Genomic DNA, 144,179 nt, shown 5'->3' with positions numbered 1-144,179 from the left:
ATTGGATTGCAGAAAGTGATGTCATAATCATTATTTAAGGCTAGTTTTAAACTAGCTCATGTTCATGCTTCTGGCTTATTTTAGTAAACCAAGAATGAAAGTTCTATCATCATTTATTCACCTTCATCATGTTCCAGCATCCTCGTGTCTTTCTCCAAAGTAGACAGAACAACAGTTTATGAGGACGGAAGCAACATAATTGTGTTTCGAATGACTCCCACACTATATTTTATATAATGTAGTTTATCTAGCAGTTTTCTCTCTAAAGAACATAGGGTACCTTTTATGCTTTATAAACTGTAAAGGGACATCAGTTTGTACCCTGTTTATGGAAAGTGGCACAGATATTATTTAATCTTTTATAAATTATTTCTCATTAAAGTGGTCATGAACTGAGAAAACAAAATTCCCCTAAGCTTTTAACATAAGAGGTCATTGTGCTATTAAAAACATTCTGTTAGTTTCAGAACTCATCACTTACATCACTCTACACCGCTGCCTTTTTAGCTCCGCCTTCCGATTCTACACCGCTGCCTATTTAGCTCCGCCCAACGATTCTACATCGCTGCCTGTTTAGCTCCGCCCACCGATTCTACATCGCTGCCTGTTTAGCTCCGCCCACCTATACTACGGATTAATTTACAAGTCGAGTCACCTTTATTTATATAGCAGTTTTAACAGTACAGATTGTAACAAAGCAACTGAACAGCCTTAAACAGGAAAATAGTGTGTCAATAATGCAGAAAGGCAGTTCATGATTGAGTTCAATGATGTCATCATCCAGCTCAGATCAGTTTAAATAGTATCTGTGCAATCAAGTCCACAAACATTTACAAAGAAGGCACAATTCCATGCAGTTTTCCAAAAAGATTGAAAGGTTGAGTCCACTGTGTTCCCATCTGTCGTCCTCACAGGGCGTCTTGATAAAGTGGACGAAGGGCTTCAAGGCCTCGGGCTGCGAGGGAGAAGATGTGGCCACGCTGCTGAAAGACGCCATCCATCGCAGTGAGGTCAGCACCGCAGCACACTCGAGCGCTGACGGAGCAGTTCATGCACTTGTTACTGCAGATGCAAACACTCGTCTTTAACGGCTCGATGCAGCTCGTGGATGTCCCGTCAGATCTGCGCCTCTCTGATAATGCATCTCGGTCTCTGTTTCCTCGCAGGAGTTTGATCTGGATGTGGTCGCTGTGGTGAATGACACCGTGGGCACCATGATGACGTGTGGGTACGAGGATCCTCAGTGTGAAGTGGGGCTCATTGTCGGTGGGTGAGATTGCTCGATCTGGTTTAGTGATCGTTTAGCTCCTCAATATGCAGTTGAACGCCCAAGTCTGTATTTAAATGTGCTTTCCCAAAAGGGAAGTTTGGAAGTTGATGAAAAGCAAATAATTAAGTTGAATGTAAAATTGTGGCTGCACCTTTAATTGAAATACAAGTGAATTAGCATTATAGCTTAGTGTGGTAATCAAATCAAACATTGCACTTTAATTAAGAAAAGGATATGGTCTATTGCACCGCATGTTTCAGAGGAAAGAGAAGCAGTAAATCCTGCTTTCTGTCAACTCCATCTGCGCATGTGCAGTCCGTTAACATGCAGTTTAACATTTCCATCTTCCTGTGGATAAAAGTTGAGTGTTTCACCAGTATTCCTACTGTGAAAAGTGACTTGACTTGGAATACAAATTATGCATTTATATATATAATAGAGCAGCTTTAGGCAACTGGTATCTTGATTTAGTGATTTGCTGAGGATGCATGAAGTCGATTCATCCCAAATGCACACTGGTTTGGCTGCCATTATATTCATTTATTCATTTTATAATGTAAAACATAAAATGTTTTTTTTTGTGATGTATTTGCCATCACCCATCAAATGAAATGCCTCTTGTTTTGATATTTTATATCATTGTGTTTTATATTTTTAAGCTTAGTGTTGATATATTCAATCATTTTTGGAGGCACTGTACTGTTTGTGCACAGCATCATTAACTGTCTGAGTGAGAGTGTATTTGTCGTCTTCTTCCCGCAGGCACAGGGACTAACGCGTGCTACATGGAGGAGATGTCAAACGTTGAGCTGGTGGATGGGGATGAAGGGCGTATGTGTGTGAACATGGAGTGGGGGGCGTTTGGGGACCATGGGGAGCTGGATGATGTTTGCACAGATTTTGATCGAGCTGTGGATGACCAGTCCACTTACCCTGGGAAACAGCGGTGAGAGTCTTTATACCCTGTCAGCTTCGCTTTAGAGAAACGCTGCCGTGTCTGATAGAGGAAGCTCAAACACCAATGCTTCCAGTCATACATCAAATAGATTTTCTTTAAGTGCCATTACTTACTTATAGGTGACTCAGTAGAAGTACATTATGGATATGCTTGCAGAATTTAAACTAATGCACCTCTTAGACCATTGGCTTCAGATCAGCTTCGTGCAAAGATTTTCAGCTAATTCCTGGAGGATCTTTTTCATTAAAAAATTATTATTTTTTTAATTGGTAGTAATTAAATGAACTCTGTATTAAAAATATTACATTTAATGAAAAAATGTAAATACCATTAAAATATTTCTTAATTAAAAATACCATTATCTATTTAATTTACTTTTTATAATAATAATAATTTTAAAAACTTTTTTTATATTGTGTTATTTTTTAATTAAGAACTATTAAATGAACTTTTTATTAAAAGTAATACATTTACATTTATTTAAAATTAATTGAATTTAAAAAAATTACTATAAGGTGCACCACAGTGACCAAAGAGTCCAAAAAAGTCAAGAAAATGCCAAAAACCATTATGCTGAAATAAAAAAAATTCAAATAAAAAACCCTCTTCTCCCTAATCTTTTCTGTGCAATGTTATGGTCCAGAATTCTCCAGCGTCTGTGTAAACCTGCTTTATTTTGGGCTGGTGACTGATGTGGTTCTCAGGTATGAGAAGATGATCAGCGGGATGTACCTCGGAGAGATCGTCAGACACGTGCTCCTGGACTTCACTGATAAAGGACTGCTCTTCAGAGGAAAGATTTCAGAGAGACTGAAAACACGAGGGATCTTCGAAACCAAGTTCCTGTCGCAGATCGAGAGGTGAGTGTGAGTGTGTGTGTGTGTGCATGTATGTGTGTTGGTGTGTGTGTGTATATGCATGTGTGCGTGAGTGTGTGTGTGTGTTTGCGCGTGTGTGTGTGTGTGTTTGCGTGTGTGCGTGAGTATGTGTGTGTGCGTGTGTGTGTATATGCGTGTGGTTATGTATAACTGTGTGTGTGTGTATGCATGCGTGTGTGTGTATATGCATATATGTGTGTGTGTGTGTCTGTCTCTGTGTGTGTGTGTGTGTGTCTGTCTGTCTGTCTTTCTCTCTCTCTCTCTCTCTCTCTCTCTCTCTCTCTCTCTCTCTGTATATATGTGTGTGTATGTATATGGATGTGTGCGCGTGTGTGTGTGTATGCATGTGTGCGTGAGTGTGTGTGTGTGTGTTTGCGTGCGTGAGTGTGTGTGTGTATGTGTATATGCGTGTGAGTGTGTGTGTGTGTGTGTGTGTGTATATGTGTGTGGTTATGTATAACGGTGTGTGTGTGTATATATGCATGCGTGTGTGTGTGTATATGCATATATGTGTGTGTGTGTCTGTCTCTGTGTGTGTATGTCTGTCTGTCTTTCTCTCTCTCTCTCTCTCTGTATATGTGTGTGTGTGTGTGTGTGTGTGTGTGTGTGTGTGTGTGTGTGTGTGTGTCTCTCTCTCTGTATATGTGTGTGTGTGTGTGTGTGTGTGTGTGTGTGTGTGGAAGAGTCCGACACCAGACACTGCTGTCCGAGCCTCTGGGGTCTTCTGTTTTCCTTCAGATGATCTAGAAATGCTAAGCACACTGATGATGTCCAATATTATTTGCTCTGCCGAAGGCATCTCGGCTGGTTTAATTAGATTATAGTGTTTTCTATTGTTCAGTCACAACGGGAACATTTCCAGCCGAGGACCACCTGCAAATATTGGCATGTTTTTGACATGTTTGTATCCCGTCTGTGGGGAAACGAACCCTTGTTTGTGGTGCATTAGTTGTGTGATCACTGAGGAGTGTGTGCTGTGTGTGGCAGTGATCGTCTGGCTCTGAGGCAGGTGCGCTCCATCCTGCAGCACCTGGGCTTGATCAGCAGCACGTGTGATGACAGTATTCTGGTGAAGGAGGTGTGCAGCATGGTGTCCAAGCGTGCGGCGCAGCTGTGTGGAGCCGGTCTGGCGGCCGTGGTGGACAAGATCCGACTGAACCGAGGCCTTCAGAAGCTCAGCATCACTGTCGGAGTGGACGGCACGCTCTACAAGCTCCACCCGCAGTGAGTGGCCTGGATTAGACTGGGAATCATGACAAATGTCTCCGAAAACAGAAAAGCATGTTGAGTTGCACTGAAATTGATAAATAATGCATTGCATTAACAGTGAGTGAAATGTTTTGAATCGCAATTTAGTGCAATTTAACATGCCTTTTCATTTTTTAAAGACGTTTGCTGTTATCTTTCTTGCACAGAATCTCTTCTGTAGATAATATCTGCTGGTTTGTTACATGTTTTCCTCTTTCTAGTCCGTGATGGACTGTCGTAGGCAACATAAGGCCAGTATTCCTCACATCTGTCATCGGTGCTTCATCTGTTCTCAGATCAAATACTAGTGCACGATTACAGCTTCAATTTAGAGGTTTTCTACAAACTAAAATATTCTTTTTAATGGAAAAAAGTCAAGCCACTGTTCACAGGTTAGGAGTCAGTACATCTTTAATTTTTTTTGTTTCTTAAGAACATGAATACTTTTATTTAGCAAGGACACTTTAAATTGAATAAAAGTGACCTTAAAGACATTTTATAAGGTTACAGAAGTTTTTCTTTTTTTCCTTATTTTATAAATTATGTTCTTTTGAACTTTTTGAAATCCTAAAAGATATTTCTATTTCCATTTATTTAATTGATATTTTTTTCAGAAGATAAATCAGTATATTATTCTGATTTCTGAAGATCATGTGAGACTGGAGACTGGAGGAAATACAGCGGAGCATCACAGAAATACATTACAGCTTTGAATATATTAAAATAGAAATCTGCAATTTTAAATTGTAATATTTTTTCACAGTATTACTGTTTTTACTGTGTTTTTATCTAATAAATTCAGCCTTAGTGAGCATAAGAGAAATCTTTCAGAAGTGTTTAAAAACTCTTGCCAACCCAAACATTTTGAAAAGTTGAATGTGTTACTTAAGAAAAAAAACTGTCAGGTGAAGCAAAATTACTTAAATTTATTTTATTATTTATTTTTTTGAGGATGACTTTTGACATGCAAAGGCTGATAGCGGGACTTTTTTCCTTCAGCGCCCTAAGACAAGTGTACGTCCTGATTTGGTCGTTTCAGCTTCATTCACACGAATAAATAACAAATAATTATTGATTATTGGCTGTTAAAAAATGGACCAGATATTTGGTATATTCTGTCTTTTACAATAAGAGACGAGTCAACATATAGAGCTGGGAAAATAAATTGATGTATCGAGAAATGATTCCGCATCGATTCTGAGATTTTCCAAAGGCATCGCAATTCTTTCTTGAATTGATTCTGAGCTTAGTTTTGAACAGCAGATGGCGCTGCATGCTTCAGGAACACCTGTTCTCTCCTCGTTTCCAAATCATTACACACACTTGAACCTAAAGTAATCATTCATAACATTGGAAAAGGTTGAAGCGAATCACAAAGGTGTTCACAGTGGGATGTTTACATTAATCTTGCCTCATAAAAGCATTCGAAGATGAAGTGAAAATAAACACACTAGCCCTCTTTAGCACTCTTCTTCATGAGCATTTGAGTGTGCAGATAAAAACTAGATTAGAACGCCATCTGCTGTTAAAATCTAAGCTCCAAATCGATTCCAGAGGAATCACGATGCATTCTGAAAATCTAAGAATCGATCCGCGAATCAATTCTGCATCGATTTATCGTCGCATACGAAGATGGTGAAAGAAAAAAGAAGGCTATTTGAATGAGTTTGTCTTTTTATTATTACCGAAAACTAAAGCTGAAATTATTTTACTTTGAAATAAAGCTGAATATTAAATAAAAAAAATAAAAAACACATTCAGGTCAAAAGCTGAAACTAAATTGAAAACAGAAAATATAATTACAGCAAATGCAAAATATTATTAAATGCTGTAGTAGTGCATAATTCTAATCCTAAAGTTACACTGATCGAGAGTTTTGAAAAGTGTTGAATTATTAACGTGCATTGTTTGGTAAAAAAAAAAAGCCCCACATTCAGAAAGGCGCTGACGTTGCTCTCTTCCTCTTTGTCTCGTCAGCTTCTCCTCCATCATGAGGGAGACCCTGAGAGACCTGGCCCCCCACTGTGAGGTCACTCTCCTCCAATCAGAAGACGGCAGTGGGAAAGGTGCCGCCCTCATCACGGCCGTGGCCTGTCGATTGAGAGATGCTCAGAAGTAGAGACTCCACAAGATCACGTCACACTCCTGTCTGTAGAAGAATGGGTCTTATTTATTTCTATTTTTATTGTTTTCTGCTTTAGATCATGCACTGCAAGGACTCGGCGTTTGCTGATGGGAGATTGTTTGTAGAACTGTTCTGTGTATTGTTACTGATTTGAATGACTGTACCATCTGAGAAAAAGAGATTTTATCGACCTGTCGAGCTGTGAATGATGTAATTTATTTCCGTTCATGCATATATAATCCAGACTGCAGATTCTTCTCTTAAAAATGCCATAGAAGATCCATTCAGTCAAAGAACCGTCTCTTTCTTTCCTTTTTATAATCTGAACAGGTTCTTTCATGGCATTGAAGCACCTTTATTTAGTGTTTAGTGCTGAACTCTTCCTTCTGAAGGACTAAACTGTTCCTCTAAATTCCTAATTGTGCTGCTGTTCTCGTTACTGAAGTCCACTGAGATGAAGCTGATTAAATTAGTCTTCTGAACCGGTCTGGAGAAATCTGTCAAGATGAAAGCTTTTTAAAGACTAACTTGATGATTTGAGGAAGATTGGCTTTGAGTGCTGGACTGGAGGTTGTGTATAATATCTCCTAATGCAATCTGAATACACACAAGCCTGCTGTATACAGATGAAGGACATGTTCTACTAATTGCTTTGGCACTTTTTCGGTGAAATCATCAGCGTTCGATGGCAAGAGCCTCACGCTGTGAAATTGAACGCATCTTTTCTCTCAGCGCTTCTGGGATATTTATTATTGATGAATGTTTCCGTGGCTGATCAGAGTCGTGCGTCGCAGTTTATCGTCTGGATAACGCCAGGGTTTCTCCAAAAAGCTGCAAGGTGCAATTTTCTTTGAGCAAATATCGAGTGAGTGTCATTTTGTCGGAGTTTTCAATAAGAAACCTTCTGCAAACAGCACAGAAATATTCCTCCGGCTGAGATTTCTCTTTTTATTTTCTATACATGAACACTGCAGGCTCTGGGATTAAGAAATGACATGTGCACAATATCTAATCATTCATGTTGCTTGGTCGTCCTAGACGGTTATATACTTTTACACGGATAGAGTCAAAAAAAAAAAACACTGATCCAAAGGTTTAAGCAATGTTTAAGAATGTGGTTGACCGCTAGAATGAACATTTGAACTGTTGTAGTTACGATAGTAATTCAGACAGATGTTAATACTAAGAAAGATTTTACTTGAAAATGAAAACTGGGAAAGTGTTTAGAAAGTGTGCGCTTATGTGATTCATGCACTATATCCCACATTAAACGATAGCTCTGTGTGAAGAACAGACTCTTGAACACTTCGGATTAGTTCAATGCAAGCTCTATTATTTTCATTATTTACGGTGTAATCCTCACAAACATCTGCATCTTAAATGCTTTGGTTGTAGCATCTTGAAACGCTCCTGAATCTAGTTTCCAGGAATTGATCTGGAGAGTTTGTGAATATCTAACAGCGTTCCTGTTCAGTATTCCTGAGCTCTTCTTATTCGAGGACGACTCCGTGGACAATAACTCATGCATATTTAAGGTCAGATCAGGTCTGCTCCGCTGAGGCTTTCAGAAGTTCTCTAGACGAGCGAAGCTGATGCTTTTGGCAGAAGTACAGTAGAAATTACCTTTAACTCGCTTGTTTTTAGCAAGATCTCTGGAAACACACTCCAGATGTGTGCAGGACGCTCAAAGACTGTTCATAGAGTGTTGTGTTGAAATAAACATTTTTGACAATGATAAATTATCATTAGGACTTGATTTTTACAGCTTGTGTAATTTACTGTCACTACATTTCAGTTCAACTAATAGAAGCAAATCAGTCCTGAAAAGAATTGCAGTTGTAATCATCTAAACTAAGAACGTAATAATTGTAAAACCATAACTCGATATATCCGTGGTTTCCAAGGAAACGGAGCGTGCAATAAAATAATGCATGTGTTAAAAAACTAGAAAAATAAAGCTGAAGGTCTCCAGGAACAGAATGGTTTATTTTTATTTTTTATTTTGCATCAGTTAATCTAATTATACAAGAAGTTTGAAAATATTATAGAGTCAGATGTTGAAATGTCTTCCTCTGCTGAATGATTTGAGATGTGATGAAAAAGATATCGTGGGGAAATGATTGTTTTATACTTGAATATGTTGCATGTGTGCAAGGTTTTTTAGAAATTAATGTTTGCATTCAGCAGGTGCACGGTTAATGGATCAAATGTGGTTTTATATGAGAATTATTGGCTTTCAAAAGGAACATCAAGAGCATGATTTTAAAATACACAACTAAATAAAGAAAAACGCACATTTTCTGCCCAGTTTGGTTCGCTTCACTGAACGGAGCACCAGACGATCACTGTTAGGCACTAAACTGAGAATACCTCTCAAAATGAACCTGTGCCTCTATTATTCTCTTTCAGATTTAACTACTTCTGTGTCCTGGAGAATTAAAACTAAGTTAACATTTAATTGTTTTCTAAAATGTCAAATCCATAATTAAACCAGTTTTAAGAGCTGGTTTCAAATGAGGACACTATTAAACCTGCACTTCTGTATGCTTTATCAGTTAAAGGGCAACTTGATCATTTTCTTGTCCAACTTTGACCCTGAAACACGAAACCAGACCCAAAGGTGATTTATTTTTTTTTATTTTTATTTTTTTTTTTTTACAATTGAGAGTTATGCATCATCTGAAAGCTGTATAAATCATCTCTCCAGTGATGTCTGGTTTGTTAGGAGGACAATATTTGTAAAATCTGGAATCTGAGGGAGCAAAAAAATCTAAACATTGAGAAAATCATCTTTAAAGTTGTTCAAATGAAGTTCTTAGCAATGCATATTACTAATCAAACAAGTTCTAGGTAGAAAATTCCCAAAATATCTTCATGGACACAGATGATAAATAACACATTTCTGGAAACACCTGAGACTTGACATATTGTAAAAAGGTGCATAATAGGTCTCCTTTAATAATCTTTCATAACTCGCAGAGAGAGAGAGTACTATAGTACTATTACATTTACAATAATGTAGTACTAGGAAACAGATAATGGTCTGTAACACACTCCCATTAGATGCCATTATATATGATTGAAGAGTGAATGTGTGTAATCTTGTTTTGCACTAGCGGAGAGAAATCCTGCAGGTTTGGGTGAGGAAACGATGTAAAACCATGGTCAGATTATTTCCATGTGAACTACTCCTTTATATTGTCTTGCTTTAGGATAGATTTGCACAATGGAAACAGATGCAGTATGATATAGTTCAGAAGGTTTTGGGTCAATATGACAATAATTCAAATTGCAAATGTACAAAATGTAGTATTTTTTTGAATTAATTGGTGTTCCTGGAAAACTCTTCAGTTAGTGTGTTTTAAAGGTCTGTAGCCGGTTCAGGTCTATGTTCATGATCTCAGTGTGCACTTCAGCTCGTGTGTCAGGTATTTGATGAAGGATCTCATAAAAGGTGACCCTAAACTCAGAAAGGGCCAGAATGAGACGGTTCTGTTCAAAGCGTCATGCTATTATCAGATGAACCTTGGCTTTCGTTGACTGCTCATAAGGCACTGCATCCATTAAAATCTGATTATGTTTGTTTGTGCTCCAGCTTCTTGCTTGTGCAATGTGATATGCACTTGATCAAGAATAAATAATCCTGAGAACATATCACAGCAGAATGTGTTGTTGCTACAGATATAGCATTAATGTTGATATACCTTTAAAGCATTGTCAGATGTGTGTGCATTAATTAGTGCTATTTGCTACAGTAATTAATATTGCTCATACTTAATGTTATGGATTTAAACAAACTATAACTAGGACTTTTCATGTGACCAGATCAATGCTTGTTTATATGGAGAGGACTTGACTCTTTTGGCTGGATTTTTAAAAACATCTAATTATAATTTAATTAGTTTTTAACAAAAACGTTTATGTAAGGAAAATTAAATATATGCTTTTATTAGAAAATGTAATGCAGTCACATTGGATGTGCATTATTTTTCTAAGAATTGTTCTGTTTAATATCTCTTTAATATACGCATCACAGGTTTTGTGTCAGTTAAATCTTCTTTCATTAAGTTTATTAAATCTGCTGTAGAGATACTTATGATTTCTATTCCAAATCCAAGCTGTTCCTATAAACTCTTTATTGATCAAAGAATCCTAAAAAATGTATCATGGTTTAAAACAAAAATATAAAGCAGAGTTATTTTCAAGATTGATAATAATAAGAAACGTGCATTTTAATCTGCACATTAAAATGATTTCTGAAGAATTTGTGACACTGCTGCTGTTAAAATAATGTAAGATATATTCAAATAGAAAATAATTACAAAATTAAAGCACGATATTACTGTTTTTTTTTTAACAGAATCATAAAATACAGCCTTGAATTTCTTAAAAAAAAAAAAAAATGAATAAAAATAAAACATAAAATAAATCTTACAAAATGGCAAGTGTAAGTGAAAAGTTGAAATGAAAAGTTAATTTCAGAATGCTTAAAAAAAAGTTTCCCACCCAAAAAATGCACCTATTTTTAATTTTAAATGACACTGAATGCAGATTTACTCTGTATGAAGATTAATATTTGTTTTATGGACCATAAGATGCCGAAGGAAATGTCACTGTAATGTTTTCCAGTCTGTGCGTTATTAGTGATTTATATTTGTTTTCCTTGACACATTAATTCAAGCAAGCACAATTTAGAAACAACATGTTTGTCCACGCTGAAGAATCATATCCGTTGCAATCTTGCGGTGATTATTTCATCAGCGTGAGTGACAGTCTCAGCTATCAGCAGGTGTCTGTCGTACAATCATCACACTGGTGCTCCCTCTCGAGAATAGAGGTGCACAAACCTGTTTTTAGATATCTTTAAATGCGTTTATGAAGGCAATGAAATCAGTGCCTGGTGTTGGCTCTTGTTGATGCCAGGTGTGCAGTTTCTCTCTGTCACACACACACACACACACACACACTTGAGGAAAGACACCTGAGCAGATCCGTCCAGCGCTGCGATCCTCTGGGAGATTAAAAACAGAGACTGGGAAGTAAGGTAGAATAATGATAACACCTACAGCTGAGGCATAATGATGGGACACAGGGGAAAACGAGCCAGTTTCCAGCCTTTTCAATCCGTTGGCAGGAGTCAGTGGAGCTCTGACATGTGATGATTATTTCACTCAGTACAGAACTAGGGCTGAACGCTGGAAAGTTGGAGCCTGGAGCCCAGGATTAAGAGAAGAAGAAGAAGTTCATCCCCATGCAACAAACCCTTTGGCATGGAATTACTGAATTTAACTGAACCGTATAATTCTAGACGGTTGAGGAGAAGAAGCTTTAGAGAAGGGAAAAGCAGAAGCAAGCCTCGTGATGAAAACAGAGCAGTGTCTGTGTTTAACAGGCCTCTCTCTCACCTCCAGAACAGGCCAATCAGTCAGACTGAACCGGTTTATTTCTCCAGCATGTGCCATCATTCACATCAGCTGAGGATCTCTTAAACAGACGGACAGCAATCCTCCAGCTTTCCCTGCATTAGCTGTCACACGATAAGACGGCAGATGGCAGCTCACGAAAAGAGGGTCTGCGTATACTGTTTAGCGAACAGGAGCAGAAATATCTCCCAGTATTTTAGTTCACTGCAGTCTTGTCTCTATGAATAAAACCATCACGTACTGTCACTTACAGCTTCGCTCGTTCTTGATGCACGGCTCAAAATGATAGATTTATGTCAACAGAATAAACAGAAGTGGATTTGTATTTTGTGACTTGTTTGCAGGAGAAGTAGGGTCTTGCTTTTGCAAACCGTCTCAGGCATTGCTTTAGTGTTTCTGAGATGTTTAGGACTCTAATAATAAATATGCCAACTGTAAATCATACATCTGATCGCTTTGAGAAATCGTAACACATCTTTCCTCAACAAGCTGTCTGTGGTTCTACATAAAGAACCTTTAACACTCAGGAGACCTTTCAAATGCACAAAAGGTTCTTTAGATTATTAATGCTCTTCACACAAAGAAAACCTTTTTTTTAAAAGAAGCCCTGTCTTCAAATAAACTGGAAAAGGAGAATTTTTTATTTGCTGACAAACAGAAAGATGACTGTGAAACACAGTTTGTCATTTCAAGGCTTCTGAATGGACCCATGTGTCTTCTTTTGGATGACAGATAGTTTATCAAGTAAACAGAAGGTGCATGTGGAATAATGCATGGAGGGCCACTCACTGCTATCATTAAATCCTTTCTGATGTTTATTTTAATGCTGTGCCAATGCATGAAAACACATTCATTTGAATACTGTATATTTTCTTTCTGCAATGATAGTGAAACGTGAAAGTCATACTGTTGTTGTACAGACATGTGTGTGCAGTATTTGATAGTTTAAGAGCAATAAGACAGGAAAGAGAACTTAGTCACGTGTTTAGCTCATTTGCATTTAAAGGGACATGCACGGAAACGGCATGTTTCTGCTTCCGCTCAAATTAGGCATTTACAAAATGATATAATAAATGATCTGTTGGATATTTTAAGCTGAAACTCCACAGAGACATTCTAGGGATGCCTGAGACTTATATTACATCTATATTGCATCTAACATTTAGAGCAACTCTTTGTGAAGCACGTTCAATCTCATCTGAGCAGAAATAAAACAGCATATGAGAGATTTTGTACATTTTTCAAAGCTGATGAGAGATTAGGTTATGCTCTAATTTATAAAGTTTTATCTAGGTGACTTTGTCTGAAAAGGAAGAAGAAGAAGAAAGATAAATACTGACCCCAGACTTTTAAAAGGTATAGTAGAAGTACAGATCATGGCCTGAAATCACCTTGTGAACAGAGATGGTTAAAAGTAACTGCAAAAAAGAAAAAGCTCAGAAATGAGTTCTAAACACAGCTTCACTTGGGATGATATGCTATTTGTTATTCTTCTCCTGCAAGCCACTGTTGATCAGAACATCGACATTATCTCTGTCATTGTATCCTAATGACTTTTTCTAAATTAAACAAAAGGAAAACAAAGCAATTTCATAATCAAAACAAGGATTAGGATTGATCGGGCTGCGATGGAAAGCTTTAAGGCATTGCAGTGCATTTCTGATCATGAAAAGCCTGACTGAAAAGAGACTGATTATTAACCAGTCCTCTGCCTTCTTCTATACGCTCTCTGTACAGCAACAATAACTGCAATAACTGATAGTTTAAGACATGCTTTCTGATTCCCTGATGTGGGTTTAGTCCGAGAACAAATCTTGAAATTTGTCAGAAATCAGTCGGAATGATTGGTTGATGTTTCTCTCTCTTAGTAGATCTGATCTGTTGACTCTTTATGCTTCGTGATGCATTATTGCTCACAATGTGATTTTGTTAAGCGCGATAGGTTGCCATGAGCAGAATTTAATTAATGTATACCTGCTGACGCAATCTGTTAAAGTGCAAGCGAGAGGTTCATTCCTCCTTCATGGGCTGATTGGATCATCTCCTGGAGTGAGAAATGCAGCCATGCAGATGAATCATTAGAAGAGGTTAATGACTGGGAAAGATGTGCTTTGGTAACCTTCTAGTTCAACATTACTGGGTTTGGTATGTGGACAATCTTAGCTCTCCTCTCACTTACTGCCAGTTGTCCTCTTGATAATTACTCGCTCACTTCCCGCAATGTGCTTATTAACATTTTGCGAATCTGAATCAGAGGAAAGCTCATGTGTGTCTGTGCATGTGTAAGAACACAATGTCTTGGTGTTTCTTTAGTTGACAGATGTGCAGCTTGCATGTGAAAGTGGAGGTTATTTGAAAATAAAGCTATTATATAAGGGACAGTTCCCTTTTTGCACTGTATGCTGTGGGGAACGAAACGTCCCAGCTGTGAGGATTGACTATATGAAAGTGTAAAAACGCTTTTTCATTGACACTGTCACCTTCGGCTTTCAGACTGGACGCTCAATCCCTCTGCAGTAAAAATCTCTTCTTTAAGCTAAAACTGTGCTTCTAGTGCTAACATCTACATGAGAAGTTTGAGATGAAATGATTAATTAATGCAATTCTTTAAAAATAAGACCTTGAAGTATTTCTTATAAATAAAAAGATGGTAAATTAATTAAAAGTAGGTTAACCTTCAGAAAAGATTAATCAGCCACCTCACAAGATCAAACTGAATATATATATATATATATATATATATATATATATATATATATATATATATATATATATATATATATATATTTATAAAAAACATGGAACATGCTTTCTAATTTACCCCCCCCCCCCCCCATTTTTAATTGTCTAGAAAATCATTAAAAAAATGTAAAGCAATTATAAAACAAACACATAATTAAATTGGCAAAATGCATTATCTAAAAAAAAAAAAAAGCATAAATGGCTTTGAAAATTTAATTAAAATAAATGTTTAATTTCTGAAAAAAAAAATTATATGTACTTTTTTGTTCTCTCAAACATTCGTCTAATTTGAAATCTTTGGTTTAAAACATTATTTTTACTGGTATAAAAAAACAAAAACAACCCCTAAACATTTTACTAAATTATTATTTCATAGTTTATTATAGATGCTCTATTGTAACACGGAGGTCACGTGAAATGTTTTTACTATACTTTCATTTATTACTTTTCAAATGTTTTTATGCATGTGTATAATATGAATTTACCTTCATTCCAGACCTAGACTTTAAATCATTTACATTTAGTCACTTTGCATATGCTTTTATCCAAAGCGACTTACAGTTTGGGGAATACATGAAGCAATTCTTCTTAAAGAGGCAAACACAGGAAGTGCTTATAATACCAGGTTTTATGCATTGCTCAAATAAGTACAAGCTAGATATTTTTCTTTCACGGTTACATTTGACAAAGCTTTTATCCGAAGCGATTTACACTGCACTCAGGGTGCACTGTTCATGCATTCCCTTTTGTGTCGCTGACTCAATGCTCAATTTTTCAATTTCCCCTCTAATACTTTTTTCCAGGATGTCTCTACAATGCAATGAAAAATTCCCAGATTGGCAAAAATGACTGAATCCTGTTATGTATATCTATCTATTGTTAGACATTGTTAGTAAGCAAGCAAACCCCAAATCTGAAAAGCAACCGTACACATGCCTTATACAACAATATTACTATAGCTCGCTGGCACAGACAGCTGAAAGATGGGATGTGTCGAGGTCTTTAGTCGATCTCTTTAAGATGAGAGAGCTATGGAAGAGTGTAAGAGATAAACAGCACACTCTGTATCTGTGATTACCAGTTTAAGAAGGCTATAGTAAGAGTTTGGCTTAACCTGACTTTAGTCGATCCCTTCATTTCTGACTTGAGTGCCTTTGTCTGACAGACACCAGTGGATTCTGAGGAACGAGGAGTTGAAAGGCTTTCATCGATGTTTTATGCACGTTTCATGCACTGAGATAACATTGTTGGTGACATAATACATGATTACCTCTATCTTGTCCATTAAAAATCATAATATTATCCTTTCTGTAGGGTCTTTATTGACAGACTCTGAGAAAACTTAAATTAATATTTTTTAATGGATTATTCTTCCAAAAATGAATGTTTTGTTATGATCTGCTCACCCTCTAGTTGCTACAAAAAAAAAAAAAAAAAAAATATATATATATATATATATATATAAATAAATAAATATATATAAATAAATAATAATAATAATAAACAACATTTTTTCGTTATTTTTTTTTTACTATTATATATATATATATATATATATATATATATATATATATATATATATATATATATATAAATAATAATAATAATAATAATAAAAAGTATAAATAAAAAATAAAAACTATATATATATATATATATATATATATATATATATATATATATATATATATATATATATATATATATATATATATATATATATATATATATATATATAATAGTAAAAAAAAAATAACGAAAAAATGTTGTTTATTGTGGATCAGTTGGTTAATATATGAATATTTATATTTGGTTAATATATGGTTAATATATAAATCTGATATGAAGGTGAAATCCTATCAAATAACTATTAGACTGTGTATTTGTCAGGCTTTGGATATGAAAATACCTATTAAAATAGTTAACACTAAAGTTTAACAAATTTGCGTGTTGTTTTACCTGAAGTATAAAAAACTGATGATTGACATTTGTTACAGCTTTTCTCTGGGATATTATTATAAAAAAAAAATAATACTAATATTCATTGTTTATCTTTCCCCGAGGCCACAGCCAAGCACATCAGTTTCAGACGTTTTATATTAATGTACCAAAAACACTCTGTTCAGTTGATGTAGGTTTATGCTTTTGGTGACATTATACTAAATTAGTGCCTTCACAACAAACAACACAGCTTTCAAAAGCTTTTAAAAAGTCTTTATGACATTTGAATTCCTGTCATGAAGCACAGAAATGAATGCCGTTTGTAATGCCTTCGTGTGATAAAAGTTATCTCTTCACTGTCCAGTCACCAGGACATTTTAAAAGACACATCTCCAGAAACTTTTCTTTTTTTTCCTGCAGCAGTGTGGAATGAGAAACTGATAAAACTGGCGAAAGGTGAAAATTAGAAGCCAGATGGACGGAGAAACACAGATGGAGACCGGAATGATGTGAGAAGGTTAAGATGGGAAGAAACAGGAGCACAGAAGAAGAGACAGAGCTCACTAATTGCCTGAGACAGACTTTAATTGATTCATTAATAGTGTGTGTGTGTGTGTGTGTGTGTGTGTGTGTGTGTGTGTGTGTGTGTGTGTGAAGGAAACACTTATGAGTAAAAGCACATGTTGATCTTCACTCAGTATCCTCTGCAAACAATGCCAGTCATGTCAAAGTGACTGTAAATACAGGTTTGAGGTCGAGGTTCTCATTTTTGGGTGAAGTATAAGCGATCGGCCAGAACATAATAAATGTCAAACTGACCGCTGCTATATTTTCCCTTTAACCAAAATGTCATTCAAGGAGAAATATATTCTACGACAGAGAGCTGCGGCGGAAGACAAACAAGCACAAATAACTCGAGAGGCTTTGTGCGCATGTGATTCAATGGAAGAGCTTCCTTTCGTCATTAGCCAATCAGTCTGTGTTTGATTTGAGCAATCATCTTAATAGGGATATTTGTGTTGTTTCTGCAGGAGACTCTTTAGCTATCAAGTCTATTGTGATTGAAGCTGCTGTCCTCTGTAATCTGGAGGCTGTACAGGTCCATCAGAGATGATGAGGTGAGCTCTAACAGATGAGTCTCTGACGGAGGGAGTCTCTCAGCTATTGTCCTGCGGCACACACACGTCTTCACTTCTGTCCTTTCACTTATTCTTTTATTTAACCTCTCGCTCCCTCATTTGTCCCTCTCACTCCCTCGCTCTCTGCTTCCTGCTTTTGGCTGCGATTGTTGCCACGTCTTCGAAAATCTATTGTTTGCACCATTATTGCACCATGTCCAATATATGACATATCTTTGCAGTATGCTAATTATTTTGCTTATTTTCAGAATTACAGTCGGTTTCCAAACTTCCGAGACCACTAGTAAAAATTCTATTCTATTCTATTCTATTCTATTCTATTCTATTCTATTCTATTCTATTCTGTTCTATTCGGTTCTATTCTATTCTATTCTATTCGGTTCTATTCTATTCTATTCAGTTCTGTTCTGTTCTATTCTATTCGGTTCTGTTCTATTCTATTCTATTCTGTTCTATTCTGTTCACATCTATTCTATTCTATTCTGTTCTGTTCTGTTCTGTTCTGTTCTGTTCTGTTCTATTCTATTCTATTCTATTCAGTTCTGTTCTGTTCTGTTCTATTCTATTCTATTCTATTTGGTTCTGTTCTGTTCTATTCTATTCTATTCAGTTCTGTTCTGTTCTGTTCTGTTCTATTCGGTTCTATTCTATTCTGTTCTATTTGGTTCTGTTCAGTTCTATTCTATTCTATTCTATTTGGTTCTGTTCTACTCTATTCTATTCTATTCTATTCGGTTCTGTTCTATTCTATTCAGTTCTATTCTATTCTATTCGGTTCTGTTCTGTTCTGTTCTATTCTAGTCTATTCTATTCTATTCTATTGTATTGTATTCTATTCTATTCTATTTGGTTCTGTTCTGTTCTGTTCTATTCCATTATATTCTAAAGTTCTAAAAAGAGAAATTACAAGTTCATTTGCTAAAACAGATAACCGTTTTACAAAAATAAAAAATAAAAAACATGATTTTTTTAAAATGTGTGGAGTTATCTGTTTTTGCAACTAAACTCTTCAAATATGTATACAGTTATTTTAATTACAGATTATGTTATCAGCCCAAAATGATTTAAAGGTGTATTAGTGATTCAGAAATAGTGCTGCTGAATCTTAAATACTGTATGTGCTAATTTTCTTTAAGGTTAAGAATTTAGGAGTTTTTTTTAGGAGAGTTTATGTGTTTCCCCCTGCTCTTAAACAATATTTTACCAGATGTTAAGAGATGCCAGGCTTGGAGCTCTTGGTTTAGTCGAGGATGGATGATTAAGTGTCTCTGGTTACTGTCATCTCTCCAGGGAGAACAAGCAGAAAGAGATGATACTTCTAAAGCAAAGCTTCTAGACTGCTCTTCTGAATGGTAGAAGAGCATCTGGCAAGGTCACTGAAATCCATCCAGAATCCTTGAAGCCAGTTTGTTTGTTTCCCATGAAGCAGATGGGGTGTGCAAGAAATAGCTGATTGTCAAACTTTTAATGAAATTTCATAACTTTTTTGTGAAGTTGTTGCATTATACTGTAGGGCAGTGACTCCCAAGGTAAGTTAACTAAAATTAAAATCATTAAAAAATGTATTTTTACTTGAAATAAAATAACGTGAACATTGATATAGATTTGACTGATTGTTATTGTTATTATCCACAGAATCTGAACTTTCTGCATAGCAAAGTTTATTTGGGTGTTTGGTACAATCTCTGCTATACAAAGCATATATGTATAGTTTTGTCAAGAAATTTCATCACTTTGTAAAAACGTACCAATTTAGTGGATAGTTTCTGTAAAATCTTCTCTGGCTCATTTTTGGAAACCAAAAAGTAAAAAAAAAAAAAAGATAAGACTGGTTAATTAAAACCTGGGGCCGTATAAAAGACATTTCTTATCTTAAGTCCTAAGTTAAGATTTGCCAAGTTAAAGAGCATTTATAGATTCTAACTACAATTTCCATGGCGACTAAGAGATAAGATGTGTCTGTAATTCTGAAATACGTCTCCAGGTTATTTTCTGAGAAGGAGATTAGATTAGAGCAGGGGTGGCCAACCTTTTCCTTCAGAGCCCCTGATATAAAAATACTGAAGTTTCTCAACAATGTGTAAAAACTGTCATTAATTGGAATTTAGTTTAATCTTACATTTTTATTTTTTTTTTGCACATAGACTACTTTATGTACCTTCATTGCTCCTCAGGAACTCTATGAGTTAAAAGCCCTGCGTTTAGCATCATTGCATTAAATTGTATAGTTATTGTCAAAAAGAGAAGATGGCACTGGATTAAAGGCCAACTGAACATTTTGTCATCATACTATAGAAGTCATTGGCTATAACGGCTTCATTACTAATATTATCAAAACTATCTTCATTTCATTTTGCGTGAACTGTCCCTTGAACCATGCTGCACACTGTGCTTTAATTATATTTGCCTTTGTCCTTTTCAAATGTATCTTGTCTTGTCAGATTACACATTATGACTTACTCCAGTAAGATCTTAGAACGTGTGACATTTCAAAGGCAGTAATTGGCTTTTGGTGAACATGTAACACTAAGTGATATTTTTTTTTTCTTTTTGTAGTTTGAAAAAATATATTGAAAAACACCATTTATTGAAACCAAGCTGCACATTTCAAAACATGCAATTTTATAACAGATGACATTAAGATGTGACAGCCTACATTTAAATCTCCGCACCTCCAGTGTTCACAAGATTGGCCCACTCACAGTCAAAGAAGCAGGCTGAATATTAAACAGAAAAAGCTGAACGTTATTTGTTTATTTTGTTAGGTTGCGCAGAATATCTTTCTTTCTCTTTGACCAGAACCACCTGAACAGATTCTATAATTCTTAATTAAAAAATCAAATCTCCCTCTATTATCATCTCTACTCTAACTTCAACTTTTGGACTTAGGATCAAAGCTATGGTAATTATTGATGTTTTATGAACCTCATCCAAAGTAATAAAATAAGTTGACATTTACTTGCAAAGTTACTTTTAGTCAGTAGAATGTGTGCTGCCAAAATAAAGTGTAAGCAGAAATAGCTGACTATCTAGTAGGTGCAAAGTTACTAGAATGTATAAAGAAATAAAGTTTTAACCAAATATGTTCTAAGAATATTATTTCTGGATATTCTGAATAAAACATCCAGTTGTTTAAATGTTTTTAAAATCTTCTTTGTTATACAAATGTTATGGAAACATTCCATTTGATCATTTTGTAAACGTTATAGGGATGTTACTTTTGAATTGTCTTTGAATGTAGCAATTTTTAACGAACATTCTATTAATGTTACTGTTACTGTCAAACCTTTGAGAGAACCTACTCAGTCAAAGTTCTGTTAGCTGGGATAAGGATTAATTATTTATATATATATAACATTTAGAAATTTTGAAATCTCATGCCAAATATTGGCTCATTTTGGATTTCATGAGAGCTACACATTCCAAAAAAGTTGGGACAGGTAGCAATAAGAGGCCGGAAAAGTTAAATGTACATATAAGGAACAGCTGGAGGACCATTTTGCTACTTATTAGGTCAATTGGGAACATGATTGGGTATAAAAGAGCCTCTCAGAGTGATAGTGTCTATCAGAAGTCAAGATGGGCAGAGGATCACCAATTCCCCCAATGCTGCGGCCAAAAATAGTGGAGCAATATCAGAAAGAGTTTCTCAGAGAAAAATAAACATGGTCTTGTCCCAACTCTTTTGAGATGTGCTGATGCCATGAAATTTAAAATCAACTTATTTTTCCCTTAAAATGATACATTTTCTCAGCTCTATGTTACATTTGGAATAAAATATAGAATTATTAAACTTCCACATCATTGCATTCTGTTTTTATTCACAATTTGTACAGTGTCCCAACTTTTTTGGAATCAGGTTTGTATACATTTATTATTATTATTATTATTTTGATAATTATAATTTTAAATAAATAAAAAAACTCAATCTATAACCTATATATTAGCTGTTTAGAATGTAAGATAAACAACGTGTGTGTCATTACAGAGTTTGAAGAAGAACAGTGGAGATATGAAAGTTGACATGTAGAACACATTATCTAATAGTCTTCACCTCATCTTTGCACGAGTATGACATCTGTGAGAACACCAGGATTTAACAGGACACCTCTGGTGGACACTGTCCACTTTAATGAGACGACTGTCTGTGTGTCTTCTTGTGTAACATTCAGAGCAGGAACATACAGCTACAGGCTTACATCCATTTATTGTTCTGCACTGGGAGAAGTACGCTATATTAGCATAGAAATAGTTTCCTTAGGCTTCCAATTGAAAGAATGCTAAGGAAGTTAATATTGAAGTTATTAATAAAAAAAAGAAAATAAATGATTCTAGATGCCCGAGGCTGTAGTAGATGGAAATATCCCACAGACACAGGGGTGTTGTTATTGAATTTTTATGTATTATTTCTATATCTAATTCAGTACTACATTTTACTGTCAGACCACTAACTTTCTAAACTAAACTCAAAAAAAGAGACTACAAATAGCTAGAGTTTTCAGTTGTCCATGGTGATTAAAATCATTTCAGATCTTTCATCACCTCACAGCTTCAGCTCCTGAAACATTTCAGCTAATAATAGTTAATTCTGTATGATTGGAGTAATGAATAGCCGAGCTGTAGACTGAAGAGAGAGACAGGTAGAAGTGTTTGATTTATCAGCACGCAGCGTTTGAAACCCACTGAGAGAGAACCATGAAAACATGCCTCCATAATTCATAACACGACCCCACTGTATGTACGGTGAATACATTCCACTTTAAGGATTTGTCACCATCCTTTCATGTTTTTCTGAATCACGGCTAAAAAGCAAACCGTGTTTAATTACAGTTTTTCATGATACGCAGTAAATGAATTCCAAATATTTATGGGACAATATTCTCTTTTTATTTCCAAAGTAAGCTAGGAGGCAAAGCAACAAGAAACAACTCAGGCTTTCCGTGACAAATTGTACAGCGTGGCAATTGCTGGATTAAACACAGAAAAGAAATGAACGGAAACATACTTGGCTCTTACACAAACCTTGATGCTGAACTGTGTCATAGTGTCACGTTGCCAGGTGGTGGCTTACTAAGCTTTAATTGAGCATTTTCAGACACTGAATTGAATTCATCATAGACAAATTCTCTAAACAGTCGAAATTAGATGGTTTTGCTTTTACTGAACCACAATGCTTCAGAAGCTTTTTACTGACCTTGCTGAGCTACACATATTCAAACGCTTTTAGTCTACAAGAAAGCACATCTTCCACCCAAAATTAATGACACTAAACAAATCATATCATCTTTAGTGAAATTCAGCTCAGACAAACCTGATCAGAAAACTTACATAGCCACTAGACCTTTTTGTAAACTTTACAGCACGACAAATTAGCCACAAGCTAATAATAATTAACACCAACTACAGTTACATTTGCATTTAATGGTGAGCACTTTTGCTTTGAGCGAATGATTCTTGCTTTGTCATGATACAGTTCCCACTGGTTTACTTCTTTCTGAATACTGAACGGTATACAAAGTATGTCCTCTACTGTTTTTAACAGGAAGTAGGAAGTAGTTTATGCTACATTTGCATCCATTCACTACAGAGGATACGTTACTGAGACAGTGCTACATTTCTACAAATCTGTTCTGATGAAGAAACTAATTAGTCTAAATCTGGGATGGCCTGAGGGCATCAAATTCAGGAAGTGAAATAGATTTGAAATTGGAATTTATTTCTTAATGCCAAACAACCCTGCCATCTATTTATCAGCTTAGAAATAAAGAAGGTGATTTATTTTGTGCTTTGTTTGATCATCGTGCCATGATGAATACAGGAGTTTCACATTAGAGCAGAAATAGTTTAATATGCTATCCAAAAATAGCCCGTGATCCTGAGGTATGATGAGACGGAAAGCTACAAGACATGGCTTTGGTCACTGCACACAGTTCTATTTAGATTTTCTGAAGCAATTTTCTAGCAGAACATTGGATCCATTTGTGCAGACTATGGTTCAAACAACTAAAGACTAAAGTGGGTTTTTTGTCAGATTTATAACAGAACTGTTATTTTCAGTCAAAGGAGAGACACACATGCACAGTCTGATCATATCTCAAAGGACAACACTTGTCAATGTCAAACACTGATTAATCAATCTATTCACACAAAGAGCAGAAGAAGCTGACAAATCTTAACTGAATTATTCGTTTTTTTAGGCCTAATTTGTACCTTATTTCCAGTAAGTGGCATTAAATACTACTAGAGTAGATCATAGTGTTTTGTAACTTGATTTACTTAATAAAACCGAAACGCAGGGCAAAATACAGAAGAGTTTACTTCTTAAAGGACATATAGAAACCTAAGCTTGACCACACTCTCAAAAATGCTGTTTTTGTCCCTTTTTTTCTTGCATTTTCAAGAAATGCATTTTTTAAGGTGAGGAACCATCATCAAATGTGAGACTTTTTAGATGGGTACTTCAGCACCAGGTGCAAGTGAAACGAGCGCGAAAGGAACATGTGGCTAATGAGCTTCAGTAGAACAACAGTGAACTGTGATCTGGTGAGATGTTTAGGCTATTTGTGTCCTGCAGCACAGAAGCAGTCATCAGGAGCACAGACGTATATTTGTGGAAATAGACAACAATACATTGTATGAGTCACAATTATACATTTCTCTTTTATGTCAAAAATCATTAGGATATTAAATAAAGATCATGTTCCATGAAGATATTTAGTAAATCTCCTACCGTAAATATATCAAAACTTCATTTTTGATTAGTAATATGCATTGCTAAGAACTTCATTTGGACAACTTTAAAGCCTATTTTCTCAGTATCTTGATTTTTTTTGCTCCCTCAGATTCCAGATTTTTTAAATATTGTCCTCCTAACAAATCAGACATCAATGGAAATCTTACTTATTCAGCTTTCAGATGATGTATTAATCTTAGTTTCGACCCTATGACTGATTTTTTACCAGAAAGGTGATTAGTGTGTTCATGTGTGTATAGCATCACATTAAAGAACGTCTCTCAGATGCATGCACTAAAATATTGTGAAACTCGAGAACACAGTATAAGGCACAAGCTTATGATGTTTGATGTCTGTTTTTGTTTTTTTGTAATTTAATGCACAGTGCAAAATCCTTTATTTTATTATTATTTTTTTTTCAAACAAAAGTGAAACCATTTAAATGCATAAAAAACTAATTTTACATTCTGGCATTTATGTGCTGCTGACTTCTGGCCTTTTTAATTTATTTTTTAATGTATTATTAACCAGTTCTTATCACTATCTGCATGTCTCTGGCTTTTGGGGGGTTTGAAAACCAGATCCAAACTTATAAATCAATAAAGCTATAGTGAGCTCCTATAATAAACTACCTGGAGGTGCAGAGGAATAATACACAAATGATTATACTGTTATTGTTATATGCATTAATTGATCTAATTCACAAATATCTCAATTGCAATTTAAAAGAATTTAATTTAATTTAGTTGTGTTTTAGGCACTAAATTGGTGCAATGTTTTATAGTCAATCACCTTTTTATATTGAAATAATGATGATTTCTGTGCTCCGCCACTGGAGAGCTCTATGTTTTATAATTATATAAAACTGAAGCAAATTATTACTAAGCTTATCACAGGGACTTTGTTTTTATGAACTGTGACTGTCAGAGAGTGTAAGTCTTAATTCTTCTTTTATTCTGTTTGTCTTGTTATATTACGCTCACTTTGTCATGGGAAATCTGTGTTAATTAGTTCAAACTATAAGGAATTGTTAAGCTTCCTACTCAGAGACAAGCTAATTATTTTGACATTTTGGGGTGTAATTTGTGTTTTTTTTTTTCTATAGATACAGTTCCAAGGCAGCAGAGAGGTAACAAGAGTGATCAAAACTCACCTATTTAATGAAGACACATAGAAACAAATATAGTAAAATATGGATAATGTTTCATTTCACAGCCTCACATGTTTTTTGTCTGTTCTGAAATCATTTGTTTTGTGAGTTTGTGTGTGATAATAAACTAGGAGTGGTGAATGTATCTCTTTGAAATAGTTGCTTTTTAAAATTTAATGAGCTTTTTTTTTTTTAAAAAAAAAAAGAAAAATACTTTTTTTTTGGCCTTGTATATTGGGGACAGTAAGACTTTCATGCATATGAATGCATTTATCTAAGTACACTAAAATTGCAATATTGTGAAATATTATTACAATTTAAAATAACAATTTTCCATCTGAATATATTGTAAAATGTGATTTATTCTTGTGCTGAAACATTTATTGATATTATCAATATTAAAAACAGTTTGTGGAAAAATGATACTTTTTTTCAGGAGTCTTTGATGAACAGAATGTTTCAAAGGACAGCAGAATGCTGTCACTTTCAATCAATGCATTGCATCCTCCTGAATAAAATTATTAATTTATTTCAAACATTTTCTTGATCGTGTTAATTGAACTTTTAGAAACAGGGGAAAAAAATTACTCTACACTCAGGGGATAAACAGGCAAAATTAATTAAAAACCATGCTTTGTTGAGCTTATAAAGTTCCTCTATGATCAGACTGTGCAGAGTTTCTTTAAGTGGCAGTCTTCCTGTTATTCCAGTTCAAAATCCAATGCAGTTTCCTGTGGGGCTTGGCCAGTTCATTTCAAACCCATGAACCGAAGGTATACAGACAAATATAGATAGGTGGATGTAATGTACACTTTTAGAGAGATAATAGAATTAACTGAACACATTAGTTCTTTTTACAGTCCATTTACAGCAAATTCCCCTTGCTATCAAAGCATTAAATAAAGAACAGACATCAATGCACGCTAAAGAAAAGCAAAAGCCATGTCTTACATAAGCCACTAGGCACAGACTAATTAGGACACACAGTGAACACTAAAATATAAACATCTTCTTGCATGTTCTGTTCGCTCTCTACAGTAGCTATAATATAATATAATAGCATCTGTCCCTTTTGGTATTGTGCATGGACGGTTCACATACACTGCACAAATACAACACAAACAAGACAAATGCACATCTCAGGCAAACATTTGAGCAGCTGCACGAGTCCGTCTTGAGAAAACATAAACACGGCCCATTCGGTGAGCGCAGCTGAGATAAACAGTTTGGACTCCAATTCAAATATCAGCAAAGATTAAAACGTTTTAAAGGGAGTCCTTCACCAATTAGCCCACAGATTGTCCTGTTGAATGTTTAGGTTACAGGTGCGTGACAGTTTTGGCATGATATCTCAGAAAAAGAAAAAAAATAAAGATATAAAAGCTGTCACTGGGGCACTTTGCAAAATAGAGTAATTTGTACCAATTTGGTACTTATATGTACACTTAAAGGTACTAAAGTACCTAAACCCTAACCCTAATTAAGTCGAAACGTTGAAGTTTAATGCAGATGATTACAGAGGCACAATTTGGCTATATACAGTAGAATCTCTGAAATCAAATAAAATACCATACAATATTTTTTTTATAAACAACCTTAGCCTCTTTTAACATTGCATATTGAAACAAAATAGAGTTAAAATGTTATTCTTGTAGAAAAAGGAGTTGATTCTATGGTGGCCGAGAGAGGTCAATGCGCTGCACATTAAAAACTCATGCACATTAAGAAATATCTTCATCAATTTGACAACACACATGATGCAAATGCTCACAACACAACACAGACCACCTGTTTACGGGAAACGCAAAGTGACGAACATGGCTGGGACACAGAAGCAGTCATCAGTAGCACAGCTATATCTGTAGCAATAGACAACAATACATTGTACTGTATGGGTCAAAATTATCCAGTTTTTTTTTATTAAGTAAAGATATTTTGTAAATATTCTAAAGTAAATATATCATAACTTAATTTTTGATTAGTGATATGGATTGCTAAGAACATCTGAACAACCTGTTAAGGCGATTTTCTTAATATTTAAATGTTTTTGCACCCCCAGATTCCAGATTTTAAAATAATTTCAAATACTGTTCAATCGTAACACTGCATACATCAATGGAAAGCTCATTCATTCAGTGTATTGAGCTCTCTCGGTCACCGAAATGATTCAGAGTCTAAAAATGAAATTGGTTTTGCAGAAGAGATTTTTTTAGGACTTTACACTCTCTCTCAAAAAAAAAAGAAGGTGCTTAAAAGGTTCTTCCCAGCGATGCCATAGAAGAACTATTTTTGGTTCCACAAAGAACCATACAGTCAAAGAACCGTCTCTTTCTGACCTTTTTATAGTCTGAAGAACCTCCACAAAGCAGCTTTTGTGAAACAGAAAGGTTCTTCAGATTTTAAAGGTTCTTTATGAAACCATTTAGACAACAGGGTTCTTCTTTGGCATCGTGAAGCACCTTTATATGACAAACTTGATCGAATCGTCCAGTTGATTCATTTAAAGATCCGTGGAATCATTTCTTGGCATGAATAATCCATCTACTGGTCCCAAGCTTGGTTTTTACCCACCCTGACAGGACTTATTTTCTCTGCCTCCTCCATCTGAAACCCTTTTTGGTTCGTGACCCCTTTTATCCCGGATCCTGCGCTGGATCCTGTTTCGTTTGAGCAGACCGAGTTATCACAAAGCCGAGCTGTTCTCCTGTGCTCCAACTCCAGACAAGTCCTGGAGTCCTTCCCATCGCCGTCGGTGTAAACCCGGTTCCTTCCACCAAAAGCCAAGGGGTTGGAATTGACCACAGGGTCTCTCACATCTCCTCTTGATTTCCGTCGCGGTCTGCTCCTCGCCTTCATCCCGTCAAAGCAGCACGAATGCGTTCTACACACAGACTGAAATCCCCTCTTAAAGTTCTCATTGTAGTAGCCGTAGATAATAGGGTTGACGCTCGAGTTGGAAAACGCCAGCCAGTGAGCGAATGGGAAGACATAGCTGCTCAGAAGATCCAGCTCGTCTTCTTGTAGACCCCCGTAATCGGTGAGGAGCATCAGCGTCCAGAGAGGCAGCCAGGAAAGCGTGAATAAAAGCGCCACCACACTCAACATCTTAATCACTTTGATCTTCTTTTGGGAAATGAGCGGCCTTCCTTCCTGCGGGGCTCCGTGAGACTGTGCGCTGTCCTGATGATCGTTCCCAGAGATCACAGAGGTGGTGTAGAGTTTGATCCCGATGCGTCCGTACATGAGCGTGATCAGGGTGAGGGGAATGAGATAAATGTGTGCAAACAGGACGGTGGTGTAGACTTTCCTCATCTGTGGGCTGGCCCAGTTCTCGAAGCAGGAGAACAGCGGGTATGTGTGGTTGTAGTCTTCATCGTGGACCATGTAGTGATGCTCCACTCTCTTCACGGTTAACGTCACCGCCGACGGACACATAATCACCACCGCAAGCCCCCAGATCATCACGATGGTCACTTTGGCCACCGGCAGGGTGAGTTTGGGCTGGAAGGGGTACACAATGCAACGGAACCTGGAGGAGATCAGAACAGTGTTATAAACTCCATACAAGTGTGTTTTTCTGCAATCAGTTTCTTCATTAGAAATGTTTTCGTCTCACTCCCCCTCTTATTATTCACTCTATTTCATCATAAAAAAAAATCTATATATCTTTATGTAAACCTATATTCTGAACAGACCAGAGAAGTGGTAAATAAAAAAAAGAAGAAAAAAAATGTTTTGACGTTTTTCAACATAAGCATAATTCACAGCCCACTTACTGGGCTAATCTCACAATGTTGACATCACATTTCAGCCCAAAATCAGATTAAGAAAAAGAAAATAAAGAGTTTATACTCTGAACAAAGAAAAGTAAGGCTTTCTTAGAACCATTAAGATTCTTTGTGCATTATTATTATTATTATGGCAACTAACCACATTTCCCCCCATATTGACTCTCATTAGATTCCTAAATTAGTCATATTTTCCACTGTATTTATATATATATATATTCTTATTTAAATACTGTATATTACTTATTATAAAAGTTTAAGACTATTTAGTACACATAGATAGAACACTAAAAATATAAGAATCATGATTAATAATGAAGTACTAACAATAATTTGCAGCAAAGCATCATATCAGAATGATTTCTGAAGATCATGTGACACTGAAGAGTAGAGTAATGATACTGAAAATACAACTGTGAATCACAGAAATAAATTACACTTTAATATATATATAAAAATAAAACATAGAAAGTGAAATATGCCCAATAGCTATGAAAACAATGTAACGATACAAAACAAAAAAGTAGAAATATTAATTCTTTCCTATTTCTTTTCGTTGAATTTGGCTTTTGAAAAGCTGTTTTTGTGAGATGCAACCTTGTGACGACAGCACTGACCTGTCCACTGCGATGGCCACCAGCGTGAACACCGAGGCAGAGACGGACATGCCCTGCACCAGACCACTCATCTTACACACTGTGTTTGTGAACGGCCAACCTTGGAGGAAGAGAAAAACATATCAAATGACTGACAAGGTAAATTGTGCTACACAAAACCACCTCAAAACACACACACACACACACACACACACACACATTGCTGAATGTAGACAGTCCTCTCGTTTTATCAGCAGGATGTCTCAGCTGAATGCTGCAACTGTAATATCAGAAGAGTTAAAGAAGATTCTCCTCAATCTTATCCATGTTCTGCAACTACTTCTGCTTGGCAGGAAGATGCAGGGTTTGTTTGTTTCTTACTTCACAACACGGTCTCCCTCAAGCCCAAGCTTCAGCTGCCCTCATTTTTCCTGACCTTGCCTCACAATACTGATTTCTCCAGAATGACTCAGTGGGAAATGATTCACATATAGCGGTAATGAGTCATTCAGCATATTCATACAGTGTGGAATTATCTTTAATAATACTTTGGAGAAGCGGTGATAATATTGGAATGCTATTCGCTATGGACATAATCAAGTTACACTGACATTTTTAGTCAGGAAAGCAGTTATTTTAGCAGTTATTAGCAGCAATGCATTTATCAGATGCTTTTATCGAAGTATTCAAGGTACAGTACTCAGATTCTCTTGCATTCCTTGGGAAACTGTACAATCACTGACGCTTGTTACAGTGTAATTGTAGATTTAAGTACTGAGTAATATTACTTGTACTGGTTAGGGTTTGGCTTAGGGTTACATGCATGTAGTTATCCATAATTTATTATTGTTATAATAGAAAAAACATGTAGCATGTAACAATGGCACCTGAAGTTCAAAAGAACAGCATTAATTTACAATTTGAAATAGATGTCTGTTTATTTTTGTAACAATGTAAAAGTCTGTACTGTAACTTTTTGTTCAATTCCTTCTCCTCTTTTAATATTAAAACCACTGTTTTGACAGATTCTGTGTGGTCCTATTCCAGCAACATAATGTACAGACTTTAGACAGCCAGGATGGGAGGTTTGAAGACACCTTGACATTTAGACATCTGGACTGGACAGAGAAAAAATAGAAGACCAGTGACCAGTTAGCTCTTGTGTCTTGTGGTCTCTCTGTGAAGCATCAGTAGCTCACAGCGATTCCATGCTTATGAAGAAATCGATCAATACGTCCAGTTCGGTTCTTACTGGAGGCCATTCACAAGAGAAGGATGCAATCTTAGTCCAGAATAAACAATTGTGTTACTCTTCCACTACATCATAGGTGCACACAATGTTTTCTATCAGAAATTATGATTCATTGATAATAACACTATATTGCCAAAAGTATTGGCGCCCCCTTCCACTGAACAGGTTTGACTGCTTTAGTACTTTCCATGAGTACAAATCTTAATGTTTAAGCATATAATGATATTCTAGGAAATTGTGTGTTTCTAATTTTATAGCAACAGTTTGGAGGTTCAAAAAGAAATTATTGATTGAGTCAGTGTGGAAGAACTTGACTGGTCTTCTGTGACTTTAAATACAGACCTTGATCTAAACACTCACCAACAAACACCAATGACATGAACATACACTATACGGACAAAAGTATTGGGACACCCCCTTCTTTAGAACAAAAAAAAGGCCTTCCAAAACTGTGGCAACAAAGATGGAAAATAATTCATGTATTTAAAATGTGTATTTTCATCTCTCCTGCAACAGTTTTGGAGTTATCTAAAATCAGAAGGTTATACGAAATGACTGTATTCATATGCACAAGTCATCAGTGTTTGGAGATGAGTTTTTGCCTCAAGGTTCTGTATTTGAAGTCACAGCAGACCAGTCAAGTTCTTCCACACTGACTTATTTTTGAACCTTGCCTTATACACAGAGCCATTGTCATGTTAGAATAGAAAAGACTCCTGTCCAAATTGTTGCTATAAAAGTAGAAGCACACAATTCCCTAAAATACCATTATATGCTTAAAAATTAAGATTTGTACTCATGGAAATTACTAAAGCAGTCAAACCTGTTATTTAGAAGGGGGCGCCAATACTTTTGGCAATATAGTGTACCTTGAATGCAATGAAATGCAAGTCACTTTGGATATGCAAAAATGCATGTACATGTGCATGTAGCTAGAAAAAAGTACTTCCAAGTAGTAAAAGAGATCTTGGAGTACGTATAGAACCTGAAGATGTACTAATGCGGTTTACGGTAATTGTGTACTTCAGGGGAAAAAGTGTTTATTTTATATCCATTCTAGGAAGTGACCATCTCTATTCAGTGAGACAGTTCTCTATAATAGTGTGCAAGCGTAGCTTTATCAGAGGGTTGATGAAGGAAACATGAAGGATAATGTGCAGTCATTATCGCAAAAAAAAAAAAAAAAAAAAAAAACGCAGAATGATTGGGATTTTGTATTATCATGAACCATTTTGTGGTAATGACTGTCTGGCTGTGCATTATCTTGCTTATTATATGGCTACTTAACGAATATGTAACTAATTGGACATTAAATATCCTTTTGAGTTTAAATCTGATTTGGACAGACCACATAGAAGCAGGAGATTTAAAAAGAATGCCCATAGACAATGGTCTGCTAAATGGACCAATCAGAAGTATTAAAAAAGGCACATATTATAAACAATGTAGCAGCATGAGGGAGAATGTAATCTTTGTGTCCAGAGCACAGCAGGCAAACAAGCAAACAGCTATTTCAGAGAAAAATAAAAAAACAGGTGCATCAATACTTAATATGTTTGGCAAACTAAACAGTAGTTTCATCAAAAAAAGCATGTGGGTAGTTTATAAAGAACATTTTGTGAAAACTATATGGGTTGTTCAGAAAGTCAGAAAGAGACAGACCAACTTTGCTCCACATTAAGCAAATGTATGTTCTTTCAGTCCTAAGTGCACTGTAGAGGCTTAAAGGCCAGTTTCTTGCTGTAATATTTCCAGTGCATACTAGTGGTTTTTGTTCAAAGTATTGCATTTATATGCTTTTAAAGCCTTTTAAAGACAGTGCAAGTGAAAAGAAACCACTGGTGGAGTGTGAGGGCAATTGGCCTGTTGAAAAGACTAGCACACACTAGCTGGCCGTCAGTGCATTTCGTCTTTTGAACGTTGGTGTGGTGAAGTCTCTACCAGCCTTACTTAACGAGCTTAAATACTTACTCCAGCTAAAGGTCTTTTATGGGGTATTGTGTGCAGGGTGGCTTTCTGGTAATTACATTTTCCCTGTTTCCCTTTATTTACAGTTGGCAAGAGGCATGGAAATCCTTCCAGACTGCTAACAGCAACCATTGCACAAAAAGACTTGATGTTTTTCTGGCTGCTGCATTAGTATTTCGGTTTAGGTTTTAGCCAACAACAACAACGAACGCTACAAAGTCCAGTTTGGAGACTTTCATTGTAAACACTGTTCAAAAATATCTCTCGCAGAAGAACATTTCTGACTGAAATAACAAGGCCAGGCATGCTCTGCCCCAGAAAACAGCCTGCAGAAAAATGTATGTTTTTGTCCTCATTGTGTTACAAAGGTAATCCAGTTGCTCAGAGCAAGCAAGGACACGCGCCAATCAGCCAAATGTGCTCAGAAAGAGCGTTTGCTGTTCTGACCCGAACCCAGTGTTTGAGCAGAGCCTTTAGTTCTGGAGAGCCAATTAGTTCAATAGCAAGAGCAAACGTAAGAACTGACATATGTGCTGCTGCCAGTGAATGTCAGAATAGGTCAGTGCTGCATGAGAATTAGCACTAGATGTAGAACTGTGGGATTGATGCACAAGCCTCCGTAATGCAGAGGATAAGAGCAAACCAGATAGTAATAAAAGAGATCCGCTCTGTGGAGAGATGCTCAAAGGGTATGCTTTTTGTCATGAGTGCCGAAGACAGAATTAAGACAGGTATTTCTCTCTTGTTCCTGTGTGTGTGTTACCTGTAATGAGGTTGTCCACCAGGGTTGTGGGGATACAGAAGACGCCCACCAGAAGGTCGCTCACAGCCAGGTTGAGGATGAAGAGGTTGGTGACTGTTCTCATCCGCCGGTTCTCCAGCACAATCAGACACACCAAGCCGTTTCCCACCATGCACAGCAGGAAGATGAAGAGGTAGGCCACGGTCAGGGCGGCAGCCACAGCTAGAGAGTGCTGGTAGTAGGGGTAGTAGGTGATAGCGGTGTGGTTGGTGACGTTACTGTTGTTTGCGTAATCATTCTGGAGGCTGCTGTTCAAATAGAGCACAGAAAGCTCCATTTCTGATGTGCCGGGTCTCTCTTGCTTTGCACCTGATGGCCAAATCACACACACACACCAAAGCAGAGCCAAGTCTGATCAATACTGTCAAAATGGAGACAAAAATGACTTTTCAGTGCAACATGCATTCGTGCAAAGAATTTGGGCACAGGAGTGTGTCAGGCTAATGGGAATGTGCAGTCACTTTCTACAGATGCGTCTGATGCGTGACTGTTCGTTGCTCATTTTGTATTCATTTTTTTTGTGGTTTTATGCATAGTGAGTTTAAAACTATCCTTTCTATTTGTGAAAATGTACTGCACGGACAATTTTATTTTCTTCTTTTTGAAAAATACAACATTTGTGTTTCCAGGACAAGAGCTTGCAAGGCAGAAAAAAATGGTTTATGCTTAAAAAAGCCAATAGTGAGAAGAAAGACAATTTGCAGTGTAGGCTTAGGTTGGTTTAGGTTTTTTCTTATGTTTTGTTTGATTCTGGAATGAATCAAGAACAAACCCTAGAGTAAAATAAATACACTAAAAATGTATTTGTAATACATTTACTTCATGCTAAGTCTACTACAAATAAATGTACATAATTATGTATTTAAAAATACCTGCACTTAGTATAGTTAACTGCTATACTTTTCCATCCATGATATGCAGATGCTTTTACGGTGAGGAAAGTTTTATTTTTTATATACATTTTTATGCTTATATATATATATATATATATATATATATATATATATATATATATATATATATATATATGTAAGATCAAATATTTAAATTAATATATGTTATTAATCATCTTTAAATATACATTTAATAATATAATTATTTTAATTCATAAATTCACCAAACCACTTGTCCTCTGTAGTTCCATGGGATTAATATAATTGTTTATAAAAATGTATTATTCATAGCTTGGCAAATTGTTTTAATGCTTAAATCTTACATAAATTGGAACAGTTTATGCTTAAAAATGGGGAAATGGGAAAAAAACTGCAGTTACTTACAAGGATGGTTTACATTTGTATTGTGGTTATAATCTTGTTTAGATTCATAAGCAAAAAAAGATGATATATTACAATTGAGTATGCAAATGAAAACGACGTCATTGCTTTCAGTAGTGGAATACTGAACAGTCTATGCAAGTTAATAGATGATTTATATTTGTAATATTTAAGCACACCCATTGGGAGATTGGGATGGAGTCGGTGCATTGACTGGTTTGCGCTGAAATAATTTCATTATAGTTGAACAGCTAAAGTCACAGAATGGTGGTTTAGACGGAATATCAATACAATGCCAACTTAAATACGAACGCCTACAGAATTAGTTGAAGTGTGTTTGAATTATGATGGAGATTTTCCAGGTACTGAACAGATAAATACAGACAGTAATATATGTAACACAATGGACGGCATTGTGAGGGAAGAGATTTTTCTTGGCTTTCCAATGCTTTTAAACTGATGTTTCAATGGAAGAGATAAATCGCTTGGGGCTTGGATCAAAACAATTAAACATTACAATACAACATAATTATGTAACCACAGACTGACAACTGTGAATATAGCGCACACTTCATGAGCACACTGTAAAGAGTTGTACTGTATGTTCTCGTAAACTCTTGAGCTGTGATTAAAACGGAGAAGATAGCACCCACAAGGTCTGGATTTCTCCATCCATTAATGTCCTGAGAACAGCATGTTGGAGCTGGAGCTGCGTCCTACTGTGCAAAGCTGTTGAATTTGCAGCACGTCATAAAACAATCGTGGGCGACATGCTGGGAAGTCAGAAAGTAAATACCTTCAGTGTTCTGTATCCGTCTCTGTCTCAGCTAGGACTGAAGGCTTGGTTGCTGTAAATGACTCATTTCTTTCAGTTTAAGGCGTCAGAATTCTGTCCAACCTTAGAACACATTCATTAAAAGTCTTCACAGCATTCACTGAATATGCTGTATTAATTCAAACGTTTTTTAATAGCTTAATTGAATTGATCTGTCTCATTTAAGAGATGCTGCAATTCAGATTGCATTAAGATCTGACTCTCTCCATCTTGCCTTGTCCGAAGAGCTTTGATTGTTTTTTTCTTCTGTGACCTTTATTAAATGTGAGGAGTGTTATGAGTCACTCAAGTCTAAAAGCCTCACTGACAGCTGGAGGGAAAAAGAATAATAATAAAGTGTGATGCATACTGTAGATATCAGCCAGTGTTGATTTTAAATGCAGGAGCATGACATTATTTCCACGCCTCGTTCTTTCAATGAACAATTAATTCTGTTTCGTTATTTTAATGACACGATTCATTGTAATCTCTCTTCAAGTGTAATCAGAAATGCAAATGCAGAGGAAAGGACAGAATTATTGTTGTCATCCAAATTGAGATTGAGAGGTTGGCAGTCATTCATTTCATTATAGCAGAAAATAACAGATGATGTGAATCTGTTTCCTCAAGTATTGTGTGATTTTTCTTTTTTTTTACGTCTTCCGATTATTTGCATCAACTTATATGTTGCACCAAATGATAAAATAACCAATCAGTAAGTAACAATTGTTTAATGGTCAGTAATGGAATTTCAAAGTGATACAATGTTGCAATACTAGAGGGTTTAAAAGTAACAAATGTGGAAACAAACTCATCAAGACATATTTAACTTGAAACTGTTGCTACTGTTACTTTCCTCATATTGGTATTTACACATCAGTAGTTTAATTAACATAATATAATCAGCATGAAGTGAGATTTTCCAGACAATCAGGCTGTGTTATGATGCATGAGAGGTATACGTCTAACGCTGGCATCACCAAGGAACAGAAAAGACAGAATAAAATGTATTTTCAGAAGCAAATTAAATATCAGCTACAACACACCTATTCATAGTATTACTTCTCCATATCTGGCTGTTTATTTTATGTTATTTAGGGTATTACGTTACTCATCTTCACTTTTCTATTGTACCTAATGGTCCCTATTTTGCACAAATTGAGTGGAACTGCATCACAAGTTCACTTAATTGCACAAAAGTTCACAGGAAAGGCCAGAACTGACTGTACAAATATTATTGTGAAGCACACTCTTTGTTCTTTTCCTTACCAACAAGTCCTGAGCACAGATTGATTGCAATCTTCAGTCCATTTGATCAATCATCTTCCCGAGCAGTGAATTGTCATGCAGTCTCTCTTTCACTTCACTTTGTGATTCATAGGAAATGCTTCGGACTTACTGTTGTTGAAAACCACCCAGAATATAATAAACAGCACGATGCCCAGCATTAGTAATGCTACACTCGAAAAATATCCAGCTTTGTCAAAGAATGCACAGCAAGATGCATCACGTCAGGCTTCGGGGACTCGGTGTTCTGAAAGACTGAACCTCTTATATTAGCAGAGGGCATTAGGACTGCTGTATAAAATGTCACTTCATGATTTCGACTTCTGATAGAGCTGTCTGCGGGGCTCTTTGAGAAGAAAGCCTGCAGGACTGGACTCTATATTTGTTGCTAGAGATTTAACACTATTTTTTTCACGGCTCCCCCAGTGCCTAAGTGAAACCTTTTGCGAAAGCTGTCTTAGAAAAGTTACACATTGCACAACATGAGACACGCCGATGCACAAGAGGATATTTTCATCTTTTATTTGTCAGGGGACCACCTTTATGTCGATGTTATGATGCATTTCCTGTTATGATATTGTGAACTGACACTGAGTCAGACTTAAAGTGGAATTATTGTGTTATTTGAAAGGTTCAAAATTTGGTTATGGGAGTCGCCAACAACAGGTTTACATGCATGCAAAATCAGATGCATATAGCATTTGTTTTTATATATACATTCTGCATGTTCAAGTCAAACCCTGATCCCATTGAATGGGAATAGAATGTAAAGGGAAAATATTTTTAAAAATTGTGAAAATAATTCCCTGATGTACCAAAGATGTAGAAGTTTATATGTTTCTGCAGCAATGTGTTCTTATAGTAGAAAATATCTTGCTTTTCTAACTTCACTAATAGGTTTGTCTTTATGCTTGACGTTCAGCTTCTTCTTTTGATCTTATTTCCAACAAGCCAAATGGAGGCTAAGAGCTTTTCTTTTTTCTTAGCTAGGCCGGAGTTTATTAAATATATGATTTGCACAGAGACATATGAGATCAGAGTTTAATTCTGGACAAACAAGGCTTCAGGTGTCCCTTGTTTATGACTGTATATTGCGTTTAGAGAATTAGGACAAGACACTCATAGCAATCTTCATGTGCACATCCATTGTAACATACTTGAAAGAATAATATTACTTAATCCAACTTTAATTGGATGGAGCCTAAATCAAAGGCTTTTTAAACCAACATTAAAGCTAGTTGTCGTTTCATATTTGAAGTGTGCACATTTCAAACCGTTTTGAAATCTATTTGACCTCTTTCAACTTTTATGACTTTTTGAAATGTTTTTTTTTTCTTGAAAGCTCCAGTCTAACAATTCACTGTGATTCCAGACAAAGTGACCAGAATATTTTTCAAAACATCTGGTTCCACAGAAGGAAGATCCTTCAGAACGGCATGAGAGTGAATGTTCATTTTTGGGGCCTTTGACTTTGAACAAAATTGCTCCACAACCATCACGCGCTGCTCGACCTCTGTTCAAAGGAATACTAATAACACAACAGAATAAAAACTGGATTCATGGGTCGACCAGAGCCACCTCTCATCACCTCTGGACAGAGCCATTTGCACAACACAAATCACTCGCACATTCATAGGAAAAGAAAGTGTTGTTTCTTCTGAAATGTCAATTCATTTTTTGGATTTTTTAAGTATTTTGTTTGATCACCTTGTTGCAATTAAATCACAAAACTGGCAACCAGAAGGTGAGTTCTTTTCTAGGGACAAATGTTTGTATGGTGGTAATTTAATATAATATCTACTGTCATCTACTGCATAAAAGTCTCTACTTTTTTGGATGTTTAAATACAGGGTTTCTGTGTGTCAAGTCACCTTTACCTTTCCTTTTACCCTCCAGACTGTGTAAAAGCAGCTTTTCAGTAATAAACAGGAAAACAGTGTCAATAATGCAAACAAAATCAAAGTCAATTTTTCTGTTAAAGTCAGTTTAGTTAAACTCTCATCCAATAGTCAACTATACTGCCAAAAATTAAGGTCTAAAAAGTCTTAATTCACTCTTCTTCACATGAAGGCCATTCAATGTGCCATGCACTGTAAAAATGTATACATCTTCTTCAGTATTTTCATTTTGTATTTCCATTTAAATATTTGAATATCTTTAAATCAAGATACATTTACTTGAGGTTTTTTAAAAAGTCAATATATTTGTTAATAAAACTGTTATAAAATATTCATGAACACTACATTTTATGTGTTGCATTTCAGCTATTAAACTAATTATACAGTACACGCTTTGTTTAGCTCTCAGTTCTCGTTCGTTGGTTGACATTTCTGTGCATGAATTTTGTGAACATTGGATTATTTTAAAGTATACGCTTTGGAAAACTAAAGAGAATATTTAGTGCAAAAGATCAAATCCTTTTCATCACCTCGGTCCCATCACCTTGACTCTGCAGTGAGCAGATATTCTATGAAATAAATATAGACAGATTTTAAGCCAGAAGCACCGGGAAAACAGTTCAAGATACTTGCGTGTGGAAAGGAGGGTAATCGATTTCAGGTGCCTCCAGAAGTCTTTAAAGCTTTTCTGTGACCGGTTCCATTCTCAGAATAAGCTGAAGTGAGAGCTAAGAGATATTTAATCTTTCTTTTTACAATTTCAGGAGGAGACTTGAAATTCTGGAGGTGAAAATAATGAAAGGCCATATGGCTTGTGTCATCGCCAGAGAAGGGGTGTGTGTGTGTGTGTGTGTGTGTGTGTGTCTGTGAGTGTGTGTGTGGTGTGTCTGTGAGTGTGTGTGTGTGTGCGTGTGTGTGTGTGTGTGTGTGTGTGCGTGTGTGTGTGTGTGTGTGTGTGTGGTGTGTCTGTGAGTGTGTGTGTGTCTGTGTGTGTGTGTGTGTGTGTCTGTGAGTGTGTGTGTGGTGTGTCTGTGAGTGTGTGTGTGTGTGCGTGTGAGTGTGTGGTGTGTCTGTGAGTGTGTGTGTGTGTGTGTGCGTGTGTGTGTGTGTGTGTGTGTGTGTGTCTGTGAGTGTGTGTGTGGTGTGTCTGTGTGTGTGTGTGTGTGTGTGTGTGTGTGTGTGTGTGAGTGTTTGTGTGCGTGTGTGTGTGTGTGTGTGTCTGTGTGTGAGTTTGTTAGTGTATGTGATCTGTTTGTGTGTGTGTGTGTGTGTTAGTTTGTTAGTGTATGTGATCTGTGTGTGTGTGTGTGTGTGTGTGTGAGTTTGTTAGTGTATGTGATCTGTTTGTGTGTGTGTGTGAGTGCGTGTGTGAGTGTGTGTGTGTGTGTGTGTGTCTGTGAGTGTGTGCGTGTGTGTGTGTGTGTGTCTGTGAGTGTGAGTGTGAGTGTGTTTGTGAGTGTGTGCGTGTGTGTGTGTATGTGTGTGTGTGTGTGTGTGTGTGTGTGTGTGTGTGTGTGTGTGTGCGTGTGTGGGTAACAAATTACCATTATTAGGAAAAATTGTCTCATCCCATGTAAAATGCCTAACATATAATTTGTAGTTACTGCCGTGCAGACACCAGTGCAGAATTGTAATGACAGGGCTGAGATGTTTTTTGTTTAGTTGATTATGAAACTGTACGAGTCTTGGTGCTACGATGATACAATGCAGACATTAACACCAATTATCTCTGCTAATTTAGAAGCTCTTCATCGCTTGAATGCACCCAAATCAAACACTGACAGCTTCAACATTTGATGCATGTCATTTGCCTGTGGTCTTTTGTGGAAAGTCAGTATAATTACTCTTGGCCAACATCCACACTCACTTCCTGTGGAGTTTCGAAGTCTTCTGGACAAGTCTTGGTCAGTTATCTCTCTTATCCCTCCTGTAGAAGCTAGAGATGTCTAGCATCAAAATTTGTATATAAAAGATAGTACTAAAGGATTTTTTTTTTTTTTTGCTAAATTGTTTGGATGCACACTGCAATTTTAGAGTCTACATTTAAAGTTTTTGTTTTTTTTGTTTTGTTTTTTTGCTAAACTGTTTGGACGCACACTGCAATTTTAAAGTCTACATTTAAAGTTTTTTTGTTTTTTTTGTAGTTGTATAATATAATATCTTTTGAGAGCTATCACAGAAATAATACTTCGTGATGTCTGGGATTATAACAAAATTGGTATCTGTTGTTCTGCTTTTTCTTGATCTGGCCTTGTGTCTTTAATTTTGAATGCTGTGTGTTTTATTAGTCCTGTTATCAATGATACACTGTATTCAAGTTCTTCAGTTATTAGTCTTGGCTTTGTATGGTTGTAAAGTTCAGTTTTAATTTATTTGAAGGTGTCCTTGTTACAGTGTATTAACTGCATGTATGGTTAGGGTTAGGATGAGGGTTTAGTCTAGAATTAGTTGCATGTAATTATGCATAATTGATTTTTATTATAGTACGTGCATGTGATGTGTAACAAGGACATCGTACATAAAATCTCACTTAACAAGTTTTGACACGAGTCATGTTTTGGATTGAACTTGAAAATGAAGGTGCAGTGAGTCGATAGCTCAAGTGATTCTGATTTAACTATTTGGGAAAACTTAAGAAACCACATTATGAAAAGCAGTCATTTGATATATTTTACATTCCCAGGGCTCCGCTTAAAATGTTATTAAAGTTTTATGACTGTTTTCTTTTTGCAGCGTAGAATCAAACTGGTTATTTGATTCTACAGTGATTTTTGCACTGATTTGTAGGAACAGGGCCAAATGTAAATGAATGAAGTAGAGCTTGGGGAGATGTAGGCATCATTTTTTTGTTGCTGTTGATTATTTAGCTGCTGCTTCTTTTGCCCTCCTCCTCAATGTCATTAGCTGTTGCTCTTCACTGCTCTCTTAGGACACAGAACAAGTGTGTGTGTGTCTAGCAGTGCAACCTAAAAATCCAATTTCATCATTTTTGGCTGTTGTGTGCACTAACAGACTACAGCATGCCTTCAGGGGAAGATTAGGATTTTAATGAAAAAGTTCAGTGTTGTCAGAACAAGGCAAGTTACCATATTTCTTCTATACGTATGTATATTATCAAATATATTATAGAATATTATGAAAGAAGTCATTTATGCTTACAAAGGCTGATTTCATTTAACCGTTTTCTTTATTTCATTTTGAATATATTTTAATATGCATGTGATGGCAAAGCTGAATTTTCTGCTCTTTAGTGTCATGCTCAGTTATTTTGGATTATTGTTTGTGCTCAATCATTTTTACTTATTTTTATCGCTGTGTGCCACAATTTCCTGAAAACAATAGGCATTTGTTTTCAACATTAATAATAAGAGCAAGTCAGCTTATAAGAATGATTTCTGAAAAATCACGTGACACTGGAATCAGCGGCTCCTGAAAATTCAAATACATGGCATTAAAAACATTTGGTATCCATATTTCATTAGTATTTCAGAAGTATTTCTGATCAAACAAACGCAGCCTTGGTGAAGATAAGAGTGTGTAAGTGTGGATTTCTGCTCTAATTATGTGATACTCACTAGATTTGTCCAAGGAGTCAATGCCAGATTCACACTCACAGTGTCTCTTAAAAAGCTGTTTCCGCTTTATTTTTCTAGCGTTTTGTTTCCGACACTATGCAGAACGCCAGATGGCCATATTATAAAGAGCAAGGCCTGCATCATATGTTAATGCCACACTCACAGAAGTAATCAGAGACTGTTAACACTTTCTGGTTTGGTTATTGATGTTGTTTTTCATTTCAGACACCAACTCCAAGGCCACTCCGCTCGAGTATCACCATCTCTTTCCAGCTCTCTCATCTTTTGATTAGTCTGGCAGATCCTGACTGCGGTATCAATTGCAATATAAATTTCTTTTCCATGAGTTCATCTGCTCCCTCCTTCAGAATCAATTCACCAAAGCGAAACTCAAGCACATCCGGAAGCACCTCACTCAAAACACAATCTGGATCTAAATTATGATCAAATAATCTCAGGTTGTGACAGCTTCACTCAGCGTTTCATTGACGGAGCGCACCTGTTGTTAAAGAGTCGCATCGAGTGTTTCGGAGTTTATATTCAAGAGAAAGCAAATAACGTAGAGGTTTAGATGTGCTTTAGAAAGCCGTCTGCAGACTTCATCCAAACGCTGGTTTATATCTTCGAGCAACCCATGGAAATGGAATGCAAACACTAATTATGATGGTATGAGGGCTTCGTTATGTCAGTGGCTCTAATTACTAAAACACATATTTCATAGGACTCATGCTTTATGGTCTGGAACTCTAACACAAAAATATCCCCAAAACTGCAACGGATAAAGAGCTTCCACTCAAATATATGTGACAGCAGTTTGTGATTGCACTGCTTTTTTCCCCACACTTCACGCTGCATTTCATGCAAAAATTGTGCATTATGAATCCACTTTCCTACCTGTAATCTTTACACGTATTGGAGCATATAATAATACAAATCTTATATCCAAGCTGCTATAGCAAGAGATAACAGACAGGAGCAGGATATTTTGAAAGATGATGTTGGAATATCTCATGTGGAACAGCGATTTCATTAAATATGTAAATATGCAAATATTGCAGGGCTACTAAATCAGACATCAGAGGAAGCTTTCATAACAGGGAATTCAACCCTAGATGCACTAATGACATGAGCGTTTGCACTGCTGAAGAGAGAGCAGTTATCACTTTGACTGATGTTTCTAGTGTCCATGTGCTGTTTAATACTGGGTCTATACTGATACACGCTAGAACTGAGAACATGTGATGTCACATGCAATGAAAGTGTCTGACAAATGCCTATTACTGTACGTAAATGTAAAAAGATATTCAGTACGTATTGTTAATAGTAATATTGCTATGCTCAAAATAGCCTTCTGAAAAAAAAAAATACCATTACAAACTTTTAACCAATGAAACCATTAATAAAACTGGTTTTGCAGAGCACATGTTCCATTAGGATTTATTGATTTTAACAAGCCACCAACAGAAGGTGATTCCTTACCAGAGACCCACAGGCTTCATTACAGTTTCCATTAAAACCAGTACAATAACACGTAAAACTTACACGTTTTCGTTAGCTTTTTTTATAAACACAATCAATTTAAGTGATATGCATTAAAGTTGATTTTACCAGAGCAATCATGTACTGATGAAGCTGTGAGCACAAGTGTCACTTCTGACTGTTCTGCACCAAACCAGCAAAGCCTCATCATTAATTTAAATGAATGCCCAAATGGTATCTCAAGCCATTAAAAAGAAATGTGACTCGCAGTGGATCTCTGTTGTCCCTATAAAAATAAAACCCAAGTAAATAAATCAAGACAAAAGGATCATGCATAAATAACAACTCACCTGCAAACGAGGACTTCTCACTCCTGCGCCTCGGTGTCACACTGCACCTTCTAACAGCAGCTTTAATAAAAAAAACAGAAGGTCTTGAATATGTAGGCAGTTTACAAAGGTATTCCTCGTTCATAAATGCACTAGTAAAGCTGAGAAGGACGGCTGGTGATCACGAAACGTTATTGGCATCCTCTCTGCGCTCCCGGTGAAGCTCTGAGTCAACAAGTAGTGCACAGGAGAAGCCTTTCACTCACATCCACAGCGCTGTCTCTCTCTCGTCTGCTGCTCCTGACTCACAACACTGAGCGAGAGAGCACGGTGTCATCCTGCAAGTCTCTTCATCAGCCGTTCAGAACACATTGCATTGCGTTCTTACATTACAATGCACTCGTGCTCATCTGTTTAACAATCTGGACACTGTATAACACAAATCACTCATCATGCTTTCTGCCTCCCATCACTGAGAGAGAGAGAGAGATGCACTCAACCCGTTCTGCCCTTTAATTACTCGTTTAGAAACCTCTAAACCAATCCAACGACCCTTCCATGTGCCTTCAAAATTTCCTCTTTGTTATCAATCCTTTCTAAATTGAAATCTTATTGAACTGAAGTCTAAAAGCTTGTTTGGCAGAATCCAGTGCTTTAAAGGATCAGCGCAGCCACGGAAATCATTTCAGCAGATGCTCGACGGCCACGGTGACCTTGCTTCTCATTCTTGATTGACACTTGGGATAAACTTTGTCTTTACAAGAACTAAAATAATACGCTTGCACATTTCCTTTGCATGTCTGATTGCATTTAAACATTCAGTTTTCTCTGTATGATGGGTCACAGGTTTGATTGTGTCCTCACTTAGCTCGCTCTGCCAGATAAAGTGTTCGGAGCGAGTGGCTCATGCTTATACACAATGTATTTTTCAAGACAAAGGCAGCAGACTCAGCAATCCTTCTCCTTCTGAAAGTGCGAGTCAAAAGAGCACTCAGAAAAGTTTTTCCTCCAAATCTGTTCTCCAACAGCAGCCACTCCGGAGATAAACACAGCTATCAGGTAAACTAGCTCGATTAATCAGACTTGACATGAGTAGGTGTTGGTCTGAATCGGTCTTGATTACAGAATTACTGCGTGCTATTAAGATTTAGGGAGAGCGTGAAGCTAGTCGCTTTAAAGAGATAGTTCACCTCTAAATTAAAATTCATGCCATGGTTTGTTCAAAGCCCACATGCTGCTATTTTCCATTGATACCTGTCTGGCTGGTTCAAATGAAGAATGAGATCTGAAAAAGAAGGAGAAGTGGGAATTTTCAGTGAAAAATCACTTTGGTTTGTTCTTATTCTGTATTCCAGAGAGCAAACACATCATAATTAAAGTTAACAAAGGGTTGTGCGATATAAGAGAGAATAAATAATGACAACTATCTATTTATGCACGATTCTTTTAACATTTACAACACAAAGCTCTTTTGCTAAGGAAATATTTTCCCCTAAAACTAAGCAAAGCTTAGTAAATCTTCAGCTTTCCTCTATGACAGACTGTACTGACATGGTTACACTTGGCAGAGCATCTACAAATAATTGCTCTGTATTGTATGCCTTTCTTTGAGATTTTAAGAGGGATTTGGACATTTGGGGTTTGATCTCAGTGTAAATAGTTCAGTTTTCTAGTCATACATATTCACTGATCCACCATGGAAACCAGATGACAGGAAAATGGCTCTAATTAGTTAACGTAATGAGGGAACTGCATGTTCTCTTGACCTTATTATAGCTATAAACAAATAAAACAATGTTGCAAATGGCAATTTATTTTTTATTTTATATAATAATTGTCTTAGAATCTAGTTAAAGTACTTATTGTGCTATTATGGTGCTATTTTTGGAGCTTGACTGCACAGAAAAAAGTGTGGGGGAAATAGTATTGAAATGTTCATTTTTAGGTGAAGTAGTGATATGAGTGAAGTCTTAATGAAAAATGTATATTTATGAGTTTGCAAGTTAAAATTATGGCTTCAGGTGTGAGATGCAATGTGCAAATTGTGTAAAATGTGTGTTTTTTTATTCAATTTATTAATGTTTTGTTATATATTCTATTGTTACTGTACAATACTATTGAATTTTGTAGAAGAAACTCTACAGATGCTTCCTCCATGGCATCCAACTCCAGTTCTGAGTTTCCCACGAATGCTCAATAATCTTTAAGAAAGCATACAGAAGAAAGGAATGAAGTTACCTTTGGTTTCCTCTAGAGGGAGTGTAAGAGATGATTTTGGCATTTTCTTGAAGTTAACAAACAAAGGTTTGTGTTTTAACTGAAAAACACCTTTACTTTTGGATGTGTCTGCACTGAGCAACAGATGTTGTGTGGTAAGATCTTGCTCTCATGACTGGGCCCATGACTGATTATTATATTTTTTGCTGGTTTGTTTAGACACTTGTTCATTGCATCAAAATCTTTCTGGCACAAAACCTATGCAATTATTAGTAAATTGTGTCTGGACTCCACTGAGGACACTTGCTGCTCCACTGAGTCTAATTGGAGCACTTTCCCATCAGTTTTTCTATTATGTGATGGATTGTAAATTATTACAGCAGAACAGAGCGCCATTATGAATCTTAATTATTTATTGGGCGGTGATCCAAATAACATCAACAGATGAGGCTTAATCGTGACGTGATAGATTACTTTAAGGTGTGTGTAACAAGTAACACTGTCAGCAAACTTAAAACTGACCTGTCAATCATTAATTGAAGCTCCATGCATGTTTCAGTGTCTCTGACAGTTCATTAAAACTAAACACAATGTGACAAAATCAGCATTTTGTTACTTTTACACTTTTTTTTGTGGTTTATTGATCAAATGGCTCTTTCTTTAAATATATGCAATAATAATAAAAAAAAACAATTCTTAGGTGCTCTACACTATTTTGCATTGCTATAACATCGGAGCCCAAACTTAAATTATAAATATAATAATCAACACTCAACTGAAAAATCGATTGCAAACATGTCCATAATGCAGTTTTTAAACTAGCTTCTATATTATAACATTTGTTGTTGAAATATATGCATTTACACATTGGCTGTCATAACTCAATTTATCATAACAGATTTAATTTAACAGACACAAGACTTGATTTCGCTAGATTTCTAACAATTTGTTGATGACCTGTCTGAGACAAATGAAATGCTGCATGGCATTTTGTTTACAAGCTGTTCAATTATTAATGTCTTTCCACAGAATGAGCGATTACATGAGGGAAGAGATGTTCATTCATGTTTATTTCACGTTAAACCAGTAGTGAAGGAGGAAGAGACGTGTACTGTATTACATCCCTTAAAAATAGATTTATCCTATTGATCATTTCTTCCACTTGGGAAGGGACTAGCATGCTTTTCTCGTGACACAGTCCTAAAGAAGAACAGCAGACTGAAGATGGATCTGAAGTGGCTGAAGATGAGTGAACGGGAGTCTGATTAAAGCATCAGGAGTTGTTAGCAGCGGTATAACACATTGTCAATCAGCACGTGTGAGACGTCTGAGCTGTTAAACTGCATCCAGAGAGCTGCTGATAATGAAATCACCAGATTTACACCCTGTGCTCTTCATTCTCCAAAACAGCTTCTCGTTTTTGTTTCTTGCAGAATAATATGGTGAATATGAGGATTCGTACCTCTGTTGATCGTGTACTGTTGATAAACTGTTACGTTTAGTTAAATCGTTTGAATTATTCCACAGTCTTTCTCACTCGATGCGATATTTTGTGTGGTTGAGTTCAAAGATATTCTTGGATGTTCAGCGCATCTGAAGACTTGTGATAATCATATTAAAACTCTCTCTCTCTCTCTCTCTATATATATATAAGTAGGACTACAAGACTTTCTTTAGCTTTGGTCTTCTAGTCCTAATCAAACTGTGGTTGAGGTGGTTGACTCTTGTGACAGGACGGAGAAGGTTTATCTTTTATTCAAGGTGTTTTCTGATTGCTAATTCAAGGTTCAAAGTCTTTTTCTCAAATTTCAAGCTGTGCTTGAAAACAGGTAGCACTGAAATGTGACATCAGTTCCAGCATTAATATTTAATAGTGAAGCTGTAGGAGTTACACTTCTATGCAATTTTATAGAGTCTGCATACATAAAAATCACATTGCATCGTGAGTTGAGTGAATCGTTAAATCCCTAGCTCCCAGCATGCATTGCAGCATGACTACATTATCAGTCAACAGTATGATTTCTGTTTGCTCACCGGTGAATGAGACATGATCTAATCTGACAGCGATGCATTTGTCTGTCTGAGCACAGTCATGTGATTTGGAGGAGGCGTGGCTTTGGAGAGTGATTTGCAGGGAGGGTGGGATCTTATGCATTCACCGCTAGCTTGCTATTGCTAACCTCTCCCAAATCACCTACTGTTAAGTGTAGAGATCTATAAAACTTAATCAGTAGAGCATGGTGTTAGACATGCAAGGGTTAATTTGTAAGGAATGCATTCAATTATAAAATGTAATACCTTGAATGCAAATGTATACCCGGTCAAAGGTATTTATTATGATTTTTAATTTTTGTTTTTTATGCTCACCAGTCTGTTAGAATGGTTCCTCCTATTATTCTCTCCATGATATGAAGGAATCAGAGATAGCAAATCATAAATGAAACAAATTACATGAACTAATAATCACCAGCTGCTGAGGCTTGTTTGCTTTTAACCCAGATGTTTTTAATTACTGCAGACTTTGCGCTGAAATGATTCATTTTCATTATGCTTGTTTGCTGACAGATCTCTTCTTGGGGATTACTGACAACAAATGAATGAATGAAAATTGTGTTAAGAAAAAACTTTTTTCATCACTTTGAGGGCCTTATTTTATTGTTTGTCAAAGACTGAATCTTCCATTTAATCGCCTGTGAAGCCAATATTGGAATTAATTTTTAACACAAGCAGCCAAAGATGATTTTAAATCACTGTTGTAGAGGATGTTTCCTATTCTTAATGTGAAATGATCTTTGGCTGCTTGTGTTTAGATGAATTGTCATAGAGGGAGAAATGCATGGTGCAGTCTGCCCCTGCTGGAACATGTTGTAACTACACTCTCGAGCTGAAAAGAGCATATATATTTCCAGCAAGGCATCTTAACAGCTTGTTAGTGCTCTCTTGTCAGATTTTGCCCAGAATCTGTTCAGCTTGATGTAGAATGTAGTGTAAAAATGCACAGAGGGACCAATCAAGATGAGAATGTATTAGCTTTCCTTCCTTTATGATAGAAACATATACAGTATTTTTTCCCCCCGTGAATCCTATAGAGCAAACCATTTACGTAGAGTTGCACAATGTTGATTATAACAACAGTAATGATCTTGATCCAGGTGCACAGGGAAACAAATGCGATAAAAGAGAATGTTTTCCCAAAAGTGGCTATGGAGACACTGACTGAGAGATGAATTATGCATTAACTTTTACTCTTAGGACCCTACTAACAATATAACGGTGTGATCGCAGCCTTTAGGGAAATCTATTTTCTCCAACTGAGAAGAACACCAGTCAAACATTAACACGCCGCGCTGAAAGAAAGGAGGAAAACAATCAATCTATCTAGGTTCAGGTTTTTCATATTAGTACTCAAAAGCTGCACTTTTAAATATGCAAAATGAAATACTAATTATTCAAGAATGAAGCTTTTGTCTCCTTTTAACGTGTGCGACAATAAAAATGAAATTTCCAGTTTGACAGGATTCACAACCTGTTATGATTGACAGCCATGTTTCAGTTGTATTAAAGACTGGCTCGGGTCAGTGCGCTGGAAGGAAAAATCAAGGACATTGATGCGTTTGTTCTCCAAACACGGACAACTCGTTAAAACGGTGCACTCGAGGTCGTTACGAATGAATGAGTTGAGTTTCTTTCAGCTTCACATTTCCTGCTGGCAAACAGCAGATTCTCAAGAAACTTGAGCTTCTTTTGTGCATCTGTTCATTGTATTAGAGATAGTTTTTATTAGATTAGAGAAGGCAGTGATGATGCCTCTGTGTGGTTCATTAACACACTACTGCTTTGCACTTTAATATGCAAGATAATCTTTTTATTGCAGACCATGCAGCAATTGCTTTCAGATAACATATTGCTTTCAGCTTTGAATGAGCGAAGAAGTTCTTTGTTAAATCAACAAAGAACATGGGTGTCTATATGCATTTGAAATTGTGATCAAAAAGTATAAAATTTTTATCTTTATTATTATTATTATTATTATTATTGCATTGCTAAAATAAATAAAACATGAATGAGTCCAATTACAGCTATCGTGGATTTAAAGCCCAGGTGAGATTACTCACTTTTATCACACAAAATATCCTCAGGCATCTTCACACTCCTTGAAAACAAACCAATATAATTATTTATTTCCTTTTATTGATTTTAACCCATTCCTCTTGCACGGTGGGTTTCCAGTGCATTTTTCTGCTTTAAATAGCTCATAGCAAAACTAATTCAAGGTGTTTATTTTGACGAGTAGCCCTGCTAAATGCACTTCAGACTAATATTTGTGTTATTAATTATGAGTATGCATTATATTTAAAACAGAATAGGCTACCTTGAAATGTTGAAACCAATCTTATCTTTTTAATTAAAATCGGCAGAACTTGACAAAAAATACTACTACTGATGATTTTACATTTCTATCATAAAACAGTAAATATTAAATATATAGCTGCTTCCATCTTAGCTCACTCATTCATTCCCTGTTAAAAGCATCGCACTGGAATTCATGATTTAAAACAGTAGTTGCATTGAGATAATTCAGGAGAATATGAGTCAAAAACATTTCATATGTATCAAGTGATTTTCATCATTAAAGAAGACTGGATCTCTTTCTTTCCTTTAGCTGTTTCTCCAAGATGAAGATGAAGATGAGATGAAATGGTGAGAAGCTGCAGTTATTTTACATATCTGTCAGAAAGAGCTCTCCCTGCTCTGATTAGCTCAGATACAAGTCTGCAATCAAATGCAGGAAAGTTCAAGATTAACTATGTGATCCACATTAAATTTAGATCTTACACTGCATTTTTAGGATAAAGTTTCTTTATGAAACATAACCAAGAGAACTAAAAAAAAAGAAAAGAAAGAAAGTCAGTCATTTTCTGGCAGTCTATTTCACAGTTCAGAGGAGCCTTTGTGAATCTGTCTTAAACTGGACTTTGTCTCTCTCTTCATATTTAATGTTTTATTGCAAACAATCCCACATGCCATCTGTTTGATGTTTTTATGAAAATCACTGAGTCTTTCTGACAAGTCAAGACCGTTTCCGTCTGTGCATTTGTGATTGCTCAAAGCTGAGAGTTTCACAGACGAGTCCTCATCATCACACATGCAGTCTGTGTGTTACCTTGAAACGGTTGAAATAAGCTCATTTAAGGAGAAAGTGATGAGATCTGAAACGTATAGGATGTTTTTTATGTTGTTCGCAGCCTAGAATCTTATAAATACATCTGAGAGTTTTACACACCGGTCTGTTATTGTGGGAATATTTTCACGCCTTGAAACGTGACGCTGAACAAAACGAACTGTGATTGGTTGTTTGAGATGTCAGTCAATCCTCATGGGCGGGGCTTGGCCAGTGGATCCCTGACCTTCAGCTGTCAGATTGAAGCTCTGGCTACACGAGACTAATGGCACAGTGACCTCTTACATGTTAACAGATCAAGGGAATTTTGTTTTCTCAGTTCATAACCATTCATAAGAAATAATTTATAAAAGATTAAATAATATCTGTGCCAATTTCCATAAACAGGGTACAAACTGATGTTCTTTTACATTTTATTAAGCATAAAAGGTACCCTATGTTCTTTAGAGAAAACTGCTAGATAACTACATTATATAAAATATAGTGTGGGAGTCATTCGAAACACAATTATGTTGCTTCCGTCCTCATTATAAACTGTTGTTCTGTCTACTTTGGAGAAAGACACGAGGATGCTGGAACATGATGAAGGTGAATAAATGATGGTAGAACTTTCATTCTGGGTTTACTAAAATAAGCCAGAAGCAGGAAAATGAGCTCAAAAAAAAAAAAAAAAAAAAAAATGTAAATAAAAAAATAATGCATGAAAAACATTCCCAGAAATTGTCATCATTTTAAGCAAGCTTGAATCAAGATATGATGCATTATGCACAGCAATTTATATTCCATCACTTCCCTCCAGATCCTCCTTGATTTCTTTGGCATGTCATTTTATTTTGCATGTATTTTCATCCCCATTTGTGATCTGATCTTCAAAGCGGTTACTGTGATTTGTTTCCATGAAGTATGCAAGCAAACATTTATGCAGCTGTTTTCATACAACATTTCATAGTGCAACACAACATCTGTCAATGTGTTTGAAACCGGATCGAAAAACTGATGCACAGCTTGTGAAGGGAGGAAAGAAAAAAAGAAAACGTTTTTGAATTCTGAACATCTTTCAGTATATTCCGGTCTTTTTTATTCTTGGCTATATTAAATCATATCACATGACTTCAGTATACCTATCATCTCTCATATTTGATTCAGGAATATAGAGCATGAGTCACTTACAGCACAATAATGATGATTTCATGCTCTTTATTAACTGTGAGGATCCTCATACAGAAATAAGTCTATGAAAGCATTTGCAAAGCCCACAGAAATAATCATAATGACATGTTTATGACCAGTTCATAGTAAAAATCTGCATCTTCTCTGCATTGCCTCTTCATTCAGCTGAATTTGACCCAGAAATCAATTTTCTTGCTTGCAATATATAGCCACCATAAACTTGTGAATTTAAGATATCAACAGTAATTAAGAAAATGTGTCATGCATGAATCATTTTTATCTTTTTAATATGTCACCATTGTTTAACTTTTTAACTTTTCACATTGAGTCTTCTGAACAGTGATTTTACACCGAGCACAAGTTCCCAGCATGCATTGCATCTTGAAAATATTTAGTTAGTTTCTTCATCGCACTGAAACTGTTGGATTTAATAATTTTATCCATCAGCAGAAATATTTGTCTTTATTTCAATGAGGCAAAACTGCCCACATGTGTCTATTTTGAAGAAGGCTTTGAACATAAACATAAACCTGAAAAGAGTTTGTTTATCATTATCAGTTTATCATGGCTAAATGCTAAATACATTTTTGGTTTATCAGACAGATCTTTTACAGCTCAACAGACTGACTTTTATTCATTAGATGAAGTAAAGTTAGTTGTCGGTTGCTAGTTGCGTTAACTTGAGTTGAGTGTGAAAGCTTGCCTTATTTTTTGAGTTACAAGTGGAAACTAAATACTTTTTTATTTTTATTTTTTTGGAAAGTATGTTAAAAGCACATTTTAGTTAATATTCATGGTGTCCCAAAATAGCACTTAAGAGTACACTTAGATGATCTTATTATCTTCATTTTTAGTGTATTATATAAAATGAGTGCATGCGTGAAAATAAAGCTCTTTAAGTACATTATGGAAACAGTTTTTTTTCACCTGGGAAGTAATTGATAAAAAAAAATAGTTTTCAGATATTTTTAGAAAACATGTTTTTGCTAATTTTAGATTATTTAGCTAAAGTCATTTTAAGTGTTGATTTATTTCAGTTCAGTAATTATGGTAAGTGTCACTGGTAACGGCAGAAAGAAAAACTCATAAGCCTCAGTACACATCTGACATCTCTGATACAGAACACAAGCTCTATTGAAAACCTCCCTATAGACACTGATTCAGAACTATTTGTTCAGGTGTGATTTCACCCATCTATCTGAAATGGATACACAGCAACAGCACACACTGAATGCCCTGAGAAGCCTTTCAGAGCATCAACATTATTCACATCCAATTAAAAGCCATTTCAACATTTCAGATTAGTAGTTCCATGCTAAATCCTCAACCTGAAGAAGCTGAATCTGGTCTGCTATTCAGTAAGTGTGGTAAAAACTGACAACTAGCCCAATTTCCCTTGGGCTTTTATTCCTGGTGCTGGTCATTATTCTGGGTTTTAGGAAGGCACTCGCTCTCGTCAGTAATTTTACAGTGTAAACAAACGATAATTGTCGTCAGAAAGAGACAGGGTTTCTAAGCGAGAGTGCTGGACCACAGATAAAAGATAAAAGCACACACAGCTGAGTAAAGTTACTGTACATAGAGCTATCTACAGTAACTGTGCATGCTGTATATATATATATATATATATATATATATATATATATATATATATAGATGGATAGATTCTGTGAGGGTCATTACTGGGATTCTGTAATATTTCAGTCCTCTAGAGTTTTAAATTGGTGGTTCCTCAAAATTAATTGTTAGAACCTTTTCACAACACTTTGGTATAGCTCTTATAATGAATAAAAATAATTATTGCAATTTAATTTTTTTTTAGCTTCTCTTATCTTGTCATGTTTCTGAGGCACTCAAGTGCGCAGCAGAGGTGTAATATGTATATATAAAAATGTGTGTGTGTGTGTGTGTGTGTGTACTACCGCTCAAAAGTTTGACATCAGTGAGACTTGTAATGTTTTTAAAGAGGTCTCTTCTGCTCATCAAGGCTGCATTTATTTGATCAAAAATACAGGACAAAAAACAGTAATATTGTAAAATGTTATTACAATATAAAATAATGGTTTTCATTTTAATATCCTTTAAATCCATAATTTATTTCTGTAATGCAAAGCTGAATATCCATCATCATTACTCCATTATAAAGAGTCACATGATCTTCAGAAATAATTCTAATATGATGATTCATTATTATAATTTTCAACTCTTGTGCTGCCAAGTATTTTTTGGGAAACCGTGATACTTTTTTCATGATTATTTGATGAATAAAAAGTTAAAAAGAACAGCATTTATTCAAAATATAAATATTTTCTAACAATAGTAATCTTTGCTATCACTTCTTATTAATTTAACACATCCTTGCTGAATAAAAGTTTTTATTTCTTTCAAAAAAGAAACATTTACTGACTGTTTAAAAAATTTTTTATTCGTCATAGATCCTGAATCCAGTTTCCAGCACTGATAATAAATCAGCATATTAGAATGATTTCTAAAGGATCATGTGAGAGTACAGTATACACATTTAACCCCTGCCTTGCTATTTCTGTACTTCAAAGCACAAATACTTCTAATTCATAGAAATTTCCCACACACTGTTCTCACTGCTGCATGAAACATGGATCTCAGATATGGAAACTGGAAATGTAAACTGCTGTGCAGATGATATGAAAGCATGCTGTCTAGTTCAAGTCAAGACTAATTAAGCTAGCAAATGAAAACCATGTAAAGTATCTGAGGTCATGCATTTACAGTGAATGAAGGTGGTCATTTATATACACATATGGTCTGAAGAGTTCAGCAGAATGTACATACAGTAGCCTACTACCAAAAAATAAATAAAACATTATTTTTTTAAGGTTTAATCACACAACATTTCTTCCATGTTTTTTTAAAATAGTAAATCCCCTTTGTTTACCAAAAAGTTAAGTTAATTTTCAATAATTAAAAGATACATTCAATTAATGTTTTTAATGTTTAATGTGCATCTCAGAAAATTATTTAATTAAAACCCCAACTGAATGGCACTTAAATGCACTTAATTCATTGGTCAACTTTCTTGTCATTGTTCACAGTACAAGTACAGACAGAGAAACAATGGGTAATAATTAAATGTTTATTTTTGATGTATGCATTGAAAAAATAAAAATAGGTTTTTTTCTAAAAAAGGAAACTTAGTTGTTCATTTTAAAAGACCCAGGAGTCTTATTTTCTCTTGCACTTTAATTAAGGAAAAACACATTTTATCTTATTACTTGATTAATCGATGGAATATTTGGTAGAATACTCGAATACTACAGTCTTAATACAGACCATGGTATAGTCAGACTTGTTTAAAAAATATATTACAATAAGGCTGTGGGAAATTCTCACACTAGTTCTCACACTAAATTCTAACACTAAAAAATCAGGCATTTTAATGAGAATGAAAATTGTTAGATCTAATCATTTTATACAGCTTTAATAATCTATATGTAGTTTTTATTCCAGGAAAGAGATCATATAATAATTTGAACAGAGACAACTTGATAAAATGATCCACAATACTGGGCTGTGTACACATAGATATCTGTTGCCATCGTGTGGGCTTGTAGCAAAATACAACTCTTTGCTATTTCTAATAAAAAAAATGAGGCAGTCCTGGATAGGCTTTCAGTCATTTCATGTTAAAACTGACTGGTGTTAATGTTAGTCTTACAATTAATGTGTCATACAAAACAAATCTGTAGTCTTCTGTGATGAAGAGAATGAAGTCAGGATTGGTAATCTGGCAGAAAGTAAATGAGTAAACGCTTCCACAAACTTCCTTGATATTTGTTATTTTTATTTCTTTTTCTTAGTTTCGAACATAAAACAGTATTGTGGCTTTTCCCACATACACTATGTATTCACATAATACACCATACAGCTACAAGGAGAGAGACCAAACAAAAGAGAACACTTTTTACATACTGCATACTCAACATGAAAAATAGAACCAAGAACAATCTTTTACTCATAAAGGAATGTAGCTGCCAGTTTTTTTCTTTCTTTTTTCCTTTTTTTTTCTTCTTTAGACATTGTGTCCTTTTGATGTTTAAAACTGGGCATGATTGATACTCTTTAACAGTGAGTGCTGATAGAGGGGCAGAGTAGTGTGTGTGTGTGTGTGTGTGTGTGTGACACCGTGGCCAAAAGGTAGATGTGAGTAAAGAAAGAAGAAGAAGAATATCCAATAATATGACAAAAACGGGTAAAAAGGTTTCTCTGGGCAGTTCAGGTACAGTAGCACCAGAATATTGAATTAACAGTCTATTCACATCAAAAGCACGAGAGTACCTATTCCTCTGCCTGCCATCATGCTCTTCAAGTACCTAAAAATGGAAACTGGATCAAATGGAGTGCTTTTTTTCTTTTCTTTTTTAAAATCGCGAAATGTCATTTCAGAAATAACTACATAAAAAGGTTTAAAAATGATCAGCACCATATAGGTTTCTTCTCAAAACACGTATCAATTTAAGAGCCCAAAGAACTGTTTGCCAAGAGTCTTTCCACAGTGAACTCTATGGGGTAGCACCATGGTTCAAAAGCCATTTAGGGTGAATATAACCGCACCGGGCTTCAAGAACGGTCTTGAAACTCAGCTTTTTAAACATAGGGGTATCTCTCACATCTCCAAGAACAAGTGACAATCAGGATAATATAATGTCAGTGCAGACTCAGAGCTCTGGAAGACTCGCCCCACTCAATATTTAATCAAAGAAACAAAAGTAATGAGCATAACATGATCTACCGAGAGTTTTCAACTGAAAGCGGTCACAAGATAAGCTTTTCAGTTCTATGGCCAATTTTTTTTTTTTATGTAAAAGTGATGTACTTTCACTCCCTTTCATTACAAAACAGAAAAAAGCGAGTCCTGAATGCTTGCGAACCGCATTATTCAACAAGTTCACATTAGTTTCTTTGTTCTCCATTAGTTTCTGGTTTCTAGACGTGGATCAGATGCAGGGGAAGGAAGCCGATGATGATGGTAGTACAGAGGTATTGGTGTAAGTACAGTACTCATGAAAAGAAGGACAGCAGTATCTTGAGTAGACCGACAAAACATCCTGCTTCGTGGTCTGTTGTTGACGGCTTGACATACAGACAACTGAAGACTAAAAATTCAGGAATCATTCATGATTAGGCCATCATCCCTCACCAGTTAAATAATCTTACCTAAATATTTACCTATTTACATTTCTATCTCTCCCAATAAAATTCCATTAAAACACAAACTAGGTTTCAAGTTGTCAATAATCCGTTCTTATTTTTTTTTCCTCATTAAAATCAAGATTAAAAGTGCTTTTATAAAATCCTCTCTTCGATATTTACAATTTCTCTAAAATGAACAAACAAACCAAAAAAATTAAAAAAAAATCATCATAAAAAAAAATGACAGCAAATCACAATAACAATAATCATCATTATATAATAAATAAGAATAAAAAAGTAGGTATGAATGTGGATGTAGGCAGCAAGCCTGCAGTCTGTAGCGCCCGTGTGTCTGTAGCATGTTGTGACTGGGACCAGTGTCTGTACAACATGAGGTAAAGAGCTTTAGGACAACTTAATGAGCACCAGGATCTTCTCTGTGAGTGTCAAGCATCTTACAGCCCTGTGTAAACCAGCAGCAGCCCTGCATTGCTCTCTGTATGTAGCTCACAGACAGGCATTCACATACATTCTAACCAGTTTAGGAATCCATACACACACACACACACACACACACACACACACACACACACACACACACACACGTGCATTATGTAGTTATGCATGCATCCGCACAAACTACTGAGCCAAAACCATATGCATTTCCATTCAGCACCATGAATTCCAGGTAGAGGTGATGTCTCTGGGCAAAAAGAGAGAGGAGGGCTGCTTGTAACGAGAGGGCAACTTTACAGGAGCATAAAGGCTCATAGTAGCACCAACTCCAAGAAATGTGCTCTGTCCGTTAGGCTGGTGGGTGTAACCGGGTGTAACCAGCAGGGTCATAAAATATCTGACTCATCATCACAAATGGGTAACAACAGATAAATCAGGAAATGGAAGACGTGTTCAGTTTACACAGAGCCGGTGGTGCGTGTCTAAAACCAACCAGATACGCTGATGTTACAAATCTATAGATACTCATCTGTAATGGCAGTTTTTCTAACCTACTGCAGTTCCAAGTCTCAACTCTACACTCTACAGTCAATCTGAACACATCTGGGTGAATCAAGCTGAATTTTCAAGCCAATAAAACTTTTGGAATTCCCTGTTTGAGCCAAGTCTGGATTGTGGAAATCATATGCTTAAGACCCACGGTGGGTTATCTGCAGCTCTTTAGGGCGGTTCGATTAAGGTGGATTTTTGCTAGCACTATCAGCACCTTAGTCTGAACATGTAAAATGGGCAGTGAATAATGGCCAATGAAACTGCAGGCAAATGAATCAGCACCAATCAGGTGACACAATGGAAGGCTGAACCAAGACTGACATCTGCTGCTAAAAAGCACCCAGGTCCTGCACCTGCCTCTGTATTGTGAGGGCAAAGTTAGAGACACTTGAGACCGAAAATAAGCACCATTTGAAGGGATGAGAAACTTTACAGATTTCATCAGAGTGGCACCAAACAGAAAGGCCCAAGTTGGTGTCTGGTCCTCTCTTTCTTGGTCACATGTTCAGTGACTAGCGTAAAGATGCCTTAATGCAGCCAGAGAAATGTGACTTGCAATGATGTGAAGGCGCTTCATCAGTAAAGAGAGGTTGGTGGGGGTGGGAGAGGCAAAAAGCGCAACAAAAATGCTGATTAGCTTCTTCTCATGTTCACAATGAACAAGCAAGAATGAAGAAAGGAGGTCTTCTTAGTCAAGAGAGGGCAGAAAAAAATCATAATATTAACAACAATGATGAAAAAACAATAACATTCAAATAAAAAATATTAATCTTCATAATATAATAACAATACCTGTAATATCAACGTTGACAGTAACAATAGCAATTGTAATAATATTGATAATAGAGCAATAATAATTAGAATAATCAAATTCACTTAAGGAGGGGTAGCTATGGAAATCCCTCCCACGTTGGAGAGAGCAAGAGCACCATTGACAGCATGTCCGTTTGGGGTGTTCCCAAACTGCTGTCAAAATTTGAGGTAAAAGAAAAAAAAAGTGAAAAAAGTGCCCCGTCTTCTATTCTCCCTCCCTGGTGGCCTGAGAGAGCTGTTGGAGCTAAAAGAGGGGAAGCAAATGGTAAAGGAGCCAGCTTATCATTTCTATTCCCATCTCTGGCTCCAGGGGGCGACAGTCTACAAGAGTTCACACAAATCGACTGTAAGGACCAGTGAGGTGTGTGGATGGGTAGGGTGAAACTGTGACCATGGTGGTGGTATGCTGTGTGGGCGCCATCCGTGTCACTACACCCTCTCGTTTGTCCTTGGCTTGTCCAGTGGACGGGCTCGCCGATCCAGCCGCCCACTTGCGTTTTTTCCCGTAAGCCTTAATGTCTTCCTGTGAGAGACCCAAAAGAGCTGCTTCTTGTTGCCGCTGTTGCGCTCGCTCTGCTAGGAGTTTCATTTTGGACTCCCACAAAGCCAGACCGTGGCACGGCTGGTTCAGGTTCTTGTGCTGGTAGAAGACCAGGGATATGCGGCTCGGGTGTGAGCGGTCAGGCTTTTTGAGTGGCGTGGTGGCATGAAGCTCCCGCCGGGCGCATTCGATCAGGATTGAGCCGTGAGTGGGGGCAACTGCTACTCCGCCAATGTTGGGGTCCAAAAAGTTGTGTTCGCTGTCTGACCACTCCTCTTCCTCCTTGGGGTCACGTTCGCTCTGGGTCTCTGCCTCACTGTCCCAACACGCCTGATTATCTGACTTTTGCAGCGCATCGGGAAACAAGCGTCCCTCAGGAGCTGGAGATGGTGTGTTCCCTGCTGCCAATCCACCACCAGATTTCCAGGCTTTCTCCTGGAGTCCCAAAGGTGCAGAGCCACAATTCTCACCTGCTTGGGAGAGCATTTTATCGGGGAAAGCACCAGCAGGGCTGCCTTGCCTTGTGCCACCAGTGCCATAACACATGGGTCCATAAGGACCCCACGCTTTAGGCTGGGGACTAGGGGAAGGGCTACCCCACTGTCTTGGGGTGGACAGGTGTGGAGAAGGTGCAGGTGATGGACCTGCTTTCAGGGATGGGGACGGAGAAGGGGAAGGGGATGACATTGGAGTGTTAGGGCAGGAATAGGAATTCCATTGTTGCTGCTGTAGATACTGAGGGTGTTCATGTTGCTGGTGGAGCCTCTGCTTGTCCGGAGTGAAAGGCGAATTGGTCGGACCTGGTCTGATATTTCCATCCCAGCCTTTAGGGATAATGCTACCGTTTGGTTTGTGCCCAGGCCAGCCTTCGGGTTTTGGCGTGGTACTGGGAGTGGAGGGGCAGTTTTGAGCTTGGCCATCCAATCTGCCATCATACAGTGGCACATCCATGGGCTCCTGCTTGATGATGGGCGTAGAGCGGTGTGTCTGCTCCAGGGATGGAGTACGACTGGGTGGAACAGGAGACTGGGAAAACTCTGAAGGGTGTGGGTACCCTTGAATGGATGCATCAGCCATTTGTTGCTGTGGGCGGCTGGTATAGGCCTGTGCCAGCTTGGCTTGGAGACTCTGAACATCTGGCTTCTGGTCAAATGGTACAGCAGAGGCTTCTCCAGCTTTGGGCCAGGCTCCATTATTATATCCCAAGAGCTCAGGAGGAAAAAGTGCACTGGGAGGGTAGTTGTAATAACCATAGCGTATTTCTTGGAGGTTGGGGTGAAAGCCATTGATGGGGCTCTGCGCAGGAGGTTGGCCATTGGTTGGGATGTGACCTCTTGCATAGTTACCAGGGAATGAGAATGAACTGTTCATGCTGCGAGGATCAGAGGGTGTCTTGCCGTTTCCTAGTGCTGGGTAGCCACGTACGGCTCCATTGAAGGGCTGGAAGCGGTCGACAGGCTCTTTTTTAATGGTTGGTTTCACCTCTTGTTTTGGAATAGCTAGATAACAGACAAAGAAGAAAAAGATAGTAGTACTTTACTTTAAACAGTCATTAATTTAACTACCTTTTTCAAATTTTACATGAGCTGGTTTATGCATATAGAGATAAACTGATATCTCACAACTGACCTTTATTGCCTTGCTGAGGGTGGGGTGACTCCATGTGGTGCATCTCCATCTTGACAGTCTTCTCTGGGGTTTCTGCAAGTTGCAATTTCCTGTTTTTCTTCTCCGACGCAGCCTTTTTGGCCTCCAACCTACGCTGTCGGCAGGATTTAGCAGGTTCTGGAAGTTTTCTAACCTGTCGGCGGAAGTTACTGAGCACCTGAATGGCTCCTGTCTGCATTTTGAGACGCTGGTTCTCCTCACTTCCGAATTCATCGGTTGAAGAGATCTTGTATAGCGGAAGCACATGCAGCTGCTCGTCTTCTGGGAGTGTGCCCACTCTGCGATTGTCCTCTTTCGTAAGAGTGCACACCTGGAAGTAATGAAATTAGGCAGTGTAAGGCCAGCTAATAAGGCCCATATATAAGGTAAATATCCTACTGCCTATGGTACACAAACACATGTCTAAATTTGACAAGTGAAGCCTTTTCTTTTCTATGTACAGGATGGGGTTTAACGGCACATGATCATAAATGATACACAACATACCACTGTGCAGCCGTTGTGGAGGTTATGCTGGTCTTTGTGAGCATGGGCACAGAAATCCATGCATGCAGTGACTCCTGAAAACGGCCGTCCTTCCTTCAAACCCAACCGACAATCTGAAGCAATCTTCTCATTTACACACTAAATAACAGAAAAATGCAATAATTATTTAAAATAAACAAGTTATTAATTCAGTTTCTGTAACCCTTCCTGATAGCATAATTCACTGGTATACAAATAAAGAAAAACTTCTTGATCACCTGAAATCCCACCAAAGCTACAAGGTCCATAATTAGCAGAAACGTGGTTTGGTTTAATGTTAATGAATGGCATAAACAGTGCACCATTCAGCATAGCGTGAAATTTCGAATAAAACAAACCTGGTTACTGTAGGCCTGGGGAGCCAGTCTCTTATACACAGGGGCCACATGTGTGGCCAAGTTTTGGAAGTTATCCCTGAGATTGTCCTCCTGTACGGAAAAAATAAATTATTGCAAATGTGTTTACTTAAAACCATTGTGAACGGTAAAAGGCTATTGTTTACAGAGTTTGGGAATAACTCAATGTCGTCCAGTTCATTTCACAGCGTAAAGTCTTATAAAAGTAACACGTGACCATAAGTTATTTAATAAACAAGGTGCAAGTTCATCTGCCAGTTCAAAATCAACAGCTTCAAATGCTTTTATTTGTAAATTTGGTGTAACACACACACAGTGTAATTATATTTAAAGAGAAATGCAGTTGTAAAATTATTCCATTCATATTTGAATGCATCTAAACTTATATTATATATAATTTAATACAATTATAATACAGCAAAATAAGGGTGATGTAAAATTACCTTAGATATTTTTATTAGGCTTGTAAAAAGAACCACACGTTTTTATGTAAAACTAACCTCTTCGGGGTGCTCTCCATGCAGTCTGAATTTGCGAGGGGTTTTGCTTCGAGCATACTTGCACCCATTGAAGTACATGCTCCAGGAGCAGCCAAAAGAGAAGGAAGCTCCACAGGTTTCCGAGTCCTTTCCTTGGCATGCACAGGTTCGACTGCAAAAGGCATCCACCATGAATTTAATTTGATTTTTGTCCAACATTACAGTCATCAACATATCATCTGTGTTTAAACATATCAGTCAAAAGTGTTGGAAACTCACTCATCATTGAGTCCACAGCGACGGCTGGTGGGGTTGCCGTATTTGATGAGGGTTTCTGTTATTTCTTTGTAGAGTTTATCTCCCAGAGCACGGGGCACACCTTCCCAGGCCAAGATGACAACAACAATAACAGTATTGGCACAGTGGTGCCCAGGCCGTTGCTTTACGACGCATAACAATTTCTCCTTGTCACTGCTGCGACGAATCACCTACAGAGAGACAGAGAGTCAGTATTTATACAGGCATATAACAGATATTGAGCTGTAGGTGTGTATAGCAGCAAAGCAGAACTCACAATGTAAAGTAATCAGTAATCAGTCAAAGGGAACTCTTTGACTGCTGTGGTGTTGCAAATTAAATACAGTGCACTCTGTGTGTTAAGAAACATGCCCACTTGGCTCAATCCAACCCAATGCTTTTAGAAATATTTTGCACACTTACCCACTTAGCAATGGGACATCCCTGAGAGCTCTTTCCTTCTTTCCCGGTGTAAACCACCCTCTCAATACGAATGGCTTCGCCCTTCTCCCCATACCTGCCATAAAGAGTTCACAGATGCTGAGTGACAAACTCCAATCACAGTCTGAAAACAACAGCCCTCCTCAATCTTAACCAAGACACATTTAAGTCACTTTATACACCCACTTAAGACTCTGTTGCATGCATGTAGATATCAAAACAAAGGATTTAAGCAGTTTGAGTCTGGTTAACTTTTTAGTAATGATGGAATTATGATACTGTGATACATCAATGTATTTATTGAACAGTTCCACGTGCATGTTATACATTTTGTGATACTCAGTTCTAAAGTTTACACACAAGTTGGGGAGTAACTAGTTAGCGGAATTATGTAATTTTATTAAATACATTTTCTTTAATTAAAATAATGCAACTGAAATCTGTTGCAGCTGCTGAGAGAAAAAAAAAGTTATTATTTACAGTCGGTTATGAAAATGTTAACGATTACAAATGAATTAAATCCGAATATTTTCCACACATACACAGATTTGATTGATTTCTTTCACAAATTGCATTGACTGCTCTAAAATATGAGACCTCAATGTTTAGGACACAGAATAGGACACATTCTTTAATAATAGTTTGATATTTGCTTTATTTTAAGATTAAATGTTTTTTTTAAGCATTGTTAGATGCCAGTGTTTTCATGTCATATAGCTATGCAAAATTTTATAATAAAAGATGTGACGAATGATTCTGAAAGTTACCTCAATAAAGTATTTGAAACATGACAGGACAGCAGTATGTGCTAAATATAAATACTGTTCAGTTGTAACTACACAGTCTAGAAAGAGAAGCTTCAAAGATCCACGGGGGTGGGCTATGAGGTCAAAGGTCACAAAAGGGTCAGGCTTAGGCTTAAGGAGGCTATAGTCACTGTCTGACGGACAAACAAAGGGAAGGTTCTTCCTCTACCCACCAGCTCCCCCTTATCTCAGAGGAGATGACTCGGCTTTAGAAATACAGCTACTATGTCCTCAATCAGCTCTCAAATAAAGCAACGAGAGTGGACAAGTGTACCAGAGGTCAGCAAAGGTGGAGATGCTCGGTCCAAATGGGTCAACAAAGGGGACAGGGGGTCAACACCATGTGGAGCTTTTCATATTCCTCTACAGGACCATTAAAATATTAGTAAATAAAGTTTTAAGTATTTTCATATACGGTAAATTAACTTGAGTAACAGCAATTATGTTTTTAACAAATGTGTCCCTGCAGCACAGAAGCAGTCATCAGTATCACAGGTATATTTGTAGCAATAGCTAACAAAACATTGTATGGGTCAGATTTATCGATTTTTCTTTTAGGATAAAAATCATTAGGATATTAAGTAAATATATTTTTTTTGTAACCATGAATATATCAAACATAATTTTTTATTAGTAATATGCATAGCTAAATACTTCATTTGGACAACTTTTCTCAATTTTAGATTTTTTTTGCACCCTCATATTCCAGTTTTTCAAATAGTTGTATCTTGGCCAAATATTCTCCTCCTAACAAACCATTCTTCAAATGGAAAAATTATTTATTGAAAAATGTACGCTTTTGTGGTCCATAGTCACAAATACACCCTGCATGACAGCACTCGTGTATTCGAAAGAACAAAACAAAAATAAATAAACTACAGGATACTCAACCGGTTGTTGCTTAAATTTGTAACCCTTTCCGTCACTTCACCTCCTTCTTTAATATACTCTACATTTTTTATCTCTTGCCCTGTTATTGATTGTCTCCCTGTCTCTTCCCTGTGTGGATCTGCTGATGCCCATATTTCCTGTTACTCCTGTTGGATTCTGGGTCAGGAATTCCCTGGGGACAAGATCATAGAGAAGGAAGGTGGGAGGAGGGGGTGAAGGGAGAGCAAATGGCAGGAAAGAGAGATGCTTATCCTCAGCTGGTTAAGAATCTGTTGCCAGGATCCAACTGCCAGAGCTTCCAAACAACTCTCGTAGAACAATGACAGGGTCACTAGGGAACTCTCAAAGCAAATTGCGTGGGGGTAGTAGTAGTCCTCTGTGACTTTTGAAGTTTAAAACGGTTTCAAACCTAGAAAATATAGTCGTATCTATAAATGGATTTTCACTTGAGTTTGTCTGATTGATAAGAATATTCTTCTTCCAGTTACAAAAAAAAAAAAAAAAAAAAAAAAAAGACAAAACAGAAATGCGACTGCTACAGAAAAAGCAAGCTGACCTTTAAGTGCAACTTTCAAAATAGTTTATCCAGCTAATTATACCGTTCTAATAGGTAGATCAGGAAAGAATCCAATAGGAACACACTTCGGTTTTTCCATTTAGTTTTTGTGATTTTCCTGCCTGGCTTAATTAAATCTTGGGTTTCACTTTATTCTGATGGTCCCTTTAACACATTCAGTTGACTATAAGTAACATTGCGCCTATTTCTAGTAACTCTTATTAGAATGTAAGTAGACTATTAGTAGAGTGGCGGGGTTAAGAGTAGTCTTGTCTCTCTCTCTCTCATTTAATGTCAGGTTGATTACCGCTTACTGTCTTCCCGCCTGCCAGGGACCTGTAACAGATTTTGGGGGCTCGTCCGGGATTTGAACCCGGAAAAGTTACAGATCTAATGAGACCATTGTCAACAGAATGGTCAAAAGGGACTGTAAAAAATAAAGTGTTATCAAATCTTGATTTTAAAAGTAGGATCCCACATGGCCCTGTAGGCTGTGTTTGACTACATCAAGAGCTGTGAAGGTGACATTATGGAATAATACCCGAAACAATAAAAATTCAGACATCTGATGGTTGTCTCTCACCTCTCTTCCATCAGTTGTCTGACTGAAGCCATGTCTCGCCCAGATCCCAAATGATTGTAATATGGACCTTCATCCTTTTCTAGGACTTGATCTAAGGGAGAGAGAGAGGGAAAGCAGGTTAAAGCATGGACATGCTCTTGTACAATAAAGGCTAATAATCCAAATGATATTAACAGTTTAGACCGCTAATGTGTAATGCCATTAGAATGATAGTATGAGTCAGTCATGTGTGGGTGAGCAAGAAAGAGAATGGGACCGAGAGCTTGTCTGGGAAAGAGGCAATCTAAGGTCACATTCCACTCAGGGTGTATAAAGGGATAAAGGCGTGACTAAAGTCAGGAAATTATTTGTGGGAATGTCCTATATAAAAGTCTAACAAAAAAAGTGTTTGTGAGGAGAAAAACGTCTAGTGGCTGCTTACTACCTGCTTACTCAGCAGGGTAAAACACCAACGATAGATGTAAGAATAGCTAACAGCATGGGAAAAAAGGATTGCTTTACATAGAGAAGCATAAAGTATGACAGGTAAAAAGAGAAAGTATTCTAAAAATATTCTAACATGGCAGAATCTATATAAAGACTACTGAAGGTACTACATTAGCTACAGGTTTGAGTGTGTTAAGTATCAGATTGCACTGGGTGTTCCCTGTGGTGTTGACAGAGTGCTATAAGGATTCACTATGGAAACCTTGCTTCTATTGTCCTTTGCTCTTAGCAACAGTCAGGCTTCAACAAGTGTTGCCTAGGTCAAAATTTAACTATCCTTAAATGCACACTTACTTAATGCAGAAGAATATTGATTTTTATATATCAGATGTATAATGCGAATTTCACACACTTAACCAAAACCTCTGAAGTGACACAATAAGAAATCCGAGGCCCAAGATGAGAGGTTGCAGTCCATTTCTTCTCACCCTGTCCTCCCTATTCCCTCCCTTCTTTGATATCAGGCCACAGTATATCATATGATATATGAGCAGACTGTCTTCATTGTGAATGCCTCCTTTGCAGAAACTAGCTGTACTCACTGTACTGACAGTCTGAACATAGACTGAAGGCGGTGCACTGCACTGGCCCAAAGAATTACAATGGGCTCCTTTCTTCAAATCCATTGTTCCTCTGCAAGAGGCACAGAGAACAGACTGCAATGCAATGCATGGGCCCCTGATAGAGCGTGCATTCTCCAACATGGCCCAACAATACCCTGAGATATGTGTTGATGCAGAAACTATATGTTGAAAGAGAAACACTTGGGGCTTCCTGAATGGAACTCTGATGGTCAATTTAGTCTATATAATCCCACCTTCCCTGTGAATTGCACTTGCAAATTGCAAAAAAAATAAAATTGCATTGAAAAATGCTAGGTGAGTTAGCTAAGTGGATCTCATGTTCTCATGATTAGTAGAATGTGAGTGGATGTGGGGTGGTGTGATGTACTATACCAGTGGTTCCCAACCACGTTTCTGGCATGTCTGACACGCCCATTTCAGGTCTTGGAGGCTCTACTAATGAGCTGATGAACTGAATCAGGTATGTTTGATTAAGGAGACATGGAAAACATGCCGTGTTGGGGGGCCTCCAGGATCATGGTTTGGAGCCACTGTACTACACTGCCGCAAAATTTTAAATGTTGTCATTTTTTTGTACTTCTATATTCTGTTTGAGAATGTGAGTGAACCTGCCCTTCAGTATATTTTGCTGGATCGAATTCTCTCACTTACCTACGCAGTCACAGGTGGGAAACTCAGGTTGGTTATCTTTCCCAGGTGTTTCCAGCAGGTTCTTGGTGGGAGTGTCCAAGTAGCGCAATGGAGACTCAAGAAAACCATTAAGTGAAGGGGAAGGGGGAAAGATATCCTTGGTGGGAGTATTCAAGTCTGCCCTTTCTCTGTCTGCAGACAAACATGCAGTTGTGGAGACCACCGTCACCCCACCAGATGACTCAATCTTTATACGTTTAGCCGGAGGGGAGAAAGGTGTGATGAAGGGGTGCTGTTGCTCCAGAAATGCATCCTGAGCTACAGACAGGGGCTGCCCAGATGGTTTCACGTCTACCTCACATTCCTCACTTTCCTGTTTGATAGTACAAACCTCCTCAGATGGCCATGGCATGTTTCTGTTCAGTCTTTCAGCAACGTCCTTTTGACATTCATCCATGGGCTCATTTGTGGGAAAAGCAGGGCAGTTATTTGGCTGCTTTGGGAATGGTGACTCGGGTCTGGTTTGTCCTGAGTTTGGTTGTGACTCGGTCACCGCTGGCTGAGCAGGGTCATTCTCTGGGGTCTCTGCTGCAGAAGCTGAGGAAATGGTGTCCCCAAACTCCTCCTCAAACTGGCGAATAAGTTCTTCGAATTTTGGATCTAGGTTACTGAGGCCAGCCAGAGAAGGAGTCTGCTGTGTTGTAGAGGTTTGAGGTGTGATACTGGTTGTTGGGATGCTATCATTTAACCCAGCTGGGCCTGAGCAAGCTGTCACCTTCTGGGTGGATGGTGCTGGGACTGACACAGGGGTTAAAGAAGAAAGAGCATTTTCAGAGATAGGTGCACTACTGCTATTCAAAATGGATTCCTGAGATTGAGCTGGAGCTGGGTGGCTCTCAGCCACCTGAGAGGGGGGAAGCCCAGCTTCCATGCCTAGTTGAGATGGAGCAAGCTGAGATAAGAATGTTGCACATCCTGGGGAAATGAGGGGAGGTTTCGATACTATAATCTGCTTCTGTGGGAGGAAAGATGGTTGGGAAGCTTTCTGTTTATGCTTCTTGATAACAATCGGTTTGGGTTTTGGAAGAGGTGTGCCAAGTGGACCAAAAAGCCCACCCACTGACTGCTTGAGAAGAGGAGAACTCTGAGCGCTCTTTTTCTTTTTGGGTTCTTTGTGCTCCTGCTTGATGGTTACAGGACTCTCTGGCATAGTCTGTGGCCACCACTTACGAAGGTTCTGACAAGCCATGGGAGCTAATGGACTGAAGGCAGGGGAATTAGAGAAGAGGTTACGTTTATGATGAAGGTGCTGCTGCAGTGCTGCCTGAGTTGAGTGCCTAATGGAAGGGGAAAACTGCTGACCCTGGAACTGCAGCTGGCCATTTACCAACCCCTCTTGGCCCACGACTGCACACCCTGAGCCCAGGTACTCCTTTGCATCCACCTCCTGCTTGATGTGAGGCATCCCAGTAAAGCTGCTCTTGCGACCATCATGCATGCTGGGCTGAGGGAGTGGGAACTTGAAGGCTGAGTTGGTATACTTTGTGCCGGTGCTTTCGAGGAGCTGCTTTAGCTCGGACACTGGGTCTCTACCATCTTGGGATGGGTTAACAAAACGAGGCTGGGAATCTGTGTTCACCATCATCCATGGGTTCTGAGGGGAGCTTTTCTCGCAGCTTCCACCTGTCCCCTGGTTCCACTGCTGGGGTCGGAGATTGGTTGCAAATGGGGACTTGGAGGATGGGTATGTCAAAGAATAGTGAGATGGGCTAGACAAAATGTTTGGTGCAGGGGCCTCACCCCGAGACTGAGGTCTCTGCTGATCCCATGACAGCTCCTTTTGAGGATAATGTACCAGAGGTATGGACTGTGGCATAGCAGAGGATGACAAAAGAGGACCAGGTGATGAAGAGACCACTTGTGGCATACTCTGCGGGTAGGAGGTTGGCAGATGCTGATGGTGATTTGCAGGTGAAGATGCACCTGGAGGAACAACAGTTTGTGGGTCAGCGGCAGATAACTGGGTTAGAGCCTCAATTGCAATTGCTGTTTGCAAGCTAACATTTCTTTCCTTGGCTATGGACAGAACAGTTGGGGAGCAGGGAATAGGTGCTTGTGGGCCAAAGGGTCTAGGAGCAGAAGGCTGGTTAACATGGGGTTGTGGATTTGTGTCTTGCACACATGAGGGGTTACCTCCACATTGCTGAGGTTGGGATTGGGCATGACGATTCTGTGTATGTGGCTGTGGAAGAGCACCCGGAATCTTACAGGAACCTTTATCCTGGGAGTTAACCACCAGTTTGATTTGCTTCTCAAGCCACTCCAGGTAGTCAGGGCAGTCTGGGCCATCACAATCGCAGTTAGGTGGCTTGTGGCCATGACGGGCCTTGCTCAGTGCTGCCTGAAGAGTGTTTAGATCTTCAGGGGGGTACATCTCACCATCCACACCTTTCTTTCTGGCCTTCTCACCTCCATTAGACATTTCCTGATTGAACCTTTCATACAGTTGAGCTGTAGGTGTCTGACAAGGTTGATGGTTGGTGAAAGGTGGCAGTGAGCCAACAGAAGCAGAAAAAGCCACCAGGGTTCGAGCATCCTCCATATCCACATCATTCACTGGTGTACTGGTATTTCGGCCACTCCAAGCAGCCTGTTGAGAATCAGGATTTGACTTCCCAGCATGCTCAGGAACCCAGCCTGGTGTCTGGGAAATACATCCAGCACCCTCGTGGTAGTTGTGCTGGTGTTGCTCCCTGGCCACACTTCTGACTTCATCACAGCTATTTTCTTCATTTGCTGCATGTTTGCTAAGTCCATTAGACAGCTCCTGGTTTAACACGCCTTCATCCAGGCGGTCATGGGACCCAATTTCCATCTGGCCTCTTCCTCTGGGGCCATCCACTGAACCCACCACAGAAACAGTCTGTGAAAGAGCAAAAACATAAGTTACTTCACAATGTTTCAGCAAACCAACAGTTCATATATGTTTTGAGTCCATGCATCCGATTAAACACTATCTTTGCAAACCATTTGTAACTATGATGCATTTATTACATCATACAAAAATATAGGGAAAACACTATTTTAATATATCAATTGCAGTCTGATTTAAACAAAGATCAAAGTTTTTGGTTTCGGAATTGGGACATTACCATTGACCTCTTTAAACTTAACAACACATCCTGACGTGTTGGACCGACTCATCCCTGTGAGGTTGCTGCCTTATTTGAGAAAAGACTACATAATACTTCGCTCCATGGAGATCCCTGGGACTTTGCATGTTATTTCCCTGCTCCCTCTCTGCTCTCAAGAAAACACATTCCACAAAGATAACATGAAATGGCCACTAGTTACTACAGTGTTGCCTATTGTCAAATTTAAACTATGACATTGAGCATAATTTATTCCCAAATTATGAACATACACTAACTCCAGGCCTATTCTGACTAAACAACCTGAGCCTACCTGTACATTTTCAAGGCCACAATGGAGGCAGAATAGGACTGCATCATGTTCAACTGTCTCATGTAAATACAAACCATATTTACAATTATAATACAACTGGTAATGCCCAAGTCAACATATCGAGAACCTCTTCCTGGTTCTTGGTTCTCAAATATCCTCTCCGCTGATCTTTGAACACTCTATTGTGCTTTTTTTCTTTAAAGGGTTAAATGAATGTTGTGGAAACTGTGAACTGATTCCAGATAAGTGTGAAAGGGCAATGTCTACATAGAACTTCTTCCTGGCACTTTTAGGTCATAATTTATCTCTAAAAGAAACACATTATCACAATTGATGATGTGATCAACATTGACAAAGATAATGATGTGTATAATACCTTATGTGCCCTTATATGTGAAGAAATGGATGAAAAAAAACATGTTTGCTGCACAGATGACAAATACAGAGTGTTTTGTCTAAGATGAAGGCATATCTTAGAAAAGAGGACCTTGTGGTCTTACCACACCAGCTAAATGAAATTAATCACCCATTTAAAACTAAAACATGCAACTGTGTATTCTGCTGACTTGAAAAGTAATTCTGTAAAAGCATCTACAGTACTTGAACTTTTTTGAATAATATTAAATTATTTGGACTGTTGAAACAAGAATTACATGTCCGAGGGTTCACCTTACAGTTCTGTAACTAAATGTCCAAATCCCTCTTATTGTACCTTCATTGTGACAGTTCTTTTGATGGGTTATACTAATGGGCAAGTTCGGGGCTAGACACTTCTGTGATGGTGTCTTGTCAGACCCCCATGGGGCTGTGTGCCAGCCACTGAGTAGACTGTGTGTGTGTGTGTGTTTCAGAAATATGTGTCAGATGTGGAGCGCGCAAGTTAGTACCCCACTTACCAACACTGGTCACACTCCAACTCTTCAAAAAAAGCCAAACCACACAATTATTACAACAGGCTCTTTTTCCTCTTTTCAGTGATGCAATAAACTCCCACGTGCACACAGTCATGCAGAAAACTTCCATAATATAGTCATAGTGCCACCACAAAAATGCACTTAACATGCAAAAAAGGACTAGATAGTTTGTATTTCAAACATCAGTTTATTTATTACATGCACTGTGAAAGATGTGTATCAGATTCTTTGGATAAGTGACACACACATATGCCTTACACCTGCAAACACACACCTGTCTGACAGCAGAAAGCACGTGCTTAGGCAATAATCTGAGGCGTGCCAGGAGTTTTAGTACTGCCAAAACTCTCTCCCTCTCTTCTTAGTCACAGCTACAACTACTACCAAAACATTAACACGCCCAACCAGAAGAGACTGTAAAACCGGTTTTACTCAGAAGCATGAGGTGCCCTTTAAACTGCGCGTACAGTGTTACATGTAATTAACAACAGTCTCAAATATGGACAGCACAAAGCAGAAAAAGAAAACACTAGAGACTGCAGATGAGGTTTAAAGCGTAGTAGTAGACATCTGAACACGGTAAGCAGCGCTACACCTCCTGTGCTCACGATGAGGTTAAAAATCTCAAGCGTATAGAGAGAGAACCGAACAGATCAATGTCTACTCACAGTGGTCTAGCTGTCCCAGTAACGTTGCTGGAGAGACAAAGGTGGGAAACGTGGACAAGAAAGTGCATGGAATACGGCTTTCGCGACAGTGCCAAATAAAAAAAATAAAAAACAAAAATAAAAAAAGAAGCCAGCCGGTGGATAACCACTATAGGCTTCTTTCTTTTCTCTTTCGGTCTTTCTTTCTCTCTCTCCCTCTCTTCTCAGTCAGCCAGGCAGTGCGGCACACTCATGCACGCACACACACACTCACGCGCACACTCTGTCATACACACCTCCCCCAAGCACACACACTCGCTCTGATTCTCTTCCTATCGTTTCTCTCTTTCTCTCTCTCTCATTATGTCTCTCTGCTCCTCCCTTCCCTTTTTCTATATTCTCCTTTTTCTTTCTGCTTTTTGCATTTGCCGTCTGCTTTGCCTTACAGCCCCCACCTCTCTCTCTCTCTCTCTCTATCGTTTGTTCGTCCGCTCACTCCCTCCCCCCTCACTCGTTTTCTCCCTCCCTTCATTTTCCTCCTCCCCCCTCTCTTTTCTGTGTGTGCAGAGTGAGAGAGGCCATTATCTGAGCCACACTGGGCACGTACGATGGAATGGTGGAGCGTGCACGAAATACAGCCACTGCAAAGCGTAAAGAGAGAGAGAGAGAGAGCACAAGTGGCAGACTGGCTGGCTACTGCGCTAAATAAAGGACCGGCTGAACAGATCTATGGCTTATGAGCATGCAAAACGAAATGAGCAGTTATTTGTTATCGTAGATGTGTCGTTTTTTTGTTGTTCGGTCTGGGCTGTGAATTATAAGAGGCTCCATAAGATGGAGGCTGCAGCAGTTAAATGCAGACGTCTACTCAAACACTAAATGGCAGCTGCTGTGTGATGACTAGGAATTGCACAACAACAACAAAAAAAGGAAAGGAAAATCGATACATTTACTCCTGCTTTCCTCAACGCTTCACAGTTTGGTCGAAACGTTTATTACTGTGCACTTTAACGTTTGATTTCAAACAAATGATGGCTGGCAGGAGATGCTCTCAGACCAAACATACTCAAGTGCTTCTGAGTGAGAGAAATGTTTTTTTGTAAAAATGGCAACATATACGAAGCATATAGATGGCTGCGCTTATAGAGACCGCAGATATAAGAGTCAAGCAGCAGCAAAAGAGTCTCGAAGCCAAGAAACACAGGATGTGAGGAGGAAAGCACAGCGACTGTCAGAAAGAAACCACAAGGTACAGCGAGGTTAACGGGAACCGCAGAGACATAGGAAGCATGAAGTTTTGAGGGAGAAGACAGCAAACAGCACATGCGTTTATGCTGAATTTTGCTGCTGGTTGTCTAGTTTGACTCGTCGACAGTGTTCGTTCTGTTCAGAAGGGCGACGAGGTGCTTTTAAAGTGGTGATGTTCGCGTGAGGGAGTCCAGGGTAGAATATAGAAAGCACGATGGTAAGTGAGTGTTCGGTGTGAAGGACGACTCTGCTATCAGTCTCGCACTTCTTCTTCCCTTTTCTGAACCTCTCTTGTGCTTTATTTCCTGTCTAAACCCTTTGCTTCATGCGAACTCTGAAGCCGAACTCTGAAGCTTCTCAGATGGGTCTCTCGCACATCTTTTCTATCTATATCTCTCCCTTTCCTCCATGAGCTGATTTTTATACTTGTTCTGTTCAGTAGGAGAGAAAAACACAACAATCGTCTTTGATAGCCGCCTGGAAAGCCACTCGGTAGAATCGCTTTCGCGTTATGAAGATGCGAACGCAGAGTACGCGCAATTTGGATTAACCTCTTGCCATGTTTGCGACTCTCTCGTCTTGTCGTCTTTCCTTCTGATCAGTGTCTTTCTCTCCCGCTCGCTCTCTCTGTTGAGTCCTGCCAGTTGGATCAAGGCAAGGCAACCCCACGGACAAACACACACAGAGCCCAAGCCCGGGCGGAGAGGTAATGTGCACTGTCACCGGCGGAGGAGAAGCGAGTGAATGAGAGAGAGGGAGAACGGAGAGCGGGAACCGTTATGACGTCGCTGTTGCATCATTCAATGGCGATAGAGGGCTGGGCAGATGTGTCATAACACAATGTAGATGTGCCTCCTCTTACACTGCTCTCAGCGTGACGCAGCAGATCTTGTGCCCTGTAGTTACCTCACCCTTGCTTTTTCATGTTACAGCGATCGCATCGATGCTAAGAGAAGCGAAACTAGAGCGCTAACAAAATATGCAGCAATGCGGAGCTGACATAACACCGATTACATAGCAACATTACAACCAGCACTTTTTTTTTGTTATGGCTCCGGGTCTACTTTATTTATCGGGTGAACGATTTATGCCACTACTGAGGAGCAATATACATTTAGCACCATGTGCTCTTAAAGCATACACACATTTAAAGGGACAGTTCACCCAAAACATAGTTCAACCTTCTGTGAAACAGCACTGGACTCAAAGGCTTGAGAAAATTCATACGGTTTTGAAACAATATGAAACATAACTTTTGGTTGAAGTATAGCATTCTTGTCACTTCAGTGAGAGATGTGAGACTAGCTAATATTAAAAAGACTAAAACAACACATACCTTCCCCATTTAATCAGCTCTACTGTACCACACCAGAAAATCCTGATTCTTCTCTAGTATGTACGAGATATTCAGCATTACAGCAAATGCCTGAGATGTCATGTGTCTTTTAAAATGTGAGAAATCTTAACCAAGCGAGCCACAAACATCCACAGTGTCACAAGACAGCTGATCATCGATCCAAAAGCAGGAGACACGGGGGATGTGAAACTCTGCAGGTCTCAGAAAGACCATGGTAATGCACGGAAAGATCTAGCATTTAGGTGAGATCAAAAGGTCACCACTAAATGCTCTTTCTCTAATGTTATTACTCATCAGACAAGTCTCGTCTGAATTCTGAACCAACCTTTAAAATACTAGACGTGCAAGGTCACGCTTTAGATATGAGAGTCGTAGACAGGAACTGAAATTTGTTTTTAAACAAAGCAACTTGCTGTGGCAGTTCCCCTGCAACAACTATGAGCAGACATTGATTTTGAAGGAACAGCATTCATCAAGTAGGACTGGGACTAAAATGGCATGCTTTAATTCGAATTATATTGCACCAGGCCAATTTTTTGCAAACTTATAGATTTATTTTTGTCCAATGTGTAACATTAAAAATCTGTGTGACAGGTATTGGCTATACGCTCGTTTTTAGCCTCTCTTGGTGCATTTTATTTGTTTTCTTTACATCTTTATTTTCATTCATTCCAACTGATTGCACAGACGCCTCATGCACACACACAGAAGACATTTCATCCATTCATGAGACAAAAATGCCATCAAACGATCATAAAAATCATTGCATTGCTCAGTTTAAAAGGTCTGTGCAGCACCCAAACAAACGTTTTTTTGTGCATGTGAAGAATCATGTTTTAAATGGATATTGGAAAATGAGAGAAGTACAAACCCTTGCTTAAATAACAAATAATAGTTTAGCAACCAAATGTTAGATGGGAAAATGTCAATGTCAAATGTGAGAGACTCGTGATCCCAATGCCGTTTTGTTTTCTCTTTAACTTGACATGTGTATGCTGTTTATAATGAATGCCTAATTTGAGTTTTATTTTATAGTTTAATATATCATTATATAGCTACTCAGTTTTTCATTCCTTTTCAGTAACATTGTTAAACTTAAAGGAATAGTTGTGGAGTGAGGCGGAACTAAATAGGTTAATAGCTTTTATAATGTTTGTAAATGTTTCTGGTATTTAATAAACATAAATTAGTGTAACCGTTTGGAATTAAAAGGTTAACGGGTGTCAATTTCCCTTTAATGAAATTACTTCCCTCTTTGTGGCTGGGTTAATGTTAGAATTAATGTATGAATGTTTAAGGCGTGTGATATTCAAATGACGATTGTTTTCGATGGGATTGGCCGCATACAAATGTTTCATGAATGAAATGTGAACTCTAAGTTGATTTGTGCGCTTGTTTCTACTCTAGATTGATATGTGTGGTCCAGTGTGTGATCTTGACTGGGTGAACACCCTGTTGTTCAGATGTCAGTTTTGGCATCAACTGCTAAAAAACCTGAATGAGTCAAAACTAAAGGTGTTTTTCAGGTGCAGGTCCCTTACAGTTAAGCAGGCCCTGATTTCCATTGTCTTAGCAAAACAGCACGGTTTCTTTATGAGCAATATCTAAACAACGCAAGAACTCTCAGTTTTACACTGTTTACTCTCAGATTTGAGAAGTTCTCAGAAAAACTATGACTGACACCGTAGCGGTTACAGCACTTGATGATTTCTTTTGGTTCATCAGTAGTTCATCAGGGATGGGTACTGAAACCCAGTATTTAATCCACCCCAGTTAAGAAAACACTGATTTTATATGCAATAACAGTTAGACATTTGTCTATGACGCATTTTTGCTATTCGCAAATCATTAATTTATTAATCAATACACACAGTGAAAACTATACAGTGTTCATTTACATTTGATTACTTTTAGATTTATTTTGTTGACTATTACTTACCTGTTAACTGTTTTCACTTCATTTGTATATTTGTTTTATTTTATTAGTCAGTTTTGTTTTACTTTGATTCTTTGTTCACACACACACACACACACACGTATATTTAACAAAAAGTACCGGATTGATAAGCAGTACCTGTAAGAGTAGTAATACCGTTAAACCCTTAAAACCCTATTCATCAATGAATCATCTGTTGCTCTTTTCAGCTCAAAATCACCCACAATCACAAAAAGGAGAAAGAAAGAAAGAAAGAGAGAGAGAGAGAGAGAGAGAGAGAGAGAAAATGAACCCCCCACCTACACAAAACCACCTACAGAAAAACAGAAAGAAACACTCACAGGAAACACACGAAGGCATTAGCACACAGAGGAAATCAATCATTTCAGTGAAATACCTTCTGGAACATGTGAGATTTTTTATATTATTGCAATAGACGGTTTAAAAAAATAATAATCTAAGCATTGCATTTTAAGTAATCCTTTTAAATGTCATAATGTCTTCGGTCGGTAGTTTTATCAGAAGCTAAAAAAATGTTAAGTCATATATTTCTCTCTTTTACTGTCGTGTGTCAGTAGTAAATATCAGTCTACGTTTCCAAACATTAATTTAGCCATTAACTGTAATAATGTAGTGAGAGATGTGATCTGATCCTCTTCAGTCTGTCTGGAGTCACATGAAGAAACAGAACAAACTGAGACAGACTCAGTCCAGAAGAACTGTGTCTCCGAGACGCTTCGAGAAACCTCCCGCAAAGCTACACTACTCTGAAAAGTGTTAGGCCCTTAGGTAAAATGATGATGCTGTCAAAAATATCACAAATAGATTTCCTTTATCAATTAATTCTGCTAACTGAATTAAATCAAGATTTGGTGTGAGCATTGTTTGTGTCTGAAGCAGATTTTGTCCTCGGTGCACTTGAGCAGTTCATCAGGAGCTTTGCAGGAGGTTTCTCGAAGCGTCTCGGAGACACAGTTCTTCTGGATTGAGTCTGTCTCAGTGTGTTCTGTTTCTTCATGTGACTCCAGACAGACTGATGAGGATCAGATCACATCTCTGCGTGCAGCACAAACACAATAGAGTTAATTTTTAGTTGCTGATAACACTAGTGGCCTCAGACTTTTAGTATCTTATTAGTATCCACAGGGATACGGTTTAGATCTAAAACTGTACTTTAAAACACAGCTGTCTTTGTTTATCACAAGTCCATCTACACTCCCTTTCTATCTCTCTCTCTCTAACATTCATTCTGTGTTTGTTGACTAAACCTCTCCCTTTAGTCCAGATCCGAAACACTTGCACATGAACAGATAAAGCATGCATGCGCTCAACTAGGGGCCCAACTAGAGACGAAACCACCGAAGAGTTTCAAGCATGCTTTCTAAGAAACGTATACGGATGAGTGTGAGGACACACACACACACACACACACACACGCCGATGCAAATGAGCCCAGGGTCAGTGAGTGCAGTGGGTCTGGGGCAGATCATGAATGGCTCACACAGTCATTGAGACTATCAAGACATCCACTTCTGTTTCTCCACTTACCTTTCCATTTTTTCCCATTTGTTTTTCCCACGTCTTTATTTTTGTAATTGCCTTTTCTATAGTTCCATCTATTGTTCTCTGACCCCCTCTCCTCCCATCCTTGTCCCCTTTTTTATGCGTGCACCATATTTTTGGCACCCCTCGACTTAATGCTTCTTTCTTTAGGCCAAGGCGGGGTAGCTTTGTGAGGTGTAGGATGTCGAATGGAAAGGTCTCTCATCATTCCCCTTGCCTGACACATAGCACATGCAAGTCAGCACGCAACACTCAGCTGAGAGACCCCTCCTCGTTTTACTCCACAAATACTCACAAAGGGAAAGAGGGAGAGAGAGAGAGAAAGTAAGGGGGAAGCAAAGCAGAAAAGACACGAGGAAAGAGGGGGAAGGGAAGGGAGGAGCGACCCTCATCACTCAATAAGATGGTGGGAGAGGAGGAGGTATGAGACGGAGGAATAACACGGCCTAAAGAGTGCTCTTTGTGCAAGAAGTTTTGGAGGAGAAGGGGAAAAAACTGAGGTGAAATCTGATGAGGGGGATACAAGAGAGAGGAAAGCAGAAAATAGCAGACGGAGGCTTGAAAGAGAAGAATTGAAAGACAATCGTGCTGAAGGAGACAGATGGACGACATCATGCAGATCTCTTTCAAAATGGGAAGAAATCTGATCCTGAACCCACTTTAGCTCAGCTATATACTATCATACGGCTAATAATCCTTGATCAAATAATAATAAAAAAACTAAACTCTAAATGTATGTTGGGCAAAAGTCCCCAAACCCTAGTCTGTTCCCCTGACAAAGGGAGCAGTAACAGAGAAAGAGAGCGAGTTCTGCACAGTGGCTGGCTGCCAGCCGTGTTTCTCTCAGGAGTAAGGCTAAGATTAGCTCCCCATATGTTCCAGTCAGGCGTAGCTGCTCTTAAAGGGCCAGGGTCTCTTTGAAAATGCTACAAAGTAGACTGCAGCACTGTTTTGTCTCAGCTTCTCTTTCACATGCAGTTGCAATACAATGAGAACAAACACCCTCCAGCTATCAGCCAATCTCACTTTCATGCATGCACGCTCAAATTTAGATCAAAATCTATACACACATGCATTTTTAAAGAAATCTATACACTGAGAAAAATAGGACATTTTATTAATCAAGGATGCATTAGATTGATCAATTGCAATAGTAAAGACTTTTTAGATTGTTACAAAAAATCTATTTCAAATAAATGTAATCAGAAATGTTTCTTGAGAAGTAGTAAATCATCATATTTTCATGATTTCTGAAGATCATGTGACACTGAAGACTGGAGGAATGATGCTGGAAATACAGCGGAGCATCACAGAAATAATTACACTGTAACAAAATATGTTACATTTTAATAATATTTCACAATATTACGGTTTCCACTGATCAAATAAATGGTGAGCAAATGAAATTCTTAAAAAAATATATCTATAGAGCTAAGGTAGAAATGACAAATGATAAGATGAACAGAGAGAGATAACGCCGCTATTGAACTAGTTCTCAGCTGTACATCCCATCCATTCATTTTTTATTAACTGCAGTAGTGCAGTCATCCATTCCTCAGGAGATGCAAAGCCACAAGCCAAAGTGAAGGGCAAACATGTGAATGCAATTCACCAACCAACAGATTGAGATACACTGGCTACAAAGACACTTGAAAGAGAAAGAGAAAAAAATGTATGAGGCCATCAAGCTATGGTGTGTTATCAATGCGTTCCTAGCTAACATTGCTTAACAACTAACTTCTCCTCTGTCTACCACTACAGTCACCAAACAGGTTTGTCCAAACACTGCATCTATCTGTCACTGGCGAGAAGAGCAGATCCCAAATTCAGCTTTGGAAGGATTTTATCAAACATTAACATTAAATATATCCCCTTCAACCTTTAACTACCCAAGTTACGTTTGTTACTGTATTATCTTAGAAGCATCTGAACACAGCTGCAAGTTTTCAGCACATTCATGATGGTTCAGCACAGAGCAGTTTCTTTACAAAAACAGACAAGAATCTGCAAGCATTTATCATAGCTGTATCAGTTTCCAACCTCCAGACTTTGATCAGAAGTGGATAGTTGAAGCTGTCGCTTTTAAAGTTCATCTGAACATGTTTAACCTGTTCTGTGAACAATCCTGCATACAGTGTGTTCGATGTAAACACCTTTCTCACACACACACACACACACACACACACACACACACACACACACACACACAAACCAACTCACTTGACATTTAAACATGCAAAACAGGATGCATGGTCTGCTGAAGTGTGTCATTTATTTGGAAGTTAATTTATTTTCTGCTATACCATGCACATTAATATGTAGAGACAATAATAAGCAAGCAATTTGTTTGTTTGCACATCCCAACACAGCATCTATATGACAATGCTCAAAGAGGACAGTTTGTAAAAAATAGTCAATTTTTTTGCAGGTTTAAGATGCAAGTGCAATGTTGAAACATTATCATAATGATTTCGTTTTTGCTTTCCTGACTGATTTTATTCATGTTGTTATATTGCATATTTGGTTCATGAATAAGCTATCTGTTAATTGAATGTTGAACCCAAAGAATTACACAATGTGGCGCTTACCGTACATTAATAGACAAAATAATATTTAATCTACAGTATACATTATATAATTTTATTGTCTTACAACAATCATATCGATTAACCCAGATAACGATTAAAAACATTAACACAACTACACTGTGCAATCTGTTTAGGTGAGGATATCTATACAACAAAACTAAAACCGTAAACTTCGAATCAATTGAGTTAAATGAATCATTCTAAACTCAGTCCCTGTACGAGATTCTGAACTAATGGTGTGTTTTACAACAAAATCCTTTTCAGATCACTGGCTGGACTTTGGAATGTTTGGATGGGTGGACAGACAGGAAAAACAGAGCTAATGTTACGCAAACTGTGCTTTGAGTCTAGCTTTAGTGTGTGTGGTTTTTCAGGTCATGTGTTCGAGGGATGACAATGCATCAGCTTTTTAAACCTAATTTCTAACATCCCGTTTTCTCAATAGTGCACTGGAGAAAACAAATGGTTTATTTCAGAGCGAATCGCACCGTGAGCATAATTTCAGAAATGAAAACAAGCGGCTTCCTGCCTTTTGCATTAACTTTAAATGCTCATGCATGCAAAGCATTTCCCCTCAGAAGCACACATTCACATATACTACATCGCGTGAGCTGCCTCATGGGCGGGTCTGAGCTATAATTACAGCCGTGATGTCATCTGCCACTCACTATAGCCGAAAAAACTAGGTCACCATTAACCCCTTCCCGTCACACCAGGGGATTCCGAGCCATTACTACAGACTTTCCATGAGCTCTTTAATGTGGTGCTGCCTCCCATGCAACTTTCAGAGTCTATTTAACGAAGAAAAGGGGTGATGATATACATTTACCCCACAGATCAAACGCTTACAGTAGAGCAGCGTCACTCTTATAGTCAACTGCAAAGCGCTTTCATGTTTTGGTTATCTCCGCAACTATAGTACATTACGTCAATCGGAAGCCAAGCCAAAGGAAAGAAGCACTACACAGAAACAACACCTCTTCAAAGAGACTCGGATGATCTTCATGTTCACTGGTTGGATTTGACCGTACCACTCAACAATTTCGGTGTTACTATATTAAAACAATGTTAATGTCACCGCATGTGTTGCATCACAGCGTAATGTCTCGACAACGTCAATCCACAATAATCCAAATCCAAAGTATTTTGATAGTAAATGAGCATGCAATGCAAGCCGTCTTCTCACGGCAAACTGGCCACAAAATTAAATAAGCAAAACAAAAGTTATGAGACGATACTTTTAGGCAAGTTAGATAAACCAATGCATCTGAGTGAGGTGATGTAAGACTTTGCGAGTGCGTGTAGGTGAATGGAATTTAGTGATGAAGCATTAGATCAAACGAGCCAAAATATTTGGTCAGAAATGATCTGGAATGGATTACACATTCTAGATTCAAGATAAAATGGCCAAAAAAACATCTTTTCCATCAAATTCTAGCACGCTCTATTCTAATTCTATTTTATCGATTTGTTTCATTTTCTACTTAAACACTTGACCCTCTATTTGTTTAGTTTTCTTTAAAAAAAAAAAATGGGCCTCTAACAATAGCTTCCTCTATTCTGTATAAGTGCTGTTTAATGATTAATCGCGATTAATCGAACAAATACACACGCATTCAGTATATGTTTTTAAAATATTTACGTGCATGTTTATACATATTTATATACATTTTTGTATTTGCATGTGCAATCAAGTCATGGCCAATACATGTGCATAGCACTTGATTTCTTTGTGCAAATCTATTATTAAACGATTAAAAAAAACCATAGAAAACTGAGTGAGCACATTGCTACATTAAACTCAGTGCTAGCACTTACTGCCTCGTCTGCGGTCACAACTGAATTAGAAGTGCATTAAATGCATGACTTCATTGGCACTGGCACAACTATAGGTTAAAGAGATTAAAATACATGTACACAAGTTAACAGGTTAAAGTATTAGTTTTGATGATAAGAGTCTCAGGTCAGCTGTGACCAGAAGAAGAAGTGAAAATGCATGTGCCCTGGGTTGATCAGTATCCTTATGTTCACTGGGTAAAAATAAATAAATAAAGTAAAAATTAATTTGGCTGATTCCCCACTTTTTCTATAGATAACGCGATGCATCGATACTGTGAACTCTTTTGGCTACAATAACTGTGATGTGAAAAATCATTCAGGCTGTGTGTGTGTGCGCGCGTGTGTGTGTGTGTGCGCATGTAGCAAGGTTTTTTTTCACCTTGCTACATGTACTGCATTAAGCAAACCGAGACTTGAATGTTATTGCTCTTTTGTTGATTTTGATTGCTTCTATTGTCCTCAATAGTAAGTCGATTTGGATAAAAGTGTCTGCTAAATGACTAGATGTAAATATATAAACCTAAACAGTGACTTCTAGCCGAAGCTAATCCCGCCGCAGTGTGGTGGGAGCGCAAAGAGGAGCGCCTCGCTGTCGAGACTGTCCGCTTGATTTTACAGCAGTTGCACCAATCCCAATTTCTCCTAGTTGTGAATCAGGATATAAGCTGAGGGTAATTCGCACCTAAAGCTCTCAAGGCCCGTTGAATCGCTCTTAACTCTGACGCTACGTCTTACTCTCAGTCCATAAACACTCCGCCACGTGCTCGCTCACACGGACACACAAATACAGCGGCGTCACCGCGCATGCGTGCATTTATGTGACCCACTAACTTTTACTCCCTTTACCTCAGATGACTGGAAACTTTGGCAACCACTCTTTTCTCCGCTCCTGGGCTTGACACAGAGCGCAGAGAAAAAGGAAGACAGACAGACTGACAGACCGAGCGAGATAGAGCCAAAGAGAAAGTGAGAGAGAGAGAGGCCACCTCCTCCTCCTCCTCTCTTCTCTCTCTTCGCCAGGCGAAGCTCACGCCTACATCTCTTCCAATGAGCGCAGAGCCCGGGTCTCTTTAAACCGGGGCCTAGCCCAGGCTAGAGAACCTCGAGAATCTTCACTAAAGTGCACAGGATCAGAAACGGTGTCGCACCTGCAGCACACAGGTGGATGCCTAAACGCAGCTGTCGCGCCGCATCTGGGCACGCATTGGGCCTGTTGAGTCACGCAAAGAGCACAAATCATCAACTGCAGCTCAAAACATCATACCATTCCTGATTCATACCCATCAGAGAGATCTGCTGTAACGACACACACACACACACACACACAGACAGACAGCTGGCAATGGGGTATTTAACTCACCTCTTTAGCCAGGTTTGGGATTATGGACCGGGTTTTTGCGTCTTCAAAGTGTTCCACCTTCCAGGACAAAGGTGCAAAAAGAAAAGGGGGAAAACAGATTGAGAACAATCAATGACAATAAAAACCAATCACATTCATCCAATCCTAGTGTGAAAAAAGACATGAATCACTTATCACTCATCACATCTGAAGTCATGAGTCAAAAAGGTTTAAATTATGACATGTTAAATAAATGATCAAATTCTGTCCTTCACATTTATACAATCCTGGCAATTATGATCTGTATGGCACAAAGAGACATTGAAATGTGAGCTACCACCAGCTAGTTATTTCTGACCCCAGTCTTTCTAATAAACCGGTGCTGCCCCCCCCACTCCCTCCCCATCTGCCATTACTGTCCGTCATTTTTCCCCTGTGCTAATAAATATTTACCTACTCAGCCTCGCTGCCTTCGCGTGTTGCTCTTCGGTGGCGAGAGGTATCCCCATCAGAAGACCCAAAGCATTCTCTCTGCGTCCCCCCCACCTCTCTCTCGCTCTGTCTTTCTTTATCTTTCTTTTCTTCTCCCTCTCTCTTTCTGGTCTCTGTCCATTCAGGAAGCCATCTTGTGTTCTTAATCCTGTTTTACATTAGCTCTCGTACGCTCTTTCGCTCTCGCCCTCCCAGCCGCTCTCTCTCTCTCTCTCTCTCTCTCTCTCTCTCTCGCTCTCTCTCTCACTTCCTCCAATTCATGGCTCGACCACATACACACAGACGCATTTTTTTTTTTTAAAGGCAGTGTGATCGCTATCACTGCTGCACTATAGCCTCCTCCCTCTCTTTCTTTTTCCTCTTCCCCCCTTCCCCCCTCTCCAAACGAGAAAGCTAACAGAATACGTGATGTGAATGCTCCTTTCCGACCTACACACACTAACGCAACGTCACGCCACCGATAGCTCACAAAGAGCGGCCGCCGGCCAATCAGAGGCGAGCATGAGCACTGCTGCTAGGGTGAAGCAGACAAGAGGAGAGAGAGAGAACACGGGCGAGAGACATAGACACAGAGCACGAGGGCGGGATGTGCTGGATAAAGAAATAGAAGGGGGCGCGTGCTGCGAACAATGCGTGTGCGTCTGTGCGTTTCAGACTTGGGGGAAGGGTTTCTCTCATGCACGCTGTGGCTGTCAATTATCTAACCCGGCTTGCCTTCCTTAAACAATGGCTCTGGAATGTGGTATCACTGAAGACCATCTGTGTCTCGGCTGCATGCAACAACTGGACTGGACTGCGCACATGCATTTCTATGCCGTGTCTTTGGTGCAACGAGGCACTGACAGAGAAACACACATGCAATCCTCGTCACCAAGCGTGTGACGCGCAATCAGCTGGAGTCGGTGCTTTGAAAGCACTCAATCGTTTTTCCATTTTTCCAACCCAAAATTTGAAAGCAACAGCATTTTACACATAACTAGCATTGCATATGCAAGTAAAATCCCAGCTGTTTTAAATGCTCGACTGTGCATGAAATACTACAAGAGCTTTGATTTCAGTCTTTCAAAGTCTATAAACCAAACACGGTAGACTACAACCTCTGCTGGCCCGACCTACAAACGCCTGCTAGATGGAAATGCAAGCGAGTGTTTACAATAAAACCGATGCTGATATTATCCACGAGGGTTAGCAGCGCACACGCATCCATTCATGAAGATCACAGCAACTACGACTGACGTGAAAACCGTATATATGTCAGGTCGACGTGTAGTTTGATTGCATTTTACTGCATGGTCTGTCTTTTTTCTAAGCAGAATGTTCCGGGAGCGTGGCTGACGGAAGAGACGTGTTTAAGAGGGAGGCTTACGAAGAACCAGCGGACGTTTGGTGACGCAGCAGTTGTGATGAGAGTGGATTACGCAGCGTGGGAGTTCCGGGAACATCGCATTTGTGCGTGTGTGCATCCGCGTGAAGGCTTGCAGTAACCACGAGGCTAGGGAAGGCTGTGCTGTGGCAGCAAATTTCAGTTGAATTCTTGAGCTTCTTGCATCGTAAAAACAATGCAAACGTTATTTTGGCGTGCACAATGCAATCTGCAAAGCACGTTCCACTGACTGGGCTGCGATGCAAATGCACTGGTAATGACTGCCGCCTTCCTGATGTTATCTCATGTGTTTGCTTTGATACTGCCTGAATCACCTGGTTTGTGACGAGAGCCAAAGTGTGTAAGTGGTCATTAATCTCCTTCCCCGGCACTCGCGCAACAAGCCAGGTGATTCAGGCCGTATCAAAGCAAATCCCCTTAAGGCTGTTGGAAAATTGTTGTAATCCTACCTGTGACCCCCCCAACCCTCTTTCTCTCTCTCTCTCACACACACACACACACACACAGAGTTCTCGTGGTAAGATGAGTGAGACTGCAGAAACATCGTTAAGGCTTCATTGTCAACGAATTGCAAAGGTCTCTGTGTGTGTGCGTGTCTGCGTGAGTTTAAATGAGGGTTAAGACATCGTTGTAATAACAGAAGGATTAGCAATCCTAATTAACTTTCTCCTCCCCCTTTTCTTGAACAATAGCCACCCCAAACTGAACTAATCCACAAAAAGTTTTTTAAGACCCTGCTCCAATACACAGTCAAACCTATGCCTTTTTTAAATTGTGAAATATATATATATAAAAGTGGGGAAAATTAGTATTGAACACGTCAGCACTTTCCTCAGTAAATATATTTCTAACATATTTTCACCAGATGTCTGTAACAATCCAAGTAATCCATGCAAACAAAGAAATCAAAACAAATAAGTTCAGAAATTATGTTCTGTGTAGTAAAATGGAATGACCTAGGGAAAAAATATTGAACACGCTTACTGAAAGTTATTTAATACTTCGTACAAAAGCCTTTGGTGATAATGCCAGCTTCAAGACGCCTCCTGCAGGAGAAACTAGGGGTGATGTGCAGTGCCCTTTGACCTCAAACATGGTGTGCATCCAAAGAGTTTAATTTAGGTCTCATCGGCCCAGACTACATTCTCCCAGTATTTCACAGCTTGTCTAAATGTGGTGCAGCAAACTTTAAACGAGCTTCATCCTGTGTTTCTTCAGCAATGGAGTCTTGTGTGGTGAGTGCATTACATATTACTTTCTTTGCACATTCGATTATGGCTTGAAAAGTGCTCACTGGAGCATTCAGAAGTATAGAAATCCTTCAGTAACCAATGCCAGCAGTAATAAGGTTGTGAAGGTCTTGAGAGAGCGCTTTGTTTTTGCCCCTCATCATGAAATGTTTCTTGTGTGACACGTTGGTCATGAGACACGTTTTTAAAGGCCATCAGTCTGCACTAAACCAGCTAATATTAATTTCCACTGTCTAGGGGTAGGATTTGGTTTCTAATTACTGATACTGCATGTTTTCCATGCTTTTTTTTGCACCTCACTTTTTTCATGTGTTCAATACTTTTTCCCTGGATCATTCCACTTTATTACCCAATACCTAATTTCTAAACTTATTTCTTATGTTTGCTTTGTATGTATGGATTACTTTGGGTTATAACCAACAATTTACGTCAACAGCACCTTTAGAAATATATTTACTGAGAACAATGGTGACGTGTTCAATACTTATTTTGCCCAGCTGTGTGTATATATACACAAAACTCCTTTTATAACTAGATAGTGATGGAAAGAATGCAAAAGTGTGGTGCATTAATGCATGACATTTAAGATTAAAAATCTCCGAGCACTCTCACATGACTGATGCTCAGCACTGACTGGTGCACACTGCAGTGAATGGATCAATAAATGGGCTGTGATGGTCATTTGTGAAGAGCCCTCTTTAGTTTTGCATTATTTAACATTGCCATTCATATCAAATGCACCTTTTTACACCTATATTGAATAGAATGCAAATGTAGTTCCAAACGGCGTAACATTGCTCATCTTCCTAACACACAGACAACCAGCAGCTACAGTCATTCTTCCCGTTCAGTGACTGGTTGGGGTTTATTAGCATTATTGAGTGCTGCTATCTGTCATGCACCCTGGCTCTGCTTTCATTCTGACTCAGAGCAAAACTCTGATTGGTGGAGAAGGCTATAATGTGATCTGGTTGCCAGGCAATAGTGAAGTCAGCCGGTGGTATAGTGCAGAGGTCAGCTCAATGAAATATGGCCAGTACGGACTCTGTAGCACAGCAAGACTTGTGGTTCCAGCTCTCTGAAGATAATAGAGAAGTCAAAATGCTCTGTGAATCTGGATTTGGATAAGTCTGAATGTATACTTCTGGGTTTCTCAGTGTTAGTGAATGTTGTGCTGCACACGTGAGACTTGCATGGGAACCTTTTGGAGCCGGTTTCCTTCATGTGCTCAGTGAAGTGATGGAGGGAAAGGGGGGGATGGTTGACCCTGACACACACACACACACACACACACACACACACCAGTTAAATCTAATCCACCTGATCCTTTGTCTGATCTCAGCTAGTAAACAAAAACAACAAACTGGTCTTAAAAACAAAAAATAAATAAATCTCTGGTATTGGTGACAGCGGTGTACTACGGCTGCCACTAGTATTTGTTTGAAATTGAGAGGAAATGCAAGCAGTGTTTGTCTGCATAATGCTGGGGTGTTGGAAGATGCTTACTTCCAGGCTCAAGTCAAAAGGGTCCAAGTCACTCACATTCTGCTCTTTAGATACAACCCTGATGCTTCCTTCAATGATTTTTTCACTAGTTTTATCAACACTTTGTATACTCTGCGTCGATCTTAACATTTGACAATTATAATTAAGAATTATTAGAAAGACTTCATCCAGAAGTGACAATAAAGACATTCACAATGCTATAAAAGATTTCAATTTCAGTAAATTATGTTGTTTGGAACTTTCTATTTCTCAAAAAACCATGAGAAATACGTTTTTTTCCCCTCAAATAAATAAATAAAGCAGCATAACCTTTTCAACATAAGCATTATATCCGCATATTAGAATGATTTCTGAAAAGTTATCAAACACTGACAACTGGAGCAGCTTTGCTCAAAGGTTTAAAAAAATATCCGGCAACACCTTAATTAAAGCCTATCTATATTGCATTATAAAAACAAAATATTATGACTTGTAATGCACTTTTTAATGCAATGTACAATCTCATGAATAATTGTAACCACTGTTAATACATTATAACACTAATCAAGTATTGTTACACTATGCATTTTAAATCTGGTTATAATCATTTATGACATGATATAATGTATTACAATGCACATTAATAATAATTATAATGCGTTGTAGTCTTTAATAAGCCTTTATAATGAATTATACATAAAGGCTTTAAGTAAAGAGTTACCAATAAATGCAGCTTTGGTCACTACCTCAAAACATTCACATTTCTGAAAGGTAGCGTCTATTTCAATCTAGTGGGATGTTCTACCAGTTGTGTTACAGGAACACCTCGCTGACTATAAAACTAAATCATCTGTCAGGATGGAATGGAGGTATGCACTTTTAAATTGAATGCTTGTAGTGAAACATGAAATATCAGAGTATCTGGGAGGGGTCAAACTGCTTTTTTCTGCTAAAGTGTAACCAGAAGTCATGCATGCCATGCCTTGAATTGTATGGTCAATAATTAGGTTGAGGGAGTGTAAGAGAGAGGAAGTCTTGTTGTTTTATGTGATCGAATCAAAAGACCTAATTCTGTCCATTTCCCACACAGAGACATGGACACCTTTCCTTCAATTGTCCTCCCTGTTCTCTGTGCTTTCAGCATTTTCTGTTTATCTGCATTTCCCCTTTACCTTTCCACGGTTTCTCTTTTTCTTTCAGCTTCTCTTTTCTCTCTCTCCCTCCCCCGTTCTCCTTCCTCCTCTATTTGGCCATAGGTCAGCCCCCACGCCTCACAACGGTCAAAGGTCAAAGAGCAGAGTATATAAAGTAAGCAAAAGGAATTCTCTGCGCCGAGACTCGAAACCTTCTCAAACACACTTACACACACACCTGGAACCCATGTGAGCCTCAAAAGATGGACAAAAAGATCCTAAACACTCAAGCTAAAAAAAAAAATGCATCATTAGTGGTACTATGTAAGAGAGAAATTACATTCCTTTGTCTTTGCAAATACTACAATAGGCATCAAAAAATACTTAAAGCAGTAAAAGCGCCAGCAAACCTCAACCTAGCAAACATAAACCACTCTTAGCAAATATAAACCAACACCCTGATGTCATGTCAATGATATCAGCATGTGCAAACAAACTTTTCTAAATAATAATAATAAAAAATAAAAAAGTGCTTCAGAAAAGTTCTTGTTCTTCATGTCAGAATAGCAGCCTTGCAGACAGCTGCTCTTTGAAAAAAAAAAAAAAAGAATAAAAGAAAAGGAAGAAAACCTGAAAATGTGTAGCCAGCCGTCGTCATATGTGATCATTGGTGGAAAAAGACACAGTGCAGCAGCTGCTTCTTAAAAAAGCCCACTGTAAACAATAAAACAAAGACAGGCTCATTTTGCTGCGCTGTGCAGAGGAGCTTTGCTGTGGGCAGCTGAGCCTTTCTTCAGTGCTTTCAGTCTCACTGGACTGATTCTCATACCTTCACTAACCTCCCAAAGCCATGTGCAAACACACACACGCTGCAGTTACCACACCAGAGTCAAAGCCTCAAACACAAGCCATGTCTATAGTGTCATAATCTACACACTCCCATCAAACATCTCCTATAAAATAGAGAGTAACATAACATGAATCAAATCTCAGACTAATTAAATGACGCTAGTTCCATAAAAACACAGCTGTTCACGATCATTAAATAATAACAACTTCTGGTTGTGCAATAACAAGTCCTTTAAAAGTATTTTTCACAGTTGGTTCAGGTTAAATCATTTAGGCCTGGTTTAAAGTCAGGGTTTAGAGTAAGCCAGGATTAGGTTATAGTTCAATTAGGACATTTAAGTAATTCTTATAAACATGTCTTAGAAAAAAACAAAACAAAAAAAAAAACATTGCCACTGATATATTTTACGATCATTTTCTCAGATATGCATTTTATTCTGGAACTAGTCTTAAGCCTTGCCTGTGGAACTGGGGGATACTTATCTAATGTCCACACATGAAACAATGTTACCAAATAAGATATTGAATGCCATATATGGAAATTAATACAATGAGTGTCTTGTACTGAAAGGACTACATTAAAGGTTCAAAATCAACATAAATACTAATTATATATAAAGAGTTATACGATCCTTATCGGAGACTTTAAGAAACTGGTCATATTTTCAGGTCATTACAATCTAGGCAAGTATGGAAGGATGAAAAGAGACGTGTCGAGACAGGACAGGTGAGGAATGTGTCTAGGAGGACCTATAACAGCTAGTCAACAGGAACTAATAACTGTAGCCTAGCCTTTAGTGTTAAATCCTCCCAAAATCACCAGCAGACAACAACATGCATGGATATTAGTGCTGGGCGACCGCTGGATCAACTGCAATTAATTGCATCCAAAATAAACGTTTTATTTACATAATACATGTGACCCTGGACCATAAAACCAGTCATAAGGGTACTTTTTTGTAAATAATTTAGATTTATATGAAAATTTAAGAGCGTGATAAATAATATTTCCTTTGATGTAAGGTTTGTTAGGAATACAATATTTGAAAATCTGGAATCTGAGGGAGCAAAAAATTCTAAATACTGAGAAAATCACCTTTTAAAGTTGTCCAAATTAAGTTTTTAGCAATGCATATTAAAATATCTCTATGGCACATGATCTTTAATTAAAATCCTAATGATTTTGGGCATAAAAAAAAATAAATCTATAATTTTGACTCATACAATTTGTTGTTGTCTATTGCTACAAATATACGTCTGTGCTCCTGAAGACTGCTTCTGTGCTGCAGGACACATACTGACTGTGCATTGTATATATTTATTATGTGTGTATAAATCCACACACATGTAAGTATATATTTCAGAAAAGTTTTATGTATACTACATAAATTACAAATATTTCTATACAATATAAATTATATGAATATATGTAAATATTTTCAGAATATATACTGCATGTGTGTGTCTTTATATATACACATATTAAATATACACAGTACACATACATCTATTATATATACAAAAACTTTTATTTCGGAAGCGATTAATCGTTGTCCAGCACTCATAGATATTATCTTTACCTCCCATGGGCTCTTCCTCCTCTTCAGCTCGTCACACTTTCTCAGTTTGCAGATCTGGTGTCTGATTTTTCGGTTTATGCAGTTGCTGCAGGTACCGCAGTTCTCCTTCTTCATACAAGGCCCACAGACGCCGCATCTCTTTCTCTTCTTTTTGAGAGGAACAGCCTCCGTCGGTTCCTGGTCTGCCTCCATGTGTGGCAAGGAGAACATGCCAGCTTGCTCATGCTCGGACCTGATGTAGTCGGCTGCAGGAGACACCACCCTTGTGCTCCTGGCCCCGAGGAAAACTATAGGGTCCTCCTCGTCCAGAGAGAATTCATATATGTCCTGGACGGGAGGGCCAGGGCCTCCCCTCAGCTTGTGCATACCGAGGGTCCCGCTCTCTTACGGGACAAGAGAGCGGTAAAGTGGCTGCTAAAAATACAAGGTAAATAATAAGGTTCTTTCCAGCACAGCACAGACCAGTCCATAAAGTGTGTGTGCGGAGTCAGGGGAACTCTTTATTTTGAGGCAGTAGTTCTGGGCACGATGTCATTCACCTGCAGGTGCAGGTACGTTAGGAACACGGCCGCAGGTGATGGACAGCATCTCTCTGTGACACACAACTGTGACAGAAAGCAGTTCTGGTCCTGGCCGGTGAGGGCAGTTTGGGGACTGTATGGGGAGAAAAAGGTCAGCTTTAGGATACATTTCAGTTTTGGTCAAATTAACTATACTGTAGCTAAATAATATTATAATAGCATTTCTATCTATAAATTTGATTATTTATAATTATGAATATCTATCTGTATTTATCTATGTCGATCATCTATAAAAGTAAAATGTGGTATGTATCTATCTCAGTATGTATGTATATATGCATGTCTATCTATCTGTCCATCAAATGTCATAAATCAAGACATTGACAACACCAGCCTGAAATCTCATGATCATTGTACAGTCTCTTACAATTATGTACAGAGAGAAAGAAACCCCAGACAAGACACAGAGGTGCTGAATGACGAAAGGCACAACGTGAGAAATGGGAGTAAGGTGTCGGTTCGTGAGACATGGCTCCGGTGCTCTTTGTCTGTCCGCTGTGAGTCTCGGTGCGGGACCGTCGCTCGAGCTCTTTGTTCGGCGCTTGGGGAGCGTCAATAAACTCTAATGTTTTAACGGGATCTACTGGTCACGCAGTGTGTATTGTTGTCAATGAATTGTGTGGTTGACACACGTGAGGAGTCGTTAACGAAACGTTGTGTTTCGCAATGGCGCATTATTTATTCTGTAAAGTGTTTGGGGCGATGACAGCGCTTTAATAAGGAATTCCCTCGTGCCTCGCTTAATGCTTCGATAGATTATTAATTATAACATAGGCTACTGCAGAGTTATTAATATGGTAGATTAAGACCTTAGCATGGCTAAAAAAAAAAAAAAAAAGCAAAACAAAAAACAATGCATTAAGATGCATTTTACAGTCTAGCCTGCAGAACTATCAGCAAAACACCCCCCCCCCCCAGTTATAGTTACAAGTGCCATATATATATATATATATATATATATATATATATATATATATATATATATATATATATATATATATATATATATATATATATAAAGAGTAGGCTGAGTGTTTTGTTTAATGCATGTATAACAGCTGCACAAGAAAGCATGAGCTTGAGTCTGCAGAATAGTTTGGTGTTTTTCGCGCTCTTAAACTTTCATATAATATTTTCATGTGAATCTTCTTACATTTTTCTACATAGGCTATATAGTTTCCGTAACTCGTGTAAAATTGTGAACGTAAAAGACAAAAGAAAACCGCAAATAAAACATTTAATCAATTCTCAAAACATTTTAGACTAGATAATCTTCCTTTACGAAAATTAACCATGGTTTTTAAAAAAAATGTTACTATAGTTAAACCATAATGACCACAGATTAACCATGCTTTTGTAACACTTACCATATTTTAATCACGGATTGTAGTACAAATGGTAATCAATACGCTGGAAAAAAAAATTAAAAATAAAACTGCTTACTCAATATTTCCTATAAACCATGGTTCATTTTCTTAAGGGTTGGGCAGTCTTTTGTGACTTCAGCAGAAAAACACTGGAAATTGTTACGAGTCCCTCTGCCAGGTCAGTCAAGCGGTTTAATTTGTAGATTAAATCATTTTTTGAGATTATATATAGAGTTAAACAAATTCGACAGACGTGAAATTATACTTACACGTGGAATTGTTTTTGTCCTGAAAATCTTTCATTTTTTTTTATAACCAACGTATTCTCTCACAGACCGATGGTGGTAACAGTAACTTAACTCCTTCAGCGAATTTATGAGTGACTCATGCACCCCGTGTTGAAGCAATATTTAAGGGTTAATTTGCGAGTAGACCGAATGACAAGGAATCCGAGCAGTCAAATAAATCAGTCTAAACTCTATTAGAAGGGTCAAACGAAAGTATTATTATAACGATTCTCCTGAATCTCCCTAAATGGCTCACATATAAAAAGCAAACCAGTCAAGTGTTTCGCAGAGAAATCGCACGCGCTCTGAAACTTGAGCACGTGGCTCCTCACTCAGCCGGCGCTTTAACTGGCGGCAAAAATGGAGAGCGGAGGGAAAAAAAAGTGTAAAGATCGGCGATGATCGCTTAAACACTCCTGTAGTAGCTTCTCCCACTGATGTTGACGAACAAGTGACAGTTTTCCTTAAAAGGGTGAGAGAAACGACACATCAGCAAGCCCCCCGCGCATAAAGACAACAACACCCGGGGCGCGAACTCTCACAAAGAAAAGAAATGTATCAAAATATGAGCAAATAGAATGTTACATTTGTAACGCGTGCGCTACAGCGGTGTCCTCTGATGTTGTTACATTCAGAGGTTTTATCATTATCATCGCATAATAAGGTGGAAAACTGATCACTAATCGATGTGTATTGCGTTAATCACCTCATTAGGGATACAAAACAACTTAACACAGGGGAATACACAACTTACACTTCCATTCTAGAAAAACTGCAGTTTTATACATATTTATGCAGGTTTTATTTATTTTTATAATTTTTAATATCAGTATCAAGTAAAAGTTTCCAAGTCTTTAGAAATAATAAGCAATACTTACCAAAAGCGATGGACACGTTTTTTGTGCGTCCTGTCGAATCCCATTTAGATTTAAACCATAGTTATTTTAAAACTGTACACGCATATGAAAGTTCCACATGACTAAAACGTCATTATGTTTTAGCTTAAAATGCCGTGCAAATGAGAGAAACATGGAAAGTTAATTTGCTGCACGGGTTAAAAGAAGACATGACATGGCAAATTACACGAGAAGAAAAAAGTTTCTATTTCATCATGGGACAGACCCTTTAACTCTCCTCTGTGGCTCGTCTATGAACTCTAGGGAAGTTTTCGAGTTAAAAGACGAGGATGATGAGGAGGAAAGAGGCTGAAGTAAGCCGCGGAATGGAGTTGAGAGAGTGTAGTGGATCGAGGGGGTTAAACTTGCGTCATCGCGGTGACATGACGTCACCTGAGCTCAACTGAAGGGAAGCAACATGTTAACGACCTTCTTCAAATCTCAGATAGAGCAGGACGCCAGACCATCTTTTCCACATGGTGACAAGTCAATCTCTTGATATTAATATAATACACATTTTAATCACAGTGTTTCTGCAGTTCGCCTGGTTTTAGAGAAGCATGCTGCCAAACATGGGACATTGTGTATTTTTTATTATTATTACTATTATTTCATAGCACTGTAAACAGTTGTATGTATCTGAAAAACAGTATGGAAGAAAGGAAACATCATCAATTAAAGCTAAAAACAAAATGCACATACATCCTCGGTGTATATATTGATCAGTAAGACGGATGCACGTCCATCATTTTTAAACACATGTTGCATTCAGGGTAAAACAAGAGACACTGAACAATCAAGCATCGTGTGTAGGGTTATTATGGTCAGTTATGATTTAAATCATCTGGTTCTGGTCAGATAGGCAATAAATAGCATAAGAAACACATTTCAATAACAATTAAAACAAAAGGTGTATAGTCATAATACTACAGTAAACAGAGATAAAAGTTCAGTGTTTGACCATTTGAAAAATGGTTGACTTTGCACACAATCTTTGGGGATGGAGGCCGAAGTCAGTCTGTAACTGTAATGTAAGATCACATCGCTTCTCAGAGAGAAGGATCAATGCATAACAGTGCAGTTCAATCTCATGAAGGGAAATACAGAGAGGGAAGGAGAGAGTTATAAAAGTGACCATAAGAAATAAAGTCAGTCTGAAAGAGGAGACGGAGATCTAAGAGCAAGTGTAATCCAGAGAAGCTGCAAATAAAAAAGGACCCAATGAAATAGGAATATGTAGTTACTGTCCCTTTAACTCGGGCGCACCTGTAGAAGCACATTTTGATAGTGTTAATAACAATATAATCTCTCTGGAAGGCATACGCTTACACAGTCTTATCCTATATTTTCCTCAATTGATTCTGAAATGCATTCTAAAGGAGATGTATTCACTCTCTTTTCTCCGTCCCCATTCTCCCATAGACCAATTAAATTCTTTACGTAAAATAAGAATAGGTACTTTAGGTTCGGACTTGAAATTTGCCGGCCTTGGTCATGTATTTGATGCCTTTGAAAGGTTTGTACTTCTCGCCATACATGTCCAACCGATTGACTTTCAGACCTGTAGGGTGAGAAAGCAGAAAGCGTGTCAGTTACAGAACAGGTGTGTGTTTGGCACAAGAGAGATTTGGGGAAAGGCTGTGACTGCTAAAGCAATGCTCCCTCATACATGCACAGCTGCTCAAACCATCTGTTCCACATCAGAACGGCTCCATCTCCTGGCCACGCATTACAAGTGTCAGAATGTTTTCAATCGCTCATTCGTTTGCAGAAATGTGCTTAATTACATTCCCTGAGGGTGATTAAAGAAATCATTTACTGACTGAAGGTCAGCTGTGAAAATTGCGGCACAAAATCTCCAGAGTACCTGAAACAAATGTGCTATTTTAATAGACTAATTATATATTTGAATGCAAAACGTTGCAAATTCTACGGTGCATAATTAAGTACTACACAAAACAATGGGAATTGAATCTGAACTGAAAGCCTTACATTTTTTTTAAACCGTAAAAAAACTTTATACAATTCATGGTGCTGAAATGCTTTCAGAAGTGTTTTTTGTTATTCTACTATATTTAGTATAAATGTGTTGGATCACCACGTTACATCCGAAGCCAAACCAGCCGAGAGACCACGGATGGATGGACGGTACCTGAGATGGCCAGCTGCTGGATCTTGAACTGGATGTTGATCGTTGGGTTTTCATCCGGTTTGGAGGCTCCAGTCTGGAGACTCACAGATCCTTTTAAACTGGGCAGCTTCTGGGGGTTTATCTTCCCCACATCCCAAGACAGAAGCTGCAAATCACAGTTCACTGCAGTATTAGTATACAGCTACCAGCAGTTAAACGTTCACATGAAACCAAATCAGAAGACTGAAGCACGTCCTGACAACATCCTCAGATATTTAGCTGTGTGTTGCAATTAAAATGAGTCAGTTTCTGGTCAATCATTATGACCAACTAATAATGCATTTAACTTTTGTCATCCCTGAACTAATAATAATAATTATCAGTTGATCAAAGAAAACTTCCTAGCTTCGTATGTAAAAATATAACAAAAATGTTATGCAAGGGGAAAACTTTTTCCAGACTCAAATGTCCAAATATCTCAGTAGACTTTCAAACCATATTTAACATGCATGCTTCATAGAAGCGTTATATTTGTTAGGTAGTTCAAAACCTCTGTTTATTCACTGATTTTCTCAAAGTGACAACATGCAGAGTACATAAACCAAAAAACTATAACCTAGGGCTGCACGGTTATAACAAAAATCACAATTGTCGATTTTTTCCTTGAAATTGTAATTGCGATTAGCACAATTTACATGGAATGACGTTTATACCATTGTTTGATGCAACTGCATGCTGTATTTTTAAATGCAAATAAAACTAAAAACACTAACTGGACACCTTCAGTGCTTTTCTATAGTATAAAGCCTCACATGTCAACTATAACCCAAGACTTTCTAAAAATATGATTGGTACCTTAACATGTAAAAAGAAAAAACAACATCTCTTTAGTGTGCAGAATAACATAAGTGGACTTTAAACGATTAACTGCCACTTTAAATGTTATTATGCAGTTGTGGCATCCATAATAGTAATCGCAATTAGAAATCTGATTAATTGCGCAGCCCTACTATAACCTATTTCCATCAGACGTCACTGCAATCTTACAATGTAGGAAATGAGAGCATGGATGCACATGAATTAATAGAAATCTATTTGCAAAAAATGTGGATTTACTTTAAAGTTAGCACCTTTAATATCAAGAACTAATTTCAAAATCAGTGCATACGAGACACAATTACATTTTCATGAAATTACTAATATAAGTTACCTAAACAGGGGCAAAAGTCTGGAAATGCATATATTTTTTCATACTCTCACACTTTCCATTTCATGGAAATGACTCAATTCAAATTCCATACTTTTCCAAATTGTTTAGGAACCCTTGTCAGTCAGAGAACAAGGAACACAGAAAGCGTTGAAGCCTGGTTTACCTTGGTGACGGGGTCAAACGTGTAGGTGCCCTGCGAGGGGCTGAGGCTGGCGTTGAGGACGCCGCGGGGCAGCTGACTGCTCACCAGGACCGATTCCACCGCTTTACCCATCGTCTGCTTGGGGCCGAGCGTCAGCTCAAAGCGTCCCTGAGAACTGCCCTCTCTGAAGCTGATGTTGTGCTTCACATACACTGGGATGGCCACCAGGCTGAACAACACAGCGGGCACAGGAGCAACTGAACACGGCATTGCAACACAACAAGCGGAGCTATGCACGCTCACTAATAAATAAAGAACGCTGCTTTATGATCAGTGATGCATTAAATTAATCAAGAGTGACAGAAGAGAAAAAATTCACTTATTACACTGATGGGTTACACTATTTTATTTTAAGGTGTCCTTGTTACAGTGTAATTCTTCATTAAAGGACGGAGTAATATTAATTAACTTCATGTATGGTTAGGGTTCGGCGAAGGGTTATTTGCATGTAATTATGCATTATTTATGGTTATTATAATAGTCATGTAAAGTTTAACAAGGACACCTCAAGATCAAGTGTTACCCTGATGTGTTGAACAAAGCTTCTAGACGAGAGTATTTCGGTCATGCGCTGGCGGTGCTCACTTCTGAGAGCTGACGTGGTAGGACAGGAGCCGGAAGTTTCCGTCGGGAGGGATGAAGGACAGGATTCGCTCGGCTTCCCAGCGCTTGAAGCGGACGCAGGGGTGGAAGCTGACATCGTCCAGCAGACGAGGGTTCTGCAGCATCAGAGACGCAGGAGTTACATGTTGAGAGCATACGAATGAACTTCACACAGGCTTGAGCTTCAAAGTGACGCTGGTAATCGGTCACTCATTGCATGAATGGCAAAATAAAAATGTCTAGAAGAATGAAAAAGGACTGTCTGTGAGGTAAAGGGGTTTAAACATTACACAGTGCATCAAGAATTGAAGTATCTTGATCTGATCACATGACCAGCTGTGGCCTGCAAATCACTGCTATTTTAGTATTAGCAACATTCATATTGTCAATTAAACTTTAGTTGTTTATTAGCGATTTTCAGTTCATATCTTAGTATTTTTGTTATATTACTTTTTTTTTTTTTAGCTTTTGTACTGTAATTTTAGAACCTAAAAAAAAATGTAAGTGCCAGTTAACGGATATAAAATAGGTTCATGTATATACACATATACATACAATAAAAAGTTTGGGATTGTATTTTTTACAGAAGTCTCTTTCTGTTCATCAAGGCTGCATTTATTTGATCAAAATTACAGAAAAAAAAAGTAATTTTGCAAAATGTTATTACAATATAAAATAATGATTTCTATTTTAATATAATTTAAAGTGTAATTTATTTCTGTGATGCTCCGCTGTATTTTCAGCATCATTCCTCCAGTCTTCAGTGTCACATGATCTTCAGAAATCAGAATAATATGATGATTTATTATTAAACTGTGCTGACAATTTTTTTTTTTTTTTTTTTGTAAACTGATACAGGATTCTTGATGAATTTTCAGATTCCGATTTTCAGGATTCTTTGATGAATAAATGTAAAAAAATCCTTGCTGAATAAAAGTTTTAATTTCTTTAAAAAAAAAAAAAAAAGAAAGAAAAGATTTTTATTTTAAATAAACGCTCTTCTTTTTAACTTTTTATGCATCAAAGCATCCTGAAAGAAAAACACAGTTTCCCCCAAAAATATATAAAGTAGCAAAACGGTTTCAGCTCTGATAATAAATCTATGTAGATTAAATATATATGCAGTATATAATTTTTTTTCTGTATTTTTGTTTGAATAAATGCACAGCAGTCATTAGTTATTCAGGACTTCAAAACATTCAACAAAACAAGCTTTTATTACAAAAAAGATGTCCAGATTTACCATAAAAGACAAGGTGAGATCAGGCATTCCTGTGAGTTTGACACAGGCGTCGATCACTCCCTGGATCTCCGCTGTGATCGTGGATCCTTAGGAGGGAAATATACACGTCTGTGTGTTGATGAATGGTTTACGGACTCAAAGGTGAGTGATTCGAGGCAAAGACAACTGGATCTGTAAACCATAAGAGATAGAAGAAGATGACCTACCTGATTTGTCAATAATAGCATCGATTTCTTCCACCACGTCAAAGTAAGCTTCGTTGTTGGTATATTTGACCCCTGTTCTCCTCCAGGGAACCACTGACAGCTGACCTGTAGGAAGCTGCTCGCCAACATTAGTGCTTCCTGTGCACACACACACACACACACACACACACACAGAGCACAGTTATCATGCGTTCAGAAGCGGACAGATGTTTAATGAAGTACCTGTGATGGTGTTGACCACTGTGCGCAGGATGGTCGGAGGTTTGATGAGCTCTTTTAGGATGTTTGATTCGGTGGCCAGAGGGAAGCCGTTATCCAGCATCTCCTCCAGCAGCTCGTAGACCACCACAACATTGTCTTTAATAGCTGCCTCGGTGCAAACTCCGAAATAGTCCTGAGGGGAGACACACAGCACACAAACTAAACATTTCAAGAGTCTACTCGCAAAACATTTTCAAAAATCAGGTTATGGTATTATTTACTTTTTTTTTTTTTTTTACCTAGTCAAAATAACCCCAGTACACTTGAAAAAAATTATGGCACTACTTTATTTTATATCTATTTTGCACATGGCCCACTATCAGTCAAAAGTTTCTGAACAGTACGATTTTTTTATGATTTTAAAAGAGATCCAAAGTACAGCAAAAAGTAAAAAAAAAAAAAAAAGTAAAATTGTGAAATGTTTTTACCAATTAAATTAACTGTTTTCTATTTGAATATATTTTAAAATGTAATTTATTTGTGATTTCAGAGCTGAATTTTTATCATTACTCAAGTCACATGATCCTTTAGAAATTGATATGATTTTCTGATTTGCTGCTCAAAAAACACTTATTATCATTATTATTATTTCTATAATTTCTTTCACTAAAAAATAAAAAAATAAATACACCGACTCCAAGCTTTTGAATGGTAGAGTGTACAATGTTGCAAAAGCTTTTTATTTCAATTAAATGCTGATTTTTGGATCTATTCTATTCATAAAAAAATTATGAAAAAATAAAAATGTACTCAACCGTTTTAAATATTGACATTGATAATAATCATGATAAATGTTTCTTGAGCTGCAAATCATCACATTAGAATGATTTCTGAAGATCATGTGACACTAAAGACTGGAGACTAATGATGCTGGAAATACAGATTTGATCACAGAAATAAATTATATTTTAAAATATATTCAAATAGAAAACAGTTATTTCAAATAGTGAAAATATTTTAGTATTTTTTCATGTATTTTGAATCAAATAAACACAAGCTCAGTTAGAGAGAAAAAAAATACATTGAAAATCGTACTGTTCAAAACCGTTTGACTGGGCGAGTGGCACGCGATCTTCCTGACGCAGTCACTTGTGATCAACACAGAAGCAAACGGTGTTAACGGTGCATTAGAGAAACAACTGAGACCGGTCCAAACCTGGAAGGTGTCCACCACACGATGGAGGAACTCGATGACAAACAGAGGAGGCACTTCGCTCTGAATGACGGCCACGAAGTAGATGCGGTGTCGGAGCACGTTAATGAGGAAGTGATGCGGGGTCGGGATCACCGGAGGAACGTTCTCCGGTTCCGTGGCTCGCTCCAGAGCCTCAAAGAAATAATCGCAGACGGATCGGCTGACCACGCTCTTCCAGTGCTTCTCCAGAAAGATGTCCCCCGACGCGTTCACCAGGAACAGGCTGTGGATCATCGTGGCAGCTGGAACACAAGAGCAGATCAGAAACCTGCCTGCATCTTCACGGTAACCGAGAGGCCTGAGCTCATCTGTTATTCTACATCCAGATCCGGTTACCGGAGAGAAGACAGAGCAGCCTGCTCGGATGAAAGGGTTAATATGTCTCCTCCCCTCTCGCTCATCGCAGGATTGTCTCGTGACGAGCCACGGATTAAAAGCGTTCATTCATTCGCACTTTCACCTTTTCTTTGGGTTTGAACGCTTATATTATAAATATAAATGAATACTTACAATTTCTGTTGGTTTGTTTTTTTTTTCTGCCACTTCCCGGGATTCTTTAATGAGACAGAACCAGAGATGTCGCTTCCTTCTCCGTTATTTAGTAACGAGAAAATACATGATTGTCACTCGCTCTAACCAATGGCAGGCTACGGCTAGCAAGTTGACCCCGCCCACTCCGTATATAATTGGTTTATAACAAGGAAGCGAGTGGACTATTATTCTCGAAGTTGATTGGACAGTGGCTAAAAACGTCATTGCACTGCGTTGTTTTATTGGCTCAAGGTAGCTTGTCCTCTTGATTAATTGAGGTTAAAAATGTTATAATAATAAACCAGCCCTGGTCTTCAAGATTACACTATTACAGACATTGTCAAAAAAAAAAAATCCAATTTATTTTTTGTTTCAAAACATTACAAAAGATTGTATTCGGTGTTTGTTCTCAGTCTGTATAGAAAACTTTGATTTACTATAAGAAATCTAATTCCGGTATATATACTTGTGTGTGTGTGTGTGTGTGTGTATATATATATATATATATATATATATATATATATATATATATATATATATATATATATATATATAAATATAAAAATTTAGGTAATCTCAAATTTTAAAAAAATCTGTCCGATATCAATAAGTATTTCCATGGTATGGCAGATAACCAATGACTTACAAAAAAAAGAAATAAGATGTATACTGTCAAAATAATGCTGCAGGTGAGTGCATTTAAGACTGTATGAAAAATAAGAAATACATTTTGACATCTACTTAAAATTTATCAAAGGTGTTACTAAATTATTGTTAATTCCTAAAACATGTTTGCAACAATAGTATCCAATAATGAACTAGATAATCTGTAGAAAAATCAACAAAATTATGCATTTCTAATATACAAGTGTTACGATCATGTACTGTTTGTTTTTAAATGCAAAGCTATTTCAAAGCATACAGCAATACAATGTATCGATTTTGTGGAAGGCATCAGTTATTGCTCATTTACAAGAAAGGCGGCAAAAGTTGTTTTTTAAAACATGACCTCTAGGAATAGTTTTTCCAGTTAAACTGAATGTTCAGTTTCTAAAAGATAGATTTAATTTAAAAACATACATTGGAGATTTTTCAAGAAGTACAATAAGTGAAATGGCTCAACATAATTTATTTTGTTCCTTGTTAAAATTTACAGTTCTTTGAAAGTACTTGCTAAGAAAAATAAAAGAAACGAATAAATGGAAATACATACAAGGACCAAACAGAGAGGAGTGGAAGGTCTCTTTCGCCGGCTACTCTCTTAGCTTACAATTCACCATGTACAATTACAAAGTATACGAAAAGGTAAGCAATATAAACAGACAGAATTATACTGAGCTTTTTTACATGCCTTATAGATGTAAGGAAGTTGTCCTATACACACAGAATAACCAAGAAAAAAAAAGAAAAGAAAATAACGCTAAGTGACCTTTAGATATCTCTTTTCTCCTTTAGTTTTAAAATAGCATTAATATACTACACAAAGATAGAAAACTCTAGAGATGAGATGGAATGGAAAGGTTAAAGGCATCATAAATTTACTAAAAGTGAGTTGTAAATTTTTTTAACGTTTTGAATTTCTTAATAACATTACCCCAAGAGTTGAGCTAAAAAATATGCCGTTTTTTTTTCCTGAAACAGAAGTGAAAAAAATGACAGTACCAATATCCATGTCTGATTTTCTTTTCTTTTATATATATATGTATATATATATTTAAAAAAAAAAAAAAAAAAACTTCTCTACAATAAGTCAAAAAGAGTCAGCTTGTCATAAAAGAAAGCTGCCCAGTCTGATAAAATTCAGAAAAAAAAGCAGCGCACAACTAATATATGAAACATCAGGAGAAAGATTCCTCATATTGAATACTGGAACATTAAGAAATTCTCTGCTTGTTGTCCTAAAACAGTAACCATCTAAGGACATCATGCACTTTAACCTTTTCCCGGCTGTGAGTGTTCATTTGTCCGACTGTGCATCGCACATCATGGATCTATTTATTCGTACGTCTCCCTCTGGTGGACAACAGCTAACATCACTTCCTCATGATCAGCTGGAGCTGAGGAGCGCTGCTTACTTTAGGAGGACGAGCACAGTCGACGCGTGGTTAACCCCTTTAATGTTAGTATGAAATTAAACACCTTCCCACTGACTGATGTGCCCTCTAGTGACATCTGTGGAGTGTTTATGAAACTGCGGTTTCAGTGCTGTGAACAGAATATTTACATTAACTAGTTTCCAAGTCTATGGATGCATGGTCATTACTATCAGATGTCCGTTTGGGCCACGGTTGTGTTTGGATATGCACGATTCTGTACTGGGAAGACTTAGAGCTCTGTGTGAGTGAATGTGTTCAGCGTGAATCACTTTGTCCACACATATGAAACATGAGAAGGTCAGAAACACAAGTCATAAAAAAAGGGAGAACATAAAAAATAAAGTAAATAATAATAATACAAAAAAAAACAAGAAAAAAAACAAACATCTACAATTATTTTCTCTTTTTTTAGGTAAGGCTTCCTATGTCAGTTTGAACGATTGTGTGCATGATTCGATGCATGTTCAATAACAACGTAAATGCATTTGTTTCTCAGTTTGAAAAGTTAGGCCCACTTCCCCTGTAGCTGCTCTGATGCTTCGCCCCTTCTTTCTCGGTGGCGGATATTTCGGTGAAAACCAACCCTTGTTGGTCCACACAGGGTCTTGTGGGAGCATAACACTTGCCACAATAAAAAGTCTATTAGATCATCTCCCCAGCTCAGGGCTATTGGGAAATGAACCTAAAAGGATCAGAGCTCGACGACAACATATTTAGAAAGGAGTCTCTGTGTCCTCGTCCTCCACCAATGTTATCTCGTCGCATTTTCGCCCGGACTTTGGAGGGTGGTGGATACAAATGGATGACTACAGAGATGCAGAGTCCGGCGGGGAACGTCTCTCTCTGCTCGTTCTCTGCCGCTCATCTGCTCATGTATGGAGACTGCTTGGGGACCCCAGCGTAGCTGTGGTGCGAGGGGCCCGTGTACATCATGTTTCCATGATGATTGGGTTGCATAGGCTGCTGGGGATAAGCCTGGCCTCCCATCATGCCCATTTGCATTTGCATGGGGTACTGGGCTGGCTGGTTCATGTAAGCTGGGTTACTGTGGTACCCGCTGTTCATCATGGGCTGAGGCATTCGGTAGCCTGCAGACATGGCAGCATTGAGCGGATTCATGTTCATGGAGTTGTAAGCGGCAGGGGTGGGCATGAGGTTCGTCATCATGCCACGTTGCACCGCTAAAGTTCGTGGAGAGCCTTGCATGGTCACAGCGCCAGAGCTGCGGCTGTACAACTGCTGCTGGTGCGAGGAGCCTGTAGGAATCTGGGAGGCTTTGGAGCGAATTGCAATGTGGCCTTTGACTGCGGCCATCTGGCCTTGCAAACGCTGCGTGTGCGGAGGAGGAGGCAATCCAATGTTGGCGCCGGTCATGTTGCACTGGATCAAAGGGGAGCTGAGGTTCATGGAGCCAGAGCTCAAATTGGGAGGTGGAGTCATAGTGGGCTGGGCGTGGGGCGGATGTGGAGAAGAAGCGAGCTGCGCCAAGCCTGGGTTGGATAACGAAACGCTCGTCGCGTATGAGGTGACCGCAGCCGAATGCGAATAAGACATCGCATGGGGGTCCATGATGGTGTTGGTTAGCTGCTGGAGTTTGGCTAAACTGAAAGAAGCAGAGTGTTGAGTGTAACCGCCGGCACTGAAGTCTTGTCCCATGCGGTCATACAAACTCCGGCCTCCTCCGGCGCTCCCAGCGCTCTCGGGAATCTCCATGATCATTGGTGTGGAGGCGAAGCCGTTTCCCATACTGCACTGCGAGAGCGACTGCTGTTGAGGAGGCGGCGGCGGAGGAGCGGAAGGTGGAGGCTGTGGGTTTTGTTGTTGTTGAGTCGGTTGTGAGACTTTTTTCTGCTGCTGCTGGTTGGCACTCGGCGGTCTTTCGATGACGCAGCCTTGCGGAGATTTGATTCCACAGCTTGGAGCGCCAGAGGAAGGCGGAGGCGGAGGTGCTTGTCCAGGACCAGCTTGTTGGATAAGGCTACAGCTGCCTATGCCCATCTGAGAGCCGACTCCTGTGCTGGACGACGTGGAGATGAAGGAGCAGCTGCTGCCTTGTGAAGACGATGAGGACGGTGTGGTTGAAGTTGAGGATGAGGAAGACGCTACAGCCGCTGCAGACATGCCACCTCCGTTACTTCCATTCCCTCCTCCGTTGCCGCCCAACGTTGAATCATAGCTGCTCGGATTATCGTAGTTTTCCGTAGTGCTTTCAATGCTGCCCAAATCACTAAATCCACTGTCCACAACTTGTTGGGAATGATCGGAAACCGATGGCACGTCCATCATAGGAGAGGTCTCCATGTTTTGCAATGAGGGAGCGGACAGAGAGCTGGGATGCTCTGGGGTTATTTGGGTATACGCTCCCCCTGCGGTTCCTGTCGGACCAGGCACTCCCGATCCAGGCTCCATAGGACCAGGAGTCATCCCAGGACTGCTGACGGAACGGACAGACTGGTTTGGTAACGAAGGCATGGGTGGGTTAGGCATAGGACTGTGTTGGGAGGCTCCGCAATCCTCCACTAGAGCTAGCGTTTCCTCCTCCGCGTGACTGTAGCTCTGCAGAGTTCGGCAGGCAGCTAGCGTCTCTTCACAATCCTGGTACGCTCCGTGGGACTCTGCATCCTCCTCTTGGGCCTCTCCTTGCGTGAGAGACTGTACAGCTTGGACGGTTTCCAGATCCAGCTCGCTGCTGTGGTGATGCGTGTGTTGCTGGTGACTCAAGTCATCTTTGAAGTCGGGATGCTGGTGGGAATGCTCAGCCTCCATCATGAGCACGGTCTTATCCTCAACGTGCGACGGATGCATTTCCAGCGGCTCAGAAGGCACGGCGATCGCGGTTACAGTCTCTACAGCCGCAGCGGCCGCCGCAGATTCCTCCTGCTCTCGTCGACGGCGTTCCTCCGAATCAGCAGAGCTCGTCTTCACCTCATGCACTTCCTCTGGATCCTCCTCCTCGTCCTCAACTTCTTCCTGCTTGCTGACGTAATCCCTTGCCACGTTTGTCTGCATGTCTAAAAAACCCTCACTGCTCTGGGGTTCTTCTTTCACGGGGGGAGAGCGAGCAGGTGATGATGGCTCCTCTTCCTCTTCTTCGTCCTCAACATCATCCTCAGAGTCGTGGCCCTTTCTTCTTTTACTGCTATTGCTGCAGTCACTTTTCTCTTCGAGACGACCATCCCCTTCGTCGTCGGCATCGTGATCGTCGCTGCGCCGGCTTCCTGAGCCTGGTGTGGCTGCGGTTCTCCGATTAACCCCGTTATCTTCATCATCTCGATCTTCATCATCTTCTGCATCAGCTCTCGGCTGAGAAACTCTGGTGCTGGAAGACTGCGACATGGTACGAGAAGGAGGACGGCTGGTCTTCTTAACTGACCATGGTTGGTCTTCCTCCTCATCTTCCTCTTCTGGCTCAGACACAGGAGGAGCTTTAGGTACAGGGGGAGGGAGGTTGTCATTTTTTGGAGGCCGACCTCGCCTTTTGGGTTTGGATGGCTCTCTGAAGTCTTGAAGGAAATCGTCCTCGTCTTCCGAGTCTTTCTGTTTCTCAGGGCTTAAAGCTCTGGGAGTCCTATTACAGGATTTGTCGTCCAGTTTTGAAATGTCTAGCTGCCCCTGAGCCAATCTGCTTCCCTCAAACTCCTGTCTGGCCGCTTCCTCTTGTGCACGCTGCAGGTAATAGCTGCGAGGTTTCCGACCGGGCTTCATTTTCATCTTTGGAGGTGGTGGGTCCTCTGAGGATGGATCTGCTAGACTGGTGTCAGCTGTCTGACCGGGTCCACTACCAGGCTTCCTGCCTGGACGCTTCTTCCAGTGGAGTGGCTTGCGACTCTTGCCCTTAGGCCAGCCTTTCTTTCTTTTTACTGGAACCTCAGGCATCTCAGCGGTTGCCCCTGTTCTCTGGTTGACCTCTGAAGGGTCAGGTTTCCTCAGGACAGCAACCGGCTTCAGCACCGGAGTGGGATCTGAACAAAAGAGAAGCAACGTTGAAATCACACTATTGAAGCAAACATCGCACAAAACCTTCAAGACCGCACACATAAAACCACAGCAGGTTTTTCTTAGGTGTTAGGGCTGGGGATTGATTCACACATGCATCGCAATTCAGTCTTCTAGCGATGTGCAGTGATTCACAAACTGATTTTCTAGTCTAGTTCAAGATGTTTTCTTCACTTGTTGGAAATGTCAACATCACATTTGCAATAGTGCACATTCAAAAGCGATGACTATGCCCCACATATTAATAATGGCGCCATGATGCCCGCAATTTATATAAAGTATCATTACCCAACTAAATAATTACGAGAATAAGCATTCCATAGCACACTTCATTTCCTTTAAAACGCATTTCTAATGGGAAGTGTAAAATATTTTAGATTTATTAGGAAGTTAATAGGATTTCTTGAATCAGGACAACCCATACTATAAACTTGAGTGTTTCTGTATTAAAATATTGTGCGTTGACGTCTAGTGTGCACCAAAGACCTTATGAATCCTGATTTAAAACTAAAAAATCTAATCAATATAAATCGAATTTTGAGGTACCGAAAGGTCCTATTAGGGATACTAACCGTCTTCCTCTGATTCAGTCAGATTGCCTCTGCTGATGCTTTTCGGAGCTGGTCCCATGTGTTTGCGCGCCGCTGCGTAGCGTCGGATAGGGTTGCAGAAAGGAGTTTCTTCTTCTAGTCTGGGCATGGGTCTTTCAGAATCTGAATCAACAAATGGCTCATCCAGAACCTCAGTCGTCTCTGAGATGGTCTCTGTAACGACGCTGCTGTGGGGATGGCTGCGCTGACGGACACGTCTCTTCCGTAACGACTTCGGAGTCTACAAGGGGGAAAAAAAAGGAAAGGAAGTTCTAGAATAAGCCACATATTTTTCAATTTGCAGGTTTATCTAGCCTCTTTGAAAAAGGCTAGATGAAGACTTGGAAAAAAATTTAAGCATTTAAAAGTGGAATCTAATGCACTTTGAGAGTTTAAATTTAAGAGCTCCAACTAGGGCTGGGCGGAATGACCAAAAATATATATTACGGTATTTTTTCAAAATTATACCAGTTTCACAGAATATTTTTTTAATGCATGACCAGGATGTTAGCCACATTTTCTACTGATTGAGAGAGGAAATACTTCAGTAGATTGACTTAGCATGCTCTATTTTATATGGCAGTAAAACCATATATTGTAAAACAATTGCACTTTTAAATAAACGAAAATGAATATTATTTTTGCTTTACACAACAGGATGGGAAATTACAATACTTCTTTCCTAATTTCTACACTTGAAAGAGATGTTCTGAATTTGGACTGCGATAATGTTAACCATTTAAACCCCTACCTGTTAGAAAATTCATACTGCACTTTTATTTTATACAGATTTTTGTTTTGCTGGAAATGGCTGTAGAGCTTTTATTTTGAAAGAAAATCCAGCTTCAGAGAAAACAGGTTTACAAAAATGTTTCACTACAAATCTAGTGCTGTAATCATCTGATGCTAAAATAACTGATGGATGTTACGTTCCAAAGCACATGCTAAACTCCCAGCAAAACACAAAACACTTGTTTGTGTCATACCTTGCATTTGAGCCCAAATGTGGGTTTGGTTAGGACAGGTGGTGATCGACTCCTTAACTCTTCCTCATCATCATCTTCATCCTCATCTTCACTGCTCTCACTGAAGAAGGCTGGCGTGGGTTCACTCAGTCTTGTGGTGTGAGGCAAAGACGGCAGGTCATCTTCAGGCTCCTCACCAAGCCTGCGTTTTGGGCCACACTTCTTCCGTGGAGGGCGCCCCCTGCTGCGTGACTGTGGAACTGTGGGGTGCCTAGAAGCCTCCAAGGGACAGGCTGATGTGGAGTCAGGCTCATTTTCTAAGGCCAAGAGCATCGGTGATGCGGTCACTTTATTAATGCCAGTTCTTTCATCCTCCTCATCGTCGTCATCATCATCATCATCAACCTCCTCATCGTCGTCGTCGTCCGGGGGCCTTGGTTTACGGGGTCGCCCTGGTCCTGTACGTGGCACATCCTTCACTTTGCCCCATAACCAGTTTTTGGGAGGGCGGCCAGGTCTCCTGCGCTCCCCATTAGCCGTAAGAAAAAGGGGAGAACGCTCAGGACTGAGAACACGGTTGCAAACAAAAGAGGATGGAGGAGAGCTTTGGTTTTTTGGGAACGCTGGAAAGCTCTTTTTCTCTCCCTCCTTTTCCCGCTCCCCTTTCATATGCCAAGAGAGAGGGGAGCTCTTGTGGCTGGGTTTGATCTATAGAAGAGAGGCAGAGAACAGAAATTCAGCTTCAGCATGTGCTGGTACTAGATCTGCACAATTCAAGACAAATTGAGAATGACAATATGTTTGGTTTTATGAGAGATCACGATTCTCCCACGATTCTGAACTAAGCAAAATAACATGCAATCTACTGGAGGCGGTGACAAAATAAAGCGATAAGCCCCAAGAAGCCATGGTTTACAGTGAATTTGTAACTCATTGTGTCTAACAAAGCCCCTTAGCTGATATTAATTCACTGTAAACCATGGCATCACGGGGCTTATTGTTGTAATAAAACGGTTATTCCATATACGTGATAAGGTTTCACAAAATAAAACAGAGCAAATAAAGTGTAATGATATTAATAACGACAGTATTCTTCCACTAAACAATATATCTCCTCAGAAACAGTTGTGGTTGCAACAAAGTAGTTGCCGAGCAACACACAAACGTAAACAAAGGTGAATGTTACTTTGTAGAGTAATTTAGGACAGCTTTGAACGTGGCTCAGCCAATCAGAATCAAGGACCGGAACTATCTGCTTTATAATACTAATTGCCTCATTCCATTAAAAAAAATCTTTAATTTGGAACGACTGGTAAATTATTATTTTTTCTTTTGACTCAAATACTTCACTTGGTCCATTATTAAAGGAATCGGCAGTTTTGAACAAATCTCTTGAATGAATGATTCAATGCAAATGCATTATTTACATAGTGGCGAATCATTGTAATCAACAAAACCGAAAATTACTTTTAAAAGATGATATGCTCCATTTTAGAAATAAGAATGCATGGATCTTTTAACGATGAATCGTGCAGCTCTAACTCATACACAAATAAACACTGCATCAACTGAACCTAGAAAAAAAACTCAAGATGTTTACATCTTTAGGTCCCTCCTCTCCTTCTTCCTCATCTTCATCCCCTTCTCCTTCAGATGCTACTGTGTTGGTGACGATTACAGGTGTCCAGCGCAAGCAGTCTGGATCAACTTCGAGGAGCCGAGGTTTGGCTTTAAGTCGAGCCATGTGAGAGGCCACCAGTTTCTCTCGCCGAAGGATAATCACTCTATTACAAGAAAGGACAAATCAGGAGACTTCTACATAGATTGCTATAAATATAACAAACATACAACGCCATTTAAAAGTTTGGGGTCAGTAAGATGTCTTAGAAATAAGTCTGATGTTCACCAAGCCTGCCTTTGATATAACAATTAATAAGAGAAATATTATACTCAGGTGCGACTTAATAGTCCGAAAAATACGGTACGTGAATTTACTACATGGTTAGGATTAGAGTTTGGCTTAGTGCTACTTGCATATCATTTATTGCTATTATACAAGTACATTTAACGTGCAACGACTTTGCATATCCTTTGAGTTAGCACTAAACCATGTTTAATCTCACCGGTCTCCTCTCTGTTCCAGCATATTCAGATTAAGCAGAGTGGCCGTGATATCTTGAGGACATATGCCAGTGATTTTGCTGAGTTTGCGGATGGTGAGCTGTCGATCTCTGATCTCATGTAGGCACTCCAGCACCACACTACGCCAATATGCCATGTAGGAAAGCCGGCCAAGGTCTGACAGTGGCTTCTCTGGTGAGCCCGGCTGGCCTTCCCTCTTGGACAGCAGGTAACCTGCAGAGAGAGTCATAACAGTTTATCCTCGGTGTCTAATGACACTATCTGAAGAAGGAGAATTGAGTTAGCAGTGGAAAGACAATGCAGAGTGCTTACTGAAGTCAATGAGGAATCGCCCATAGCCCTTGCGCTGGTATTGTGGAAGAATCATAATGCAGGATACATTATACTTTTGTTGACAATGCTTCTCCTGGGGATTAAAAAATAATAATAATAAATTTAAAAAGAGGGATAAATTTTGTACAATTCAAGCAAGTGTAACAAATACACTTCTATCCATGTGCCACACAATGTTATTGTCAGGTATGATCAATATTCTGTTAAAAATTGCACACACTGAACACCATACAAACGGAGTGCATAAACAACATCCACAATTCACTCACAAAAACCTGTTAACTAAAATAAAAAAAAGTTTACTTTAAGCCTATTTTCCAGAAGGATAATCAACCCATAAAGAAGCAAACAAAGCATCTATAAAAGTAGTAAAATTGTTTTGTCAAACATGGTCAAGTAACTCAAAAGAGGTTTAGCTCACCTTTGAAAAGTATCCTACGAGATGGCAGCCCTTACTGTCATTCTGTGTGAGCACATAGAAGAGGAAGGGCTCCACATCATAATACAGCGTCTTATGGTCCAGAAAGAGCTTGGCCAGCAGGCACAGATTCTGACAGTAGATTGTGCTGATGTTTCCATCCACCTGGGTGTAGAAAATATGTTTTAAGCCTTTGACTTGGTGTGTCCTAACCAGACATGTTTCAATCAACCACGACTATGTTTACACACACAACTAGTGCTTCAATCAGACTGAATTCATTCTGACTGATGAATCTGAATGTAATCTAAATGAATGCTAAAAGTGACACAAGAACACTGCACGCATATAGAGAGTTTCCTGCTGTTTGCACACATAACTGTTCTCAAACACTTTCTTTGTCTTAAACAGCAAATTTATATTGATCAAATTTTGGTCATAACTTGGCGAAAATAAGCACATAGCTGCTGTGTCGCACTGCTTCTATTCTGTAATTATTCTCTTTTAATTACTAATTTAGAAACTGTTTTTGGGGTCTCTTATACTGTACTAAAGTGTTTTAGATCCTATCTCACAGACCGTAAGGAGTTACAATGGGTGGATTTAGGTCAGAGCTTGGTGTTGTTAAATCTGGAGTACCTCAAGGGTCAATTCTGGGACCCTTGCTTTTTAATATCTACATTTTTCAACTTGGTCAATTTTTAAGATCTCTTGGTCTAAAATTAAATTTCTATGCAGATGACACTCAAATCTATGTACAGTACACTCAAAACCTGATGATACTGTGCCCGTGGATTTTCTTTCTCAATGTATTTCTAAGATTAAGGAAAGGTTGTCGCTAGTTCTTCTTTGTCTAAACAGTGAAAAGACTGATATTATGCTCATTGGTTCACCCCACCAGTTGCATAAAGCTGGAATGGTTTCTTTAATTGTTGATGACTCTATTATGGAACTGCTTTTTATGGAATCTATGGGTAATATTTTATTAAAATTTAACATTTGAGCCTCATGTTCTGAATACGGTTAAAACATCTTTCTTTCATCTTAGAAATATCGCTAGATTACGTCCAATGTTGTCTTTGTCTCCCTGTTGGTGAGAAGCTGATTAACATCTTTGTTTCCTAACACTAACAATTAACTCTCATTCATAATTCATATTTGCAAAATGCAATGTCTGTAAGACAATTACTAAACACTAAATCAACATTTTGAAAGAAGTCGTGCAGCAGATACTGGCACGAAACTCACTCCACAGTGATAAATTGCAAGGCTCCTGTTTTTCCTATGGGCTGAATGCCAACAGTGTTAGTTGAGCTGTGCTGCCACCTCAGGTATCCTGCTGAATCAGGACCAGACTGAAACCTGAGCCTCTAAAACCAACTGGCCAAGCAGGAAGTCAAGCAGTAACACACCCAACAACACAATAGTGTTGATTAATGTGAACATACAGCAGCAGGCATCGGTTCAGTTTAAGAGAGTTAAACATGGTTACATAACATTATGGTTGCAACACTGGTTATGTCACTTGCCCCACGAGACACCGCCACCAACATTGTTTAAATTTGTTTACAGTAATAAAAATTTAGTTCATTTAGAGAACAGACACTACAATTAAAAACTGAACACAGCTGCTCAATGCATCACAGATCAGATTTCATTTATCACACGAGGAGAAGCTGTAAATAAGAGTGAGGTGAGACAGACGAGTTTCAAACGACATCCAAAAGCTACTGTATAAAAAAATATTTTGGATTTTGAAAAGCCTGTTGGCTTCTACAATTCATCTAAGGCACTATTGGAAGTTTTTCTAAACATCCGATCAAGTGTTTGCTGATTTTTATTTAAACTGTATTTTTATTTTTATGTCATGTCTCCAAGCTTTCTTATTAGTTTTGCTAATAAATGTACATTTCTTATTTATTTGCTTCGTGTTTACTAATCTTTAGTTTTTATACCCAAACCTTGGGTAAGTTATCTGTTATTTTATTTTAAGCATATAGCATGCTGTATTTTTATTTGTTTTATTAAAAACATTTCTATTTTCTATGTTGTATTTAGTTGTTGCTTGAACTTGAACCAATTCAAGCAATTGACACCAAATTGCCGCTAATTTGAAAGTGAAAGTAAAATGTGCACTGCGCTTTCACAAGCAAGGAAAAGAGAGAAAAACCATAAGTTCATACAAAATAAATCCAATGAATCTCAAAATAAATAATTGCACGCATTATATATATATATATATATATATATATATATATATATATATATATATATATATATATATATTTTTTTTTTTTTTTTTTTTTTTTTTTTTAAGTGTTAGAATTTCTCATTTATTCCTTAACATGTAAGTAAATTTGGACAAAAATGAATGCTAAACGAATTAATGCATATTACTTAATATCTTCATGATTTTTTGCATTAAAATTTTTTGGATAATTTTGACCCCTACAATGTATTGTTATTGCTACAAAATATACCTGTGCTACTGATGACTGCTTTCTTTGCTCCAGAGACACATATAGTAATTATTAAGAAAGGAAATGAAGGAAACAATACAATGTTTGCTGGTTATTTTGCGTTGGAAACTTCAGAAAACTTCAACTCCTGGGATCTCTCAAAACTGACTGCTTACTCTATCGAGGTCTCATTCATTTTTCATCCGATTCCAACAAATCGTATATCATTTTGAAGGGAGAATGTGAAAACAAAAGTAACTAAATTTTGAAAATTAGCTCATGTTGACTCATTTTGCCAGCACAGGTCACATAAGGTTGTCAATCTCCAAATGTAAACATGTAAACTAGTCTGGCAGCATTGATTAGACCGCACCCATTCAGATCTGTATGTCAGCTTCACACCTAAATGGTCTTCTATAGAAACACAAGGGATGTAGTAAATCACCATTGGTGATTCTAAAACAATGAGAGCTACCTCTCTGAGTGTCAACGAGCATATGTCTTCGCAGCCAAGTGCATATAAACAAAGACAAGTGTGCACAAGTGTGGTTTTTATCTGGACGCAGATTTCTTTTCCTCACCTCGAACACGGACACGTCGTCCTTCCTGTAGATCTCGTTGGCAGGCGGGTGGAACCAGCTGCACTTTCTCATGTGCTGGTAGAGGATGCTGCGGCTCTTCATGTAGCGCAGACAGAACTCACAGAGGTAGAGCTTAGGGAGCCTGTCACATCCAAACAATCACACATCAGCTTTTACAGCCTGAGATCAACGGTGCACAAGCACATCTCTCTTGAGAGAGCATATATATATATATATATATATAAACTATGACGTTAAGACACTGATTTTCCATTTCATGACCTTTAACAATAACATCACTACCATGTTAAATAAAGCAGTAAGCACCAAGAAGCTGTGATTTACAGTTAATTTATAACCCACTGTGTCTAACAAAGCCCCTTAGCTGTTATAAATTCACTGTAAACCACGGCTTATTGCGTTTATTAAACATTTATTCCATATACGTAGTAAGGTTTCACAAAATAAAACAAGAGTAAAAAATAAAGTGTAATGATATTAACAACATTATTCTTCAACCAAACAATGTAGTTCCTCTGAAACAGTTGTAACAAAGTGGTTGCCGAGCAACACACAGACATAAACAAAGGTGAATGTTACTTTGTAGAGTTATTTAGAACAGCTTCGAACTTGGCTCAGCCAATCAGAATCAAGGACCGGAACTATCCACTTTATAAATGAAGTTCTAGCACTAATATTCTTGTTTTTATATTCTTCAACAAATCGATTAAGGCGGTGTTCACACTCATATGTGATATAATGGTTCGATTAAAATGAACTCGAATAGTGATAAAAAATACCCAATATTGCTTGAAGAACACCATAAACCATATATTGGTTTGTTTATGGTCTTCCAGTTTGTTAAAATCTCTCTAGCTACTACCATAACTAGATAACTTTGTGCATATCAGGGATTTCCTGGAGCGTTGTCAGTGCTGATACTTCGGCTATGGATATGAGAGGTTTCTGAGGTTCTGAGTGTGAACGTTAAGCAGACCAGGACCCAATGTATCGTATTCTTTATTGGTCCAGACCAAACGAACCAAGAGAACCGAATTACAAGATGCTGAAGCTGCAATGAACAATATCATCTTAATGGGAATACTGTTTTTTTTAATGACGTGCTGTTGCTTACCTGCTGTACTCCTGTGGGTATGGAGAAGAGTACCACGTCTGAATTTCATACTTCCCAAACTCTATAACAGATGGGCAGCGCATTTGTGGATCCGGAGGACCGGTCACCCCGACTTTCTATAAGAGATGAAGTACAAAAAAAAAAAAAGGAGAAGTTAAGACAGATAAAGTAGGTACGTTTGCAATAACGATTAGTTCTTTTCCCACAAGAAACACGCCTAGGCTCTAGCTTTTGTTCTAATAATCAATGAATCAATCAAATCATTCCGTTCTGTCTGACTTTACAAACTTAAAGCATCTCTCACACACACACACACATATATATACATACATACACATACATATATATACATACATAGAGAGAGAGAGAGAGAGAGAGAGAGAGAGAGAGGAGAATGTTTCTCAGCAAAAGAAGCAAGGATTTTTATGAATGAAATTCAGATTTGGACATTTAACAACAGCAAATGAAAGTGTATTAGTATTCTGTCCCGTTCTGTACCTGTAGTGCCAGTTCCTGAATGTGTCTAAAGAGCTCCACGTCTTTCTCAGTTAGGTTCTCGTGTCCTGGCAGTTTGTCTTCGTCCTCCTGCCAGTTGTCTCCACACTCCTGATTGTCTGTGATTCAGAAAAACACCAGGACGGTTAAAACGGCCGACGAGTGAGTGAGAGCACACACGTGAAGCTAAATAAAAGAGACGGCACATTCAGATTCAGTTTCCACTGTGCTTCCTAGACAGAGACTAACAATTTCAATTTATTCTTTCTTCAAATATCAGATGACATTAAAGCCATTTATAATATTACAAATAAATAGAGGTTACACTTTTTAAGGTGTCTTTGTTACAGTGTACTTATATAATTAAGTACAGAGTAATATTAATTAACTACATGTACTTACTATATGGTTAGGGTTTGGCTTAGGGTTTCTTAAATTTCTGAAATTATGAATTATGTATTGTTATTATAATAGTAAGTTCATGTAACAAGGCCACCTTAAAAAAAAAAGTGTTAGCATGAAATATTATTAATTTCAAATAAATGCTGTCCTCTTACTGAAAAACATTATTTTCACAAAAAATATTAAGCATCACAAATATTTTCATTGATGATAATTTTTTTTCCCTGAGCATCATTTCTAAAAATATTTTTCGAATATTTGATTTTAAAATAAAAATCCACATTTGAATGCAAAAACTTTGCCGAAGTATACTTGATCTTTATCAGTGGCGCACGAGATGCGATGACGATGTATGTGGCATTGCATTATAAGATTATGTTAGCCTATCCAGTTGAAGCCACTACAAAAACATCAATGTGGAGAAGATCTTGTTTACATCAAAACTGAAACCAAGCCGTTCACACAGAACGCATATTTCGCGCATTTTCTAGAGGGACACGGTTGGACTCTCGTCTCGCACAAGAGAGCCGTATGTTTAGAAAGACATAAAATTTATGTATTTAATTTAATTTTCTAAAAATATCTCGAGACTTTATGTGGGGTTTTTGATCCCCATCCCACTGCATCTCATGTTTTTAAATGAAAAAAAATGTATTCTGTGTGACTGGTTTTCCGCCCCTTTTTATTTAACAATGCATGCATACATGACGTGGTTTTGTATATAGTTCTTTAAGCAACTTAACAATAAATGGTTCATAAAAATTACTTTAAATATGTTGTTTTTTCACAGTCATGTATTCTAATGCTTTGAATAAACGTGCAGTAATTATTCGAATTTTGATCATATTTAAGTAAAAAATTAGAATTTAGTTTTTCAGCTAGGGCGATTCTATGTCTGAATACCGGCAGAATTCACATTTCTGTTGTATAAAGAGAAACATTGTGCAAAAGTATTATTTGCTGTTATGCGTGTGTGTCCTGGCTCAATAGAAAACTAAGGGTGCCCAAGCTGCAGTTGCTCTGTGACGCCTGTTCAAAAAAAAAAAAAACGCAAATCTTAACGAAAATTTACAATCGGCAAGTCGGTCGGACTAAAAGCAAAAAAAATTTAAAAAAATTGAGTCAGTGCTAAATTGAAAGGGTCGTTCCGGTTACGGCAAACAAGAATATTTTTAAGGATGGCCTTATGCACTCATGGTTCACCTTATACAGATGTTGACAGTTAAACAGTTTAGGGTCTCACCTCCTGTCCGCTCGTCATGCTCGCCCTTGCGGCTGCTCTTCTTGCGTATGCGATATTGCTGGGAATAGTCCACCACTTCAGCTCGTGCTTTTCGTCCCTCTGGGGACGGTGTGAAGAACTTGCTGAGGGCGTCGATCAAACCCTTTGTTTTCTTATTAAAACGCAGGCCACCGTGCTCAGAGTCGTCTTCTCTGAGAGAGAACAGCATGCGATCGTCGCCGGGATATCCTTCACATGAGGAGCTGGAGGACGAGTGTGGGGAGGAGGAGCCTTGTGAGCATTGGTCGACGCCTCCAGTGCCCCGCCTTCTTCTGCCACGCCCACCTCCTCGAAGCTTCTTAAAGGGACGGCCCCGTCTGAGGACAACAGAACAACTAGTAGTCTTTGGCAAACAACTTCTTAACTGTGCCTGTATTATAAATCCAGAGCATTTGAACATATAATAGGTGCAAATTTCACCATGCGGAGGGAATCAAACACTTACCTGCCCTTCGGTCGCCCGAGTGGTGCATTATATCTCCGCTTGATTTGTGCTGCTTTTTCATGTAAGAGCTTTCTTCCCTTTTTTCTCGGCCGACAGATCTGACAGATCCACATACCTGCAGAACAGCAATCAAGAATCCTTACTCAGAACTATAATTAAAGGAAACTAATACTATGAACACATCAACACAATACACGGTTAATAGTGTGTGTCTAAAGACAAATGCAATGATTGTAGATGTAGAACAGGCATGTGTTAAGTGTGTGGATGCTCACCTTTTGGCATTCGCATCAGTGGAGGGTCACAGCACTCCATGTGGAAACCTCGGTCACAGGAGTCACAGAACAACATGTTGTCCTGTAAAACACACACACACACACACACACACACATGAGTCAAGGACACCAATTATGAACTTTGAACACTAAAGGAGATTGTGATTGCTCTTAGTTTTTTTCTTCTTCTTCAGTTGAAGAGAAGTGATAAAGATCGCACACATTAAAAGGAAAAGACATTAAGCAAACTAAAAAAAATGCATTATAGTCCCTATTGACCCACTATTGTACTACACACACACACAAATGCATATCTGAAGTGCACTGAAGAAAAAAAAAAACTAGATTTTCTTGCTCTTTTGTTGATTTGATTGCTTCTATTTTCCTCATTTGTACGTTTCTTCGGATAAAAGCTTTGCTAAATGACTCTAGATGTAAAGGTGTAATGTAAGCATACGCTCTTCCCTTCAAATATCCAGAACTGTATTTTTCAAAAGAAATTGATACTTTTATTCAGCATTAAATTGATTCAAAGTTACAGTCAAGACTTGCGTTGTTACAAGATTTCTTTTGATTTTGTAACAACTTTCGATTCATTCAAAAACAATCAGTTTCCACTAATATTAGACAACAAAACCTTTTTCAAAATTAAATGATAGGAAGAACAGAAAAGCAGAACTAGAAATCATATTAACATGACACTAGCGGTGCCTTCACAGGAATTTCTTTTTTTTTTTTAAACATTAAAATGCAAACCAGTTATTTGAAATTGCAGTGATATGTCGTATTTCTGATCAAATGAATGCAGTTTTGGTGAGCTGTAGATGAGGACACTCATAAATCAACAATGAGAGAGACCACAGACGAAGAAGAAAACCTACTGCGTTTTTCCCTTGGTCCTGGCAGCTGCTGCAGGTTTTGCACTCGATGCACTGCCACCAGAGAGCTTTGACCCGCGCGGTGAGCTCTGGAGAGAACTTCAGACAGGAAGGATGCCCTGAGAAGACACCACACAGCCTTAAACAACTAGAACACAATTCAGTTTTCCTTCCTATAACAGACAGCCCCAGGAGAAGCCACACTTTATTCAGTGTAACCAGAACACCAATAACAACCAGGAAGACATTATAATGTGGGACTCTTAATTATAAACAAGCCTGAGAGTTTATTTTTAATATCTGTACTTTACTACTTCCAGCTGCTCATTAAAAATAAATAAACAAATAAATGCTCTTGTATCTATATACAACATATTATTACAAGAAAACCAAGTACATAGAGTCATAATTCATTAACAGTAGATCAAAAGCTTGGCATAAACTACTCTGAGTCTGTGGAAAGTAACGTCACGTCTTGACTTTTAAGACTGTTACTGTATCATTTACTAAATTTGTATGACCTTAAAAAATAATAAAACATGTCACGACTTTGCAGGGAACATGTTTTTGGCGTTTTAAACTTAGTAAGCTTCTCAGCAGACATCGTTTAGTAGTATACTTAATGTCTTCTTATATAGCAAAATGAATAATGAAGATGTTTGACGCTGGGATGAACTTTGACCCCGTCCCTACCGCTGTTCCCGCAGTCTGCACAGGAGATGAGCTCTTCGGGTTTCTTGTCACGGTTCTGTTCATTGGTCCCCAAACAGAAACTACAGATGGGTATGGGCTCTGCCACGGGCTGAGAGAGAAAAACAGAGTTAAGAGAGTTATTATATAGATCCAAATAATGAAAAAGGTTGAGGTATGAATGTTGGACAGTTTGGAGGAATTAATCGCACTTTATAAAATGTATTAAGGTCTGTTTCATTCAATCCCGAGCTGAGGACACTAGTAATATCTCTTTCACAGATATATCAAAGCTTGAAAAACACAGACAGACTTTTACATTCTGGTTCAGAAAAAAAAATAAAAATCAACATGCCTTACCAGTTAAATTTATTGTTTTTGAACATGTGTGTCTCTCGTAAGCTCAACAGGGCTATATTTATTCGCTCAAAAACACAGTAAAATAAGTTATACTGTGAAATATTATTACAGATTCTGGTCAAATAACTCTTTTTCTAGTAATACAATTTAAAATGTAATGCATTTCTGTTTTCAAACCTGTATTTTCAGCATCGTTACTACAGTCTTCCAAAAGAAAAAAATAATGCTCAATTATTTAATGATCAATTATTTTAAGATATTTCTAATCGAATAAATACATGATGGAGTATAATCAGCATTAAAAAAAAAAAAAAAAGTAACATTAATGTTCCAAATTGTGCTAAAAGTTGATTTACACCCAAACACTCAATTCCTTTAGAAGAAAAAAAAAAAAAACACGAAAAGGAATTTTGATTGTTTTGGGTTTAAATCGCCTTTGTAATTTGTAACAATAATGTTACAGTTTGGATTTTCAGAAGGAAAAAAAACGTTATTTTTAATTTATAACAAAAAGTGGTATCACTCATTGGGAGTTTTAAAGCATTTTTAAAGCTCCCTGCCCTCAAAAGATCTTCCTGACACAAACCACAGAGGCTCAGAGTTTTGGGGAGCACAGGCTGCAGTGGACATGATCACAGTGAATCTGTGCAGTGAGAGGTGCGTTTATTGTCAGGGTGTGGGCACAAAAGCATGTGTTGATGCTTATTCTAAGCCACACCATCTGACATTTGCTTCTGGAGCACCATTAATCTTTCAGTGTGTCCAAGAGAGACCCACCCACCACACAGTGTGTGCATCATACACCACAAACACAGAGCACAAACAAACACATGCATGTGAACGCAAGGAGACAGACGTGTGGAAAGGATCGTATACAGCTATACTGTACAAAGAGTATCAAAACAATAAGGATATTGTGTTCTTGACTGGATGCAGAGAGAATTAAGAAATGGCAGGTTTAGGCTGGGAGAAAAAAAGATCAGTGTGTATACGAGGCTGTGTGTGTGTGTGTGTGTGTGTGTGTGTGGACCCGAGTCAGAGGAAAATGAACCAAATAAATCACACGGTCCTCTCTCCTCCCAGTCTGGACCTGCATTCTCTCTCTCTCACACACACACACACACACACACAAGAAAACCAAACCCTTACACACTTCTAGCCAAAAGATCCAATCAGAACTACGTTTAACAGAATAATGGTGTATACTTCATCCATTTAATGTCGTGACTAAACTTAGACTTCAGAGATACAACTGCATAAATAAATCTAGTTCACAAAATACACATCTAATTCATTTCACTGCAGAACTCTGTCCTGGTTCAACATTGTTTTGATTGCACATAAGGATGGCATTTGAGAAGAAATGCTGCTGCTGGTGTTGTTGTAGTTGTAAAGACGTGCTTGAACAAGCACATTTGTTTATATCTTGATAAACAAAAGCCATCAAAGTGCATGTCATAAGAGTTTGTTCAGATGTTCAGTGTACGCTCATGCTGGAGCACAAAAGCTCATGGAGTTTTAAAGTGTTTTATGTAGACAAACTAATATGGACCAAAAATCAAGTTCACTGACACACACACACACACACACACACACACACACACACACACACACACACAGCATAGGATAGCTTGCGACCGCATTGGCCTTGATGCCACTTGATAATTGCTTTTGTTCAGAACATGTCACTACAAGTTGAGAAACCGGGGCAGTTTTGCGGACACACCTTGCGTTCATACAACAACTCTTTCATTCTTCATAAAGACCAGCACAACAACTCAGACGACATGAGCAAACTATTCACAAGACAAAATTAAAGCACAGCTGCAAAGCAGGAGACAACCGCAGGAAATCTAAAAATATTTCATGTAGGAGAGAAAAATGATTCTTTACAGAAGCACATCTGACAGGACAAAAGCCGCCCCCTCACACACACACACACACACACACACACACACACACACACACACACACACACACACACCAATCTGCCAGTTTTCCCATTCTAATGCAGCCTTCTATTTCCTCTTAATGTACACAAAGCTGAGTGCATGGTGTGTATGTTGTGTATGTTGTGCGTGGGCGATCACACACTAGAAACCTGAATGAGCAGACGGGGAGAGAACAAAACATACTGTCCTTGTCTCTGGCTCTGTCAAGGTTCTCATTAACACAAGAAACTCATTTCTGCATCACCTGACTGTGTATTCCCCTACCCATCACCCACAAACCCCTGTCCAAGAACACCCCGATCATCAACACACAGAGAGACACCAAACACACACTGAACACACACAGGTTAGAGAAGGGAAGCAGAAAGAAAACAGTAGATAGCAGACATGCAGATGCAACTGTGCTGTTAAATGACTGGCAAGAAACACTTTTACAGTCACACTGGTTCTGCGTACGACCAAACCAACCGTAAGACTTCAGGACGGGAGCAGGCCTTGACCTTAAAGAGCTTTTACCACCATGCATGGTACCTTCAATAAAAGTAAACCGGCTTTTTACCAATAATATAATTTGTGTTGCTTATTACATTATTAAAATATTCACTATTACAATGAACAACCTTTAAACTAAAAAATTTATGATATTCTGAAGTGTGTTGGTAACCAGTTCTGGTTCCAAAATGACTTTCATAATATAAAAAAAAAACAGTGAAAACCAATAGGAAGTAGAGGTATGATCATGCAACTTTATGAAGAAAAAAAGGAAACCAATTCACTAATACTAAACATGCTGCCACTCGTCATTTTCTTGTTTTTCATTTGATGTTGTCCTGTATTAATTTAAGCTATTTTTAATGTTCTGAACAAAAACGAAGATATTTTAAAAAAAAAAAATGTGGGTAACCAAACCATTGCTGGCACCCATTGACTCTGATTGAAAGAAACAAAACACTGGGGAAGTCATAGCTTTTATGTTCAAACTACAAGAAAGAAAGAAAAACATTCAGATTTAAAACAATCTGAGAGTGAATAAATGATAACAGAATTGCCATTTTTGGGTTAACTTTCCCTTTAAATATTAATAAAAGAACGAAACAAAGAAAAATAAATAAATCACTCACTGCTCTGGGGTGAAGAACTTTAATACGGTTGCTTCAATAAGAATCGATGTATAATTTATAAAGTGAAGTCCAGTTGTTGAATGCTACTGCTAAATACCTGAAACATAAAGCACTAGTTGTTTTATTTCTAATGTGTATCTTTCTAATTTTTTTATAACAAAGTAAAATAGTGATTTTTATCATTTCCCACTCTGGCCTAAATATCTGCCCATCCTTTTTATTTCATATTCTAGTAACTTGTAAGGCTTTGTGTTTAAAACAGGGAGATTAATTTGGATGTACTACTTTGTTTTTTTTTTGTTAGTTTTTTTTGCCTAATGGGAACCAAAATGGTTTGGTTATCAACATTCTTCAAAATATATTTTTTCATGTGCCAAAGAAGAAAGTTATACAGGTTTGGAACAAAAAAACGTCTTTAGTAGGGATGCACAATATTTGGCAACCAAAATATTTGGCCAAGAATAAACCAAGTTTATGCAATGGTGAAAAAAAACCCAATTATTTATTTTGTTCAGATTCGCCCAATAATGTTCAGTTCAGTGCATCACTAATGTTTAGATAGATATATGTAAAGATAGATAGAACAACAACAGTATGACAAACAGATAAAATCTTAACAGATTCTGCATTTCCTCTACTTCTAAAAGCCTTTTCATGGAAACACAAACATTAAAACACCTTTCAGGTCAGGTGCAACTGACAAAAAGCCTCCTGCTGACTTGAGAAGCAATGAGAAATGAAGTCCACTGGTTGGTTTATCATCAAGTCTCAGGGTGGCTTCACAAACAGAAAAAGCAAAGAAGCCAAAATCCATTGTACTACGCAAACCACTGCTAAATTTGGAGGTCATGCTAGTCACACAAATAACATGCAGCTGCAAATACATCTTACAGCAGAGAACGTGTGTTAAATCACATTCAACCTTGTAGAGCTCAAATCCATCATAGGACATGACGACCAAAGCATTCCTGGGGTCATACAAGGGTCAGCCCAAAGCGGTACAGAAACCAAGGTGCAAAAATTGTGAAGCATTTAACAATCCATATTACAACCATCAAATACAATCCATACTTTCCATTTTAATACACAACATGAAGCTGGATTTTAAACTACGGAGAAAGGCGTGCATTTTGGCTGTTAAACAGATCTAAAATCTACCAAAAGCCTTGTTTTTGCATGAATTGAGTAAATAATGTGACATTACAGATATTACATAATTTGCCAGACTGCGTCAGCATTAACCATTAAAAATAGCTTTCATACCAATTAAATTTAAGAAACGAGGCTATCAAAGTCTGGTTTAGTTACAGTGTAGAGTCCCATTCTGATGCTCCAGCATTGCGTTACTAATGTTATCATTTAGGTCCTGAGAGCATCTTTACATTCGAGTTGTGTTTCTGGTCAACTCGTGCCACACCAGAGCAGACAGGACAAAACGGCCAACACTGATTACGTACCTACCTCCTTAACACTGACACAATCAATATCTGGTGCTGTTTTATATGCATGTCTCCTCTAGTCTCTACAGCTTCACTTTGAAACAAGAATAAGGTGGAAAAGTACACATGCGTTTGAAGGGTGCAGGTCAATTCAACAGTACTGTCCAGAGGATTGGAGGGAATGATTGACTAGAATAGTGGATAAACCACTTACTAAGAATATTTAGGATGAAATATGCCCAGGTTTTATCCTGCTCACCATCACAGTGGTCCAGACTCACATTATGCTGCTGACTATGACCTGAACATCATCACACGGCAAGTTCACATCCTGAGCGTCATCTGAATTTTCACACGTCCCCGGATTGACCGCCTGAGGACCTTTCCTTCAACCCGAGGCTCCCATCCTTCTTACTGCTGACTTCCACACAAAACCCTCTCATCAGGACCAGCCCACTTAATGTCTTATACACACACACTCTCATAATAACCCCCAAAAGCATCTATACCTCCATGCCCCTTATTTGACTCCAGCCCCCCCCTCACTCCCCACAAACGCCCTGGCAATGACCCTCTATTAGAGGAAGAACGTGTGAGCGAGTGTGTGATCATGTTTAAATGGAGGAGTGCGTTGACTACACAAATCTCTCCTCCATACCAGGGTCACAGTCAGTGCTCACCCATTTGTTTAGTTCCTGTCCTCACTGCACTGAAGCACAACCCTCAATGATCGTAACAGCATCCCTGACAGACACACACACACCTGCTAGAGAAAACTCAAGTGCATTCTTCGAAATTCAAGCATGAAATCAAAGCTGCATCACAATTTTTTTGAAAGTGGATGCAAATAAAAAAGAAAAAGCCTACAGTGAAGGTTGTGTAAAAAGCAACGATGAAATGCTGCATGCGAATTACAACCCAATGAAAAAGACGCTTGTAATCACAATAGTGATCTAATCTGAAACAAGCCATTGGCAATGTCTAAGCCTTTTCTTCCGGAGTGACTTCAGGACACTTGTGGAAGCAGAGCCGGACACAACACACTCGGAGAACCTTTATCTGCACGTGACGACTTCAACATCGAGTTCACGAATCAAAACACAGACATGAACAGCAAGAAACCAAGCTCGAATTTAGCACGGCATCATTTTGACAGCCGGCACCCTGCGGTGCACATCATTGACGCGACCCATATCAGATGTGATCGGAGGTGTGTGTGTGTGTGTGTGTGTTCAGGAGCATGAGGCAGAGCAGGTTACAAAACAAGTGGGTGTGTATTGTGCTGCTCTTGCTGCCTGTATCTCTCTCTCTCTCTTCATCCCTCGCTCCGTCTCTTGCAGGACAGTATGGAGAATATCAGTCTGAGCATGTGTGGCTCTTTTCTTCCACCACAACATATTTTCTCCATCTCTCTCCACTTGCAGTAGGAAGCAAAACTCAACTGACCATCTCTGGCATGTTTCCTCTTAAACCGATCATTCTCTCTTTTCCCCTCGGCTCAGAATCATGAGTTTATATCCCACACTTCTGCCTTTTTTTCCCCTCAGAATTAAATAACTTGCTATTGTTGAGTTAAACTGAGTTATAAAGTCCGAACTAGGAGATAGAAACTTGCATTTGCAAGAAAAAGTAAGAATTGTGAGAAAACAGGTCAATGTTGGTTTAAATAGTATTTAATGCCGTAACTGTAGAGATATGTCCCCTATGAAATGCATATGTGACTTATTGTTTAAATCAAATTTATGCTTTAAAAGTAGAGAAATTACAGCAGTTTTCATCCATAGTGTTTAAACGTAATGGCATATTTGATGTCAGTATTACACAAAAATGATTTGCATTCCGATTCTAACAAAGGCACAAATATATATATATATTTTTTAATTCCACGTATTTTAACCCATTTCTCTCCATTTGTTCCCAGTGTTGGTGACCTAACGCTGGCGTCTTTACTAGGAACTCATCTGAACACGTTAAGGCCTAAAAGTAATTTAACACACCTGCTTTCAATAATTTCTGGGCGTTCCAGCGAGTCACAGAAAGCTGTCTGTGTACTCAAATCAAGTCACGGCTGAGAGCCGCTATTCGAAACAGAAGTGAAATATGTAAATACGGGTCATCAGACAGGGAAACCGAAATCGAAAAACTTCCAGTAAACAATGGAAACATCTTCATCGACTCACCCGATCTTGTTCGTGAGGCAGGAGACGCACCGGAGGCAGAGAATCCAGAGACACGCACCCCGTCCCGTCGTTATGAGAACTCCTGCTCACCAAGCGGAAGAGCGGCCCTTGTTTTACCACCCGTCCGTGAGAAACGGCCCGCTTCAGAGACACCCGGAGCTGCTGGTGGAAAAGGCCCGGCCCCATAGAGCCGCTTCCAGACAGATAACCCGCAACATCCGCCTGGCACTTCAGAAAGCGTTCGATGCTCTTCAGCGAGGATCCGCCGGGTTCGTGAAGCCCTTCTAGAGAGCGCTTGATGAGCTTGTTCCAGTCCAGACCTGGTTTCTTACTAGAGCTGGAGGCACTGGAGCTCCCCGCCGCCCGAGGTTTGGTAAACCCCAAGCGTCCAGGGTTATCAGGGTCCTTGTAGGAGTTGAGCCCCTTATTGCACACCTTGAGCACAGAGCCATCTTTAACACTGAGCTCAAGGTGCTCCAGGACCGTCTTGCGGTCAAGCCCATGGGACATTGACACAGCATTGCAAATGCGCTCTTCGGACGGACGCTGCTTTTGCTTTTTTACCTTCTTAATGGCTTCCAAGATCCAGGTGGTGTACAACGGGTTGGCCAGCTTCACCATGGCTGCTGTAATAGTGCTAGGCCACGGCCCAACACACGCTCACAACCGTTAGGAAGCACACAGTGGCCTCATCTATCCTTTGTCCCGAGGAGGTGTTGTGACTCTCTCTGTGCCTGAGCAGGAGCTGTTAGAGAGCGAGACGATCACCATAGCATAGGCTCCCAAACCCCCCCCCCCAACCTAAAACAGATCCGTTGACCCCAGTGACCCTTCCTTATGAAGGGCTGCCACACCAAAGCAGAGAGCCGAGAGAAAGTAGAGTTTAGTCTGGTACAATCCTCGATCCCAACCGTCAGTGTTATCCGTTTAGATGGAGCATCTTCGTAGAGAATAAGGAAATGGATGTGTGTAAATACTGTCTGGCTTGAACCTCCTAGTGCAGTTGGAACGAGTAGTCCATTATAAATCCCTTACTCCAGAAAGCAGCGCGGGCTGAGCATCATCCTACAGAGCTGTATTGTTCAGAAACCTGCACGAAAAACATGAAAGAATCAGACTCTGGAAAATACACGAAACACGTTGCAACAACAACAGACAGAGCTCGCTAAAGAAGAGCAATGAATCTACACTACACTTCAAACACAATGTGATATTAGTAGTCTTTTACTATGCACTTAATACTTCTTACTGTACTGCAAAACACTTCGACTGGTATTGAGACGGGGTACGGTTAAGATACGGGTTACGAGGGATTGTCAGGTTTAAAGGGGTCGACTGTAGCTGTAGATATACTTCCAGAAATTAATTACAGCATACAGATCAGGTTAAAGTGCAATATTAAGACATTGCATGAGCATCAAATGATGCACAGTTTAAATTATGCATTCAAATACAGTTTAAAGAAGTTAAAGCCATTATCAGCAGCAATGCATCTTATTTTACTATCCTTGTATTTGCATTTAATTATTGCATCATTTAATGTTATAACTATAGCAACTTGAAACCAAACATAACGAAGTTAATTAATATTAGTCAGTACTTAAGTAACAAGAACACTAAAACAACAAAGAAACAAACACAAAACATGCAACAGAGATCTGCACTAAAATACATTATTTCCATTGAATGCAAACAAAAAAGGGTTAGATTAAAAACGTGTCTAGAACTCGAAACAAAGTTATATGAAAGGGATACAATATTTTATGCACACAACAATCTACATGTTATAATGTAACCTCAAACTAAAGTTCAGCAATTTCACAACACTGTGTGAAGTGGGCCACCTGTGAATTATCTGTAAATTAGGTGCTAATCACATGTCAAGCTGCAGAAAGGGAAGCACGAAATGTCAACACATGGCTAACAGTAGTAACGTAAACAACACAGCGACGAGTACATGTAAACAGTATTAGACACAGCGGCTTAATAGTGGCTAAACACGTGGAAATATACGTGAGAGTCGATAGTTTAAGCGTATTTTTTCATACAAAACGATGTAAACTTTTAAGTAAGTAACGAAGGCAGCGCACTGGGCTGATGTTGTGAGCTTCAAAACACAAGCAGCGTGCAGCTGAGAATAAGAACAAGGTCCCTTCACTCCCGTCAGCGTCTGAGATTTCACACCATAACTATCGGAAAACGGCTTTTTCAACCGTATTTTCCGTTAAGAATCCCGCGGCCTAACCGAACACACAATGCCGCGGTCAGCGCGCGCCTCAGCCGTTACAAAAAGATCGCGCCAGGATTCCTTCCATCCCTCGCTCGCTCTGCCTCAATCTGTGCCTCGAAGAAGCGCTTGACACAAATATAATAAAATCCTCACGCTAGATTGCTTCTTCCTCCATTGTTCTCTTCCACTTCCTTCCCCGCTTACTGTAAACCGAGTCCGAGGTGGCGGAGGAGACGAGGCCCGTGAGGGAAGCGGTTAGGCCTCGGTGAACGTTAGCTTCTCCCCTCCACCCTCCCCCTTCATCTCCGCGTAACGTTCCCCCCCTTTCCCTCTGCCTTCTCCCGCTTCTTCCCTCAAAGAGAGAACCACGAGTCCACTCAGAATCGCTAACCGAGAGCACTTTACTCGCTACACGTGATCGTGCGGTACTCACCGGGGTTTTGTCTCGAGTGGACGCAGAGAAGGCGCAGGAACTCGCTCGAAACACAGACAACAACAAGCCCAGAAACACAGCCAGAGAGCAGTGGCTCCAGAGCGGACGCCATCTTTGAGTGAAACAGGAGCTTGGCGCGTGGGGGAGGGGCTTAGGGAACGTCTGCAAAGTGCGAATCCGAATCAGAGACGGGATAAGAAAAGGACTGCAACTGGAGGAGAGGAGAAAGAGAGGCGGGGGGATACGAGTGCACACATCTGAAGGGCGAGTGTCCGTTGCTTCTGCGTGGAATGGAAGAAAAGGACAGATGGTTAAGCGAAGGGGGAAAAAGGAAAGGAAAAAGCGATGTGGCGCGCTTAGGGAGCGTCGGAATGTTGCAATCGCACTTTAACGGCGGAGAGAAGTCAAAGCGATGGAGAGTGGTTTTAATGTTGGAGGGTATTTAAAGATCAAAGACTCCGTACTCCACACCTCCCATCGGGGTTCTGCATATCCATTCTGCTTCTGTTTACATAATGCAATGAAAAATGCATAAGCGCTTGTGACAAAGCAAATGTTTTTTTATTTTGGGTTGCTACGTAAACAATGCCTGCTAGAGTCACTACTAGAGAGGTTTATGTAGATTTCCGCAGTGCCATATGAGGCAAGGATGGCAGGTGACCCATGCCCAATAATAATAATTATTATTATTTAACACCCACTTGAGAAATGTGTATCTGTTGCAATACTGCCATCAGAAGTCATTAACTGAATATTTATGATATGATGTACTTGCCTTGTAATTGCTGTAATGTTTGAGCTGCGTGAATATATTAATATTATGAATGCATAATTAGCCTACTATTCAAGGCATGCTCAAGAAGACCATTCTTAAATCTTTAGAGAATTAACTTTAGTTAAGAACTTCGTGATTATCTCAGAATAGCCTAGTTGCGATTATGTAATAAACATGCTTTTGTTATTTGCCACATCTGTATTATTTAAAAATTCTGTATGGATCGTCATATAAAAGCTACTTCATCTGTGCTTTAAAATATAAACTTAATATAATATAACATATAAAATGACATGCATGCCTCCCTCAAATGTATTTTCTAAAATGTAAAACAATCAGTTAATTTTTAACATACATTGATACGTCACCTCATACTGTAAGTATTCAAAAACAAACAAATATTTTTTCAGTAGCTTATTAATGCCTATGGGTTGTTTACCTCTAAAGTAACATTTCAAAACTCTTGTATTGTTTTGTATTTCTTTCATGATGAATGTTATGTGAAATAAATCCTCAATTTCGTGAGTCCTTCTAATATTTAATGCCTCTGAAAATTTGAAGACAGCATCATGTCAACATTGAAGGAATGAGGGGGCTACACTGTCACTATAGAATCACACACATATAGAAATAAATAAAGCTGTAGTATGAGGAGGTAGCAATGGCATCTGATAGACTAGCTGTAGTTGCCCAGTACAGACTTCATCAAATAAAGATCATCAGTTTAATTAAAACAGTTAGTTTAACTGTTGCGTCAGTCCCATTGTGATACGCATGAAGTGTTAATAAAGCATGCTTATTTGGGGAATGAAAAGAAGTACAAGCACATCACTTGTACTGACCATGTCTGCAACACAAAAACAATTTGCACATACATTTAGAGAAGAAGAAGATGTTTTATGGGGTCATGGGCTCCGAACCATACACTGGAAAACTGCAAGCACAATTGGGGTTAGAAAAACATCCTCTGATGCGCTAGTGTGCTTTAAAAGACCTCTGTCAAACACTGGTTTCTCAAAGATCAGGAGCAGTGAAAGCAGGTTGTAGGTTATAAAGGTGATCTTTGTATATCATCATTGTGCCCTTGAGCAAGGCTCTTAACCCTAACCCCAGTGGGACTGTCCCTGAAACTTAAGATGAAATGCAGCACATATGTGACATCACTCTGTAATTAAGTGGAATAAATCAGATTTTATTCTATTCTATTCTGTTTGTAACAGTGCAGATTGCTTAAAGAGATCCAAAATATTTATGCAAAAATTACAATTCTGTCATTATTTATTCACCCTCATGTCTTTTTGAAACCTGTGTGACTTTCTCTATTTTATGAAACACAGAGGAAGATATTTTGTAGAACGTTGGGGTCAAAGCAACATCAGATCCCTTTGACCTTCATTATGGACTAAAACCACAGAGAACATTTCCAAAAGTGGAGAATTCTGTAAATACTTCTTTCAGGAACAATGCAGTGGTCCCAGAAATGATTCTGAAGTAAATATTACAATATCAAAACAAGTGACATCTGTAACGTTTCTCAAAACCAGCCTTGTTTTAAGCCCTGATGTTGGTCTCAAGATGACTTTTGGTCAATGTAAGTCATGATGCATTTATATAGCGCTTTATTGTGTATTGCATATTCAGACAGAGTAACCACACACTAAAAAAAAATATATGGTAAAAAGTCTGTTTTTTACCTTGATAATATACTGACATCCACCTTAAAATCAAGAGACAGCCTTATAATGAATAGTTTAGGTAATATACACAGTAGAAGGTGCACACAAAGTACAGTTCTATGGATTTAAAGTGTTTTCTTTTGTTCACCCAAAAATGAAAATGTGATCTTTGTTTGCTTACCCCCAGGGCATCTTCTTCTTCTTCTTGCTTTACGGCAGATCATATACACATCAATGTATTGTCACAAGCCTTAAATTGGGTATGTTTTTTTGACTCTCATATCCATGATTCCCATCCACTTACATTATATGACTAACAGACTGCAACGGTTTGAGAGAAAAATCTCAGTTTGTGTTCTACTGAAGAAACAAAGTCACCGGGGGTAAGCAGAAAAACATCACATTTGTTTTTTTTTTGTTTTTTTGGTGAACTATCCCTTTAAGTCTTGTCTACAATGGATCAGACATTGGCTTTAAAGGAAAAGAAACAGTGTTGAAGGGTGTTGGGGAGGATGATGACAGTCATGTCCAAAAACACACATCCTTGGAACGAGTCATTACTGCTTTTGTCCGTGTGAACCAACAAGCTTCCTGCCGGGTCTGGCTCATGGCCAACTCTCAAACCCCATCTCCAGTTCCCAACCACTGCTCTCTACTTCTCCATAACACACACACCCCTCCCATCCTGGAGCAGACAGAGACATAGAACAAACAACGGAAATGTCCAGGCATATGTAACCGAGAGAACATGCCCCGCCCACTTCAACTAACTCATCTGTCGCTCGCACTTTACAATCAACATGAATTCAAAACAAACCAGATTTACTTCCTTTGTGCTAGAGGTCACATTGTACATGATTCATTAGTGCATGCTCTTCCAGTGTTTGTTTTCATGATCTTTCACGCCTTTAAATTTTGGCAGACATCAAGAACAAAATTACGTTAAAAGAATAGTTCACCCAAAAATGACAAATTGCTGAAAATGTACTCAGCCCTCAAGCCATCCCAGATCAGGATGAGTTTGTTTCTTCATCAGGTTTGGAGAAATGTAGCACTGCATCAGTGTCTCATCAATGGATGCTCTGCAGTGAATGGGTGCCGTCAGAATGAGAGTCCAAACAGCTGATAAAAACATCACAATAATCCACAGCACTCCAGTCCATCAGTTAATGTATTGAGCTGCATATTTGTATAAAACAAATTAATCTTTTGGATAATTAGTTAAAACAGTAGTTTTAACATGAATGAAATAAAGGTTCCAGCATTATTAGCAATTAATGACATCTTTGGGAAATGCTGAGATTATCAAACACTGTCTTGGTTCCTGGAGAGCAGGAGCTCAGGAGAACACATGGCCTGATTCCTGAGACAAAAACTTGGAGAAGGAAAAGCACAAAATATGAAAACATCAAGTTGCACTCTAGGGATCAGTTTTACTAAAGAGAGCAAACTAGTGCGAGAGCGCAATTCAGCAACAGTGCTGATGGGAGGGAAGTTTCTGCGTGTGGTTTACTAACAATGTGCAAATGAAATAACACAGATGCAAAGAAATAAAGAAGTGCGCTGAAAAGAACCTGTCCTCCTCCACCTCACTAATAGCCAGTGCTTTAAGTGGGCCGGTACGCACTGGTACTACCGCCACTTCCAAATATAGCTCTTGTGCGTACAGCCACCTCTCCATGCGCCCAGAAGTGATTTTAGCGTACCAGTAAATTCATTTGGATATCTTTTTTAATAGATGTTTTAATCCTTTGCCTGCGCTGCCGCTTTTCAGAGCGCCCTTCAACAATGCACGCTTCCTAATTCTTCCAGGTTCGGAGTATGGAGCATGAATCATTTGAAGCGGTTTGGGAGTTCGAAGCGGGATCGCGAATCATTTGAGTCAGTTCGGGAGTTTGTAGCGGGTTCGCGAATCATTTGAATCAGTTCGAGGAATCGGAGCGGGTTCGCGTATCATTTGAGTCAGTTTGGGAGTTCGGAACGGGTTCGCGAATCATTTGAGTCAGTTTGGGGATCGCAAATCATTTGAATCAATTCGAGAGTTCGTAGCGGGTTCGCGAATCATTTGAGTCAGTTCGGGAGTTATTAAAAATCATTTTGCACATTTTATTTACGTTCAGTAGTTCTTTCTAGCTCAAGCAAATCCACAAACTAATAAAATGATTTATTATTAAGGGCACCTGTTGACTGCTGTATATAAAACCCCTTCAATTGTTGTTACATCAGGGGATGAGGGTAGTCATCAAAAAATTATTTGTGGCTATAATAGAGTACCAGTACCTCTTTTGGGCCACTTAAAGCACTGCTAATAACTCAATCGAAACACCTCCACCTCGTCCAGACCACTACAGACGGGTTTCAGCCCAAAGCCAGGAAACAGAGAGCAACTTCAGCAGGATCTCTCTAACACTATACTTCACTTCTGTCTTTCCTTCTCAAGCCCTCGAGTACTCAGAAGTGCACTCCTCTTTTAGGTGAAGTGTACTTCTGCTGGCCTGCTCGTATTTTCTTGTCGAGGAAACGGTTGAAAATTCTGGAGGTTTACAGTGATTATATAAAAAAAAAAAATCCATCCATCCATATTTGAACCTTTTCTGAGCTTTTAAACATGGATGTGTCAAGCCAACATTAAAAGTTGGTTGTGATAAACTATTTAGGCATTAGTTAAACTGTATGAATGAGTTTATCAATGTTTGAATATCTTTCTAATTACAGTAATTTTATTTCAACTTTGTACAATAAAAATCACTTTGCAGTTATTCTGAAAATCTGAGTTCAAGGTTAATCATTTTTTTTAACCTCTGAATTTATTTAGGTTTTCCTGTGTATTTGCATTTTTATTTATTTTATTTTTAAATAAAAGAGTTTATCACTGAGTAAAGTGTGTCTTTCTTCCTCAGCCATCGTGGAATATTCTCGAAGGGGCCATATCTCAGGTTTCACACGGCGGTCAGAACAAGGAAAAGAAGTCACGGAGCGCTTGACTCTCTCTCTCTCTCTCTCTCTCTCTCCCTCCCTCCCACTGTATGTTCCATTTAAGAGCTCATCAGCGTGCATATGTCTTGTTTTCAGTCGAAATTATGTTGTTTTTGACCTCTGAGGTCACATGATGTCAGGCTGTATCCCCAAAGCACACGCTAAAACTTTATGCACTTCAGCTTGAATGTGAAATGAGTTTGCGTCATAATTGTTCCAACAAAATTTCATGTTTAATTTCAAAGCCATGCATGTCCAGATGACGGATTTAACTTTTTAGTTCTATTTTCTTGAAACCAAAAATGAAACCAAAAATTATGCTCTTTTTCTTAAGGAATAGTTCACCCAAAAAATGAACATTTGCTGAAAGCAATCCGAGATGTAGAGATTGTTTCTTTTTAACAGTTTTGGAAAAATTACAAAATAAAAAATAATAATAATATATTTTTTAAATCTAATAATTTGTGTATTGGTTCTGTTCTGAAAGGTCGTGTCCATGTTCCTCCAGGATGAACATAACTAGATTTTTTTCAAATTGATTTCTGCCAAGTTTATGTGTAGCAGCCAGATTCATGTTACCCCCAATACTGCTTTACTCTGGCACTCTGATATAAGAGCCTGTCCGTCTAATGAGACTAATCGCCATGAAACTGAAGTTAAGAGTCAATGAGAAGTGTCTTTAATTCAGTAGTACAAATCCAAATATGTTTAGATCGTGTCAGAAATAGCTGAAATTCATTACGACGGCTGGCTGATTGTAGTTATTTATCATCCCTGCTTCGGGAGTAAACAAAAAAAGCTGTAAAGTACAAGGGCAAAGTCTCACATTAAATAACATCAGCTTCGACAGTACATGGAAAACAAATTACTGTTATTAGATTGTGTCCAGTTTCCAGGACACGCAGAGACAGCTCTTGATAAATCGTCATTTATCATTGCACTTTTATTTATTCATAGACAGATATTGAACTTACACAACAATCTCTGTCTAAAAACGCTGGGATTCTTGTGTTTTGATGGTCATAATCAACAGGCAGTCTGTGGGAGGGCTGTTCTGGTTTGTGTTGTTAATCTTTAGGTGCCCTCACAGAACAGACACACGTGACCCCTGACCTCTGACAGTATCTAATCTAATACATCAGTCTGCCTCTGCCCATGACATCATTGCTTAACCCGGATTCATTTACTCTAGTGTGTATTCTTACCCTTAATTTTTTAAGAGTGTATAATTATATATTATATACACAGATCACTTATATTAATTCTGTCATAACTTGTGTAATCTTTAAACCTATTAAATTTAAATTATTTATTTTGTGTGTGTGTGTGGTAATTTTAGTAACCTTAATCTTACAAAATGACTATTTAACATTAACAGAATTTCTAAAAAAAAAAAAACTTTTAAATGAAAAAACCTTCAATGAATCTGAACTCAAAGTACTCATGAGGAATTTCTCTTAAAAGAATAGTTCAACCCCCCAAAATGAAAATTCTTTCATTATTTACGCTTTTGTTGAATACATTTAATAAATGGAAGAGTAACTCTCATTTTTTTATTTAAATGCTTGTGAATTCAAATTAAAAATGTATTTGTTTACTTGCTACTTTAGAAAAATGCGATGCATGTTAGATGCAACACTGCAAACATCATCTGATAATTCCCTTGGATCCAAGCAGACTCAAGCACAGAGCACTCATACACAGACATGGATGCAGAGCTCACACTTCTCACGCTGTCATCTTTCACAGCAGACAGAGAGTGTGCGGAGGACTCAACAGTTCATTAATAATGGAGCAGCAGGCATGGGATCCACATCCCTCTACCGGAGTCCGTCCCAATGGAGACGTCCTTCTCAAGTCTCAGGTATTCGCTCACAGGCCACAGAATATGAGTTGACGTAAAGAGAGCACATTTCAGAGAGATAAGCAGAGCACAGACTGGCAATGATCCAGGATCTGGGCTGCAAACGCTAACTCTGTAAACCCATTCCTAAAGCGAGGGTCCTTCATAACCTGGATAGCTGCTCAGATGCTGTTCTCTTGTTATAACACCACTGCGGTCTTTAGCAAGACATTTAACCTCACACTGCTCTGAAGGAGGGGCTCCAGGTCAATGTCAATAGAGCCAGGAATACTTGATGCAAGTATGCAAACATTGGTGTTTTGTCAATGCATTGCAAGTGGTGCATTCTTGTGCATTCAGGTGATTGTGCACCAAACATCTGATTAATCACGAGTGACGAAGATTTCTAGAGTAAGGGTGTATTTTCATTTTAGCAATCCATCTGGAAATCAAGGGTTAAGGTTGAATCAAGGAGCACTTTTGAGAAGTGAGGAACTAATCCTTCATCTCTATTTGATCCTCTAACTCTAGCACTCTATTCTAATTCTATTCTTAAAAAGAACAGAATTTTAGACTTGGAAGCTGAAGGTAACTGAGACTTACATTACATGAGACATCATTACTCCTTTGCTGATTTGACTGCTTCTATTGTCTTTATTTATAAGTCACTTTGGATCTTCTAAATTACTAAATGTAAATGTAATCAGATTTGGCAAAGTTTTCCAGTTGGAGACAACAAATCTTTGAGTGATTCCAAATATATATGACATCAATTCTTTTGTGAAGAACACATTTTTTTTTTCACAATGACAGTCAATAAGGTCCAGTACTGTTTTGGATCACTCGGACTTTTATTGTACATCTGAAAAGTAGCACGCTCAATTCCTCCAATCAGAAACAAGCTCGAGTGATGACACTCAATCTGCACAAGCTCCATTCTCTCTCTGCTTGTGGAAAAGGAGCACCATCGTTTCACCTCAGTGGAAGTTTTTAGCAAAATACTGATTTCTGAAAACAATGAAAATTACTTTTTGGATGTACAGCACTTTTCTTCTGCAGTTTAAAATCTGTTTAAAAATAAAATGAATATTATCTCCTCATGATCTCATTCAGTTATTCTCTTAATGTGTCTATCTTCTACCATTTCAGTAAAGTTTGGTTAAAGACCAATAAAGACTAATAAAGTTCTTAACTCATTAGCTGATTATTGTGTTTGAGTAAAATATATTTAAATACTAAATTAAAAATAAAATGTATGTGTGTGTGTATATAAACATGCTAAAATACTAAATATTAAAATATTATATTAAATAATTGAAATGGAGCTACCACTAGAGTAGATGCCTACTCTTCTGCAAAAATAGAAATATTTGCTTTTTGAATAAAGATGATGCTTCTGCTTTTGTAGCAACTCTATATATATTTCCATGCATTGCAGTTTATGAGTAATAGCTGGTGAAATGTATTTACTGTAGTTTGATGTCATAAATAGATTTCTTTTAATTATTAATATTATTTTAATGTTCCGTGAGGTTTACTTATAATGCACATTTTTGCACAAAAATAAAGAAAGAAATGTAGGAAAATTATTATTTTCAACCCTCTTCCTAAAATGATCTGTTTTTAAGGGGCGTGTCCTTTAAGGCTCCTCAGGAATCAGCCACTGTAAATGGGTTTCTACTCAACAGATCACTCACATTTAATGTGATCAAGTGTTAAGCGAGTGAATGACAGGGGGCGGGGCCTATGGTGAAAAGATTACTATTTGCTGATGCCTTGCTCTGGAGGCATGTTTATGCAAATATGTGTGCATTGTGGCTTAGTACATCAGATCCAAATCAAGCCATTTTTGGAGTTTAGTTAAATAAATGCTTTGTTTATGAGGAGGAGGATGTTTTAATGGTACACAGAGCTCTTAAATGCCAGACAAAAATCAAGGTAAGTTTGATTTCTCATGTGGTGACCCCTTTAAAAAGGGCGGCTCATTCATAAATTTCTAAAATACACAAGGAGAGCAGAACTGAAAAGGGGAGGAGCTAGACCTGAAAATGACAGTTGTGTACATTGTACCAGACCAGAAGCAGACTTCACACGCTGTAAATAATTGAGCGACGCAGCAGACGACACTTGGAGGACGCAAACACTCACGTTTGACCTCAGACCACTTTTATTTAATTGTGGTATTAGACAGTCATCATCAATTTTGCACGAGTCTTTCTGTTAAGCATCGCTCGGGATGGACTAGATGATGAGTGATGAGGGATTATAAATGTATGCATTATTAAGAAGACTGAGAATATAATGGTGCAGAACAGAGAGGAGGGTTCTCCAGCTGTCTCCTGGGGGGGTGTGGGGGGGGGTTGCCACGGCGACAGGGGGCCACATGTCTTAAGGGCCTCATTTTTTTGGTCAAAGGACCCCATTGTTCTGGTGCTAAGCTGCCTTCACTGGGTCTGCGGGATGGGGGAGAGGGGTTTGCCTCCTTCACACGCCACCGAAAACACTTGGCACAATCATTTTAACCCTAACAGCAGCACACGCTCACCATCAGATCAGCTCATAACAATGCATTAGTTGTCTAATCACAATCGATTTGTTGATTTATTGTCAGTTCACCCTAAAATGAAATCAAAACTGTGTGACTTTGTGCAACACAAAGATATTTTTAAGACTGTTGGCAACCAAACAGTTTCTGGTGCTGTATTGGAAAAATACAACGGAAGTCAATGGCTACTAACTAACTGGTTCGAAACATATTATTTTCTGCTCTACCAAAGGAAACTTATGCAGGTTTGGAACAACTTGAGGCAAGAAATATATCAAACTCATGGTGTGGTCACTCAGAAAAAGTGAATCTCGTTATTCTGAACTTAGGGAAAAATAATATTCAGTCATCAGAACAACATCTTTCTGCTTTTTGTCTAGTAGATGAATACAATAAAGTGTGTAAGGCCTTGTATGAGCATTTGAAGGCCTAACTGATCACTTCCACTAGATGGCAGTGTTATTTCTATAATAAAACGGAAGAAAACAGTCTAGCCAGAGCCATTCCAACTAAATCCCAATAAAAAGCAAATCTTCAGCTGCATTGGGAGAATAAGCACTGGTCTACAGGTGTGAGTCTGTTGAAATAATGCCTGACCACAGGACATAAATAAT

At 38.4% G+C, this 144,179-nt stretch overlaps 5 protein-coding genes across 10 annotated transcripts in view; 1 reads left to right on the top strand and 4 right to left on the bottom strand.

Moving 5' to 3' along the window:
• Positions 1-6,961, top strand: part of LOC127957204 (hexokinase-2) — a 24,447-nt gene extending 17,486 nt beyond the window's left edge. The window contains exons 13-18 of the mRNA XM_052555633.1: positions 915-1,010; positions 1,167-1,266; positions 2,033-2,216; positions 2,933-3,088; positions 4,094-4,330; positions 6,332-6,961. Coding sequence (XP_052411593.1) covers positions 915-1,010; positions 1,167-1,266; positions 2,033-2,216; positions 2,933-3,088; positions 4,094-4,330; positions 6,332-6,473 — 915 coding nt within the window. The 3' untranslated portion in view covers positions 6,474-6,961. The remainder of the gene's footprint in view (positions 1-914; positions 1,011-1,166; positions 1,267-2,032; positions 2,217-2,932; positions 3,089-4,093; positions 4,331-6,331) is intronic.
• Positions 6,962-22,588: 15,627 nt separating this feature from the next.
• Positions 22,589-34,281, bottom strand: LOC127957190 (neuropeptide FF receptor 1-like). Its single transcript, XM_052555599.1, has 3 exons — positions 33,975-34,281; positions 30,013-30,112; positions 22,589-29,136 (listed from the first exon to the last, which is right to left on the bottom strand). The coding sequence occupies exons 1-3, from the start codon at positions 34,123-34,125 to the stop codon at positions 28,149-28,151; spliced, it is 1,239 nt and encodes a 412-aa protein (XP_052411559.1). The 5' UTR covers positions 34,126-34,281; the 3' UTR covers positions 22,589-28,148.
• A 22,756-nt stretch (positions 34,282-57,037) lies between these two features.
• LOC127957065 (methylcytosine dioxygenase TET3-like) lies at positions 57,038-94,851 on the bottom strand. Of its 6 annotated transcripts, none has more exons than XM_052555421.1 (11): positions 94,141-94,851; positions 85,989-86,045; positions 69,093-71,994; positions 67,372-67,462; positions 64,518-64,611; positions 64,077-64,285; positions 63,819-63,969; positions 63,301-63,390; positions 62,924-63,061; positions 62,399-62,747; positions 57,038-62,268 (listed from the first exon to the last, which is right to left on the bottom strand). In XM_052555421.1, exons 1-11 carry the CDS (start codon positions 94,504-94,506, stop codon positions 60,560-60,562), a joined length of 6,156 nt encoding a protein of 2,051 aa, XP_052411381.1. In that variant the 5' UTR covers positions 94,507-94,851; the 3' UTR covers positions 57,038-60,559. The 6 variants fall into 6 exon arrangements, with proteins under 6 accessions (XP_052411381.1, XP_052411383.1, XP_052411384.1 ...); XM_052555423.1 differs by lacking the exon at positions 94,141-94,851 and adding an exon at positions 86,421-86,898; XM_052555424.1 differs by lacking the exon at positions 94,141-94,851 and adding an exon at positions 86,425-86,898.
• A 2,998-nt stretch (positions 94,852-97,849) lies between these two features.
• On the bottom strand, positions 97,850-104,988 carry LOC127957064 (AP-3 complex subunit mu-2). Its single transcript, XM_052555420.1, has 9 exons — positions 104,833-104,988; positions 104,284-104,564; positions 103,089-103,260; positions 102,867-103,004; positions 102,661-102,746; positions 101,400-101,533; positions 100,776-100,983; positions 99,424-99,568; positions 97,850-98,832 (listed from the first exon to the last, which is right to left on the bottom strand). Exons 2-9 carry the CDS (start codon positions 104,554-104,556, stop codon positions 98,732-98,734), a joined length of 1,257 nt encoding a protein of 418 aa, XP_052411380.1. The 5' UTR covers positions 104,557-104,564; positions 104,833-104,988; the 3' UTR covers positions 97,850-98,731.
• A 974-nt stretch (positions 104,989-105,962) lies between these two features.
• On the bottom strand, positions 105,963-133,908 carry LOC127957430 (histone acetyltransferase KAT6A). Its single transcript, XM_052555963.1, has 17 exons — positions 133,751-133,908; positions 131,088-132,177; positions 124,039-124,147; positions 123,349-123,464; positions 122,468-122,549; positions 122,193-122,307; positions 121,709-122,064; positions 120,067-120,182; positions 119,569-119,684; positions 118,434-118,575; positions 115,397-115,558; positions 114,955-115,048; positions 114,624-114,855; positions 114,101-114,284; positions 112,522-113,208; positions 111,518-111,776; positions 105,963-110,911 (listed from the first exon to the last, which is right to left on the bottom strand). The coding sequence occupies exons 2-17, from the start codon at positions 131,706-131,708 to the stop codon at positions 107,811-107,813; spliced, it is 6,492 nt and encodes a 2,163-aa protein (XP_052411923.1). The 5' UTR covers positions 131,709-132,177; positions 133,751-133,908; the 3' UTR covers positions 105,963-107,810.
• Between the last annotated feature and the right edge of the window lie 10,271 nt (positions 133,909-144,179).

The sequence above is a fragment of the Carassius gibelio genome, chromosome B5, assembly GCF_023724105.1.
Source record: "Carassius gibelio isolate Cgi1373 ecotype wild population from Czech Republic chromosome B5, carGib1.2-hapl.c, whole genome shotgun sequence".
NCBI lineage: Eukaryota > Metazoa > Chordata > Actinopteri > Cypriniformes > Cyprinidae > Carassius > Carassius gibelio.
This window is presented reverse-complemented; position numbering and strand designations above follow the sequence as displayed.

Excerpts from the sequence above, each read along its gene's own strand:
- LOC127957190 (XM_052555599.1), bottom strand. The coding sequence starts at position 34,125 with ATGGTGGGAAACGGCTTGGTGTGTCTGATTGTGCTGGAGAACCGGCGG. Across the intron at positions 30,113-33,974 it reads GGTGGACAACCTCATTACAG|GTTGGCCGTTCACAAACACA; the intron begins GTAACACACACA and ends TCTTCCTCCAAG. Across the intron at positions 29,137-30,012 it reads GTGGCCATCGCAGTGGACAG|GTTCCGTTGCATTGTGTACC; the intron begins GTCAGTGCTGTC and ends GATCTCCTCCAG.
- LOC127957065 (XM_052555421.1), bottom strand. The coding sequence starts at position 94,506 with ATGCACAAGCTGAGGGGAGGCCCTGGCCCTCCCGTCCAGGACATATAT. Across the intron at positions 67,463-69,092 it reads TCCCACCTGTGACTGCGTAG|ATCAAGTCCTAGAAAAGGAT; the intron begins GTAAGTGAGAGA and ends TCTCTCCCTTAG. Across the intron at positions 64,612-67,371 it reads AGACAACTGATGGAAGAGAG|GTATGGGGAGAAGGGCGAAG; the intron begins GTGAGAGACAAC and ends TCTTTATGGCAG.
- LOC127957064 (XM_052555420.1), bottom strand. The coding sequence starts at position 104,556 with ATGATCCACAGCCTGTTCCTGGTGAACGCGTCGGGGGACATCTTTCTG. Across the intron at positions 102,747-102,866 it reads TGCTATTATTGACAAATCAG|GATCCACGATCACAGCGGAG; the intron begins GTAGGTCATCTT and ends TTCCCTCCTAAG. Across the intron at positions 98,833-99,423 it reads CCAGCAGCTGGCCATCTCAG|GTCTGAAAGTCAATCGGTTG; the intron begins GTACCGTCCATC and ends CTCACCCTACAG.
- LOC127957430 (XM_052555963.1), bottom strand. The coding sequence starts at position 131,708 with ATGGTGAAGCTGGCCAACCCGTTGTACACCACCTGGATCTTGGAAGCC. Across the intron at positions 122,065-122,192 it reads CTCGGGCGACCGAAGGGCAG|ACGGGGCCGTCCCTTTAAGA; the intron begins GTAAGTGTTTGA and ends TGTTGTCCTCAG. Across the intron at positions 111,777-112,521 it reads CATTTGGGCTCAAATGCAAG|ACTCCGAAGTCGTTACGGAA; the intron begins GTATGACACAAA and ends TCCCCCTTGTAG.